We start from the raw sequence: 144,179 nt of genomic DNA, 5'->3' as shown, positions 1-144,179 counted from the left end.
AGCACTTCAAGCATGCTGACATCAAGAGCATAATGACTGACATTTAGGTTTATGTTTGCTTCATTGGCACATACAGAACATATGATCACCCTCACAAAAGGCAGATGGCAACACAAAAGGACCAATCAAAGACCAGTTCTTTGCACATCCATCATAATAATTTTGTGAATTTCTTTTTCAATCACAGACAGATAAACAAAAATATTCATATAACAGTATTTTTAAATGGTTGTGTCCCAACAAAATAGCAGTAAGAAGCAACATGAAATATTTTTTCCTTTTACTTCCCATTGTTTCCTTTGTTGTTCAGTGTTTTTCACCTACTTGCATTGAAATGATAATAATCCTAATATTGAAAGTGCTGTCATTGTTACAGCGTTTCCACACTATTATTAGCGAAAGCATTGCTAAGATAATTGGGCACTTCAAAACGGATATGGAGTTCAATTCAAGGTCCGTCCCTCTCAGAGATGGGGTATCTGAAATCCCTTGTGGTACATGTTTTATTATTGAGCCTCATGTTTTGGTAAAATTTATTTTATTTCCACTCAGACTTGCAGACAGTTAGAGGGAGTACGGTGAATATTTCACTAATGTATCACACGATGACTGTATGAGCAGCACCACCCATTTCAAGGACATGCACCTCCTTGTAAGCAGAATCGGTTTCTCCTCATTTACAAGGAGAGGTGAAGGATAAACACTGATATTGCAATTAAAAAGTGAAATAATTTTGACTGATGTATTATCACAGAAATGTGACAGACACCTGGGAAGTGAATTACTTAAAGGGGAACTCCACCAGTTTTACACATCAAAGTTTGTTTACGGGTCTTGGGGAGTACTGCTGCATATGTGAAAAAGTTGTATAAAGCCTATTGTGGCTCCAGAGGGAGCTGCGTGTTGATTGGGTCTGAAGACTACAAGTCTGAAAATGAAAATAACGTGAGGGTACGAGGTTAGAAAGTAGGGAGCCTACCAGACCCTTATAGACTGCTTTTCATCTCTGCTTGAGGCTACATTAGCTGCTACTGGAATAACACACCAAAACGTCAGACTGAACTGTCAGCAGTCAAGTAGCATTGTGTTTAATGTTGTCACAGTTCATTCGGTTTCATTTAGTTATTTGTTCATTCTCTGCCTGCTTTGCCATGTTCACTAACTGTCTTGTTATTTCATTCCCTGCCACTTCCACTTGCCCTGTAGTAAACCCCAACTCCTCCGCCTTTCCAGTCACCTGTTCCCCATTCCCTCATTAGCTCCCTAGTATATATACCAGTCTGCTTTAACTTGAACTCTGCCAGATTGTCTATTGTGACAATCTAGATGTAGCTTTACAGCCTTTCTGTACCTACTTGCTCGTTTTTTGGACTTCCTGCATGTTTTTGGACTTTGCCTTTTCCTGCCTACTGACTTCACCTTTCCCCTGAGCCCTCACCTGCTCTTGCCTTTAAATAAGGTGAACTGTACTAACTTTTAATCGGTGTCTCTGAGTCGTGCATTTGAGTCCTGTGTGTTCTGAGTCATGACAAATGTAGGTGCCAAATTTTGACAAGCAAGAAGAATGTGTGGAATAAAAAAACAATATCTCTGGTTCTGCTGCATCGATTTTGATTTATTTCTTTAAACTGTCCATTGTGAGTCTGACACTGTTACAGGAGTGCAATGCTAAATGAGTGGAGTACTCTTTTTGCACTTATAGCTTTCAGATTCAGTCTTTAAAATACAATATTTGAAAACTTATTTGCTTTCTTCTTTCGAGAGTTACATGAAAAGACTAATAACACTCATGTCTGTATGCTGAACATGACGCTATGGCCAGCAGTCAGGTAGTTTTGCTCAGCACAAAGCCTAAACCAAGGGGGAAACAGCTGGCCTTGCTCTGTCTAAAGGAAGCTAAATCTGTGTATCAGTACTTTGTTTTAACACTCTGGTTTTGGCATAGATTAAAAGACCAGTCTGCAGGCTGCAGACTGCAACCAATTGAATAACCCTCCCCTCACCCTTCCTTTTTCAAGTGTGTTCAAGAGCCTACGGTGGCCTTAAAGTAACGTAAATATGTAAAAGGTCCTCTCTAGAACCAGTGTTTTGTTTGTCTGTTCTGGGTATGATGGTACAACATAGAAGGTTCCGTGTAAGAGGACCCCCTACCTATGTAGATGTGAAGGGCTCATTATAAGAAAACAAAAACACGATTCTTAGATTGATGTGATTATGCACTACACTAATTCTGAATACTATATTGCATTTCTGCCATTAGATCCTGCAAAATCCTACACACTGCTCCTTTAAACAAATGAGAAACAGTGTTCATTAGTGACCTTTAGAGGTAGTAAGTGATGTGACACTTCAGCACAGCGAAGGGTGTGGAGTGGGTGTACAGAGTGTTTGTGCATTGTCTCCCCTGAGTTTCTTAATGACTCACCATGACAACGACCATTTCACAACCTTAACATGATCAATTAATCAGGTGTTTTTAGTTTCTTTACCGTGCCTTAAACATAACTTGTTTGTTTTTGTGCAGTTGCCTAAACCTAACCGTACCACAGCAGCTCAGTGGCAGCAGCTCAGACACTAATATGTGTTGGACGTTTTTTTTTTGTTAATGATCATTTGGACTAACAACCTATTTTGTCATCTAAGTTTACAAACTTGTTGTTGCATATAAAATGGAGACATCTGTATCAAGTACACAGATTGGGGTAATATGAAGATTTTATTATTTGGCTAATCCCACCAGTTCTTAAATGGATCAAGATCTACCATGGGGGCTTTTAAATGTGAGGTCATGATTAATTTATACAAGTCTGACATATCAGGAGAGACAGATATGCCCATGATGGAACAGCCATTAGCAAGCCTCTTAAATTGATTTATTTTTAAGCTAGAGACATCACCAAATCAACAAAGGGGCATAGTTTCCCATTCATAAAAACAAAATATCATCTTTACAACAAGAATCTAAAGCATCTATTCATCCAAACCACCAAAAACAAACTTCCTGACTTAGTACTCAGCAATGAAAGTTTTACAGTGTTTTACTTTTATTTGCTGAGCTTGAGATATACATGTCTGAGATTTTTGTCATCCAATAACAGTAAAGTGGAGGTAAGTTTGGTACTGACCAAAGATCGTGATCAGCTCTACCGAAATCATGTGGAGGAGCAAATTGTCTGTAATTCTGTCTGAAGCTCTTGTAACTACAGTACACCAGCTATTGCTATACCTGTTTGCTCTGATACAGTTGTTTATGTGTGACAGACTGTGGGAGGCTTGTGGATGTGTGGAATCAGTGCTACAGAGGCCATTTTTCTATTGTTCGGTTATAGTTTGTATTAACATAACTCTCTACATTCATGACTGCTAAATCACTGAAGGTGTCAGGCATGCTGCTTGAATGAAATGAGCAGCCAAAAGCTCAATTAGTTATAGTGCTTAAGATATTAGTCAGCGCACTTCTTATAAGCGCGGTTGTCTACTATCCCCCGAGCACTGCACCCCTGTGCCAGTAGAGGAGGGCAAGGAAGCTGCAAGAACAGCAGCCGAGCCATGTAGGTGATAGAGGAGTGAAATTAGGAATTGTGATTGCTGCCGGCGGCATAAGCACTTCAGTTGTAATATTTGTAAGCAACATATGCAATCAACGTGGTCATATTAACATGTTCATGTAGTAGAGAAAATTGACCCAACTACGCATTAACCTGAAGCTCCATTGATTAGAATTCTAACGCCACAATTGTTATGAAAACCCTAAATAGAAAAAGGATAAAAGAAACGAAATGCCCATTGGACATCGATCCAGGCTGCAACATATCTAAATTTGTTTTCTCTTCTCTGTCTGAACTGTTTATCTCACTGGACTTCACAGCTCCTTAACAATTACACTACCAATACACCAACTGCTGGGCTGTTTTCAGGTAAATACACTGGTCTCACTGAAAAACTTGGGAAATCATTAATTTCTTTCCATTATGTTGACTGCTCACCTGAAAACTACCTTAGTCTAACAGTAGCTCGCTCCTGCAGATGTAGGCTGTGACAGTTTACATCCTCCCCATGTCAAGAGTAGAGTTAGAAGTGACAAAGAACTGCACGGCGCAGGGAATGAGGTATTCCAAACTGGAGGGAAAATGGGGAAAGAAAGCGTTATAGACGGAGTCCTCGTTTCTCTCATGTGGAAGACAATGCATTTACATGCATGGTTAAGCCAAATAATAACAGCTTCTCAAACTTTCATTTAAAATTTTTTTCCATGTATATCTGGTGATGATGATGCTGACCAACCAGCCATAACATTTGTGTTGGATCCCAAAGGAACGGCAGGATCTCAATCCCACTGCAGCCCTCTATACTGAGATAGCAAAGAACATGTAGTACTCAGAACACCAAGCAGTGTTTACTAGATATGTTCTACACATAACAGTAATTTTTATACTGTTTTTTATACTCTGAAACAGTCTTGTGGTGAAAATCTCACATCACAGCATAGTCCTGTTTGTCCCTCACTCTCACTTTTCCTCTCTCTTTGTCCACCCATTGTGAAAGTGGACAATAGTTGAAAAAAGTTGAACACAAAACCTTTATTTCTCCAGCACCAACACTTTGCGGCAGTATTTTATGTTGTGATTGAGCATGACCATAAGGTAGGCAGGGAGCTGTAAATGTATGGCTTTTCCATTATAGATAAGAGCCACAGAGAGACAGAGAGAAGCAGCATAGTGCATGTCCTTGATTTAGCTGCATTGATCCCTATCTGCTCTCTAGCCTCTTTCATTTGCTATGTGTAAAAGTGTGTTTGTGTGCGTGTGTGTGCGTCTCTGTTTTGGGGGGTGGGGGCCCTATGGCTATGCAGAGCTCAGGCAGAGATAAGGTTATCAGAACACACCTAACTGATATGATTGGCAAGGTGACAGGAGGCCACTGTGGACCCTGAGGGGTGGACTTACCACACACACACACATACACACATTGACCTTAAAATAAGTTTAATCTTTTGTTTATCCCCGTCACAAATGGAGGCAATATCTGCATGAAACACCACGGAGACGTCAAACAGCCATCACAGACTTCAAAAGATGCTTATTATTTTCAGCTAGTGAGCTATTGCTTTTGATAACAACACTCCCCAGAGAGACAAAGACAGAAAAGGGGGGGTGGTGGTGGAGAGTGAAGGAAACAAGGAAAGAAAGAGAAAGAGGGAAAGAAAAAAGGATAAAAACATGGGTTGGAAAAGCGGGGGTGCCTCTGCCTCTCTGAGATAGCTAAACCCGAGTAGCGAAAAAAGCCATGCAGACAGACAGACAGACAGACAGACAGACAGACAAAGCCACAGAGAGATGGATCTGTAAAGCAACACTGGGACGAGAGATACAGGGAAAGCAACAAGATGGTGAAAGGGATGTGGAGAGAAACAGATAGGAAGAAGAGAGAGCAAGCGAGGGAGAGGAGATGGATAGGCCCTAGATACTTAATTGACTCCAAGACTGACGGGCACACACTACCAGAGGCAGCCCGAAAAATGTACGCAGTGGTAGACAGAGAGTGAGGTAATGGACACTCACACGCAAACACAACGCTCACTCCCCACTGACTTTCCTGCTGCGTACTTCTCAAGTTGAACTGAAAGCACTGTATAACAGAAGGTGATTTTTTTTTTTGTTTAGAGCAGAGGGAGGAGAGAAGACAAGGGAAGAGAAGAAGAAGAAGAGAATGTCTGTTGCACAGGAAAAAAACTGAAATGAAATAAGCACACTTACTCCTCTGTTCTTACTCCTCTATCGCCACCATATTTCCTCAGCCTTTTTTTCCTATCTCTATCTAAATCGTATATCCACCCCCTTTATCCCTGCTGTGGTCTCCACTGCTGGTAAAACACATCCCTGATAAATGTCCCCACATATTCATCCCTTCACTTTATCAGCATGCAGAGGAAAAATGAGTTGCGCAGGACGAGGAGGAAAGGTGGCAGCAAAGAAGAAGAAGAGGGCTGGAAGGAAATGAGGGGCATGAGTGAAAGATGATGGGAAAGGTGAATAGAGCAGGCGATGAAGGAAGAGGAGAAAAGTAAGAAAATGAGGATGGTGAACAGCGGGAAGGCGAATGAGCGAGGGATGAGTACAAGCAGCTGAAAGGATGGTGATGAGATAGATACATAAAGCAAGGGAGGGATGGGTGATACAGTGAGGGCAATGAGATGAAGGAAAAGATGGAGGGAGAAGGACAGATTAGTAACGAGAGGGACAGAGGAGGGCAGGATGGAGGGAGAGATGGATTGGTCCTACTTGAGCGGACCCGGAGGAATGGATGAATCTGTGTGATGCATGATGGGAGCCAGTCCAATAAGACAACCAATCACAGTCTTTGGTCTAAATGGGATAACCTATCATGGGCCTTGGCCATTTCAGATAAGCCCCAGCACACTGTGTCCATCTTTTACCCCACAGAAAGCCGCAAGCTGTCCTGTGTGTGTGCGTGTGTGTTTTCATCTGTGTTTATTGCATTGTATGTGTATGTGTGTGTTTGTGCCTATGGCTGTATTCTGATACCAATACGTCTATCTTACACATCCATATATGTGAGACTGCTGGTGTGGCAGTGGATCACCTCTATTGCTCTGTTATTGCTACACAGAGAAGCGCTGAACAGGCAAAACATAGCAGCATATTGTTCAACATAAGTTTGCACTGTGCTGGATAATGCAACTGCAATCTAAGCCAAGCGCCCTGAAGCACACTTAAGACATAGTGTTCTTTGATGCACACACAGAAATAAACTGTCCATCTAATTTAATCCACACAGTGTTGAGTCTCAAAGCCTTTTCAGGTGTAAAAAAAAATCTAACAAAAGGTTTGAGATGTTTCTCTTGTACTGAATGGTGGGCAGCGTAACTTTGGGAACTTGGGAACAAACAGAGGTTAGTGTCTCGAAGAAGATAATGGCACTTAAAGTTGGGGTTTTTTTTTCCTACAATTGGTGGCGCACATTTCTCAATACTGACTTCACTTTTTTCTTTCAAAACTCTTCACACAGCACAATAGCAGACAACGGGGAGTGCACTGTGAATTACTTTTCATTTCTTTGACACAAAATGCATTCAGTGGCCACATCTTTCAGATTTCATTAACTGGTTTCTCACTCAAACTCAACCACCACCAAAACGTTGTTTTGTGTCTACTTTTTCCATGCTAACACACACAAATGTCAAATTTAGTGTCTCTTTTTCTTCCACCTGACTCTACAATTCCTCACCCACACAGAGGAATTCTGTGGCACATGATCAGACTGATCAGATGTCCTTCTTAGACGCAGTGAAAGCTGGATGCTTGGACATACCTGTAGAAGACTGCCAGGAAGGATCAGGCTCCTGTTGTATTGTGAGAGGGGACACAAGGTTTGATGTAGCTAAGAACTGCAGGTGACAGGGTAGTCTAACACTGTTTTCTATATCTGTAGCTATTCTAAACGTGCATATATACATGGTGATTATGTATAGTTTTGTACTGAATGACTGGAATAACTTTAGCTTCATTTTGTGCACTTGGAATTACTCTATGCAAAAATGAAAAATAAATAATGCCTAGTTGAGGCATATTGCAGCATTTCTGACTCTTGTCTGTGGCATATTCTGTGAGGTAGCACAATCCATGCAAATGAGTGCCATTATTTTTGTTGTAATGGAGTCTTGGTTCATGCCAAATATATAAATGAACAAAAGAAACTTCAAAGACAGCAGTGATCCATAATATAGGGTTACCTGTTGTTAGTGTTGCTTAGGTGAGTGTGTAAAGAGTAATCACGTTTTCTCACTGGAAAACAAATGCTGTGTTCTGGTATAAGTGTTTCGTTTAGATTTGTGCATTTTGAATTTGAGATTAACTGTAGTTACGAGCTATATGCCGGTGAAGAGAACTGTGTGAAGAGTTGTGAAACTAAGAAGTATGGAGAAATGTGTTACCAATTTTAAAAAAATAAAACTGTAATAGAGTTAATGTCTGGCTATCAAATCCATTAGGGTTGTAAAGTGGGAGAAACTCTGTTCTTGAAGTACAGAAGTGACTTATTTTGGCTGTAGGTAACTGGATGCTTCTTACCAAAATGCACCTTAAGAGTTGTACTAGACAGGTTTATACATTTTCACTTTTTATCAAGGAACCAGATATTTTCTAATACAGATGCTCATCTTTTGTACTTATGAGTCAACTGGGGGATTTTCATGTCCACCCAAGTCTTGGCAGTGCTAAAGATGGTAGTTGCCTACTGCATAGGATTTATCCATGGGCACCGGTTGGTTTGCTCTAGCCACGTCATTCCAAACCAAGCTGTGATGACCTATATTTCCACTACATCCTCACAGCAGGACATAGCTACGCCAAGCCATGCTCCTGCGGTCCTGCTGGGCAGCAAGGCCGACCAAGGCTAACCCGTGACGGTCTCCTTCCTTTGGCTGTGTGTTCCGCTGCTAAACTCATTTCTGTCTGAGCTGGAGACTTGAAAGCAAAACTCTGTTTTTAAATGTCTTTCTGTGTTCAGTTTTTCTGTACTTTTGTGACTTCTACTTGAATCTCAGGTTTGGAGTTAAGTTTCACTTTCAGCTATCATAGTTTGTACTTTCAGATATCAGTCTTATTTTAGCATTTACTGATCACTTTCAGTCATATCGGGGCAGTGTTAAGTTACTGCTGATGCAAACCAAACGTTTTGTGCTGCTGCTGCTTCACATTGAAAGACTGCCACGAGCAAAGCGATGTATTGTGAGTGAAGTATTGTGTATAGAACTTTCAGGAAATGCCCAGTTATCAGAGCATCATTGATAGTGCTATTCTTCAATCAAAACAGGTCTATTCAACCAGATAAGGGTAGGAGATGTGCAGTCCTTGGTCAGCGGAAGAATAGTACAAATGGTAACAGCCAGAGAGAGAGATGTGGTTTGGAGCACACTCCCAACAACTCACCAACAACTTGACTGCTGTATTTTTCATGCGCAAAGACAGATTGGCGCCACCATTTTGGGTGCACTTGGTTTCAGCTTTGTCTGCAAATAAAGTGGTTTAGATGATCTGGCCAAACTTTTTACCACTTGTCTTTTGCCTCATCATTGTAGCAATGTCGTAGCAGCAATTAAGTTTGTGATATGATCTTTGTCCAGAAGAAATAATAGCAAAACTATAAAAATAGTATTCAAACTGTAATAAGCTGGTTTTCTATCCTGTGAGTGTCTTGTACTACAGTAGAATTACATCTATCTCACTGGTTTCACAGTGCATATCTTTTTACCTTACTTTAAAAATTAATGATTATGTGCAATATTGAACTACTAATTACATTTCTAGGTGGTGCACACATTCAAACAAAAAATCAGGATGTCAGGTTGGTCTGAGGGAGATTTAAAATTAAAATGAGCATAAAATAATTATCAAAACAACCTGTCACTTTTCACGCACAAAACTGCAGTTTCAAAATTCTGACTCTTCACACAGCAACTGTGTGTGTGAGAGAGAGAGAGAGAGAGAGTGAGAGAGAGAGAGAGAGAGAGAGAGAGAGAGAGAGAGAGAGAATGAGAGAGAGAGACATTGTATGGCACAGTATTCATGGGAGGTGTGAAGGTCAAAGCATCGGGATGTGCTGTAATTGTGGGAGACGTTTTAATTAAAGCGTTTTGAGAAGGTTTTCAAGGGGTTACAGCCTGTGGGGTGCAGACTGATCCTACTGTCACAGAAACTCACACAGACTGACGTGTGTGTGTGTCACTACTGGTCTAACTATCCAACAGTGGACCTCCCCATTGTCACACACTCACAAACAGTGGACCAGTAAGCCAGCAAGGGTAAATGTAGTAAAATTATACTTTATTACATTTACACTCTTTACTTTACACTCTTGTCAATGTTTCAGCAAAATGTCAGCCACTCATGGTTTTCCACTACATAACCCCCTGATTCTATATCTCTGGATATCAATCACCCTGTGCAACGATACTGGCTTTGATGCTCCAGGTTCCAACAACGGGCAAGATTCAAAACAAACACTGCACCACTGGAGCTGTACAATTGTGAACAAACCCACCACGCCACTAAGTCCCCTCCATACTGGCAGCCTTTCTTTGAGCGCTTAACAGACGTCACTTTGGGTGTTGGAATTCAAAATTTACTGAGCTTCATAAGGACTGAACTCACAACTTCAAAGCCTCCAAGCAGTCCCCTAACACCATAAGCTATTTGGTCAGACTTCTGATCCTCATTTCCTCAAGCCTTTGAAAGTTTACTTTGGATGCTGGACTAAAATTCACTGGAGATCCTGAGGATCAAATCCAAGACTCCAGAGTAGTCCTGATACTCCCTAAGATAGTTGAACAGAGACACTTCAGCTTCATTTCTTAGATATTTAGGCTCTTTTTTTTGGGATACTGGACTTAAAAATTCAATGTAAATTCAACAAAATTGAAGGCATAAAGGCTCTAAGTAACACAGTTATAGGTGGACCTCTAACCTAATGGTTAGAGGACTGTTGTGGAATTTTGAAGTTGTGGGTTCAGTCCTTGGTAGCTTAATGAATTTTGATGTCCAGCTTCCAAAGGACAGACCCAAAATGTTTAAGAAACACAAGTCAAATTATCCTGACGAACCAGCTCAAGGAGTCACAGGACTACTGAGGAGTTTTGAGGTCAAGAGTTCAATCATTGTGAGAGTGGAGCTCCCAGCAGAATGCTGGGTTTGTTTGCAACCATAAGGTGCCAGTGGTGAAGCATCTGGTTCAAATCACGCCTACCAACAGTGCCTGGTGCATTAAAACCAACTATAATAAAACAATAGCACAAAAGTAGCCACCATTATATTAGCCTACTACATTAATAGCTGCAAATAAATAGTGTCTGGAAGTTAAGATGTGGTTTTAGGGCTCAGGCAATAATTAGGTTTATGTTTAGTTTAGGGTACGGTTAGGCATTTAGTTGTGATGGTTAAGGTTAGGGTAAGGATAGAGTCAACAAGTGTCCACTATAGTAAGACAAGAGAGTGTGTGTGTGTTCATGTCTGTGCGCACTCATGCGTATCAACATGTGGAGACAGACAGCTCGAGTCCCCTGGCTCGGTTGTGACAAGCTTGTTTGAAATTGTCCAAAATAGATTTTTTTTTTCCCTCTCTATCTCCTAATTGCCTTTTTTCCCCAGTACATTTTCCTGTTCCCCCTCCATTCCACCTAGACCTCCTCCCCACTTCTATAAAGCAGCACGCTTGGTTTCCAGAAGACGAATTGCCTCTCATTTTAAGTCAGGTAAACATTTTGGTGAGGTTTGTTGAGCTATTTATAAGCCAACGGAGAGCTGTGGCATAAAGTTGTTTCAGAGAGAAGTCAGCTTCCACGACTAAACTTCACAGTGAGCTAATACTACAGCTAAGGCTTTAACTCAAAAAGCAAACCATTTTATTTCTAAAACTAACTACAGCCATTCTATCCAATCTGTGAGACTGTGAGGAGCTAAACACTACTATGTCAACATGCTAACATGCTCACAATGACAAAGTAGACACTGTTGACCAGGTGTAATATTTACCATGTTACCCATCTTAGTTTAGTCTGCTAGCATGCACATTTGTATTTGCATAACATTTACAGCTGAAGCTGTAACATCATTAGTTATCATGGATTTGGTCATCAATCAAAAATACTGTAGAAATTAAAAGTTTGGCCTGATGGAGCAAGATAAAAAGTTAAGGGAGCACCGAAGTTATTAAATCTGTAGAAAATGTCAAGGCAATTCATCCGACATATTACAGTCTGGACCAAAGTAGTGGACTGACCGTCAGACTGTGCTACCTCAATATAGGGTAAGTGCATATACCGATCTACGACCAGTGCCCTATTTTTCCATAATTTAAAATCTGTACTGCAAGGAACTCATTGGAATCATTTTTATGTGAGGTGGTCTGAAGTAATGTTGTGACACTAAAGTCAGTGGCCCGCCGTGAGTGAATGATTGTAACCGATTGCAGAAACACCGCATTATATGATGGCATAGACAAAAAAACTGTATTTAATGTGACTCAGTCACATTATGACCTGACCTGCTAAATAATCAGTATCAGTACCAATCTGGTGAACTGGACAGGGGCACTTCTGAAAAAAAAAAAAAAACAGTGCTTGTGCAGTGCTTTATTTCTTTATACTCAGAACTCAGAACAGGCACCAGTTGTTGGTGGATATTTTATTTTACAACAAAATTTGTCAACTTTTCCAAATTTGTCTAAACAAAGTGTTTTTTAGGAATGCAAACTCTATACTGCATCTCTGCATCTGTTCACGGAGTAAATGACATATAGCAGTGATGCAGTTATGCATTACAGGTCACTCTTGCTTTCTAATGTGGCATCTGGATCACTGGAGGCCAGGACTGAGGTTAGTTGCAAACCCCTTATCACACAGTCCCCAGCATTACAGCGATCACTCACTGGTCATGGCATTGGTAGGTTTCTGTGTGTGTGTTAGCTGTGTGCGTGGGGGTGAGGGTGTTTGCATTGTACTGTATGTGCATGCAGTGTATGCCTTTGTGTGTGTGAGTGTGTGTGTCCGTGGTGCAGCTTTGTTCTTGCCTTGTGTCCTCGCAATGTGCTGCAGTATTGATTCCTGATGGCCAGAGGCTGGCTGCCTATTGATCCAAGTGCTTCCATAAACATGTAGAGATGACTTATGATGTGTGTTCGTGTGTGTGTGTTTGAGTGTTTGTGTGCATGACACAGAAACTGTACAACTGTACCTAGATGATGGGGTGATGGATAGGGAGGGTGGACAGGATCTGTGAAGTACCAGTGTAATTTTACGCACATAAAATCATGAAATAGTGCGGCCATGTACAAACAAGCTCAACAGCACACCAGGGAAATAAAAGCTTTGACCATTTAGCCAAAACAGAGTATCTCATTAAGAGCATAAGTCAAAAGCCTGGGAGAGGAGACCATCTTATTCCAGATAGTGCTGGCCTAAGCACTTAGCTGGACAGATTCCTTTCCACCACATCTGAAGGCCACTGAGATGAATCTAAACAACTGAGCTGTAGAGACACAAAAGAATGAGGAAAGAGAGAGAAATGCCTTCAAATGGACTGGATTTCAGATGTAAACGCTTGTTATAAGCGAACATGAATATAACAGAAATAACTACAAGTGTAAAAATTTGTTAATTGACATTAAGCCACAATATATACATGACAGAACTGTGAAGCGTGGCAGAATTGTTATCTAATTTTATTGCTTTCATCGTGAAACTTACTTGTTTCAGGAAATGAGTATTGAAGAAAATACAAATATATTTAGCAGGTGTTGGAATTGTGATTAAAAAAAAAAAGGAACACAAATTTAAAAAATCTTTCAGGAAACTGCTAAAATAGAAAAAAGGGTACTAATAAATGTTTGAAAATGCCAACTTTTAAATCAGGAGCTAAGAAAAATGAAATGACTGGAGCTGTAATGAATCTGTCCAGAAGAGGATATCAGCATATTGCCTTCGTACATGGTAAGTAGGACAGTTCACAAGTTAAAACACTTTTCCAAGGATCAAAGTTGCAGAGTTGCTGCAGATAGTTAGGTCACCAAGTCTCCAATGAGCATGTAAAGTTTGCATAACAACACTGGGACTTGAGTTGTACGGTCAGATGACACATACTGTAAATAGAGTCTGGTTCAAAAAAAGAAAGAGGCCGGTCATCAAGCGAAGACTCTAACCCCTGCAGTGAAACACTGTGGTGGATATTTAAGATTGTAGAACTGCAATTGTGTTGTTGATTAATAATTATATCAATGTTCATTGTTCCCGGAAAAAAAAAAAATAATATTTTCCAGATCTGCAAAGGAATAGTTTATTGGCTTGAGAAATCTTCCATGTACTGATGCCAGTTCTTTGACCAAACTCCATCAAAAAAGTGTGATAAACCTTTGAGTCCAAAATCAAAGAGAAATGTAGAAAAGCTCTTGAGGTAATCGTAATGCATGAGTGGTCTAAGATGGCAACCTTACACATTAGAGCAGTCAGCGCTGCAACGTTGGTTAATCCTTTTAGATGAAACATCACAGTTATTTTTTTTTCCCTGAAAGCAGCAGTGCACTCAGACTTGACAATTTTTCTCAAATTCCTTAAAGTATTTGAATAGCAAATTTTACAGCAGTTTTACAATAGCATTTTGAGTCCCTGTGTGTGTGTGTGTGTGTGTGTGTGTGTGTGTGTGTGTGTGTGTGTGTGTGTGTAAGTGAGTGTCTGTGTTTTGTGTTTACCTGTTCAAGCCTTAGGTGGTGGGTACATATTTAAAGAGCTCCTCACAGAAGGGGAGTATTGATGTGGGGAGAGATATGATCGTAGTCTGAGAAGCTCTCACAGCACGACATCATTACAGCAACTGTTCACCATGCATGCTCTGTATGTGCTTGTTATGTGCATGCATTTAGGCGTGTGTGTGTGTGTGTGTGTGTGTTTGAATATTCATCTGTGTGTTTGTGTGTCACACCAAGGGAAATTATGCTGATTGCCTCAATGGAAGCATAAATCATCTCCTCCACTGCAATCATCTGCAGCAGTTTATGTTTGCAATAAATCTCCTTATCACAACTGTGCTGGATATCTTACAAATCAGACTGTGACACCTGTTTCACTTCAAGGGGGACTACACATAATACATCCGAGCTCAAACAGTGATATTTCATACTTAAATAATCATCTTTTTTGTGGTTGACGTACTGTGTAGAGACTACAATTCTGTGGCCGCGGGGCCATTTTCTGCTCTGTGGAGAAAAAAAAATCAATATTAAAGTGAGAGAATTAATGAATGTTTAAGCATCTGCTTCAAACTCCTATTGATCAGATGGCCTTATCAGCAATGCTGGACCTATCCAAGTAGAACAGTGATCCTCACACTCCAGGAAAATCTCCCTAGATATTAACACATGGATAACTGGAAGACTGAACATCTGTTCTGCCAATGCCAAGATTGATCTAGTTTAACATTAGAAAATAACTGTTCCTTTCCAGGTCACAGGGAGAGCATGGACACATCGTAGACACAGTCTCACATCTGGAAAAAAAAAATCCTGTAAATGTTTATAATTACTTTTTTGTTCAAAACTTACTCTAAAGCCACTGATTAATAATAATAATAATAATAATAATAATAATAATAATAATAATAATAATAATGCATCAAATTTGTATAGCGCTTTTCCAGGTGCTCAAAAACGCTGTACAATGGAATTGGATTACTGATTACAGAATTGCTTGGTAGTGTTGAGGGAAATTAAAACAATGATTGATGTAGTAGACACAGAGATGGCACCAATGTGCTGCAGCCTCATGAACATCTAGGAGAATGTTTGAACTTAGTGTGCATAGGCTCTATAGAAACATAGCTAGGTTTACATAGAGTGCAGGGAGACAGTAAGCAACTGATTCAATAATGGGATCTGACACCCACCCTGTGTTTTAACACTCACACATACACACACTATGCGTACGTACTCACTCTTTAAAACAAAGGATTGACATGTTCGCCTGCAAGCGGGCAAACAAAGAAATGGAGTCTTCCCACGCGCACAGTCTCTGTATGGACGGTATTTGTGCTTCAGAACAATACAGAGTGGTTCTGAGAGAGCAGATTAGTGTGGCTGCGTGTGTGTGTGTGTGTGTGTGTGTGTGTGTGTGTGTAGTTGTCTGGAGCCCATCCATCTCAGTTTTGCTCCTGGTCTGTCTCAGCCAAGCTCAGATAGCAAAGCTGGCTGAGGTTAGCAACCAAATCCTTGCTTTAGGCATACAGTACTTTCCATCAAATTACAGAGTTATGTTAACTTCATAAATTAGTTCAATAGCTATTATAAATCTAAGTTTGCATGACATACAAAGTGAACCAGAAAGGTAATTTGGAGTGTACCATTCATCTAATAAAAAAATTGCAACTTAATTTTTCTGAGTCACCTCAGAAGTAAATGGTGATACTTTGAGATAGAAATATGACATCCTTATACAAGAGGAACCAGCCTGGGCAGATTTCCAGGTTCCTGCTTAATTCATGTCAAACACATACACTTAGAATCATAACAGCGTCCTCTCCATCCCAGACTAAGGCCTCTAGTTTAAAGGCGGTAAACTTTAATGTTTATTGACAGTGCAAAAGGTCAGTCTGCGAGTGGGACGGAGGGACAGAATCAGTTCAGCTGGAGCTAAACAACTAAAGTAGTGGGTCTAATTAAACGTAATGAGCTTGTATATGTACTAGCCATTTATCCAAGCTACAGATATTCTGTACCTTTATCAGAGCTCTCAATAAATTTATCTCATATCTGTTAAGTTGTATCATCATAGCCATATTGAGATCCAGCAGCCTCAATCACATTCACATGAACCACTAATTTACTGCAACAATATACACTTTCATATGTCCCAATACAGTTTAAAATCCATCCTGTATTTAAATAGTCATATAAATGAACTCTCAGAGATATCATAATTTTATTTATTTATTTTATTTTATCATTTAATTTTATCAATAATAATTAGTGAAGGGACTCTCTGATTTGATCTACAGTAAGTGTTTCATCTATTCTACTGTCTTCATCAACTCTTCATCAATTCATGTACTCTGTTTATTCTTTTCTATTCTCTTGTATCCTATTCAGTGTGTAAATGGGAAGAGGGATCAAACGCAGCAAATTTAAGCTATCCTTACTGAAAAGCATTCACAGGAACAGAAACAGACCACTTAGCCTATCAGCATGGCTTCTGATTATTATTAGACTCAAATTACAATTTAACCTGAGTCACCTCCGAGTATTCGTTTATCTCTTCATTTTCTAAAAGCCTTTCCCTGCTCTCGCCCATTCATTTGCTGATACTGGAATGGAGGATGGATGACCAGGCCATACTGAATGGCTGATGCTAGCAGTGATTACATATGAGGAACAACAGGATTTGCACCTTTAAGACTAATCTAACATTAGTCAAATTGCCAAAAAGAACTCTTTATGTGACGTTTAATCCGTAACACTACGGTTGCATAAACACACCAGAGATAATATGTGCTTAAGGTACTTAAAATCAGCACATATTTGATACAGCGAGATAAGAAGATTGCAAATCCCAACTGCTTCACATTTATAAACACAGTACTTGGTTGCAGCCCATGTGTCCTGTCACGTTATCCCAGGTCTTATACAACAGATGTTCATCTCTGACCGTGTGTATATTTGTGTAGCTCCCTCAGGCTATAACACTCCATAGCAGTTACCCACAGCTCTGCCACCCTTGTCCCAAGACAGCCCACACGCTTACGACACACTCACACCCCTTGCTGATTGTGTGACACTTGCACCGATGGCTTTTGACAGGAATGGGGTATAAATGGCCTGTAAGTCAATTGCTAGGTCACTGTCTTCAGGGGGTGTCAGCTCCATCATAACCAACTCACTCACATACGCACACACAGACACAGAGAAGCCACAGACCACCCAAATAATCCATCATTCAGAACTTATTGGGTAAGAGATATCTTAGTAATGTATGGTAAAAAGTATCACTCATCCAGAGTTTTAACGAGTTTTGTTTTTGTTGCTTTAGTTGCGACCGCCAGCCAGGATAAGTCATTCAGGGTGTTCTCGTTTTAGATACGATTGCTTTGTACCGTGCCTGAGTACAACTGAACAGAAAGGAGTCACACTGTTCTGCATTGTGCTGCCCTCAGTTTCCACCACCCTTCTTTATTTACGGCTAGTGTTGTAGTTGGATAACTTTGAGACTTGGTTAATGTTTAGTCTGCCATGCTGTTATCTTGCTGTGCTCTGTGTACAATGACGCAGCTGGAAAAAAAAAAATCACAGGATGCAACCCTACAAAATTTACACGATAACTGTGTCTGAATCAAAACACCTAAAACCTGCAGTCACGCCAGCTGTGCGGCACGGTTATTTTATTATTCATACATACTCATTCATACACACTTGCACACTCATGGTGCCCTAAATTCATTCTGTTAAAACGTCTGTGATATGTTCAAAGCTTATGGTGAACCTCCATATTCTCACGCAACCCTCTGTCTTGCTGTCTAATCAAATTAGAATCTCTCTGCTCAGCATCCAATCAGATTAGCATCTCTGCTCCCTGTGGTAACATCAGCAGCTTTGACCTGTTCTTCTCAAGTGGGGAGTGTGCTTGGTGGTAGATGAGCCCATGGTAGCCAAGGTATATTTCTCTCCCTCTTTGAAGTCAATGAGCTGATGGATCTGATCCAGGGAGACTTGCTGTCTGCGAACAGCACACCTCTTTGAGTCTGTTTGGTTTTCTCCTGCAGAGGAAAACGTATCTCAAGTGGACACGCTGTCAGATTATGTTTTGGAAAACAGGCCAAGGATGCAATGCCGTGCTTGCTCGCTCGCTCACTCTCTCGTGTGCATTGTCATTCCCTCCGTCTATCAGTCTGTCTCTGCCTCTTTCTCGCATAGACACACACACATGCCACCCACTGTAAGATCTGTCTATGATGTCTGGCTGCCCTTTCTCTTGAATCACTACACAATACACTGGAGAGCACCCACCAGACACTTGTTCTCTGAGTGTAAGTGGATCACTTTTCAGTACTGTTTGACCATCAAAGGGGTTCAAGTGTTCAAGCAGATACCTTTTATGCTGGCGGAAAGCTCTGTCACTCCACCGTCTGCCAATATGCCACTACAAAGTCAGATGGCATTTAAAGGAGTTGGATTTGTGTATGTACGTGTGTGTTTGTGCATGTCCATGCAGATAGGAGATCCATCAGGGGTATTTGGGGCCTGAATCTGCAGCTCCATTAAGAATCCAATGGTCCCTCAGAGTTTTATTGATTAGAAGGAGAAGAGAGTGATTGGGGGAGAAAATGGAGGGAGACGGGGGAGTATGGGCAATAAGGGTTAGTATTTAATGGCTCCCTTCCCTTCCTACTCAGCTGTCTTCCACCCTAAAGCTCACTCCATCGCTCTGTTACACCATTGCTTGTCTATTCTTCCTCAGTTCTTTTTTTTTTTTTTTTTTTAACATCAACAGGAGCAGCTTGACCCCAGCACCGGTCATCCACACATGTAGAAATACCCATGTGCAAGCATTTAAGTCAGGGGAAAATGCAGACCAAGCTGCACTGTACATACACGGCACTGTATATCATCCTCAGCCCATTTTCCTGGAGTTTTATGGGGTTACAATAAAGTCTAGTTATTGTGAAGGCAGATAGTCCCCTAGCCCTCATCATAAACAGATTTCTCCTTCACTGAGCTGATGAGGGCAGAAAGCAGAGGAGAGGTTGGAGGAGGGAAAAGGAAATCAGAAGTAGAGGGGATGATGGGAAGGGGAAACAGAAAACATGTTTTGGGAGAAAGATTAAGAGCGGCAGAGTAGAAGAAGAGGATGAGAATGGAGGTCAAAGACAGGAGAGTGGTGTGTCCAGGGAATATTTATGGAAGGGAAGGGAGAGCAGTCGCAATGATCAATATGACAATGAGGAGAAGACAGCCTGGGCCTACCCAAGTCAATAGACTTTGAGAACACAGGAGAAAAATACATTTCAGAGAAGACGCAACGATCTCAGGAACTGTAAAAAAAATAAAAAATAAAATAAATCTCTTTCTGTATTGTCTCTGTCTCAAATATGCACACACATAAACAGTCACACATTTCAATGTGGAAAGCCTCCCTGGCTTGGATACTAGGCCAGGTTTGCCTATCCCCAAGGCCCATGCATTACTTATAAATGCCGTCTGCCCCAGTAATACAATCAGCAGAGTTTCTAGCAAAAAGTGGCTTGGTTTTGCTTTTAGTTTGTGCCCCACAGCTTGCTGTGAGCAAATAGTAGACGATTAGACAACAGTTCACATCATGTTCACCTAAGAAACCTGAGAACTACACAAATGCAGAGTTGTTCATTTTAAATTTATTAGACAGCAGATGTTTTTCTACCTCCCTTAACCTTTATTTTTTATAGTGCGCATATGCCAAGTCATGCTGCTTGCAGAAATAGTCTCAGCCTGATCTGCTCCAACTTTCACAATTGTTCAATAATATCTCATACAGTGTAATTTTAGTTACTTTAATTACATACATTAGACAGAAGACATGACAGTGTCTACTGACAACACACTCTGAAATACACTGGGCCGATTCTCAGAAACAAGTGTGACTATGAAAGAGAATTGACCAAATGAGGTTCACACTACAACTGTTTGCCAGTCTATCCATCTGTCACAATGGTGTGCTACTGCCAAACTGTTTTGACACTCAAGACGTGCATCTTGAAAGAGCTTTGCATCAGTAACCAAAGTAGCCTTGGGCTAGTGCTTCTGCCTTATTTCCCAGTTCTGAAAACACAGGCATATCTTTTGAGGCATACTTTACTGGGTACACATCAGATGTTTCTCCATGATGCTGCATAATTCAATAATAGCTTTTACAACAAACACAAAAATAGCTTGACCATCACTGGCCACCAGTTCACAATCCCAGCCATACAATGAACATTTAGCTGCTTTCAGCCTGACTAATTGCCACATCAGAGTTAAAAAAAAAATATTATCATTATTATTATTATAATTATAATTTGTGGGGCCAGCGAGATTAGATCAATCTCACCCAACATCTAAACCAAAAGCCAAAAATAATGTTCTCCCCTTATCCAAGATCCATTCAGACTATTTCTGTCTAGCAGACCCCCATTTCAACATTTCTTGAAGAAGAATATAAAGCGTGGAAACCAGAAACTGAGACAACTAATTAATCCTGCATGTTTTTATCCTGTGAAGAAGAAGGCTTAATCAAACAGATGGCTGCTATTTCATTTGTTTATCATCGCTCAACACACCTGAAAATTGTACAAAGCTGCGCTGAGTTCTACTTAATATCCCCTGGACACTGAAGCTCCAAAGTTCCCACTCCACCACAAAATGTCTTCCCTGTAGTAAATTATAACTGTGCCCTCACTGATTACAATCTTGCTTTACATCAACATTTGATTTTTAAAAATGCTATTGTCATCGTCACGCACGCACACCCCTTTCCAACACTGGACTCTCTATGGTGATTGGCTTTCACATGTGGCCATTCGAGACTGTTGCCCTGTAAAAAAAAATAATCCCACAGGTCGTCTGTGCAAGCAGCTTATTACAACCCATAGTTCTGTTTTATTCTTAGATGACCTCTAGAAGCCGAAGTAATTATGACGAGAGCAAAGGAGGAAGTTGGCCGATGCAGTATCGACTAAGTCCACATAAAGAGGAGAGTGTTACTGTTACAATGACAAAGGCAAAGGCAAAGATCCCGTACACCTGCCGCTGGTACACTCTTATGGGTCATTTCCAAGAACAGGGACATATGAGGACTTGTTTGGAACCACTATAAACACATCATCTGAACCTTCTTACTCTCCGTGTCTGGTGTGTCCAATCTACCAGCAGGTCCAGTGAAGTAAAACAACTGGGGTTTGTTTATGGTTGACTCTGTTTTCAGCTGACAAACAGTACAAGCAGATACTCAAGTCCGGACAAAAGGAAGCACTTGAAGTATGAGACAGATATGATTCTTTATGAAAAGTGAAGATTATATCTGAATCAGAATCAGAGATCCTCTGAAGGTCTGGCACAATGGAAATCGATTACTGTATCTTTTAAGATGGTGATCGCACTGTACTGGACCACAAATTATCAGAATGAAAACAGCATTTGGATTGACTGATAGATTTGCCTCGTGCACTCACCTGTAAAAGAGTCCATCCTTTATCCTCGAGCCTCAGACCAATCTCTGAGGTGTGGAAGGGGGCAATTGAATTAGCCCCACCCTCTCCAGCCCATCACGAGTGATATGAGACTGGATTCCATTACACAAACTCCATCTAACCCAGACTGCGGCCTATCTAAACCTCATATCCCTGACAACACTCCATACATCAGCCACAGGCTAATACACTCTAATATGGAGGGGCCTCACCCACAGATATACCATATGACCTGTCTCTCTTTCTCACTCACAATGGCTGCCATTTGTTTACCTTTTTTTTCCCCCAGAACTTTACTATTCCTGCTTATACTTCTCCTACTTTCTGTGTATCTCATCTTTCCATCATTTTTGCTTCTGTTGTTGTCTCTGTTTATTCAGTTTACTCACCTCTTATCTCGACTACTTCAGTTCACTCTCGGTTTGCTCTCCTTCTCACCCCTCCCCACTGCTGTCCTACTATCACTCACTACATTGCTGTCTCCACTGTAGTGTGTAATCGTAAATTACAGAGGACGAGTGATTAGTGAAAGCAAGGTGGAGGCTCTTCAGAGGGGTTTTTCTCTCGTCTACACCGTTCAGCCACAACACTGAAACCAGTAAATGGTTAAAAAACCAGTAAATGGTTTTAATGTTGGGGGCTGATCGGTGTACATACTTTATGTCTTTCCCACATACACTCATAACAAGGCTGCATAGCAGCACTGATCTTCAGATTCAATACAACTTTGATTCACAAAGTCCAGAATGGATTCATTTTGATTCCATTCAATTAAATCTGATTCTTGATGAATCAGATAAACACAGATAAACACCAATGTTGCATAAAGCGCTTTTCAGAATTTATCCTGGGAACTTAAATTTCATATTATACACATTATAGGCTAAATTGTAAACATAGTTCCCAGCTATAAATCTGTGGAACAAGGATTTATTTTCCTTGGCAAATGCAAAATGACTAAAACATGACATCTAAATTTTTTGAGTCATATATGTGCAAAGCATTTGAGCAAGAATAAAAAAAGCAGACGATTCAACTAAATACAGCACATTAAATTAAAGTGAATGTGCTATACTTAGTTGTACACCACAGTAGAATATACAGTAGTTTCTGAACATCTGCACTGTTTATGTTGAAGTCAGCCTGATATCCACAGACAGCTGCTAGCTAGTGTTAGCTCCCCGGCACTCTAGATTTGTTACAAGATATTCAGCTAACAATCCTGAGTCATGAGTCATGACAGTCCCGTAAACTGCGGCAGGTCCGTATAGATTTTGTTATTCACTTCACAGTTAACTAAATGAACATTTACAACGAGTAAACACTGCATATACATAACATTTACCAGAGACACACATTTAATGAGAAAACGTGCAAATGTAAAAATCAATCTTGGATCGTTCAAATTAAAGTCATGATTAAAAGGAAAATTGTTTTGTTTTTGTTTTTTTAGTCCAGCCCTAGCGCCTACTATTTAAATCATGTCATTTTGTCAATAAAGGATTGGAATCAAACCTCAGTACTTTTTTTTTGGGACAAATCTAAATGTTTTTACAGCAATAGTATCAAACATTTGGTGAGATTATTAATCTTGTTTTCTTATTTTCTGATCAGCGAGTTCAACCAAAACAACAAGTGCACACAGGAAAAGCAGAAAATGGCAAATGAGCTGGTAGACTGAGGAGCACAGGTGTTGTGGATGACGGGAAAATCAGTTGCATGGAGAAGAAAAACCTCTTAATGACTGCACAGCAAGTCAAGAATGCTCTCCAGGATGTAGGCGTGCATGCTCCTTTGTCATCGATCAAAAGACTTCATGACCCCAACTTCAGAAGATTCATCAAAAGATGCAAACCGCTGGTTTATATTTCTTGTAGCATGGTATCAAAGTTGAGATATCATAATGTTGAAACATTTCAGACGATATCAAATAGACATTAGTGCCTGCTGTGGTGGGTAAGTGAAAAATAATAATAAAAAAAATAAGATGTAGTTTTTTGAAATCCTCTCTCTTTCAAACCTGTTTCACACACTTGTATATAAGCACTCATCCACAGTTATATTCACCAGTCTGAGTATTTCAAATTTGTACATGCCACATTTCTCTTGCCCCCGAACCATCTCTCTTTGCTTGCCTCCACCTCTTTTTCACTTTATTTTCTTACTCCATCTCCCTCACTTCTTTTTGTATTCCTACCCCCTCTGCTCCTTTCTTCTCTCTTCTTCCATTCCCAAGATACCTCTCTCCCTCTCTCCTCTGTTTTCTTCCAACCTTACATGACTCTCTCTCTCCTCCTCTCCCCCCCACCCCCCCCCCCCCCCCCTCTCTGAGAACATCAAAGGGTTGTGTCAGTATCAAGGCTCAGCTCAACAGTGGTGTGGTTGACCTTGGATGCACACTAACAACCCAGGAGAAAAAGAGAGGGAGCGATAGACAGAAAGAAGAAGAGAGAAGGAAGAGAGAGAGAGAGAGAGAAATCACATATGTACAGGAATACTAACCAAACTTAAGATAGGAATATGTGAGGCTCATACACAGAGAGGACTGTTTACTTTAAACTGTGGTAAACGGTGGTGAACAGTGTCTTCTTTTAAGAAAGGAAACATTTTTATGTTTGGGAACATAAATTCTAGACATAAATAAGTGTAAATCAATCCACCAATGTGCACAAAACAAAAAAACAAAATCAACACAAATCAGCCAAAATCACAGTCAAATCAGGGAACACATATCTACAGTTTCAGGTAGTGATCATCTCCCCCAAATGTAAATTAGTAAATTGTTATTCACAAATTCCAAAAATCTGCTTTTGTACATTGTGAATAAAGTTATGCAGACAGAACAAATAAAGCAGAACTCCATAAGTGCAGCACCTGGATGATGCACAGCGCACATACACATATATTTATCCTGTGGTTCATCTTCAAAAAAGACAAGCATTTGGCCACATTTTCAATCTAATAACTAATGGTTTGTCTCTGCAGACAACATTTCAGCCAGGTTTTTCATTCGTCCGTCTCACGTGCATTAGGTATGCTCCTATTTTAATCAGTCCAGCTTACAACACTTAAGTTTTACACGTGTAACTATCCTGATTGTGTAATGGGCTCTCAGCACTACCAAAACACTGCTGACCTACAATCAAATAATGTGCCTGAACGCATCCTGCGTAGACACACAGAGAACTGCAGCTGCTGTTGCTGCTCTGCTAACATGCTGTTCATGCTACACCTCCTGTTTAGACACAGTGTTAGTAATTAGTGGATACGCTGTGGATCCTTTGGACCCAGAGACAAGCTAACATCACCGAAGTGCGCTAACAAACAAAGGCCAGCTGACCAACTGACACTGAAGCACTGCGCAAAACTCCGAGCCAACTCTCATCGGGTTTCAAAGGATCTGCATCTGTACAGTGTTTTGAATAATAGTGGCTTTCCACTGTACTAATGTTGCTGCAGAGAGGCTGTTCTCCTCTACTGGAGACATGACGTTACTAACAACACATTGGAGGCCCCCAGTGAGGAAAAGACCTTGTCTGAACGCAGGAGAAATATCCGCTTCACATTGAGGCTGTTAAAAAAAATGAAGGCCAGTACTGGAAATCACTTTGCCAAAAAAAAATCATTGCTGTGTTGTGAGCTATACACTTTCTCACAATGACCAGCGAATGCCTGGATCAGGGAGTTTGACTGCGGAAGGCCAAACACAAACCAGCGGATATCAAATGAACAAAGAGCATCTTCACTTGTGTTTAACAGAAAAAGACTTCAAAAAAATCTCCATGAACATTCAAAGGGTGGTTACTTGGTGGTCTCTTTATTCATTCAAGCCAAGGAACAGCCAAATTTCACCTGACGTGGCAACAATTCTGTGATGAAGAAACTGCGCGCTTGCATCTGTGTTGCATCATTAACAAGTTCTACATACACAACTACACGCATATACACAACAATCTACACACACACACACACACACACGCACACGCACACACACACACAGAAATGTAGGTTGACAGCCTTGCATGTTTTACAGTTAATTGTTACAAAAATGTACAGATGTACAGAAAACACACACAAATCATAAATAATGCACATACATACACTAATGTGCCCCATGCTCATATATATACATATGAAAATGTAAGAAACAAAAAGAAAGATGGGTAATAAAGCTGCTACAAAAAAATAGTAATACCAACTCACAGAAAACCTCCTCTTATTCAGGCAGCTTTCTGGACAAATCTTTGGTCTCTACTTTTTTTGTAGAGAAGGATGTAAAGTGTGCATAGTATAATGGGAGTTTGACTGGCATAAAATAGGTTTTTCCTCAAAAGGCAAGTTTAGGTGGTGTCAATGTGGAGGCAAGAATGAGACTGCAGAGTTCTATAGATGATCAAACTTTAAGTTTTGCCTTTGAATATGTTAAATATTTGTTAAAAAGAGATATATATTGAGAAAAAAAAGTTTAAGTCCGACCTACACATACTTGGTTTTATGACAGTTTACTGTCTCTGAAGGTATTTATAAAAATGGAATTTAACTTCTTTTGAGAATTTTTAAGGTCCAGTTGACATGCTGTCTTAATTTTCAACATACCGAGGACGGACAATCATAACATTTTACTAGGATCCATGCTGCGGGTACATTAAATTCCAGAATCATCAAAATGAACTACATTTTCATTTTTGCTCCTTTAAATGGAGATAAATACAGATAGGGCAGCGTCTAAGAGAGATGAGGGCAGAAATCAGGCTTCAGTGTTATACCTTCTTAGCATGCAGGGTGCACTGACACCAGATATAATAGAAAAAATAAAGTTTTAGCAGTTGCAGGACAGCTTAGCTCTCACTTACAGTGTGAACACTTAAGTGGTTTTCCAAACCATTGTAGATCTGTGATATGCCAGCTGCTTGATAGCATAGTTGCAACTTATAAGCCTGTCAAACGGTCACGTGTCACTGTCCCTGTGTCAGTGCTGGTAACATTAGATGAGAGCTGTAATGCACAAAACTATCACTAAGATTAAATGTCCCTGTCTAAGAATAACTAATAATACTGTTGATGATCATGAATAATGTTTGATTACTATTCATTATTTCATGGGCTATTTGGGATTTTTGTGGTAATGCACATATAATAATATAATAAAAGACAGCATTTGAATACTGATTTGGACGTTGATTACCATGGCAGCGGTTGACACTTCAAAGCTTTGAGGCATTTGGGTCAGTTCTAATGATCAATCAATTATCAAAACAACTGCCAGCAATGTTCCTGACGATTAAGTAAGATTGATTGACTAATCGTCACAGCTCTAAACTGGTGTGTTGCAGTTCTAAATACAGAGGAAGTAAACTTCTGCACTCTTTCATGAAAGTTGTGAGAGGAAAAACCACCATCAGGAAAAAAAGATATTAAGGGATCCACAGACATAGCAGTGTGCATGATCCTTTTTTATCTCGCTTTGAAGAAGACATTGTTTTCCCATCTCCTCCTTTCCTTCCTTCCTCTTTTCTGCTCCCCCCTGATGTCAGTGACTCCTCATCAGGGACCACATTAAAACTCAATCAATTACAAACACACACACACACACATGCCTCTCAACAACTGTCTCTCTATGTCATCCCTGGGCTTAATGCCAGCATCTCTCTCCCAGTCCCTCTCTCTCTGTGCAGTGGTGTCCTCATCTCTCTCATTGTGATCCTGTGGCCTTGTTGGCCCTGGCATTCAATTTAGCTGTCATCCAGATGCATCCCTCTCTGCACACACACACAGACACACACACACAGATGGATTTCCTGTCAGGACAGTTTGAGACCAATCAGACTGTGGTATTGGAGCATGCCCAGATGAGGGCTAAAGGCCATCAAGAGACCCCCCACACAATGAAGTACTCCCTTTAATCCTAGACACACACACACACACACAAATGCATGCATGCCAAAGGTTATATACATCATAAAACACAAAAAAAGCATACAAAGATGAGGACCTGAGCTAAAACCACACATGTACATTTGTCACCAGAGGTATTAGATTCAAATGCATTAAGCCTGCATCCGTATGTATGAGAAATGCAGAAGTCTCCTTGTGTGTGCATGTCTTTGTACTGTATTTGAGTGTGTTAAGTTGCATTTAGGCGCCATCAGGGTGTCACACAATATGGCTAACCCAGGTCCCACAGGAACTGAACAGTGTCTACTCAGCTTCCAGGAGATCAGCAGAGCCAAGCAGAGCCTAAAGGAGAGAGACATATGGGGGAGTGACAGGCATACAGGGAATGACAGGGACAAAAGGGGGGTGACACAGATAAAAACAAAAAACAAAAAAAAGAGGGACAGACACCAAAAGAGTAAGTTACTGAGACAGACAGAGAGAAAAGAGTGTGTGGAAACAGAGAAAAGTGAAACCAGATGGAGATATGATGAAAGGATGGGAGGGGAGGTTAGACAGGATGGAAGAGGAAGAGTAGACAGTACGGAGGAGGAGGGGGAGAGCAGACAATACAGCACAAAGTGGAGGAGCATCTCCTGTACAGCACACTGTCATCCATGGACAGCTCTTGAGTTTGTAAGGAGGTGGGGCTGTCACTTATTATTCAAAATGTAAACATTCGTTCAAACATGAGGGAAAGTTAATATTTGAACTGTACTGACCTGGTCGATTCAGGATTTACAGTCTGTGAGTGCAACAGACCGTTTGAAGTGGAGTGAGGGGTGCGCATTCGAATTCATTCTAACGAATTACGTGTCATTATACATTTATTCGGAGTAGATTTTTGAAAATAGTAACAGCCATTTAAGGAGGGGGAGTACACTGAATAAAGGAGTCAAGGTTCTCTCAGCTTTTCCACAGAATGATTAATCTTTCAATATGGTGCAACACACCAGAGCATTAAATTCAAGGGAATCCTATAAGATATTTAACATGTTACACACCAAATCACCAGTCCACCTAACTGTCCTTTGGATTGCTGAGTTTACCCTGGAGCAGGGTTTCATTTATTGTTTAAAGGTGATGATACACACTGAAACAAACCTCTCCAACTGTCCCTTCTCAACCAGACTCAGACTACAACTGCTTTTTTCAATAAAAATCTATGCCAACAAATTTATAAAGCACTGCAAACAGAATCTGACAAAAACTTTAAGTAGATTATAAAATTACTGAGCCCTGAAAAAGAGAATAGAAGTTACCTCTGAACTCTTAAAGATAGAAAAAAAAAAACACAAATCATGACAAATTACAAGTGAAATAAACAAGAAGAAAAACTGGGCCTATCCCTATCATGTTTTCATGCTTATGTCATCAACATGTGACTGAAAAGTGTAGTGAAGTAAGTGATTTCCTTTAATATTCTCTATTATCCTTAAGGGAGAGGAGAGTAATCTGATTTCTGTGACAGGAACATTTGGACACAACTTGGTCAGTCTCCTTTTTTTATACCTTCCATGACCAAAACACTGAATTTCAAGTTGAGTTTTTTTTTAACCAGCGGCAGCACTTTAGAAGTGTGGTCAACCTGAAATACTGAAATACTTTTTTTCACCCAAAGCATCTCTGCTCACATCACTTGCCAGCATGAGCTGTCAGTGTAGACATCATTAATTGAGGCTGCTTGCTGCTATTTACTTGTTTGTGCTGCTTCACGCTTCACTAGCTCCTAATACTGTGCATTAGAAGATGGTTCCAGTGATGTAACAGAGCGCAATGGGGGCATTTTTACAGCCTACCTGGAAAGCAACGGGTGACTTTGAAAAAAGGACTGGAAATGGATCTGGCTTTAGATTCTCTAGCTGATACTGAACCATTAAAACATGCTTTGTTACAGATTCTGATCCAGTAAACCTACATAGTTAGAATATGCCAAGATAAGATATGTGGTCAGTGTAATACCGTGGATACTACAACCTGTATCTCTTCCTGCCCTAGGTGCACCCATTACAACTACAGGTTGTAGCACGACAAACTGTAAAGTTTTGTGACTGCATCTTGCACGGCTGTGATGCTATTGCAGTGACGTCTGTCCACAGAGAGACAGACAGAAGGACAGATGTATAAACACCTGCCAAAGTACTCAAAACCACCTCTGTGGTAGTTCCTGCTACAGTAGGCGTCTCCAGGACCACATGATCTCTCTCTCTCTCTCTCTCTCTCTCTCTCTCTCTCTCTCTCTCTCTCTCTCACACACACACACACACACACACGGTGAAAACAATACCAGCCACGCTGCCGCGGCTGATAAAAATACTGCTTAAAAGCAGACAGCAGCTGTAGAAACCAAATAAACCAGCATGACAGTGCAGCACTAAGTATGTCTTGACCCACCAAATTAAATTGAATTCATTTGAATCTTTGATCCCACTGTACTGTACAGAACATTAACTAAATAAAAACAACTATGTCAATACTTCCAGCTGATCCACTCAGCTTTAAGCACCTATTACTGAGAAATGTTAACAAGCTGTTTTGGTAAATCAGAGATGCACACTGTTACAATTTTCAAACTACACAGTGCGTTGAAAGTGAAACCTCTTTGGCTTGTTCTACCAAGGACAGTTGGAGGCACAGAAAAACAGACTGTCATTATCACACATATCTCGCAGTTAGACCAATAAAACTGTTTTCTCCTTGGGTTTCACTCCTACACAAACACCACATATAGAGTTATGGAGCCACTTACTGACAGAATGTCAAAGTAATTAGTTTTATGTTTTGCAAGTTTCACTGCTTTCAGTTTTTTTTCCCCCCAAGTTAATCTGATGCCAGTCTACTCCCCTGTGTGCCTCTTCTCTTATTTTACTTTCTCAATTCAACATTGTTTTTCCAATCTTCTTTCTTAATCCATCCTCCACACCTTTCTCCCCTCTCCCCTGTTTTAGTTCTGAAGTTCTAATTAAGTGGGCTGTTTTGATGACATTTGCTGTTAAACGCATCTCATGTCCTTCTCCTCCTGTTAGTTCTGCAGTTCTACAGTGTGCGCGTGTGTGTTTATGATTTTGTGTGTGCACATGTATTAAAATGTATGTGTACCATGTATAAACGCTTCCATGTTTGTCTTCCATGGTACGTAGGCATATTTGCTTGCATGCGTTCCTCCCGCCCTGGGTGCAGGCCAGAGGTGCTGATTGCCAGTTGACCACGGGGCTATTTTAAGGCCCAGTTTAATTTGTGGTGATTGATTGTGATAATTAATTTGCCGTAGGTAGATGATTGTGGTAATTAATTTGCTGCAGCTTGATGATTAAGGGTTGCTGGTGTCCCGTTGTGACCAGCACTGTTTGGCCAATTAGCTCCTTTGCTGCCACATTCATTTATTGTTAGAGTGCACCCTTGTTCACAGCTGCAGCGGGGGCCCACAGTCTTCCAAAGCATGTGACCACAACGAGAAAAACTTTGGGCGAACTGCAGTCGGACTTAATATAAAAGTCTGACTCTGCAAATGAGAAACTGAATGTGCTCTTCCTCAACAAATCAATGCAGCCACATTATTACTTTAAACGGGGTTTCTGCAGGGTTCACCAAGTTAAATTCAAGACTTTTAAGACCTTTTTAATATCACATAACCAAGGTAGTACCTATTTAATGGTCATACCAGCCAAAGTATGAAAGTACAGGAAGAAAACCTGTAGTGATGATATTGCCTAGAATTATTTATAATGATATCACTTTGGTCAGTACTTCCTTAAAAAAAAAATCCAAAAAGCACAAAAAATCCTTGTGCTGTACAATCCATTGTCACAAATATCTCATTTGTAGTTTATATATGTATAATGTGATAGCTTGCAATTTGATGATTTAAACTTTAACTGACCTGCAGATACCCTGTGTATCCTATATTAATGACTTTTATTCATACAGTGTATCACACTCTTTTTTGCTCTGCAGCACTTAAAATACATCTCATTCAGATTGCACAACTAATATCTCTCACGCTTTGCCCTAAAAATACTGGATAGCTCTAATTTCAACTCACAACTACACATGTACAACTAGGAAATTGACACACTGGGACAAAATTTAGTTTTAATCTATTTTCCATTAAGTCTTCAATATATTCTCTCAGTGCATTTTATTCCTGTATTTCAACACAGACCCTTAAGAGATCTGCACACAGAGATAGCAGAAATATTGCTATTTCTATCATTCATTTGCCTGGTATTCCCCGTAGTCTCGGCAGGATTGGTGAGGTGGAGAGTTACTCCATCCAACCAAATGAGACTCGCTGCTCAAATGAGAACGAATGGCTTTTCTAACAACGATATTATTAAACACACAGCACTGGTGTTTCAGAGGCATTAGTGGGACTGATATCAAGTTGTTCGGCTGACTGGCGGAAACAATGAACTCTGGCTAACGTTATTAATCGGAATCATAAATCTATTTCTCATCTGGTCTATCAAATAATGAGGTGGGGGAAACCAAGCAAGGTTTTCCATTAAAGCGCTGAAAGCCCCACAATAGCGTAGATGTTCACACACACACACACACTTTTGCACACACACAAAATACAAAAAAGGCAGCAAAATGGGAAACAGTAAGAGAGAATAGTTGTTCTGACATCTTTATGTAAGAAATTCATTTATGCATGGCCCAAGATGGACTTGGGTTTATTGGTTTCTTTATTCTGAAATGGAATGCAAAGCAAAGCAATGGAGAAGAATGGAAAGACAGTGAGTTCTCTATTTGCATCCGGAAAGAGTGTGGGGCATATTTAACATGCTGTAATGAAATTAGAGCAGGGATTTTGATTATCAGTGTTTTTGGGCTGCAAGGAAAACATCTCCAACTACAAATGAATCATTAGCAAGAGGAGTAAAAGAAAAAAAAAAAAAAAACAATTTACCAGACTAACAAGCACTGCAACACTTCCTAAGAAGCTAGAGTGCATTCACAAGCACCTACTGCTGTTTGCTTGGGGTTTGTACATCTGTGAGTTTGACGAGCCCCAATCTGTGTGAGCTCTCATGCTGAAATAGTCCAATGCATATCCAAATGCACATGGTGTGTGTGTGTGTGTGTGTGTGTGTGTGTGGTCTGGGGGGGGGGGGGGGTGTTAATCCTAGAAAGAGGAGCCACGTTAGACAAGAGGCATAGGGAATGAAATGAAATGAAAATGATCAAACACTCTGTTTTAAAGCTGAATGAAAATGAAAATTCAGCGCTTACTCAAGGAAAAACTGGAAACCTGAGAGTCATTTATGTCTCTATCTTTTGTCTCATTTCAGCCTACTCAATATGCATGAACTGATACACAGGACTAACTGAATATAAACTTTACTTTGTCTTTGTCCACATATCAAATATTTTTACAGCTTATCTATTAAGTTTACCTGTCCTACTGCAGGTAGAGCACATTAAATTTGGAGTTATTTGGTTTTAGCCCAGCTTTCGCTGGGTTATGTACAGCCATAGTGATATTGGTAGGTAATCTGTCGGTCTAAGACTTTGTTTCAGAACAAGATAAAGGCAAATGCTTTCAAACATGGAACGGGTACTCACTGTCCCAAAAATAATACCGATTATATGAAATACTGCATTTTTTAAAGTGATTTTGGTGATGCCCTGAACTTTCATCTAGCAGCACCGTGAGCTCAAAGACTTTCCTTGCCTTAAACTTTGGTTGATGATGTGACATCACGAAAACTGATGAGTGCATTTTCATTAAAATTTGCTAAAGACACCTATGATCCCCATAGGTATCGCTTGTTGATCTCCTGCCCTTTCTTCTTGCACTGCGATAACGCCACAATTTTTACTTGTACATAAAAAAAAAAACTACCAAAATCTAATGGGTGCAATACAAAGAAAATGACGGAGAAACAAAAGTGATCCCTATCCATTTTGATACTGCTTGCCACCCTCAGGCTAAAATGACAACCTTATGCTGAAGATGCAGTATTTCATGATCCCATTGGCAGATTGCTAGAAAGCTTTCTAAGCAAATTCATGCTCTCAAGGGAATAAACCCCAAAATGTATATGGGTATTTGAAGCTCTTACTATGAGGAAAAGATGGGGCACTGACAATGTAAATCATATGTAAAACACATGCTCAGTTAAAACGCAAAACTTGCAATTGCTTTAATACACTCATGCTGCATGCACTGTTAATGCTTAAGTCTCACTGATTGTGAATCAAATGGAAACCCCTAATTATATTTCAAACAGGTACAGTTTTCACAGGTCTGTGTTAGCATGTTTTATGTTAGGTTTTCAATCTGAGAGGCTGCTAGAACATCAGAACCTGCAAATGGTATCGCTTTAAATAGAACTCTTCTCGTCTGTTTTTGAGAATTAATCGATTTAATATTTGCCATCTTTATGAAGCTCCTCAGCAGAATTATTTTGCTGATGTTGGGCCCGCATATTAAACACACTCTGGATTTTGGATTAGCATTTCATTTGAGTGAACTTTAAAACCAATCCTCCACCACTGGTAGGAAATACAATTTTAACCTGAAGAGGCAGAGAACATTCCCATGTTTACATCATTCACACCAGTTTAAAACAGTTTAAAGTATAACTAATTAGATAATTATTAATAAACAGAGTTTAAAGCAGAAATGATTAAAACGCTAGTGATTTTTAAATTCAAATATATATAATAATTTTGCTTGTAAATGTCTCTTCATATCCCTTTATTAAGTTAAGTTATTAAACACATTGTTCGATACATTTTCATTGCGTCCCTAAATTCCTGCTAAATTTTTCAGCTACCCAAGAATCACATGTGCTCCTTGGGGAAACAAAGTAAGAATCAAGCCCTGAAAATGCCATTTGTTTCACAAAAAAGTGAAAACTGTCAGATTCACCTGAATTATATGAGCAAAATATCACACGTGCGTGTGTGTGAAGAACTAAATGATCAATTAAAGACGGTTTAAAAAAAAGAGGGGGGGGGGCAGACTGCTGCATAAAACACATGCATGGGTGGATCGCTGCAGACACACACAAGCACACACACCTCCCATGACTTGATGAGGTTGTTGTGATTAATAGGGGTGAAAGTCACTCGCAATCTAAGAGGCCCATTTGACTCCCCTAACTCCTTCAACACGCACATATCACATGCAGAGTGCTCAGCCCTTGGTGTTTAATGGAGCCCTCATATGGGTTATTGATCAGACGGACCACAGCTAGATTAATTTATTCTTCCAATCAAGCTCTAATTAATAGCAGGACACTGGTAAGACCCCATTAAAAGTCGTGGTCATTACTCACAGCAGGAAAATAGAGGAAACCAATAATCAAAACATGGCTGATGCTCCCTTGTCCCAGATTTAGGACTTTAGCCAGTTAAACCAAGGACACCAGATGTGCTCTTTATATTTTAAACAAAGTATTACAAAGAAAAATTAACTGTTATTTGAAGACAGTTTTTTTTTTTAGAAAAAGAAAAAAACTACACTAAAAAAGGGAAGTGCAGATAATATGGATACAGAAAAATACAGCAAAAAATAAATGAGTGCACATTCAGTGACACACATATATACACAGAAATACACAGTGACAGCAAGAGTGAGTGGAAACGGGTGGGGGTGGGGGGGCAGGATGGAGATGGTTGCAGAAAACAGACTGCTAAGAGGCTGGAATGTGAAAGCTGGAAGATTTGCCAGACTGCATTCAGCAGACCATAAATCTCTCATGTTGCTGCCCATCCTCAGAATGATTATGCTAAAAGTGGATATTGGGCCTCTCCCTGAAGTTGGTGCCATTAGCAGGCAGGAAGTAAATACTTAGACACAAAGAGAGAGTAAGAGAGAGAGGCCGCCGCTCACTGAGATGGTCCTTTAGTCCTAAATGTGTGTGTATAGCGAGGAAGACAGGATGAGAGGAGGGAGAACTTAACAATTAGCGTTCATAATGAGATCAGGGTTATCAGACGGCTCGCTGGTCACGGATGATGAAAAGAACACTAATTCAGTTTGTCTCTTCCTCTCTTCCGCTGGCCCTCGCCACTTGCTGAGGGATGGAGGGAGAGAGAGGGAGGAAGGGTGGGGAAATGTCCATGTTAAGAATAACTCCTATCAGACATGTACTAAATTATCTCTGCATTGTAATTTCATTGCTTACATTGGTTACAATAACTGCAGGCCTAGGGGAGCAGAGGCCATCATGGTAATCTCATTCTCACCTATCTGCGTGTCTTGGTCACTGACAAGGTATCTGACTCCAGAATAACCCTGTTGTTTTTGCCTGTCACATGCCATTGCTCTGAAATAACAGCCCAAATTATACAAACACAATTTGCCTGTTTTCTTCTTTTGTTTCCTGTTCACTCTGCTCTCTTACTCTCCTGCTGCCTATAAATACCTCAAGGCCTGCCCTGGCTGCACCTCAGTTGGAGCTAAATGAGTGTAAACAGCCCTGACTGGGCCAGAGACGGATGAGTGGCATCGCCAAGGGAGGAGGCCGAGAGATGGATGCAGACGCAGACAGAGGAGGAGAAGACGGGAGAAGGGAAGTCCACACACTCCTCTCTGTGGAGTTCCTTATGACAAACAACCTCAGTCCAGCCCTCTGCCAGCTAAAGCCAGACGACAGACCCAACACAGTCAAAAACATTCATATGAACATAATAATTAGTATGTTCATATGAACATACTAATCAGTAGCACACATGCAAACTAACACACAAACAAATGCAAAGACACAGTGGTTTGTGTTTCAGTCTTAACTATCTTCCTTCAAATTCTGAAGAAGACAGGATATCGTTGGGGTGTTGCCACGCCCTACACCCACAATCCCATTCTCATCAACGCACCTCATCAATGGAGCCTAATCATTAAGACTGATTAGGAGACATCTCAGTGTGAAAGGACTCCCACACAACCCATCTATCACCAGCGCACACAAGCACACACATACACACATTCAGCCGCGCGCACACACACACACAAATATACACACACACAGGCTTCATCCATCACCCCCTGTGGCTGGTCTATCTGAGGTCTCAGTGATTAGTTGTCCTGCCCTGCTGAATTATGATGTTAATAAGTCACCATTAGTTCCCGCGTCCACACCCACTTCACACATGGGAGTGAGAGCGCATGCATGTACGCACACACAAATGTACCAACCCGACTCATTCAAGTTCTCTCTGCTATTTGGTCTGGCCATCACACATACAATTGAGAGGATTACAAAAGCGCTGAACCCCTGTTGACTTTTTACATTACTTCTTGTATTACAAAAATCATTTGGAAACTAAATGAAATTGATTTTAGCTATCATGTTAAAAGTGAAGCTGACGCAAAATTATTCATCATAAACCTTGATGCAAACAAAATAATTTTCAATACAATTTTTTATCCACATAGACCTTTTTCAAGGTAGACTCTGATAACCATGGAATTTCCTAAGGACAGTGGTACACACAACATGGCTCACACATGTGCACAAATCTTTTTCACTGAAGTCACACCAGGATGCAAAAAGCATACCGTCATTTTCCTTTCCAGAACCTAAAAAAAAAACACCCATTCAAGGACCAAATAAAGAACAATGTTGCCGAAAATTTGCCCTCCATTTTACCCAAATTATTTGTATGTACGGTGTGATTTTCATTACTTCTATGAATAAATCACAAGCATTTAGGTTTGTTGATGGAGAGGTAGCCAGCATAACTCAAACATGCAAATACAAAGCTCAAATTCAACAAGAACACCAACCATTAGTGTGAGAGTTTCTGACATCTAATCACAGCAGCTCATCAGCAGCTGAAATATAGCTTTCATAGCCACACACTCAACAGGTCACAATAAGCACAGTCTGAGATTTAGCAAATGGCATAACTACCAGCACAAACCACAATGAAATTATTTAGAGAGTGACCAACAGGTTTAGTAATGTTGTAGGCTGTAGTCTCCAATCTATCCATTCCTATGTTATGGAGCCTAGCTGTATTTTTTTTTTAAATATTAGACTGAAGTGAAAAACAAGTCAGAATTATTTGTGATAACCTTTAATGGTAACTATTTTTTTAATTCACATGCAGTTTCAAGCACTGATGACCATTGGATAATCTGATCACCAGCAAATATCCAATTAGCACACATAATATGTCTAAAAACACGTGATCAAGGGCAGAGCTGCCATGTACCAAGAGGTTTAACCAATGAGCCAAGGCACAAATTGATTTGGTGCAGTGAAGAGAAAAAAAAGCAGCTACCTCGATATTCAGTTTTTGTGTTGACTCAGTCACAGGGTACTTTTTGAGAGAGCAACAGTGTTATACTGGACAGCATCATATGAAAAGAAGTTTCCACCTCACAACTTTCTATTTCCTGTCTCTATTCTATTTCAAGTTTTTAATCCCATGAATAGCTCTACAAATGATCATTGTTAATTTAAGAAATGAGTAACTCGAATAGATTTGTTGCAAAAACCAGGGCTATAGCACGGATAACGTTAAGCATATGAATAAAGCTAATAAGATCACCGCAGTAAGAGTTTAACTGCAAAGGTCTAATCACAACAAACTCATCACCAGATTTCACAGCTGACACATCGGTCACAACAAACTCAAAGCCAAGGTCCGACAATGGCACGGCGGCCAACAGTAACACAAAAACCATATAAATAAAAATGACTTACAGTTTGCATTGTTGTAGTACTCCATCATATGTTATGGCGATGTAAAGGTCCTCCATCTCGGCTTCACCCTCACCGATCTGACCTTAAATGAACAGTTATTAAAATCAATACAAATGGTGATAGACATCCTTCAGCTATTTCATCTGTAGCCGATCTTTAATTATTTCAAAATTAATTTGATTGCATTTCCTCCGCACCCTATCACTGATGGCAAATAGCTTAGCTTGCCGGTAACTTTTTATATTAGCATAAATATTAACATATGTCACACAAATCCAACTGTCACGATTATTCAAGCATTATTTTAGACCGTTCCTCCCAAGCACTTACTATGAGAAGGTTGTGTATCTTCGTCTCCAAAACTTTATCTTTCCCACGTGAGTTTAGATGTTGAAAAGTGGTTGGTTGGTTTGTTTATGTTAATATTTCCACCCGCATTTTTGCGAGATCGCAAAACGGCAAACATAGCAAGACGAACAAACACTTCTTTTCCATTTTAATAACACCACAGGTTAAAGTTGGGTTGTAATTCATGGGGTAGAGGGGTTATTTCCAACTTCACAGCCATGTCGCCAAGTGTCTTTCAAACGGGTAGTCTAACTTTGAAACGAATCCTGAGTTACTCTGAGTTTCAAATTTAGTCCCGTTTTTGTGTCCCGTCCCGTATGCCGACTTTGCCATTAGTACTTCCTGTTTACTACGTACCATTTTATGTACTGACAATTGTCAACTAACTACTTTCATACTGAAGAAAACTTTAAAGCGCTATGATTCTCAGGCAAGTTCTGAAACTTGAACTGGAAAAAAGACCAGAAACCCGCCAATCTGGTACCTGCGTCACAGTTTGTCTCGAAATTCCCGGAAACAAATTGCTCCCGCAGATTCAATACAATTCAATTTTATTTTATTTTTACTCCTCGCGGTCTACTGGATACATCACATTTTTTTTGTATAGCACCTGTTTGCAGTAATGCACCCCAAAGTGCTTCACAAAAACTTGTTGCTTATGAGCCACCATGAAATTCTTCTTTGGTTCACATGAATTTACCTAAAATATTCATATTTCAGCCAGAAAAAGTTTTCATTTGCTATATCCTATCTACTATGAGATGACTGCAAAAGTCAGCTCTTTATACCATAAAGATATGGAAGGACAGAAAATACAGGAATAGACAGACATGGCCATTGGAGACTGTAAGATATGCAAGTATGGCTTAGGTCTTAGGACTGAATTATTGATTAGGACAGGTCTATGGTGATATGTATCATCGTTGTTTGATAACCGTGCTATAGGTTATCAAACAACGATGATACATATCACCTGAAGGAAGCCCTACAGAAAATCTATAGGCAGGGGTAGACTATTGATCAGCACATATCTTATAGAAGATTGCACTGATGACAACTAAATGTGTGTCAGTGAAGTGTACAGAATAGTGTTATTCATCAGGAGAAATCAATAGGGAATCCTCTTATGCCTCATTCAGTTGGACCAGATTCTTAATTACTTACCTGGAAGATGTAAGCCTTGTCCAAGTTGCATTGAGTCATGCAGTTCAGAAGCTTTTCTGTTCACAACATTTTCTGTTTCTGTCCAGAGAATCTGTTTAGTAGCACATCAGTTCCTTTAAGGACACCTGGGATGCTCTGGCCCCATTCTTTTTGTTGCAAATAATACAATTTTAAAGTTGTATATCATAAAAAATATGGTCTAGAGTTATTCGAGCCTGTGTTTCCAATTTTGTCAATATTCAAGTCATCAAACCATCTAAACTTTTCTTTCAGATTCAGGTTTTGTTGATAAGCACAAGGGGTTTTCAGCAGATTGCCTGGATAATACACAACAATTCTTTCATGACCAACAAACGCCACTTGAATTAATTGCAACATATTGCTTTTTATGTGAAGATTCATATCATCTGTTTTGCTTTTCCATACCCAAGAGTCATTACCTACCAAAGTAATGCATGAAAAACATTACATACAATATCTCCTGGTGGTGGTTGTGGGAGGCAAATTTCAGGCAGGGCTTTAGGGGGCCATCTGCTATTGAGTTCCACCATAATGACCAGCTTATGAAAGCTCTGTCCTGAAATTTGGCCCTATGTCTATAGCAGCAGACAATGAACCGTCTGCCATCTGGGAATCATAACAAGCTCTCCAACACACATATTCGCTGTGTTGGAAATGATCTGAAGAGTTCTTCAAACAACCATGCAACATACTGGGAAAGGCATGTGCTTTGGACAGATCTATTGCCTTTGGTTCTCGTATTTGGCACCAAAAAGAGGAAACTGGATTCATTGTTCCACTTGTCAAGCAATAGGCAACACTGAAATATCTGTATGTGTGCATAGTTTTCACATCTGACATCAGACCAGCCCTTACTTTATTCTGCCCCTCTGTTTTTCACACACACTCTCTCTCATGGGGAAGTTTCAGCTCAGCGGAGCGTGAACATGTTTGAGTTTGAGCAAGGTGTTGAAATTTCAACAAAGCTGTGAAGCCTGGGTGAAATGGGATTGTCACTCCAAAGTAAACTGGGATCACATTATTATGCTTTGATGTAGTGTTGGTAAGTTCAGCTGACATTGTCATGTGCACAGATATGGTCATGTGTTCACATTAAAAAAAAAAACACTCAGGGAACTGTGTGCTGGAGTGTGAGAAGATTATGCAGCTTCAGTTTCTCTCTGGCACACAGAATTAGCTGAGGTTAATGTGTCCGCCTCAGCTTAGAAAGAAAACAGAGAGTACTATGCGTGTGTGTGTGTGGGAGAGCACGGCAGGGTTGACCATTCTCTCCTCTTCTGTAACTTCATTAAAGAAATATAAAATGGCAGGCCATTAGGGCAAACGCATTCACCAGCCTCTTATTGAGAGATGCTTTTAGAACAATCTAATCCCCCACAAATTGTATAGCACTTTAACACTCACACACACACACACACACACACTCTAATCTTCCAAATATGACTGAAGCTGTGAGAGTTCAGTGAGGGCTGCAGGAGGAGGAGATGGGTGGCACCGTGTTTCCACAGTGATAAAGTGGCACCTCAAACATGGCCGTCTGTTCACCCTGCCCTCTTATTAAACAAAAAGAAAGAGAATGAGGAAGCAAGAGACCAACAGAGATTGCAAAACAGACAAATTTGAACTTCACACTCATTTTTCCTTCCTCCGCTCTCTCCTCCAACAGCCTCCGTGTTCACAGTTCTCTCTTCTCGATGCGTGCTTCCATCTCTCTCCTCCTCTGTGTGAGTTATTAGGGATGAGAGGAAGTCATTCTCTGTGTGTGGTTATTAGTATTGATCTGTGCGCCGTTCAACGGCCGTTTCCTGCTGATTTTCTCTCGTTCACCCTCCCTCCCTTTTTATTTTATATCCTTTAATAGGCGCACCCCACCTCCCCACACACCCCACCACTCCACCTCAACCATCCATCTTAGCTCTCCAGCTGCTCTACAGTGAAGTTTTAACATAGTGCTTTGTCTGCTGTGTCTGACTGATTTACTGGATATTGTGGCCTGAATACTGCTACACACACTCACATACACACTCATGCACGTACTGCATGCACGTAACTAACTGACCACGGAAACAATAAATTTACTTCCAAGCTTGGGCTTGACCAATTTTATTGACCAATAAAGACCACACACACACACACACACACACACACACACCCACCCACACACACACACACACACACACACACACATACACACACACACACACACACACACACACACACACACACACACACACACACACACACACACACACACACACACACACAAACACACACACACAAACACATACACACACATCTATTATTGAAACAATCACTATTTACTATGGGGACCTCTGACTTTCCTCTCATGGAGGTATGTAATACTCTGCCTGGTTTGCTGCTGCTGAGTCCATTGTTTGCAGGCTGATAGTAAACAGAGTGACATTTTGAGGATTGACAGATAAAAGGCAATAAGTCAGCTAATTGTCTTCCAATTTAGTTAAATGAAACAATGTCAGCCGTAATCAGACTTTGTGACTCTGCAACTACAAACATTAATCCATTTGAATGCACACACACACACACACACACACACACACACACACACACACACACACACACACACACACACACACACACACACACACACACACACACACACCACGCACTTTGCCAGTCCAGTGTGTGCAACTCATCTGAAAGTGCACTGGTGCAAAGATCATGATCAGTGTCTCTTTATTATTATTAACTGAGCATTTGAAAAACACAGGTTGAGGTATGTGTATTATCCATGATATTAACATCGCTTCTCACCCCACACAGTGCGCATCCTCCCAACATCATACACACACACACACACACACATATATAAGTATGCACACATGTGAGTCATCAGGCACAGATTGGACATAGATTAACAACCAGATTAAAAAATAGCACCCGTGTGGCGTGCTTGTTTGGTCACTGCATCATCGGCTTACCTCCTTTTGCCACCGGTAAATAGCTGACGTTGGCCACTCTACAATTTACTGTGGATAACAGTAACTAAACACTATCAATTTCTATCCGTTTCACCAGTGTTAAATTGTGACTCTAACCTCAACCTTTAGCCATAACCTTAATCCTGCCACCAATCCGATACATCATTAAGCTTTAGCATATTTAGTGCTATTGGCATGTCTGTCCCCTGTGACCACGTCTATTAGTCTTGGCAAATAGAGCAGCCATCAGTAATGAAGACACACTACATAGTTCCTAATGGCTCATGGAAGGGATGTAAACAAGGTCATCGCTAGGCAATCACTTGGCACACAGCAACAGTGACAAACAAAGTTGTTTGTAAAAGGAAAAGGGGCGCAAGAGGCTTGTTCTGGGGGGAAATCATTTTTGCCAGGTATGCTATCTACAGTTCAACTTGGCCTGTCCTCTGTTGTTGAGAGGCCTGGGAACACAGTGAGTGTCTCTCCCAAGCTTTGTGCTGCTCAGGAGGACCAGGAGGACACAGTTTGAAAGGAGAAAAAAAAGTACAACGTATAAATAGAGGGCAGCTTCTGAGGGACAGAAACAAGGACAGTCACTCTAACAGAACACACTGACACAGTCACAACCAGGCAGGGACTGACAGAGAGGAGTGCCATTCATGGGCTGTGTCTGAATTGTTCATACATCATTCAGTACTAGGAGAATGGAAATGTTGTAGTTTGAAGTATGTAAAGTGATAGATAAATTAGGAGAGACTTAGACACTTGACTGAGAGCTTGAAGAATTGTTAATTTATTTGACAGTGTGCACAACAAGAAAAATTGAAGAGAAATGTGAGGAGTCTTTTGTAACGAAACCCCATGAAGACATCATTATTTTATGATTTTATTAAGCTGCACAGGAACATCTCCTCAGAGGAATCTAGATGCTGGTGGTGCTGAAAGAGTGAAGAACGAGGCTGAAGAAGATCTGGATGGATGGGACGTGGAGCAGGACTTCCGATGGACGGACCCTTTGACAGCTGGTTCTGAGCTGGTTCTGATAAAACCGGAGGGGAATCGGGTGGGGGTACATCATGTTGATGTTGAAATGACAGCTGACAGAAGCAAAGAAGGGAAGATTTTGTTTCATAGTTTGTCAGCAACAGTTGTGAGTGGCTCACCGAAGTCATATCCAAATCTGATTGGTTGAAATGAAAAAGAGTGAATGCCCTTAGCCAGGTGAAGCAGGAAAAGAGAGAGAGAGAGAAAATCTAAAAAGGCACGAAGATCATCTTCCTAATTGAGGTCAGATACAAATACAAAATAATAATCACAGATTTAAGTCATGTCAAAACTGCACCACAATTTTTGTGAATAGTAGAACCTACTCAAAGGACATTTGATGACAAAAATGCCCGAAAACAAAGTGGGAGGCGAGGAGCAGTGGCCCAGGCTGGAAATGTTACATTCAATTTTCATTTCAAGATAAAACATGAATTTAGCATAGGGAAATGTGGGAATCAGATGTCACATTACATTTATTTGTTTTACATTATGCATATTGTGTTCTGTCTTCTTTCTGTATGCATCAATTCAGAAACAGCTACAGACACACACTAGTACACTCGATTCACATGGCCCATCAGTGTGAATGTTGATATACAGAGACACAAGCACCCAATTATCAAGATCTAACTGGCTGCCATATTTAGAAAATGTGAGCCATGGCAGTGAATCTGGATGTTTCTGCTATGATTTTTTGCAGTGTGGCGGGAAAAAATTGTCATGTTCCACCATTGATGACAAACCTTTATAACAGCCTCCCGTGTTCACGGCAGAGCAAAATGCTGAGTTACAGATTGGTCTCTCATTTGTACTTGTTCCCACTCTCACCAGCTCTCTCTCCTCTCTGTGAATGATATTCAGTTGCACGTTAATCCGCCCTGGATATTAATTACAGTCTCCATTAACATTTAATAAATACTTCCCAGGTGGGCTTGCTGCTGAGTGAACTGAGAGCCTTATCAAATATTAGGCCTTTAATTGGCCTTTCACTCCAAGGAATGGCTTTTTAATTAGCGTGCGGTTATCATCCCTCCACCAACCACAGGGCCAGGCTGATCAGCACACGCAGATGTGCCAGTTTTGCTGAGTGAGGGCATCTTAATGACCTGAGGTAGGCCACTCTTTGCATACTCCATTCCTGTGGCCAAGGGAGGAGCAGTGCAATCTGTGGGTTGCAGGCCGCAGCCAGACACTAAGTGATTGTCTGGTTGTAGCATAGAGATCTATGGGGATGGAAAGGTTACCGTTTTTCAGTGAGACAGAGATATGTGTGTGGAAGTAGATGCATACAAAACACACACACACACACCATGGCAAATCTAACTGTATGCAGTCACAATCACACACACACAAACAAACAGTTTTTGCTTACTCCTGTTCTTGCTGGCCATTAACAGATCTCTTCTGAACATTTTTTCGCATGTATAGCAAGTAATTGGGGACAAAATCCACAGTCTTTGTTCTGTGTACAAAATGAATTTGCATTGAACTCTTACAGTAAGCAAAATCATTTTTAATGTACACACAGGCACCTGACTCAAAAAACACTGCTGATATGATGGAAGCAGGGAACCACCCTGAACTGATTTGCAGCAATGAGCTATGGAAACTGACCAACACTCAACATGACTGCAGTCCAGTCTACCTGACCTGCATGTATCTGCAATATGAGGGAGAAGAAGCAAACCCAGAAAGGCACAGGATATTATAACTGTGTTCAACAGCAAAACAAATCTCTGAATAACTGTTTCCCCTTGCATGTTTAGCCTTGTTTAATTTCATTGTTAAAATATTTATCATCCAAGAATAGATGTATTCAGGAGTTTCCTTACCATTAAAAAGGTGCCAGCAACTTAAAGTGAGATTAGGATTTGGTTTAAAAACATAGAACCCAACAAAATAAACTTTTGTTTCTTTTGAAAATCAAGTGGTATAGAAAATGGATGGATGGATGGAAGAAAAACGTGACCCAGGAAACAGGGTGGGATGTCACACTCTTCGGCCATTCTAAGCAACTGTTCCTGTGACAAACACCTAAAATGTGAAATGTTTACATTCACAGATGTTGCCTTTTGTTGTAAAATACCAGAAATCAGCAAACTCATCTGAAAATATCTGCATCAGCATCAGCCGTCAAAAATCAATACTGAAGTGAGGACATTAAAAATGAATATGGAGACAAAGATAAATCAAACACTCCTACATTTTTGATTAGCAATCATATATTGTATCACAATTATTTTTCCCTACTTCATCCTTTTTTCCAGGGCTCTCATGCAAAGCTTTTTTTCCCACTGAATCAGTGAGGAGACTTCCTCCCGCTGGGGATGTGGGGTGTGACGCAACACTCAAATGTGAATCTCTGCCATATCCGGACTACCACCAATTATTACACACACACACATACACCCAGGCGCAAATACACATATTCACACCAATATGCAGAGGAAACACAGCAGGAGAGAGAGTGATGGCTGTCACAAACACTTAAAATCACACAGACATAGACACCATCTCAAAGCTTTGGATGTGTGCACAAATACTTTCACACGTACACACACTCACACGTACGTAAATCAGTCAAAGTCAGAAGTCTGTCCCCTGTCTCCCAGTGCTTTAATTAGCATATGCAGAGCGAGATGATGCTGGAAAGCATCGGGAAGAAACACACTCAACTGGAAAGGATGAAAGCCAATTTGTTCATGTAATTTTTAAGATGGCACTGAAACGAACAGTGGGATTTGATTTAGTCACAAGCAGCACTGTTTCCCCATATTGATCATATCAGTGAAGGTAATAGGATTCCTTGTTGATGATGAACACTGAGAATAATTTAAACCTGAGAACCATTGGTGTTCATTTGATGGAACAAGAGGAAATATAGCTGAAAGCGGTGCAAAGAGTTGGTTCAATAATAATTCCTTTCTATTATCTACATATCCCTTTTGGCCTCTAAAAGGTTTTTATTCATGTTCCAACATGAAATCTACAAATAAAATTGACGTCTTTGAACTTTTTCATTGGCGCTCCAAAAGAATTACTAATTCAAACAGCTACGTACCTGTAAATGAGAGCTTTTTGTGTGCAGTGCACATGCATCTACGTGCAGCATGTAACTGGAAAAACTGAATCTTATTTGTGTTAGTTCTCTGTATTCAACTTTGTATCGTTAAAAGGAAGTTGAAAAGCATGCAGATAAGCTCAGCTACAAGTGTACACACACACACACACACAATATTAAAATGCTTTCATTCATGTTCCCACTTTTAAAGTAACCAGAGAGCATAAATAGAAAATACAACACTTGATACTATTGATACTGAGCTTTGAAGAAGCAGTAATGAGTAACTGTAGACAGAACCTTGCATCTGTAAACCTCTTACTACAAATCTATTGACATTTTTAAGAGCGTCAAATACAAACACAAGTAAAATGTACTCATAACCAAACTACGTTCAACTAAACTCTCCAACTTTCAAACCTTAGTTAGACATATGTTCTCCAAACTGCACACCATGTAATTCATTAAATGCGAAAACGATTTGTTTACAAGTCCATATGTGTGATGCATTGAGCAGTAAACCCGCTAGGAAGCCAAAGAGACAGAGGAGTTTTTTCACTAAAATGTCTCAATATGGACAGAACAATTAGCAGTGGAAAGAACTGGTCACTTTACCCTGTAAATTTAAACCAGTCCATTGTTCTCATTATTTGTTCATGTTGCTGTAAATCCACAAGGACCCTAAATGCATTAGCAGATGTTAATTGATGTTCAGTCAGCATCACAGTGGGTGACAGTGGTCAAAATGATCAGCTGTGATGTCCACAGAGAACATTACAGTTGTAGAGTCAGACTGCACAGAGTCCAGAGTCACTTCAGTTCTTACACAGAGGACACTGAGTTCAGGACACACCAGACCAAATAACCCCGAAGCCAACAGAGTGTGGGTCCATTTTGCCTCTGGGTTTCTTTCAGGAGCTTGGGAAACCTGTGTTGCCCTCATTTGCCAGAGGGACCTTGTGTCGTCTCATGTCCCAAAACAGAGACACTATTGGGTTGAGGGAGGTCTGAGCTTTATGGCTGAAATTATACAATGGGCATGCTTAAATGAAGAGCTGAGTGAGGGAGCCAGCTGGAAGCATTCAAACGATACTTTAGAATGATAAGAGCTCCCCCTAGAGGTCAACTCACACCACAGGAGACACACATCAGGCTGCTCTGTCCCCTCCTTCGTTCACTTTGTTTCTTTGGTTCCCTTGTAGTGATGCAGCTGTCCCCTAGTCCAGGACTTTGGCTTGATGAATCTTGTGAACAGGGTCTGGACACAACACTGACTGATGACTTCACTGAATTACAGCAGGTATGAAATGCTGACATCTTCTAGCACCTGCCTCTCCTGGGGTCTCGTGATGATCTCATGCAGTGAGGGCATAATTTTGTGCAGTGACCCTTTTTGCTCTGTCCTCATCCTCCAGAATTGCCCCTTTGACCTCCTACTTACCTCACACACACACACACACACTCTTTCTCCTGCACTCATCCATTTTCTTCAGCAGCTCCTCTGTGGCTTTAATGCAGTCTGAGAATGTGTCTGCTCTGTCAGTCAGACTCACTGTCTTTTCCATTCATTAGACTTAAAGGAAGGGAAATGCCTTTGTGTTTGCCATTTTGCAGTATCCACTCTAAGCAGGGATGCTGACGAGCACACACACGCACACACACACACACATAAATTATTTACACTTCCATCGGCGTTAATGGACCCGTCAATTACATTACAGGCTGAACCTATAAGCCCTACGTCTGACGCTGTCTTCTTCCTATACTGAACAACAGCTTCATTTACAGTATATTTGATCTGAAAACATGCATGTGATATACTGAATGCTAATGGATAGTCATCCTGGTGTTATACCATATTAAACTCTTCTTTGCTCTAAAAGTAAGGATTATAACATCTCAGATGGCATTACTTGGGCACTCTGAGCTAAACCACACTGAAATCTCTTTTTCTACTTTTGTACTTTTCTGCACTTTGCTCTTATTCTTCTTTCATAATACTAAATCTAGCCTCTTTTTGCAGGAAACTGAAGCTTCCCACCTACAGCACATGTTCACTCTACTGTGAATAGGTCCTTTCCTTTGCCCTCTCTCTCGCTCTCCTCCCAGTGTCTCTCTTCAGCACTGTGTCTCTCTCTTTCTCCCTCTCCCTGTTCTGCTGTCCTGCCCCCATACTCTTTTCTCCCTCACTCTGGTCTTTCATATATAATGCATGTTAAACAAACAGACATGTCAGAGTCACTCAAATGCATGGCTGTCCCTTCGCTGCTGCTCCATCTACCCTGAGTGGGGGGGTCACCTCTCTAAGGTCCCCGTGTGCAGCCCAGGCCCAGCTGAACTTCAGTCTTCTGCATCAAACAGAAAGAGTGCCTTCTACAGGGTGAAATCAATGTTGCTCCTATACAAGAGTCTATTTATACAAAATCATTTTATCACATAAAAATCATACTAGCCCTGAGAGTGGAGCCTTTTTTTTTTTGCTGAAACATTGCAAATGTGGGCTCAAGTCTAAATTTCAAGGAAATGTAACAACAGAGTGGTGTCTGGAGCTATTTGTAAAGTGGATGCTTGTTGATGCTCTTTCATCAAGGATTTTACTTCAAAAGGAGTTCTTTTTATGTTCACTTTTGTATCTTTGCATGCACATAAAAGTCCTTATTTGTGTATTGTCAGAGCACTCAAGAGACAACGTTTGATCCATACAAATGCAGGCCCAACTCCATTCTGTTCCTCGTGGCTCAGGGTGCTAAAGACTGTCAGCAAGAGCATTTTCCTTTGTCTGTTACTTTACATGTAAATCTAATTTCTCCGTTAGGGCATGGAGGGGATAAGCTGCTGCTTTGGTTCACTCTTGAATTGTATACATGCATATATAAACACACACACACACACAAGCACACACTCTCATCCACAAAATCCCAATTTTCCAGGTGCAGAGGTCTGTAGAATGGAGCCAGAGCCACTCATAAGAAAACTGCATTATTCTCCATCAGCACTATGGAGCATCCAAGCCATTATACCATCCACCACTAGCATGCACATATAAATGGAGTTTACCACTTGACAGCGAGTGTGACGGGGCCTGAAGTATTAAAGAGAGTATGAGTGGGACTGTGCTCGACCGCCTGCAAAGTATGTTCATTTTCATTTTCCATACAGAATGTGCTCCACTTGTGTTGCAGTGATATAGTGTAAAATGACTAAGTGCACACTTCACAGACACATTATACAGCATTTGGAGTTGAAAGCTCCCAGAATGTCAACATGTGTGTAATTTCCTTAGATCAGTAGATCACTGCATTTCAGCTCTGTGAGTCTTCACAATGTATCTTCTCAAGATCAAATCTGACTATGATGCAAATTTATAGCATAATAAAGTCATTAGAAGTGCATAAAGGTGGATGAATTGTGCATTCCTCTCTTACACAGCAGTCTCAGCAGGGTAGTAAGAATAAATAATAGAAATAAAAGATGGTTCTCTCCACTCTTTCCACCCACTGTAGGCAGAGAGAAAACTGTATTTATTCAGACAGCTAATACACACAGTGACTCAGAGTGTATACTGTGTGGATGGAATGAGCTCGAGAAGCTTTTCCTCTCACACAAAGCAAATGTCTTTCCAGGAATAAGATATTGATTTGTCATTTCCCAGAGCTGAAGCTGAGTAAACAAGCTAAGCAGACATGTGACCGGTGGTCGTTGGTTGTTGATAATTGTTGTCCGGTAACAGTCAGAGGCCTTTTCTCTAAAATGATACACTAAACACAGCTGTACTACTAAATCCCACATCATTCACTTTGCCTTGCATGTGCCTGTCAGCGTACAGACATCTGATAGACACACACAGCTATTTGGTATTCGTGCAGTGAGTCTTTTCTGCTCAAACAAAACAATCAAATATTTATTCCCATGTTTACAGCACTCTACTTCCCCACTACGAACAACAACACATCTCCCGGTGTCGACATGAATGTTTGAGATTCTTGTTTAGAGGAAGCTGGCCCAGACAGAGGACCCATTTAGTTTACAGAAATGAATATCAACAACAGTGGGTGACAGATGGATAGATAGGGTTAACATGCTTTTTTCTTTCTTTTTAGCAATTTCTGCATGGAAATCCAAGTGCACAAAATGAAACTTATTAAAGTAACTGAAAAATGAACCAACTGGGAATTCCAGTCATGCAATACCCAACTATACATATTTGTACAGGATAGCTACAGATGTAGAAATGTCACAGGACTAGCCAATCCATTCTTCAATGTGTATTCAACCCCAGCAGATGTCACCAAATCCTCTCAGCCAGGGCAGGTGGCTGCAGTTCAATCATCCACCACCCGCCGGATGGAAGCACTCAGGTAAAATGCTTGATGCGCTTGATGGCTTTATTTCGTTATTTCTTGCCGTTCAACGCGTGATGGCGTTGTCGGTGAACCCGTCATGTTTGCAGTTTTCAGTGGGGGATTCTAAGGCTTTACTAAAAGCTCCCAAGAACCTTAACCCGGCATTACCATACCGCCCTGCTGAACTGTCAGCTCTCTATTCTCCTCCTTTCTCCACTCAGGACCACGAAAAACGCATTACGCACCTACGTTTATGTTACAGCTGTTTGTATCATGGGCTACACCATGTCTGGGGAATCCTCTAACGGAACAGCATTTGTCACACTGGATCGGGGCACTACGTCCACGTCCATACTGCGCCTAAACTGTCCCATACAACTTTGAGCTGAGTGGGTTCAATGCCAAATATGTTCTCCTCTATAATCTCAAGTCTTTATATCCCATAGTCCATATTTCCTATAGTGAGAATGGTTAAAGAGAACTTAACCCCTGTTCTCTGAGACATGAGGGAGGCATCTCACCGGACCACCCTCCTCACCCGGAGCGAGGAAGAGGCGTGCTTGCCAGACTGAACGGATGACGGTACGTCAGGCTATTATAGCAGGAGGAAGTCCCTCCTCTAGGAAGCAGACGTCATGTTTGTGTGTCACTCAAGACTGTAAAACCAGAACCCGCGTAGTCTCGAAGAAGCTAGAATCTTCAGACTTTCAAAAGCAGAAGAAGAAGTGAACTTTGAGGGAGCGAAGAGGTAGGGGAGTCTGATGTCTGTGATTCAAACTGTGAAAACAGAGGAAACGTTCTCTGTTTGTCTGCAAAAAGCTGTTTTTGTTTAATCATATTTATCTTTTTGTTCTATGACTCCAGCTGTTACAATAAACAGTAAGAGTCTTATGAGAATACATTGGGTTTGTTACATGAAGCCGTTCTCGGTGGAAGAGAGTGAGAGAGTAAAGCGCATCTGGAGCTGGACGATAACAGATGTTGTGAATGGCGGGTGCAGGTTGAGACCGCGACATCAAAATATTCAGCACGGAGTCTCTGATGCGATTGCTGAATATGGTCTTAGTTGTCTTTGTGTGACAAAGCACATACACACTGTTGTCGTTTCTTAATGTAAAGGGAATAGAATAAAACAGTGAACATACACGTATTGCTTTAAATGACAGCATGATGACATTTCCTTTTTTTCTCTGAGTTAGATACTTTATTCATCCCCAACGGAAATTCACTGTTCCGACGGTGTCCACAACATGAGATGAAACAGTATAACAAACTAAAAGTCAGACACTGACTTGTTGTAAACTAATCGTGCACACCAGTAGGCATGGTTGAATTAACCTTCTAAGGGCCCTAAATTAGTTGTTGGACCCATATTGACCCCCACTATATATAGTTTCAGTATTTCCTTGGAAACTAGATAGTGCTGTGGAGCTGAAATAATCAACTTACAGAAAATTAATTGGCAACAATTTTAAAAATTGTTGAATTTAACTTGTTTTAAGACATTTTATATACTGAGCAATCAATCAGTTATTAAAGAAAGAGACTGTCAGATGTATTGACCGTAGCAAATAATCATTGGCTGCAGCCTTACATTACTACTTTTGTTGTGTTATTCACCTGATATAAAAAAAATTAGAGCACTCTGATAAAAACACAACATTACAACAAAGGAGCAACTAAACTGAAAGAACAACTAAAAACAGAAAAAAACAGTAAAGGTCTTCCACCTACATGTCCAGGGTGGAGGATACATCATAGTTAATATTCTACTTCAGTGGTAAAAAAAATTATAACAAAATGAGAAGTTAAATTAATTATTTTTATATTTTATTGTTTTTCTCAGGAGCTGATTTAGGCGACATTAAGTCATGGCTGGAGAGCCAGCGGCAGAAATCCACCTACTCAGAAGTCAGAAGGCCAAGCTAATAGAAATTCTAAGCAGCGATGCCGACTTTGTACTGCAACATGCAGACTCTCGTGGTCTGCTGTCTCTTCATGGCTACCAGCAGGTGAAAGCTTGCCGTAATCCTAGCGAGAAGGTGACAGACCTTCTGGATCATATCATCCAGAGAGGACCTGAAGCAGCACAGGGTCTACTGAAACTACTGAAGGACCAGGCCCTGCAGGAAACCTTCCCACAGCTCCATTTTATTAAGGATCTGCAAGTCAGCACACTGTCTTCAGGTAGGACAAAGTCTGCTCACTATTTTCAGCAATCTCATTATTAAGTACTGCTAACAAAATAATTAGCAAATACTGTTAGATCTATGTTAAATATGTAAAAAATATCTTTATTTACTCAACAAGAAACAACAAAAAGAAAACAAGCTCCTGAATTACAAGAGACCATTCCAGCCAAGAAGATCTACAACAATGGTGAGTCACACTACTCTCAACTCTATTCCTCTGAAAACTCTATAAGATCATCGCCTACTTTATCTGCCTCTGTCTCATCACACAGGCTCTTACTTAGTGACAGAGAAGCAGTTAATGACCGTGGCTCGTGCCATTGGCAGAAGTTGGCGTGAGATTGGCAGACTGGCTCTGGACATCTCCACTGTGAAGCTGGAGCAGATTGAGGAAGACCACGCTCACCATGTGGAACGAGTATTCGCCATGCTACGCTGCTGGCGTATCTGCCAGAGGGAAAAAGCCACCGCAGCTCACCTGCACTCCCTGCTCAGTCAGGAAGACATGGCACTGCCACCTGAAACAATTGACTTTCTGTTGTCTGACTGAGGCCTTCGCTGTCTGGGACCTGCTGAGACTGAAACCCTTTCGAAGGGGATTGTGTTTTTCTTTCCTGGAAATTAGTGTATTTCTCATCACACTGACTGACTGTCATTCCATGTCAGGTAAAAGCAACACTTGGAGATTATTTTATGGGCTCAAACGAGAGTCTTCCATGTTTTTCATAAGCTTCAGCACCACTGAGCAAGAGGTTCAAGGATGATCTGCTGCTTTATTATGACATTGCAGCCTGTTTTAATCATAATATTATTAACTTTAACATTTTATTAATGTTAACATTTCTTTTTGTTTCCTGAAATTTCTTTGAAAAAGGTGTTCATATTTTCTGTTGATGCTGTCTGTAGTAGGACTTTTAATTCTCCTTCCAGTTAAGGAAATTAGGAAAACAACTGAGCAGGGCTCATTTAATTTTAATGTAAATACACTGGGGCATTTAAAGAGCTGGATAAAGTCATTTTTCTATCTTATGATTTGTTTATGATTATTGATTCTGTCTGCACAACATTTAATAAATGTTCAGTTTGGCTCTGGATGAACAGACCAGGTTGAAACAGTCACACAGACTTGTTCCCTGTTGATCTACATATCTTGGTCTTTTAGATTAAATGTACCTTACATCATGTTGTGTCACAACCTGTCTGCCACAGTCAAAGGTGAGTGGACAAGCAGCACCTATGTCCCACAACACACTGAATAATCTCATTACGCAACAGTTGCTTTCTAAGAATTACCTGAAAAAATAAAATATAACTTATTTAAGTTAAATATAAGTTAATCTCTTGAAAATCAGGTTTAAGCCTTGCTGTGATCCAATGATGAAATACACAGAAACTCATAAATCAGAAGTTATTTTCTGCTCTTGTTTCTTCTGTTCTTTTCCCTCATTTCTGACAACATTAATTAACTTGGTCTGGGACAAAGGTTGACGTCGTCGTGCTCCTTTCACACGATAGCTTTGCTTTGTAGCCATTTTCTGCTGTCTGCTTTGTCAGCACTAACTAAGAAAGACCTGGTTCTTCAAACTTCTTTCAGTCTTCTTCTGACTTTTTAAAACTGGATATGGCAAACATATTTCCATTCTCACGTGAGTACAGTGTGCCATACATATGCCTATTTTTGTTTCTTACTCTCGACATCTGAAAGTGACTCTTTATGTGTTTGTTATAGCAAATGCAGATAGGCAGATCAAGGAACCAGCTAATCTCCATGACCTGAATGAGCCTCTTGTTGACCACTCAGAGGGCCGACTCTTCTTGAATGAAACCTTCAAAATTATTATGGAGGAGGTGCTCTGCAAGGGCACGGACGTTAAAGAGAAGGTCCTCTCCTCCTCCTGTGAAGCTTAAAATCACAGTCCTGTCAGATTACAGTGATTATTCTGAACAAAACTCGTCCATTATTTTCTTCCTGCAGGTTTGTGAGTGGAAGGAGCCAGAGGAGCTGGCTCTGCTCCTGGATCTGGAGCTGAGGGCGACAGGGGAGCCACAGGACAGGCTCCTACAGAGAGTAAAAGATGTCGCCAAGTACAGCATCAAGACAAGTAAGATGTCTGGAGATAGCTGAAAGAGCTGAATACATTGACCTTTATTTGCTCATGATCAGATTTTTTTTTTTAAGGTCACCCACGTTTTTTTAACCAGCAGTTTGCTGGAGTAGACTACCATTCCTTGGCTGGACGATTTCTCACCGAAGCTCTCAACACTAATCTGTAAGAAACAACATAATATATAACTAAAGCGTAGAAGCACATAATTATACAGGGGTGACTGTTTTAGGCAGTGGTGGAAGAAGTATTCAGATCTTCCAATAACCAATGTAAAACTTTGTCATAAGTAAAATCCGGCATTCAAATTTTTACTTGAATAAAAGTACAGAACTATTGACAACAAAATGTAGTGAAAGTATCAAAAGTAAGATCTGGTTATGCAGAATGGCATCTTTCACAGTGTCGCATTACATTATTGATTAGTATTGATGTACAAACACGTAAAGAGCATGTTAGTTTCACTGGTTATATTGTACTGAGTTGTTCAATCTATAACTATGCATCATTGTATTACATTATCTGATGTTTTGTACATAAAATCTAAATCTGGAAAGTAACATGTCGCTACAGCTGTTAAATAAATGTTGTCAGATAAAGTTGTTGCAAGCATGTTATTTGCTCATTGCAGTTTCACCTATGAGGTGGCCCCTGTGTTTGTCCTGATGGAGGCTGAGGTTCTGAGAGGGCTGCGTCAGCTGGTGGGGTGGACAGAAGGTGATGGTCTTTTCTGCCCTGGGGGGTCTACCTCTAACATGTATGCCATGAACCTTGCACGTTACCGACTCTTCCCAGGGGTCAAAAGCCAGGGGCTGTGGGGTCTCCCACGGCTAACCATTTTCACATCTCCAGAGGTCAGGACTGGCTATTTAATACTTCACATGGTCATGCTGTAGTCTTTGCGTTGCCTCTATATGAATATGATTAAAGGAAACGTTCTTCATGTTTGTCCCAGAGCCATTACTCTGTGAAGAAGGGGGCTGCTTTTCTCGGTTTTGGGACTGACAATGTCGTTTTGGTCAAAGTGGATGATGGGTAAGCACTGCAAGAGCTGAAACAGATGATTTATTAATAAATTAGTTGACCAACTTTCATAATCTTTTAAGTCATCATTCAGTCATTTTTTAAGCAAAAATGCAAATGCTGGACATTATTCCACTAATTTCTGACAGTTTAGAGATTAAATGATTAACCTAAACATAGAAATAAAACAAATAGTAATAATGAAAAAAAAATTGATGAAATTAATTGATTAAAAAATGACTGTTGTTGAGAGCCTATGCATTATGGCTCTCAGGGTCCAATCACTGATACCTTGGTGTTATTTCTTTACCTTTCTTCTATGATCCCTCATGTGCTGCAGAGGCCATATGATTCCAGATGACCTGGAAGAAAAGATAAAGCTGGCAAAATCTCAGGTAAGTAAGTACGCAGATGTATCAGATGTGACATGTTGTGGTTCACCAACCAACCATAAAACCAATGCATGTCGTTCATTTTAAAAACAAGAAATCATTAAGTGCAAGGTAACAGCATTCACTTTCAGTGGGTTTCTAACAGGGTACTGTGCCATTCTTCGTAAGCTGCACATCGGGGACCACGGTTCAGGGTGCCTTTGACCCACTGGACCACATAGCTGATGTCTGTGAGAGACACAATCTCTGGATGCACGTGGATGTGAGTCCTCTGGTGGAAGAAAAATCCATGTTTGTTGACAAGCCTTTGTTTTGTTAGTCTTGTGCTCATTAATTCATTAAATGTAAGAACATGAAGTGGTTTTTCTGTTTTGTTTGTTTCAGGCTGCCTGGGGAGGGAGTGTGCTCTTCTCCAAACACCACAGACATCTGATGAAAGGGGTTGACAGGTATTAAAACACGGGCCAGGAAGATGCATTTTACATTATGAGAAAGGCAACATTTTTTCCTTTACATTAGTAATATAAGGGAGGTTATAGTCATATATATGATACAGACAATACATTGTTTATTGTTTCATCTGTGTGTGTGTGTGTGTGACAAGAGCAAATTCAGTAGCCTGGAATCCACACAAGATGCTGTTGGCTGGCCTGCAGTGTTCTGCCTTGCTGCTAAAGGATACTACGGTTTGCCTTCACAGACTGAGCTTACAGAATTACCCGATACACAGCATAACGTTTGAAAGGTTTCCTACTTGCAAAAAAATATTTGACAGTCATTAATCTGCTTTTTCTCAGAACTTGCTGAAGCAGTGCCACAGTGCCAACGCCACATACCTCTTCCAGCAAGACAAATTCTACGATGTCAATCTGGACATTGGTGATAAGTCTGTGCAGTGCAGCCGCAAGGTGGACTGTCTGAAGCTGTGGTTGATGTGGAAAGCTGTTGGCTCCGATGGCTTGGCAGAGCGTGTAGACAAAGCTTTTATCCATGTAAGGTAAATAAAGCACGCAGCCGTAGCCTGTAACACAAGCATCAAGTCAACTAGTAAATTCAAAATGATTTCATCTTTAAGAAGCATAATTTAAATGCACTGTTATTTGTTTAACCCTTTATGAGTGAGTAGGCTTTTTAGGTGTAGATTTTTCTAATTGTAAACATTGATGAAGAAGGAATATTTGGGTTTTCTTGAACAAATAACACAAACAACACAAACTTCAATAACTTCCTGTCCGTAGTTCAACAGACTAAAAATTGACTCCTACAGGTATCTGGTGGAGCAGATGAAGAAAAGAAAAGGGTTCCATCTTTTGCGTGAAGTAAGAACATATCTCAAGCATACTGAGAAAGATGAGTTGGTTTTTCTTTGCAAAAAATTGATTACTTGTCTGCATTTGTTTCCATGGACAGCCGGAGTTTGTGAATCTATGCTTCTGGTATATACCACCCAGTCTCAGGGGGAAGGAAGGAAATGCAGATTACCAGGACAGGCTGGCAAAAGTAAGTTCGTGTTAGTGCATGAAGACTAAATGTTTGGTACACACACATTAAGAACTCAAACTTCAACTTCTTAATTAGTTGTTTCTCATCTTCAAGGTATTTACCACGTCTTAATCTTCAAGTTAGTTGTATTTGTTTGTTTGTTTATTTAAAAGGTTGCTCCAGTCATCAAGGAACGCATGATGAAACAAGGCACAATGATGGTCGGCTACCAACCTCTGGGAAACAGGGTCAACTTTTTCCGTGTCATTGTGTTCTCTCCTCTCGTTTCCCAGAAAGACTTGGACTTCTTTCTTGATGAAATTGAAAGACTGGGAAATGATTTGTGACTGAAATCACAACATCATCAGACCCCCTTGTGAACCCCTTGCCCATCTAGAATGTGAGACTGTGCCAACAGCCTGCCATTGTAACAAAACTGCTGTACCATTTAATAGAAGTGATTTGCTCATTTCAGACGGATGTCATAAAGGAGATAATGAGTTTTGATTTGAGTTTTGAAAAACAGACCAAAAATGGATGAATTGATGATGATTAAATGATAAATTAAAAAAGAACATGTCATAACTCTTGATAAATGTTAAATGTCTGTGGCCTTTATTTTAAAGGTATTTTGAAACATTTCCAGTTAACCAAAGACTTTTTAAAGCCATTATTTCAGAACTTTATGTCTATCTGCTAACACCGATCATTTGCTTCCATAACTCTATGACTACAACTGATGATTATTTTTGAGAAATATTTTGGTCTAAAGAACATTTACAACTACAAAACAACACCTGTCACACTTTCCAGTCCAAATATCAAATATCTTGTTTTGTTTGACACAACAGTCTAAAGCCCAAAGGTCTTCATTGAACTGAAATGTAAGACAAGGAAAACTACAAATTCTCAAATTTGAGAGACTGGAACCACAAGATATTTGGAATTTTGGCTTGAAAAATGACGTAAATGTTTGCTCATTTATTAAAATAGTTGCTGATTCTGTCACTCAGCTACTTGATAAATCAACTTATCCTTGTTGTACCTCTACACAGGGGTGTCACACTGAGGGGAATAGTAGAACTAGATTAGGGCCTTTACATGGGAAGCGCCCTGGAATTAAAACACTGCTTTTATATTTAATTTTACACTGTTAGCATGATAAGTAAACTATTACTGTTGAGTGAATAAATAGTTTGACCAACTAGGTCTTGTATTTAAAACAATATCAGAGCTCCTGATGGGCCTTTCTGCCTCTGAAAGGTACTAATGGTTTGGTTCACTTCAGGTGAATTTTGAAATAACCGTGACTGAGAAAAAGTGTTCTCTCTCACTGTAAAATAAAATAAGACAGAGAAATTGCAGAGAATAGTAAATATAGCTAGTAAGTTTAGAGGAAACCGCCAATACAACCAGGTGAGAAATATGCATTAAATATAGTAAAGCTTCCTGATGATAAATGATCCTTCCTACCCTTTGCACTTGCACTTTGAACTGATATCCTCAGAGAGGCGCTAAAGACAAGCAAGAGCCGCCGAAAATTTATACAATAGTCCTGCTTGCCAAATGTAATCAGTTGCTTGTCCTCACCATCGTCCTGTACTGTCACTTTCCCTTAACTCTAACTTCACGTTGTTGTAACACACATTGTTTCTCAAGTTGTAACTTTCGAAGCATGATTAGTTTATCACAGTGTTGTGATCAGATTTACTTAACATTATTTCTTGTATTAAGACCACTTAATCTGTTCGGGATTAATAGCAGGGCCACGTAATCTGTTTTGTATATCTATGGATTATGCCTTTAGGTTTATAAAGTTTTATTATATTCTTTATATTGTACCAGACTAGGCTAGCACTTGCTGGCTTGAAACTAATGCACCTTAATTTTGTTAGTAAAACCTGATTCCAGTGAGGTCTTATTTGGTTTTCTTTTATTATGAAACACAGTAGTACTGTGTAGGGCCCAGAGAAACGTAGTTTTCCATGTTTGTCTTATCCTCAGGATATGATGAAGACCTGAAAAACAGTGACAGTTAAAGCTTCACAGAGTAATTACAGAATGAAAAGAATTACAGCATTAGAAAAGATATATATAACTTACGTTATATGTTCTGTGGTGGCACAAAGCTCATAAAGAAAAATGTGTATGAGTATGTAAGTAGTAGTAAGCTGCAAACTGATCACGTTATGAATTACATCTTGCACAGCAATCTTACAGCGATATTACTGAGGCTTTGATATGTCTTTTATGTCTTCTTTATTGTTCTTCATGATCTGAAAAGTACATGGAGGATACAAGCACAACACATCTAACTGCCTTTGACTGTCTGATCAGGGAAAATCCAGCACTCACATGCTAACGTACATTTATGTAACCATGGTTATTCATTATCAAATCGCTCTCTGATCACTTCCCGGGTAGCAGGAGGATATAACAGTTGTTTAGCTTTTGAATGCATGCTAAAATCACATATCTACAGTCCAGAAATCCCGTGGTTGTTTGGTTTGCTTTCACGCCACAGATGAGTCACACAAGAGTTTGCATGGAAGCAGGCCAGAACCTTGTTTTCTACTTTCAAACATTCTGGTTCGGTTGTTTGGTCCTTTCTCCCCAGTGCCAACAAACTGCGTGCTAACCTGGCAAACGCACTACAGTTCGTTTTAACTGGATCAGACAGGTTAGGTATGAACATAGTGGGAGAGGATGTATTAAAATGAGAAAGGTGCCCACTCAGGTTGCCCAGACGGCTACGCCACTGCCGCCACATAACTCTCCTCCTCTCCCTCACAATCATGGCCGATGATATGGGTCAACCCGCTTCAATCACGTGACCGGGCGTCTGGCCAATCACGACTCTCCCAGCGGAGAGCTTCCGGTGGCGTTTCCTGTCAGTGTTTGTAAACTGAGAAAAAATTGGAAGTGCGACAAGAAATAATAATCTGCAAAACTCCAAAAATCGAAAGGTAAGCGGTCGGGATTTCAACACATTTTACTCGCGGCTTTTCAGGCGTTTTATAATCGGCTAAATGTCTGTTTCTAATATCTGTAGCCGGCGAGGTAGGTGCTGTTTTGTGGTCGGCGCTGAGCCCGCACGCCCTGCCTGGCTGTTGTTGTGTTGTCTGGGGCGGGGGTTGGGGGTCCAGTCATACAAGAGTTGCCCCAAAACCCAACTACTAGCTGGCTAGCTGGTTAGCTTTCTCTGTTTCGTCCAGCAGAGACTCACCGCCCTGTATACGTAAATCTATTCTCTATATATCTTAATCACCCACTGTTTTCCAGATACAGTCCCGCTGGACTAATGAAACTCACCTGTTCAGGGATGATCACTTTATCAACAAGCTAACAGTCGTTAGTCAGCTCACTAGTGCTGGATACACCAATTTACAAACATGTTTGTTGTTTTGTCAACACGTTTGTTTTGCAGGAGCATAAAACCACACGCTCTCAATTGAGAATCACTCACTACCCACATTATTTTCATCTTTAAGATACTTGGATTGATTGAAAGAAAACGGCTTATTCTGAATTGACCGGTCTGCATACATTACTGTGCTAAAGCTTTTTGGCACTTAAAGTACTGAAAGCAGAAGAAAAGTAAATCAAATCAATATTTGGTGTGATCACCCTTTGACTTTAAAACAGCACTAGTTTTTCTCGGTACACTTGGGTAGAGTTTCTCAAGGTGCTTGACAAGTAGGTTGTTCAAGGCAACTTGCCACAGTTCTTCTGTGGATTTAGGCTCAGTGTCTAACTGGTCAGATGCTTCCCTGATGGTTTTGTGTGATGAATAAGAACCTTAACATCTAAAGTGCCTAAAGCTCTTGCACGGTATATCTGCTATATTTTTTCCTTTACAGACGTCATGATGATAAATTTAATAGTTTACTCATAACAATAGTCATACTGCTTCCTGCGGTGTAACCTGCCTCTTAGAGTCAGTTGGGTGGCAAGATATTAATATCCCCTACCGCAAGGTAACTTGTGTGTTTATAACAAGTCATTTGCTTTATAGTGCCAAGGATGCCATTTACCACTAAGGTTTTGGTAAGTCTCTTAAACTTAAAGGACAAACTGCAATGTTGTTGTATCTTGAATACAATGAAAATAAAAGTAATCTTATTGTATCTTATCTTACTTGCCCTCTTTTAGTCTTGAACATGTGCTAAATACCATAGCATGACAGGAAGTTGTTTCTCCTGTCATAGGACTTGTTACTTTGATAAAATTCATTAACATTCTGGTTTTTGATCATATTTGGAATATGATGTTTACATGCAACACAGAGAAACCAGGTTATAACCCTATCCCTGTTTACATGATCATAACAGTGCCCAGGTTTCTTATGGTTAGTTTGTGAGCAACTGAACACAGTGTGGTTTCTGGCTGTCTGAACTCTGCTGTGTTTATTGCTCTTCTGGACTTGGCTTCTGCATCTGATCACCAGTGATCAGAGGAAACAAGAGCAACAACACATTTCATGATCTACATTGCCAAATCAGACTTTCCCTTCCAACAAGTGGATCAGCATTACATCATTTCTAGTTGAGGATGGACCGGCAAACATGGCACAGATGTATTTTGTTTTTAAGATTGTCATAATTTTTCAGTCTACCTGACTGTTGTGTTTTTTGTCACCCATGGTGACGTGTGCTGTGCACCAAACCATTGGGGCGTTATTGCCTGATAAACTACAGATATTACTGCTGGACCTAAATTTCTAGACATACTGTATAATTGGTGATTTGCTAAATCTAAATAGATTGCTCTGGTTTTCCAGCTCCTGATTCCAGCATGTAAAAATATTAGCCTTATGTTGTCATGCCTCTACTTTCAGGCTTTGGCCCCTGATGATTTGGGTGGGTGTGGTCTCTTCTGTCACCCCTCATCCTGAGTGAAGCCCCCCCTCTGTTCCCCCAAACACACACGCATTCAAACCACGGCGATGACACACCATTCCAACAACTCTGTTCGAGACCATATGAAATGGGTCAGTGGAAGTCTTCATCTCCAGAATCACCATCATGGTTTTAGTGTGTCCTGATGCCAGTTCATTTCTTTGTCAGTCCCATTTCTCAACCTGCCCCCACCTCCTCCTTCACCCTGACTCCTTATCTCTGTGAGGAGTCCTATGGCCCCCTCTTTCTGCTCTGACATGTTGTTTGTGTTGCCAGGCTGGGTTGCTGGGCTGCGAGGCAGTGCTGTCCAGCATGGCCCTGATGCAAGCCAACAGCATCCCAGGCCAGAAGAAGATGATGTCACCCTTGGGTCAGGGGCACAGGGCCAGTCCGGAGAGCCAGCAAAGCCACTCGCAGCACAGCCACAACCATCATGGACACCAGGTTCACCACGGACAACAACAGCACAGCCACATGGGACACCCTTCAGCCGGGAGCTGTCCACCCCTGGTGAGAGAGATGCCAGCCACAGCTCCACGCTCACCACAGGAGCTTCTTTGTTTATTTCACATTGAGATAAAAATGGACAGGCTTGTTCAGAAAGTCTGTTAAATCTGTGATTCTTATATCTTGTATCTTATATATTATAAGAGTGCAAGGTAGCATGTTTTAGGGTGTACTGCTAAACACCTGTCACAGTGGCAGACTGGTTCAGTGCAGCTCACCTACTAATACCTTTCACTTCCTCCAAAAGCTAATCCGAAAAGACGGTGACTATCACTCATCAAGAATTATGGATGGAAAGGACATGCAGGCAAACCAGAATATGCAACCCAAGAAAAAGCACAAAAAATCAGGATCATCCAACAAAGTTAAAGAGAAAGTGGAGGTAAGGATTGTTTCAAAGTTACACTTTGAAGTGTAAAGATCTACTGTCAATGATTAGTTCAGATTTAACTAATTCTGTTATTGTTGGTAGCATTTGCTTCCACAAGTCAACATGGATGACGACAGTTCCTTGAAAGTCCAGAAGAACTTCATCTGTGACCACTGCTATGGAGCTTTCCGGAGTAGCTACCACCTCAAGCGACATATACTTACACATACAGGTGAGAACTCACAGCTCAGGTCTTCACTTCAGTGTTGGCTTTCTCTCCTTTGCATTTCATATCAAGATATGGGAAACGGGGGCATAATGAGTAGTGAGGCCTCTCTTCAGCCACCAGACGTTGTGAGCCTCCACCCTTCTGAAGCTCCATCTGCTGAGATTAAACAACAACAAAAAAAACACAGGCCACCTTAAATTATTTTAAGTACTAAACTGGGTGCATGCATTTTTTAGTGTAATTTTTTTTTGCGAAATGCAATGTTTTAGTTAACTTTAATAAATTATACATAATCATACCTTTTCTTAGTTACTGTGGTAGTCCATATCATGTAGTTGTGCTGCTCCTGTCCTAAAAAAATAGATTTTAATTACAAATAAATTTGATAACATTTAAAAACAATCAAATGATACATTTATCTTGTGAAATATCCCATAAGTCTCGATAAATACTGATAAATGTTCCACCTGTGGTTGTTCACAGGGGAAAAGCCATTTGCTTGTGATGCGTGTGATATGCGGTTCATTCAGCGCTACCACCTGGACAGACACAAGAGGGTACACAGCGGAGAGAAGCCATACCAGTGTGATCGCTGCCATCAGGTTAGTCATTCCTTTTTTCACTACAGCCAATATGTTTTAAGATGTACAGACACTGTGCATTTGTTATTTGGAAGAAAAGAAGTTTCATTTTGTCCATTGATAATTCCCATAAAGTTTCTTCAAACAAGTCGACGACATCCTCAACAATGTTAATAAAAAGAGAGAAAGGCGGCCATTACTTTATACACTTTCACAATGAACGAGTTGCAGGTGGCTGGAACAGATATTTATATATATGTTCTGCGCTGTTCAGTTCATGATGAGTTTCTTATCACAACAGTCTCAAGACTAAGGTTTTAGCCACAACTTTGAAAATTCAGTGATTTTAAAACAAGCTCACTACAGATTAAAACGGATCTTTTGACAGCAGTCACGAGGGAAGTCAGACTGGAACTGCTCAAACTGCAAGACAGCTGTCCAAAAATTTCGGACACACCACAAATCCAACTGCTCGTACGAGAGCCAGACTGTTGATTGTTCAGGCAGTTAATCTGGCACTGTGCCCCCCGTTCAAACTGCATGACAAACAAACACCAGTCTGGCGGAAATTTGGGCCAATTTCAAGAGTTAGCTTGGTGCAACCAATTTGGGGGTAAAATCATGCTTAATCTTTATATATTTATATAATATCTGCTTGGTTTTACATGTTTTGTTTTGGGTTTCTACACTTTTGGTCAGGATCTTACAGCAGTAAACAAATCCAGCTGTTTTAGCAGTGTCAGCATTGTTCTGTTACTTTGACTGAAACACACATCTTTCTCTGCCCGGCTTCAGAACTTCTCACGGACAGACAGGCTGCTGAGGCACCGAAGGCTGTGTACAGTTGGGATTAGCAAAGAAGAAAACCAGTACTCACAGGACGCATCTGCCCATCCAGCTTCCTGGAGCCCCCTACAGCCTTCCAACAACCGTCTGACTGTCTGACCCCCAGCCCCCAAGACCCCCCACAGAGACCCTATAGATGACAGCAGTCTGCAGCTCAGTAATGTCGAACATTGGGGCTCAGCAGTACTGTAACCTGAAAACAGCCTAGCTTAATAACAACCAAGCTTTAGTTTGCTCTCACCAGCTCATTCATAGAGCTCGATAGTGGATTTTTGTACTTTTTTTAATCTACTGCTTGATTCCTGATACACCCAAAAGAGGGAGTAGGACGACAACTTCACAATCTTGGACAACAGATCATGGTATTACGGCAATAACCTATTAAAAAACGCACACATTTCCTTTTATCTGAAAGGTTGCAGGTATTTTCTTTTTTTTTTTGGTATTGCTGCCAAGAGATATTTTTGACTGCATGGACTCTCAATGTCCCACCTCTGCAGCACCTCTTAGGCATCCCACTGACCTGCAGTCAGCCCCAGAGCAGCCTGTTACTAACAAACACAGAACCATGTTGCTTTTTAGTGTTCAAGTCCTTCTTTTTTTGTGTTCCTTCGGGTACTAATCATGTACCAGCTACTGCTGATAAGTGAAACATCACAGCAGACTCGAGGTGCGTGCTGCCTCGAGGAAGTAATTAGCCACCTACCCAGCGACCGTGTTCTGTGCTGAACACAACACCAACAGTACACAACACTAAAGACAAGTTGAAAAATGCTAAAGGTTCTCCTGAAATGTTGAATTTTCAACTGATTGTGGTGTTAGTTAAGTTGTGTAGCAACTACTGACACACACATCCACTGCTGTACCTTGTTTTAAAGGGGTGATGTTCTGACTCTTAATAGGATATGCTGTTGAAATATAGTAGAAGGCTGACGGGTTTTGTAGGAATAACCCAGATTTTTTGATGCTTTTGAACAAATTTAGTGAGCTTTTTATTGTTAGCTGGATGTAGGAGCCACTCGTCAGTTGCAAAAATGAGGTCTTTCTTAAAGTGCTCTCAATATAAAATTCAATGCGTTTACTGTCTGTTCGTAGAAACCACTGTCAGTCTTATTTTTTTCCACTCAGTGATAGATCCCTTTGCCTCTGAAAGCCTTCCATCCTTTCAGAGAATTTTCATCGGTGAGGCAGACTCAGCATATTATCTGTAATCCTGAGATTTACCTGAAAGTTCCTGGGTGTACATTAGCCTGTGAAATCTCATCAAAACAGATTTTTGTAAAGCTGTTTGCACACAGGTGGAACTAAACCTGTCCTAGGCCTAAAATCATTTTCACTGCTGGTACTGGAAATTTTTTTCTGGGTGCTAACCAGTTTAATTCAGTGCTTGTGAAAATGGCCCAAGTCAATTCAAACGGTTTAAAGTATAATTTGGCTCATCCACAGATTTTGAGAGCTGACCTCTGTCTTGACCGGACTGAATGTGATCTGAATACAATGCCGTGGCATTTTATTTGCAGTTTTAACCTTGAGCATCTTCAGTGAAGATGCTAGTTGTGCTTCATGAACAGAGGAATACAAGGTCCACATGGTGTTTTCTATGATCATAACCTACATTATATTACTGTATGTTCAGGCCTCTGCAAGATCAAATCAGTTTGTAAACACTGGACTGAAGGTGGTAGCTCGATTGTAAAGGAAGACAACCGTTTTAACATTTGATATCTTAGACTAAAACATGTTTTATAGTAGACTGGTAGTTCTGTTGCTGTCAGACTTTTAGATCATGTGAAAGGAGTTTGGGGCCCATTGCTGACTTGTCTACTGTTAATGAATTTAATATATATTTCAATTGTACTAGGGGTAGAAAATAGTATGTATGGGACCTACTCTGCAAAAGTGAATCAAAGTATTTACAAAGTTATAATCCTTAGTCTGATGATTTCTTAGCACAAATGAAAAGGCCATGACCAGTTATTGTTCAACTTGCTATTAGGAGTAAAGTAAGAGCTGACACTCTTGCTCTTTTAGTATAGCAGCCATGATTAGTCAGCATATTATTTTATTTTTTTTGTTTTGTTTTTCTTTTGCATGTATTTGTTGGAAGAACTTGTACATTTTTTTTGGGTTTTGGTAAAGAGATTTTTTTTTTGTTTATTGTTAGCCCCAACTTTTTTTTTTGTCATTTCAGGGGTGTGAAGTAAAGACTCACTCAATCATACTGTAGTGAATGGAGTTTTAGGGCCCCAATTCTCAATAAAGCTGTTACTCTTTTTAAACAAGTGTAAGTGTTTCACATATTCTACAACAGATTTATACTTATTTTTCTAAAAGCAAGACTGAAATTAAGTGAGAATCGCATAATATCCTGGCGACTTTGCAACATGAAATGCCCATAACTAATTGTGACTCATTTCAGTCTTTCTGAGCCTCAATCAACATCAAATTATGTGTTAAATTATATTACCTGTCTTCATTCAGCATGTTACTTGCAGAATCTTAAAAGATAAGAAAAGCTGCAGAACATTTCTGAAATATGTAATGCACCAATCCTGTCAGCAGGTGGCATCCAGGACCACACGAGGGCCAATTTGTTCCATAACATATTGAAGATGTGGAGACAATTTAAAATGTTTTTTTTCCAGATTGGGGGAAAATTCATGATTATTACACAGTTCTCTAGCTGAAAAATACCTACAACTGATTCACAGGAATGATAAACATATAGATAAACACAAAGATAAAAACTTTCTATGAAAATGAATCTTGAGAGGCAGGTGTGTGTAGAAAGGGAGTCAGCTTCTATCTCCACTTACAGTTGGCTTGAATACAAAGGTTTTGTCAGAAGACCATCATACTCTTAAGACAAAAACATATGAATCAACATGCATTAGTGTGTATTAGAGAAGGTATTTACTCATTTCTTATACAAACAAATAAATAATACAAATAAAGTATCTCTATCTATCTATCTATCTAAACAAGGCTGTAAATAAAACCCAATTTAACCACTGATATCCTCTGAAAATATGTCTTTAAACAAACTGATTAATTGTGCAAAACAGTAACAAATCTCCTTGTACCAGAGTCTTAAGATGGAGTCCTTTTTTCTGTTCAAGAAAACCAAACTTAATCAATTACCAATCACACGAAGCTGAAGAAAACAGCAGCTCCTAACATATGAGAAGCACACCTACACACCGCAAAACAGTTCAGTCACTTTAGTAGGTTTACACAGAACCTTGTCTGCACCACAAGAGGGAGGTGTATGCTAAGCTACAGTCTCTTTACAACCTTCCTCGTTCGACAGTAAGAAACCGATGTTTACTTGCACTTTGCAAAGCCAAGTGTTGTGTAGTTCTCAGGGGTCTTTTTAAATAACCATTCAAGCCCTAGGCTTGATTGGTAATTTATGACCCACATAGGATATTACATTCCACTGCTTAGGACTTGCAAAGAAATCTAAAAATTCAGGTAAAAGTCGTCTATGTCAAAACAGTCACATTTTATGAGGTTGCAAATTCAAATTGGATTTCAAAACTTGTTAAAACATCTGTGGTGGAAATCTGTCAGTCCTGTGTAAAGATGATTTCTTTAAAATGTTGCTGTTAAGAAGTATTATTGTCAAAGTGGGCAATCAAACAGACATAACCATCTGTGTGGTGATAGCTGATATCCACATTCCTCAGACAGGAGGAAAGAATTTCTTCGAGTACACTGCCCCGTCATTTTGCCTGTGAGGCTATTGCCACATCAGTCGTACGTTAGGAGGTGCAGATCATACCCTTTAGCACCTTCCTCTTTGCTATTGACCAGTTCTTTAATTAAAGCATTAAGACAGGCAGGATGAGATCAGCCTGAAGGCTGCTGGGAGTGTGCGTTTCCCCCCATGGGAGACATCCCCTCCCTCTGCAGCCTGATTTACAGCACCCACAGGCCCCTGGCACTTAACAATGGACCTCCTTAAGTGAGGTAGATGGGGAGGAGATCAGAGAGGGGGAGATAACACTCCATCTTCATACACAAAGTGCTGAAATCATCTAGGTTCGAAATCATCTCTGTGAGACAGACTGATCATGGAGTCAGTCCAGAGGTAAAGTGTAGGAGTGCTGCCTTGTGCTCTGTCTGGCTCACTCCATCAGGGAGGAGAGCACTCTTCAAGACTGATAGCCAACTCTCTACATGCTCACCTCACCTGTCAGAGGGCTGAAAAAAATAGGTCCTCCAAACAGAAATTTCGCCAACAACTAGTAAATCTAAGCTGACTGCGCATACTGTGGCTGTGTCAACATATGGGTGGTTCAGAGGTTTACAAAAACAAGCGCTCAGCAGCAGAAACGTTCTATCTCCAACAAATGTTTGGATGCCCCCTGATCAAATATATCACAGGCTCACGGCGAATGATTGAAACCCTCCCAACAATAGCTCCTGCTATCTCCCTCTCCCCGAGGTGTGGGAGAGCCTTTTCATCTCAGCCTTTGATTAATAAAGGAATCGCTGGTTGGTTGAAAGCAGCGATCTGCACCCACCCCCCCACCCCCCTCTCTCGAACATCCATCATGCCTGTGACAGCCCACCTCTCTGTGTTAATTAGTGGTGATATTTAAGCTGTCTGAGGTGTTCCATGGCCGTCAGCGTGGTGCTGCTACTCGTCATTAAAATTTCAATTCATCTGTCCGGGTTACTCCCATTTTCCTGGACACCTAAGTGAACATGTCCTCAAACGTTCATGTAGATACGGTGTTCACTGCACGTGGCAATCGAGATATGACAATAAATGAGAATGCAGCGGCTGTTTTTCCTTTAAATGAAAAACAGAAATGGGAAAATCAGCCAGAGAGCAAATCTGAAATTAAATAACTGTGAACATGACCCTGTTGGTGCTCTCACAACTTACTTACATGCATATTAATGTTAACCCAACCGTGGCAGCATGAATGTAAAAACATCAATTTGACTTATCACACTTGCTCAATAATTATTTGATATTACATGAAAGAATCTGCCATAAATTTAAAGTTCTTGTCAAACAATGAGTAGAGAAAGACTGAATGCATTACTTATTAATGATTACCAAATATTGTAATATTCTCTAACACTAGGGGCTATTATTCAGAAATAAATTATGTATGCAACTGAATCCTGGTCGACGTTATAACCAACAGGCGTCATGTACCAATATGAGAACTTCAGTGGTGCAAAATTAAAGAATAGCCGGGTAAGGGAAGGTTTTCTAAGACATTTTGGCAAATGGCAGCCATTTTATACCAGTTTGAGATGGACAAAATGGCCTCCAAAGTGTAAACAAAGTTGGTGTATACAGCGTCCACAGGGTGCAAGGGTATTACTGCTACTGTTACCAAAATCTAGTAAAGGTATTGAAGTGGCAGAGGAGACGTTTGCCAGCCACCTGCCTCACAAAATGTCTCTGATGGGGAATGTTCTGTCACATCATGCTTCAAACTGTCCCATATTCAGACATCTGCCACTATTTTCCTAATTAGTGTAACTCAACAAGATTAATTAGCCTGCAAACATCATTCCCAGTACTCAAAATACAACACTCAGGAGAAGAGAAGCGAAAGCCATCACCGACTGACTGGTGACATGGGAGAGATAAAGTTTGGCCTACTTGCATGTTTTGATCAAATTAAATCATGAATATTCATAAATGAAAATGAACCTTCAGTGAAGTTTGCAACCTGAAATTTCAAAATTACCTTTTTGCAGTTTGCCTTAATGAAGTGAAATCCCCAATAAAATCTGAGAGAGAAGGAGAAGAGAGAAAAACTGGTTAGACGCTTTGAGGAAAAGGGGAAAAGAGATTATTAGCTTCTTCGAAACTTTTTGAATATGTGACCAATGTTTTCATGGAAGAGATTTTTACATGTCACAGTAGAAAAACACAAAAGTATATAATAAAATAAATAATGGCTGAATTCCATTTAGCTGCTTCAGTTTCATGGTCATGGTATCGTGCATGCACGCTTACAATCACGATGGCATACCATCTACACCTTTGCTGAGGGTCTAAAGCATACAGATGCATTTACAAAGATCAAGTTCAGTTGTGCGTGACCTAACCTTGACAGATACAGATACAGCAACATGCCTTGGCTTTACGCCACACTATTAATTTACAGCTTGTTGGGACACGTTGGGACTGAGCTGCTTCTCCAGGTAACAACCCATCAGCTGCGATGTGGGTCGCTGAGTGTAAGCGCCACCCCAGACTTCAACAGTTTGCTTTCCTCTAATCTTACAGGCCTATCTGACATCTATAATAGTCTTTTAAAAGGGGCAACATGCCAAGAGGAAGGGTTTATTTAACTTCGTACGAACAGCTTTCTGATCATTTATGGTAGGCCAGGACACAGTGCTGTTAAAGTTTTATATAGTTTAGGAGGAGTCATTATCATCAACTGTGGGATTATACAGGCTTTGTAAATGACACCACATGGTCGTTGTGGAAAAGAAGTGTTTGAACTGTGTGAACAGACTCACATTCAGTAAATACATAAATTAGACCATGTTCAGTCATGATGGTGGCACGGCTCTAGGGGTGGCAATATCAGTCAGTCAGCTGGTCCGCCACTTTGGTTCAGACAGAATTATCCCAACAACTATTTGATGAATTGCCATGAAATTTTGTTCAGACATTCAGGGAGCCCAGAGAATCAATCCTACTGACTTTGGTGATCCCCCGACTTTTCCTCTAACACCACCGGCAGGTTTAAGTTTTCACTTAGTCTGTGAAATATTGCAGGATCTAGTGGACTGATTGGCACAAAATTTGGTAGATAGTCATGCTGATACTCTATCCCACTGACTTTGGATTTTTATTCTAATGCCGATTTGAGGCTGACATTTCTGGTCTGGTCTCACCAACTATCGGATGGATTGCCATGACACTCGGTACAGACGTTCATGAACCCCTGACATTGTGAGCATAACACTGGGTTTGGCATTCAGCTCAAAAGCTCTACTGTGCCACAGTCTCACAGAGCCACAAGCATGGCTGTGGGCTCTTAGTCTTTTTAAATTAATATTGACAAGTTATAACACAATAAGGAGACCATGTGAAGTTTTAGATCATCACAGTCTCATCCACTGTAAAAACTCCATATTTGGGCTTCAGAGGTGCTAGATACTCACTGCTGTCAGAAGACATATTTATGTGAGAGGCCACGACCGGAGTTTATCAGAATATCAACTGTCAGCAAAGATTTTTCCATGACCTCAAAACTACAGATGGAGGATGCCTGCCTAACCATGTAATTTCACCTGTCCAAAAAGAGTCAGAATTACATATTAAAGACATTCTACAAACAGCAGAACAACAAAGACAAAGGTTCACAAACATAGTATGATCGTACAGAAAAAATCTCATTTAAACAGTTAAATCTGCACAGGTATATTTGTCTCAACCTCTTCTAAAACGCCGCCAAACTATCCATCATTCCCCTGAGTTCAAAGGGATAATGTATCTTTAAGATGTAAAACCTGTTTTCTTTCTCAAACATGGCACATTGTCAGAGGGCATGTCATGTAACCCCAAGTCATCAAGTTCATGAGAAGGCCACTTATGAAATTATGCAATCCCACTTGACAAGGCAAGTCCAGGGCTTTCCTCTGTCTCTTTATATTCAGACAATTTTCCACTTGAGCAGACGACCTCAAGTGTGAAGTGAAAGAGTAAAGAGTGGGATTTGATATCCAAGGGAAACGGTGCATGAATCCACTAGGGGTTGATAGACAGGGCAGGGGCAGCCATGCTATTTACCCTTAGAGATTTCCATGGGTCAAGGCTGTTACAGGGCCACATTCTCGCTCTTCTTGATCCTGTCAGGACAGACTGTCAGGCTGATGAAGACATAGGGGTGCAGATAGATGATGGCGTTGCACGAACACTGGTGCTGCAGTGAGGAGACACAGTAGTCAGACAGCAAAGTGACTTTGGCAGTTTGCTGGTGTTGATCAGCTGCGCGATACAGTGAATTACTCAGTCATTTAGGATCCTCTGACCTCTAAGTCAGACGTCCTGCTAAGGAAGCTAAGACTGATGCACATTCATTTTCCATTTTTCTTTCTCTGTACCACAGCTGAATTGCTCTCTTCGGCATTAACAGCATATTTTGTGAACTGTTCAAAGCATTTTCTGGACAGACACCTAGGATTTTACCCTATCACACATTTCTCCGTTCTTCCTCTGTGCTCACAAGAAGGTCTCTTCTCCTCTCATGACGTCAGGACTATTATACTCCAGCGCCACCTCCCTTCAGGGATAAGATTTTACGATTGCAACCTGACACCGTTTCTGTGTCCTATAAGCGACAGAGCTGTAACTCACTTCAAAGGCAGGAGGCATCAAATCACAGTGCACCCATAAATTAACCTGTCAACTTTTGGCCAATGAGAAGGCAGCATTAAATCTCAGCTGTCACGCTGGCGGCCAATGGAAAGACGATGGCAGTAAATCTGTCAGGGCCGCGTCTGTTAACGGTGTTGTGGTGTGGTTGGGGAATCCACGGGGAGGGAGGGGAGAAAGTGAGAAAGAGTAGATGACAAAGAGAGGAGGGAACAAGCTGAGTGTTCAGAGGTATGCCACAAAAAAAAAGAAAGCTTTTCTTTACATTCTTTAGCCCCTGCTGCAAACTCACGTACACACATATTGTAGTAAAACAGTGTAGGGCATGCCAAGGAATTTTTTTTTTGAGCACAACAAGACTAAACGTGGCCAGAAAAAAAGCACAAACAGACTGATGGATGCAGTGGGAGTTGAATAACACCAACAGCAACACTCATAAAGCTTTACGGCCAGCAGGGCCAAGTCTGATGTTGACTGTCTACAGTGAAAATGACTGATGGCTCTTCTTTAGTGCTCTTCTGCATCACTGCTTGACCAAAACTCAGTGCTGACTGTTTGATAACAGCTGTAACCCAGTAACCTCTGACTGTCATGACACAGCACCATCAGTAGCAGCGACAGACGCCCGGCTACACGCTCCCCTCGGGATTACAGCCCGTCTGTGAGGGTCTGGAGGAGGGGTCGGGGCCAGAGTCCAGTTGAGCCCATCCACTAAACAGATGTGCCCCAGTTGCGCAGTTTCAGAGGATGATGGAGTTTCCCCTGCGGCACAGCAAACCCAAGCAACTACGCTTGAGGATTTTGTTTTGCCATCTAACCACAAAGAAGCACAATATGGCCTTGCTGCATCTAACCAGTACTAGTTTTGACCTGAGAGTATTTTCACATCCAGAGTTCCTCCACTATCACTCTTTTCAAGTATGCTTTCAGTAAAGAGTAATGCACTACACTTGCACAGGAGAACTGTGGGGAAAACAGCAGAGGGAAAACACATCAGGTAGAATATTTCCTCGATTAACAATGCCCTTGGTGGTGCACTTTCATTATCCTATCAAAGTTGAACATTTTCATGTAATAAATCTTACAGGTATCGTAAAATAACTGGTCCTCCAAAGGCAATGCTATTCCAACCCCAAGGAAAAAGCTTTCCCTTAACAAAGCCCACAATTTTTTCACCAACCTATAACGACATCCAATAAACCAGCCACATTTGTGGTGACGTTTTTATCTTACATCAACAAAAAAAATTAAACATTAGCATCAGAATTTACAGTCATCTTATGTGATTACTAAGAATACTTTTTTTTTTCTCTTCAGAAACATAAACAATGTGTTGAGTTATGGCAAAGGCAGGCAAGAGTGCAGTGGTGGAGGTGTTGTTTTTGGCTGGCTTTTCCAGGAGTGGCCATGATTCTCTATTCTATGGGAATCCATAAACAGACCCAGAGAGGGCAACTGGGGCCATAAACCACATCAGGCCGTTGAGATGCTGCTGAGGCAAAGGAAGCAAGCCTGGGCCCATACCATCTTCTCTCTGCATGCACATACTCACCCCACCACGTGCACTTTAATGACCTATTTTGAACGTCTATGTTTACAATGATTCTGCAGATATGGTGGTTTAGTTTAGTGTGACTGAATTTATGCAGTTTTAGAACAGAAAGGTCGATTTCCTTTCAAGTTGGGCTGCCTTCCTGAACATTACGTTAATATCATTCTGTTAAATCTTAGTATCATCTACTGAGTGGGAATGTGAGAGCAGTAGAGGTAAAACAGCCTATTTAATTTTAATACGCTGTGTCATTAAACATCATGTGGGTCTTGCCCTTTGTCCTGCTTAGACAATATAATGGCACTTCTTTTAATATGTTTACTGTATTGGGTCCAACATACTGTCATTGTTTTCCCCAGCGTTGTTTCTCTTTAGCAGGGCAAGGCATTGGATGGGTGCTCAGGCCCATTGACTATGACATAAAGACCCTGTAAGCTTACAGATGATGATAATTTATTGACTCTAATTCACACAGTCCACTCACACACACACACACACACACGAGAAAGAGAGCGACTCTTCCACTGTATGCATCGATCAATTACAAGGCTCTAGCCCACACGTCTCTGACAATTTTACTGCATGTTATGTACTGCATGTCAAGCCATGGCGTTTCAAACTGTTATACTCATTCCTGTATAATTAATATAAATTACCTTGCTGGTTTTTTATGATGGTGCAACTGTAATTAGCAGATGAAAGCAAGTCACTGAGCTGCAGATGGTGCTGCAGGGCTATCTAGATGAAGAGCGAGGGTCCAGACAAGCACCTTGGGTGGAATTTGTTTTAACCCTCTCTCTTCCCCGCTGTGCCCTTGCTGTGATCTCATCTAATCACATTTACTGCTGTCTACTTCTACAAACCTTGTCCTCTTTAACCTTCATGTTTCAGCCTCTCACTGAAACCACACACAGAGACAGAAGCTGTCCTCATTATACCAGCAAACTGTTGCGACAACAGTAAACTGCTGCGATAATAGAGTCCATTTATAGTGATTACCTTTCCCTTTCTTACTGCTCTTTCTCCAGTAAAACACTTTAGCGAGTAGAATCAACATAGCTTCCATTCATGCTATCTCTGCAGCCATAAAGAGCCACAGACTCGAGGGCTGAATCAAACTGGAGCAAATCCAAGACAATAGGTCCACAGGTCAGAGCCAATAACAGTTTCATTGACTACACTGCTCTCTATGTATGTAAAAACATCAACCGACATGCATGCATCCAGGCACAAACAAACTCACACACAGTTCACTTTTCCATCAACTGCTATCTCCCAGCACTTAACTGTGATTAATATAAACATGCAGAGAACGTTTTAGACATTTATACTTACTTATACTGTTTGACCTAGAAATATTTTTATTTTTTTCTCAGTTGAGCTGAGTAACTGAAATCAATAAATTCCTCTGGCCCAGAAACACTAAAATGTATTTTCATTTAACAGAAATGTTCCACAAAACCTACAGTATGCGCACAAGAGTCATTAAATTACAATGTTTTTGTTATTTTTCTCCTACATGTCTCAAAATACCATGACCGCATTTCACACTTCCAAGGGCCATTTTCCCCCACAAGATTTAATTGATTATTTACCAGTGGAAGAGGTATGAAATTTCCCAAAGGGCAAATAAATGGTCTGCATTCCTACATTACTGCCAATGTGTGTGATCCTTTCCACAAACTGCTCCAGGCCACGGACATCTCTACATCAACAGCATTCACTTTATCTGTTCCACACTTAGATGTATAAGCCAAATGTCATATTTAGATCTAGATAAGAGAAAGAAACAGAACAAATCCGCCAAACTTTTTAAACATGCCAATTTGCGAAAAGGCTACAAACAGCAGCTTAATGATTTTTAACGCTGGCCAACAGATATGCCACAGGTACAGTAAGATGAGGTGTCTGGCTGTAAGGACAAAGAAAGAGGAGACATGAGCTGTAACAAGACCTGCTACCTAACGTGGTTCAGATTAGGCATGGCTCGATCTGTTTGTTGTGAAACCAACACAAATCTCTGCTAATGAAAAATACCTTCAAATGACCACCATGAGAACATATGGGGGACACCTAGCTGGAAGAATGTAGATATATCATTTCTTCTCCTGTAATATGCATCAGACCAACATGATGTAGTGTCTATTCACACATCCATTTCTCTCTGGAGTGTATCCTTCATTTGCATTAAAATGAGCATATGACGGCAGTGTGTGACGGTGGGGGTCCATACATGGAAGCACACAAGTCATGATGCACACAGGAAGAGGAAATGAATCAAGTATGACTCCATAAAACTTATCTGCATGTGACAGTACACAGTCCAGTGTAAGCCCCTGATCATAGATGCATGAATGAGTCTCCTCCCCCACCTCTAACTGTCCCTAACACCCTGTCTACAGTGTTGTGTACCTCCACTTTGGCACTTTGCTGCAGACACCAGGAGATGGAGCCCTTGCTCCAGAGCCCTAGTGTCTCTGGTTCTTGCTGAGGTCTTGAAGAACAAAGAGCAGACAAGCGTGGCAGCTCTGAAATAAGGAAACACTAGTTCTTAAAAAGCCACTAAATTTGCAGATATTAAAAAAAAAAAAAAAAAACCATGACATACGCTCTGCATTGCAAACAATGGTGAAGCCATTCACATGCCAGTGTCAAGAAACATTTATTAGTAGTATCTGATGGTGGAAAATTCCCAGACAAAATGAATGTAAAACATACCTCTGTGATCAGTGGTATGACTACAGTACTAGATGTATACTTTTTCATCACAATAATCATGTACATTAAGTAATAGAGATAGTGCCTCAAAACTTAGAACAGTAATCTAGAGGTGATAGGGTTCCGTCGAATGGGATTAAATTCTTGTTCTAGGAGACACATGGAATGTTGTCACAGGCTATGTTGAAGTTTATCACTGTCTAATAGAGCAATTCACTGGGTTAATAAACACCCGGGTTCGGTAATTAAAAACCAAACAAACATAACAGAACATGCCAGCCCTGGTACTGGAATGTACACCTTATCTCACCCTCGTGTGGATTATGTCATACAATACAAGTCTGCTCAAAAAGAAAGAAAGGAAAAAAAAGGGAAAATGAAACTTTATCGAGCAATAGTCCTGGGAGTGTGACTGGATCTGCCAGTGGCACTCTTCGCAGCTTTGATTGAGGAAGTGGAAATCGGAGGAAAAGGAATATGTGGATCAGTGCCATGAAGACTGGGCTGAACAGTGGTTAACTGGCAGACTGGTATAGGTGTGGATTTATCGTAGAAGCGACCATTTGATCTGTTCTTTGGCGGACTGAAGAACCTGTGGAGAAAAACTAGGTTAGACCAAGCAGGTCACAAACTTTAAAAGTAAAATGAGACGAACCCTTAGTATCAAGAAAATAAAATGAACAACAAGTGGAATCTTGTTAGGGAGGTAAAAGGAAAGAACAGAAAAAGTTACATATGCTTGCTTAAAAAATAAAATGAACAAAGAAGGATGAACTAGGGATGGAAATGCAGAGAAATATGCAAGATCTAATTAATCATCTTAATTCATTGAATGAAAGCAGAATCATAACCATAAAGCATGGGTACTGGGGACAGTCATTAATCACAGCTAGAGGAGGGGTGGCGGTAGCCAGTCTCAGGCCTCTTAAATGACAACATTAATCAAGAGGATCTCACACACAGACAGACTCATGTACGAAGTTAAGCGCAGGAACCACCGTTGGCTACCTACTACCTTACCACAAAATAATTAGTAATCATGTACATTGTCACGCATATAACAGAATGCAATATAAGACAAACCCAGAGGTGAGTGACAAAGTGGGGGTAGAGGGGAATGATGCCATAACAATGCCCTTGTATTCACAGGTTCTGAAGTAATGAGTTTTAACAGTCAATAAACTAATGGAGCTTTTAAACTTTATAGCAGAGAGAAGATCGAGGCAGGGATGTTTTTCTCACCTGGGTGACTGTCTGCTCTGTCAAAGGCACATCATCCCCCTACAGGAACAATTATGTTATGTTTACAGCTGACACAACCAACATCAAACCTTGCTGAATATTTGTGAGAGGAGAGGAGAGGAGAGGAGAGGAGAGGAGAGAAGCTCACCCTAAGAGCCACACGGTGCACAACTTGCTGCGGGTCACTCTCTAGGATCACACTGCAGGAGACCGCAGAAAGACAGACCAACAGTTAGTAAACCCACAGAAAAAAAAGACTGCACTAATACTGCAGTCATTTTAAGAAGAGATCATTGTGAATCAAAAGTTTCAAGCAGCTTGGTCCTTATTTACCCTCCATCCACGATCTCATCCACAGCCAAGAAGAGCCCCTCCATATTCTCTAACAAAGCTCTCCTTTCAACATTTTTTCTACAGAGTAAGACAAAAACACACGTCAAGCTTAACTTTCTAGACAACAGAAAAAGATTTGCAGATTTTTTTTTTTGGGGAATAAATAACAGCTGCCAAAACGTACCTCAACATCTGACTGAGTGAATCAAAGAGGCAATTTAGAACAGCCATAAGCATAAGCTGTTGAGAATAAAACAATATATCAGAATCTGTTCTTGTCTAATGGGTCCACAGTGTCAGTATCATCTGGGGAAAAAACGTTATTCAAGAAACAATGTGTGTTATAACTTTTCACAGTGTTCACAATATTTTCTCTGGACCTTAAGGCACACAATTTCTTCCAATTTCAAGCTACGTCAAATTCTCTCTTTGCCTGTGGAGGCTCTTAACTAAATAACAGACAAAGTTACCCACCAAACTTCAATCCAGTTTGATAAGGGATAAAACTCTCTTTTAATTATAAAATGACTATTCAACACTTATTTAAAAAAAAAAAAAAAAAAAAAAAAAAACAATTTTAATACTTAAATACAGATAGTTAAGCTCAAGTTGATAATCAATCAATTTTGTTTATATAGCCACAGAGTGCATGTCACAATACTGGGGGCACTACGCCTGAATAATATGAACCAAGAAGCAAAACGCAGTTGCGCAGCTCAAAAGAGAATAAATTTGCCAGATAAATCATAGCCAAAACATTCAGTTTAACTGGTGCATTCTGGGCTTCTGAAATTTGTGTGGAAATGAAATTCTGCATAACAGGTGCAAAGTTTCTTTTTGATCTGAACGTCTATCTCTTATCTTTGCTGTCTACATGAAATGAACCCCCGCAACTGAGAGGAAAAAAAAAAAGAATGATACGTGGAAGTAAAATTTTAAATGAACAGCAGACTGCAAAATTAATTTTAAAACCATGTTTTGGTTGAACACAAATTACAACAAAAAATAAAAAAAAAAACAAAAAACTAACAGTGTAAAATTAACTCATTTTAAGAAACAGATGAATCTGTACAAGTCTGTAGGTGTTTTATTACTTTGAAATATGGTATTAGGGAAAATATCAATGCTCAACATTTGCTGCTTGATCTTCTGTGACTGAGGAAAATTCTAAAATTAAACATACCTCATTTTCATGTGAACTTCCAATCACATAAAAGAAGAGGTCTATGTTGCTCTTGTAGACAACAGTAAGGCCTTCGAGTAACGCTATCTCACCTATGGGTACACAAAGACAGCCATTCCATGTTATTAGACATTTACTGAGAGAAGAAAAGTGACTGTCTTTAATATGATAAACATATCTTACTGTCCGTCCTGTGTGTCTTGTTGAATATGTTCTTCTCAAATGCCTTCTGCTCCTTCACTGTCGGGTATGTGTCGTCATAATACTGCACAAAGATTGAAATTGAAGATGTTATAATATTTTGACATGTAAATCAAAACCCACATCACACACATTTTTATTAAAGAATAAGGCCAATTATTTTCTATATCTGAAAAAAACAACAAACAAATAAAAAAAAACAAAGTGCGTCAATCAGTCTCACAGTACTTTCTGACTTCCCCTACCGGTCTGCGGTACTCAGCCCTAAGCCCATTTATTCCTACTGAAAATATAAATATGTTGGAAATGGGCCACAGAAATGTAGTTTTATTTTCTTCTAAAAGGGTTAATTACTTCCTAAACCAACAATACTCAATCAAGAGCAAATGGTCCATATGCTGCAGATTTGATGTATTAATGAGTATTTGCAACATAAGGATCGGATTGTGTTTGGTATGTTTGTAATATCTTTTGGACAACAATGGAGGTCTATTGGCACAGAGTCTTTTTATGGAATTTGTTTGACAACATGAAAAATATAGAATATTACCAGACTTATCCTCTAAGGCATTGGTAACAGACAACACAAATAACATCCCGTAGGCCAAATGTGGCCCTCCAACAAAAATATTTGCCTTCCTAATGAAAACTAAAGATTTCAAGTGTTTTTATAACAACTGAATATTAACATAAGCTGCATACAAATCAGGAAAATTATATCTGCCCTCAGATATAATCCAAAAACAGTTTTATAAATTAGCTAAACATATTAAAGACATTGGTGCCTCAATGAACAGTACTGGAAAAAAAACGGTCTCATGGTTGAACCTAAGTGAAGGGGTCGGTAAGGAATTACTAAAGAAATTTTTAACCAGTGAGGATAAGTTTACTGCACAATTCTAAATCATACCTTGGCATAGAGCCGGTCTCCATCGTTGTCCAGAATCAGAACTGCTTTGACGGTGTATAAGGATGGTTCCTGTGAAGATAGCGAACAAAAAGCACTGGTTTTAGTTTTCATCAGAATCGTATGATAGTAACGTTAAGCTAGCTCACTGGTCAAACATATGTTGTCATAAGCGGAAACTTTACCGGTAAGCACAAACTACGACAGGCGGTCACGGAGGCCCTAGAATGGGTCGAATGAAACAAACACAAACTACCGGTCTTCAGTGATACAAACAGTTTTTGAAACGCTAATTCGCCGTGTCAGAAAGAAGACATGACACTTCCACATCACCAATAACCGCATACACACGAAGCTAACTTCACCGAGGCTAGCTGGTTAGCCAACGCAGACAACACCAGTTAACTTGATAGCTAAATTTCCTTTTTTGCTACGTTTCGAGAAACAATTTTCAACAAACAGATCACGTGAAACACTTATAAGTATAAACTTGAATGAAACGTATACTGTGTAAAACAGATACAAGCATTAGGTTTACCAGTGAGTGAGAATCCATCTTGATTCCTGTTAGCAACCCCACTAGCAGGCTAGTAGCAGCATATGTATTACGCACAGTAAATGAGGCTCTCTCCCATTGGCTGACGCACTGTTGCGTTTTACGCACAAGGGCAAAGAGCAGTTCCTCGCTGGGAGAGGAGCCAAGAGTGAAAATATATTTTATTTATGCTGAAAGTAAATTGATAGACGCTCATTTGGCAGTTTATTACACATAGCTAAAACTAATGCAGTCTAATACAACAGTCTTACAATAAATCCTCCTTGTGTGAAGGCTTAATGTTCAGTTTTCATTGGCATTGTTTTAGAGTGATGTCAATTCAACCATATGGTCTTTCTGGACGATGTAGTTTGTGGTTCTGTTGAACTGTATTGAATTATACATAGAGGTTTTGTTGTTACTTAGCCTACTCTCACTGACATGAATGGGGGAGACAACTAATATAAACACTTTCGGTTATAACTCAACACAATTGAACAACACCACAGACTGCAGCCTCCAAAGCCTCCTCTATCTATCTCTCCATCTATCGATCTATCTATTTTCTATTATTTAGATTTATTTTTATATTATTTTTCACATTTTTTTATTTTTGATTTTAAATTTAAAATTAAAATAAAATTTCTTTTTATACTTTAGTCTCTTTAGAAAGTCTATCTATATCTCTAATAGTTTAATTTTGCTAAACAGATTACTGGTAACATTGCAATAGCTATCTTGGTGATAGACTAAGCAAAATTTCCATCCCTCCATCTTCTCGTGATGAACACATAAAGTGGTGACTATCAGATATATCAAGCAAGCGTCTGCATGACATGCATTTATATCAAACATCAAGAGTGAACACAACTAGATAGCACTGTAAAACATGGCTGCATGTTTTACAGGCTGCATGTTTTCTTCTGTTGTTTATTATACTATAATACTTTAATAAACAACAGAAGAAGACAAGACATTATTAATATACAGAAGTCCATCATTACTGTGGAGGCCAGAAAAGATGCTTCTTATCTTCTGTTGTCATAGGGCATAGTAAAGACCTAAACAACCATGTAGGAAACAACATATTGTAATACGCTTTACAAAAATTGTCTTTACTGATTGTCTTAGTAATCACTAAAGATGCAGGTGTTAAGCTATTATTCAGTCGTGTGTACATACATGTCTCAGAAGTGACTAGTGGAGAAATGAAGGCTGACTCTTACACCACATGCGCAGGGCCCAAATTTTCTGGCTGAGCCTTCAACTGTATCTTAACATTGTAAGTATTAAGTGGTGGCAGAAGTTCTGCGTTCAAAAGTTCACTTGAGTAAAAGTGCAAAAATGCATCAAAATATACTTAAAGTTTAAAAAATAAAAGTACACATAATTCAGAATAGCCCATTTCAGAATAATAAATATGGTGTTGTCTAAGATTATTGATACATTAATGTACGTGTCACTTTAATGTTGCAGGTGGTGAAGGTGAGGCTAATTTCCCTGCTGGTTTAAGAAGAAGTAAAAAGTACATTGTTTTCCCTCTGAAATAAAGTGGGGTAGAAGTATAAAGAAGCATAAAATATAAATACACAAGTACAATTTTGACTATGCTAGGGTACAAGAAAATTGTACCCTAGCATAGTACTTGAGTGAATATACTTTCCATCGCTGTAGCTAACCCAAACTCATTCACTTTATCACAAAAGTAAAACATAAAGGGTTCTTCTTTCTTTCTCTCTTTTTTAAATTCTGAGATGTAATTCCCCATTCATGTTGCTTAAAGGGCTATAAGGACCTTTCTCCACTTTCCCCGCACCATCAAAGGCTGTTTTTTGTTTTGGTTGTTAAGCCTCTTGAGACACATTTGTGATATGTTATATTGGGCTATGTAAACACAACTGACTCGACTTAGGCCTACCATTGAGGTTCATTTTAGAGTTCAAAATGTCTACTATGACTATTGTACTTAAACCATTATTATGAATAATCACAACTCTGGTGACTTAAAGGTGGTTGCTGCTTTTTGTAGGACTGCATGGTAAAAAAAAAAAAATCTCTCATTTACAAGCCATTTTAGCTTGCTCGTACTCATCAACATCTTTTTTCAGGATCCTCCTACATTTAACCAAGCCCAATTATCTTAGTTCCCACTTCTGGGAAGCATTTGGAAACCCAGGCTGATGGGGATTTCCCTCTATCTCACTCCATGAATGACATCACAGTTTGACCTTACTGTAAGATATTTTTGGGTTATAGTTTCAAAGAGTGCTGGAATATATGTAGTTTTGAAAGCAAATAGTGGACAGCTATTATTCAACTGCATACAGTCAAAAGATACAAACTATTTGGACATGCATTCATAACAGTACTGCAGGCAGCCATGCAATGTTGCAATACTACACTATGTTTACACAATTCTGCCACTAAGATTTCAAAATTACCCTGACTGGAGAGGAAACTGTATGTGGCCTTGAACTGGCTCAACTCTTAAGATTAAGGTTAAAAGCTTCTCAGATGTCATTGTCATCATGCCATCTCATCTGAAAAGTCAGACATATTCATACCTTTATATGTTTTTGAAAAGAATCACAGTGATGATGATGACTGGCAGAGTCGGTAGTGGTGATGAATCAAAGTTGAATGATGAACCAACACGCAGTATATAATGAATGAATATACAGAAAGTTTACAATGACTGTTACTTTTCTGGATGTTGCGCAGCACAGATGGCACTGCCTTAAAAATGGAACCAAGCTAATGATTTCTGTTAAAAAATGTGTATTAAAACGAATAATGATAAATTATGAATTAAGCACAAGCAGACTTTTTTAAAGAAAATCTTGAGACTAATAATGTCTCTTAGAGATCCCCTCTCCTGTTCAAGTTCAGCAAATATTTACAGTGTCTTATTAGTGCTGTCTATTGCTCACAAAGATTAAAAAGTAGAAATTAATAGCATAGCAATACATAGACAGAATGAAGCAGTGTGACAGTATGGGCTGCTCCCCTCTCCCCAGCTAATGCCTCAACCACAGCAGTTAGCAGTTCCCTTCCTAAGAACCAAGTGGTCCTTTTATCAGCATAGAGCAGAGCTTCCGTCAGCCAACATCCTCCTTTCCCTACCTTCCCTCTCTCTCTCTGAATTAATAACCAGCCTTGACATTCATCATTCACTGTTAGGAACACATGGGTGTATATAATCACTTACGTACTGTTGTACTGTCTATAGACACACGCAATGCTTGAGAACCTCAAGTAAAAAAAAAAAAAAAAAAGGAAAGAAATCTGTTTAATTTTCTTATTTCTAATTCCTTTTCCCAATTTTCCAACACCATTTATAATAATATGTGAATTTAATGTGTAATATGTGAAAATAAAAATGAAGAGAAACAAAAGCTATCAAAAAAATAATTAAGAAATACATTGCTGGTGTTGCAAAACATCTTTATCTATACATCTTGAGATAAGCGCAGGCCTTATTGAGACATTCAGAAGAATGATGCTGCATGTTTAGGTTCCTCATTTGCTCTTTTTCAGGTAGTGATAATCTGTGACCATCATGACAAACGTTTTAAGGAACAACAATGGAAATTTATCTCTGGATCAAATGTCTGTCTACTTACTGTTGCTCTGAGAATCATTTAACCTTCAACTCATTTGAAAAAATAATAAATGTACATAAAAACTTCAATGTGCATCTTTAATAATGTCCAACAGCAGGATTAAGGCAAATATGTGACACTGGATATCAGCCAGACAGTTCAGCTACATGCTGTGGGTGGATCAAACTCACAAGCTCTTTCCAGTTGAGTACCAGTCTGCATATGATTGTTACCACTTTTATGTTCTCTTTATTTGGAGTCTTGTTTTTATTAAAAGTTAAATGTTAAAGGAAAAATAACAAAATTTCCTCTCTTTTTTTAACATTTCAGATCAAGATTACAGCTAGTTAATAACTGATATGAGAATAGAAAATAATACAGCTGCACTCTATTTTTTCTTTTCTTTCCCAGAAACTGACTCCAAAAATATTCCCTTTTTGATACCACAACCCAAGGCACACATTCATTTTGTTTAGTAGTGAGGTGGTTTTTCCACTCAAGTCTGATACAGCTTTCTGGATGTTAAGACAAAACCAAAGATGCCACATTCCTCCATCTTTAATGAACAAATGAAATGCCATGGAAATACCGAGATACAAAGAGGAGGTGGGGAATTAAAAAAAAACAAAACCCAACAACAAAAGAATGTTTTATCATTAATTAGATTTAACATACTCCAGTTAATGGTCAGTAAGAAAATTTAAGGCCAGCTAGCATGTCTGGCCTGTTTGCAGCACTAAGGCACAAAATAAGTAAAAGCTGACAGCCCAGAGAGGTTCAGGCAAGCTGGAAAGCAGAGATGTCAAAGACTAATTGAAGCAAACAAACACAAACAGGGAACGTGGGCGTTGACCTGGGAACTGTGTCCAGATTCAAAACCACTGTGGTCACAGTAATAACAGGGTGCTCTTTGGCATGCTGTGGCAGTGGTTGAGTCAGGGGCTGGGTGCTAGGAACTTGAGTTGGGAAGTCCCTTCTTTGATTCCTGGTACACATTCACCTTTCTTGACTCTGTCAGCCACCTACTTTTTCCATCTTAGAACAATGACAGAAAAAACATTGTGATTTATGCCTCAGTGGGATGTGTTATTGGACTGGGCCAGACAAAACCTTCCATGTTCTCATGGCTTTTAGTGCCTTACTGAAAGTCTTAACTCCATTTTTGTTGGGCCTCAAAATATATACTTATTTTATTTTTATATATACTTATATCTCGATAATAAAAAGGCAGGTCAACATTTAGGGCAAACATTTACATTAAGTACTCCAAACCTATTTATCCTTGTACTCCTTGTAGTTGGGTAATTAAAAAATCCTAATGTTTACTTGAATTACTGTTGTGTCACAATTAGCTTTGAATGGTAAGTGTAAAGCTGCTATGATTCACACAGATAAAGTCTTTTTATGCCACCCTGTATACAAATATTCAACCTCTATTACAATTTGCATTATTGTTTAATAAATTTTACCATCAGCTGCTATTATAAGAACTAAAATAAGATGACTAACTTTGTAGATTATTCAATTTATCGCACTTTGAAGGTATATGTAGCAAATTTTTGTACTAAACTTCCAACATACTAAACAGTATACTTGCGTGAAGGTTTCTGGAAATGTGTTTTGACTTTCTAATTAATTTTGTTTTTTGTTTAACAGTGTCAAAAACGTTAATTCTCTCACTGCAATTCAAGGAAAATGACTGTGACATTTGTATTTTTGGCTTTGCATTTCTGAGAAAAAAAAAAATTCTATGTGGTTCCTATTTGAATGCGTTGCATTCATTTGTAACACCCTGAAGCTGTTTAATCCGCAAATGACTTTAGACTTTTTTGACTTTTCAGAAAATGGACTACGGTTCCGTTAAATACAGGCAACTTTTACATGCATTTGCATTTGCTTATTTTACAAAGACTTTGCAGGGATTATTTTAAATGTATATATTATGCTAGATGTATATATTGCGTTAAATGTATATAGAGGACCATAACCTGTGTGGTACCCACAAAGGCTGAAGAAAAAGACACATTTTTCAGTGTGTCCATCAACAAAGGTTCTTAAAAATGAAATCTGTCCACTACGTTGTACATGATGGACACAGCAAGTGGGTCTTTTACAGCACATAAAAGGTCTTGAATACTTCAAGTGATGCAGGTTTGTTCTGAAATCATCATTGCCACTGTGAGACAGACAGCCACTATTACCTCTCAGAGTGTGTAAAAATAAACATACATTGCTTTATGAACCACTATCTATGCAGCATCTCCACTATCAGTAACAATGTGAAAGCTTTTGCACAATAAGGCAATTCTGCATAACACATAGCCTTTGTAGGTTCACTGTTCACAGTGTTTCAGATCAGGGCAATGAGGGGATTTTTTGTGAAGGATTTTAATGGTCACTTGCTATGTAAGACACGCTCCCCTCCATTCTCCCCCTGCTCCTCTCTCTCCCTTGGTGGTTGCTCTGCCAGATAGAGGAACAATGTGGTCTTTCTTACCTGTCGGAGAGTGTACATTCCATCTCTGCTAAACTAAGTCTCAATCCAGCCTCCAACCCACCCCTGCTTGAACAGGGCCCTCACTGCAAAGCCGGCTCTGACTCCAGGTGCTCCACATCACACTCCTCATACCTTTCGTTCGGGAGGATTTGAAAGGACACAGTTCTTGTACGGTTTGGCCAGGATAGAAACAACCGTCCTGCTAGTTTTCACTCAGTTTTAGTTCTTTAACCTGAGTCTTTTATGTGTGTTGTCATTTCATAATTAGACTCAAAACTGCTTACAGTCTTTTTTTCGGGTGGGGGGGGGGGGATTTGTAAACATCTACCTACTTCACTGTAGACTGACAGAATGATTGCCGTGGTGTATGCCAAACTGTTGGTTTGTGGTTTGTCATGTGGGCAAAAGGGAAATTTGGAGGTTGGGGTGCAAGTGTGCTATTAAGGATACAGGAGCGCAAAAAATTGTGGTGTGGGTGCTTTACAGGAAGATTGCGTTTGTCTGCACAGAGCCATCCCATTTATGCCGGTGGCTGTATGAGTAGCTGAACAGAGAGAGAGACAGACAGTTGAATAAGAGATAGAGCAAGAGGTCTTGTGTGTTTGTGTGTTTTATGTCTTGTGATCTGTTAAAAGTAACAGTACAACATATGTTGTGCTGTTACTAAGAGCAGAATCTCCGTTTACTCTTACCACCAGGATTGTGTTTCATGTTGTAAAGGTTTTTTTTTTTTTTTTTGACTCATCACCTGCTGAAGACGCGGAGAATGTTGCTCAGGTATGTTTACTCAAACCTTCATTTTATTCTTTCTATTGCAAGATTAAAGGATGCTGAGAGGTTACAACTTTAAATCTTTATTCCATTATATTTGTGTAAATATAATTCTCAGATAGCATGGCATTATGCATCATCTTGTAACTGAGTGAAACTATTGAACAGCAATAATATTATTGCTGAAACTTCCCCTCGCTCAAGTCACGAATTATACACTTTAAGTATTAACAGTTTTCCTTAATTTTATCTTTTACAAATTTATTCTTGCTGTCTTGTTTTTTTTTTTCCAAATGAACCAGTGAATAGTTTTTAGTTCTGACAGTGAATTATGATTCCTTACAGTAAAGGAAATGGCCTTAAAAAACTCACCAGCTCGCCAGCATGACACCGGTTAGAGCAGGATATAATAGTTATAACCGCCTGTTTAAGAACCTTTGAACAATACAAAAAAAATCATATGTGGCAGGTGATAGCAAATGGCCTTTCACTGAAGTAATCATCAGTATTACACAGTTAATGCTCACAATGGGTTTTGTAGTACAGTAAGAGGAAATTTGAAGTGTAGTTAAATTTTTTAAAAAGGAGATGGAGACACATCTGGTCATAGATGACATTTGAAAAAAAAATTTCTTCATATTTGGGACACTTTAATTGATTCAAACCATTCAAGTCTCTTCAGAGGCTACACCCATGGAGCTAAAATGTAATCTGTGACACCTCAGTGTGACACAGCCTGTTACTGCTACTCCATCTCAACTAACCTGACTGAGACAACTTTTTTGTCAACTTTCAATTTAAACTCTGTAATTTCGTTGGACATTGTTCAATGACATTAAAGGCTATTATATTCTATTCTATTAAATTTGAAATAATTCTAACACTGATCGCAGGCTGTGTCTTGACCACAGAGTAATGTGGTAGTTTCTGTACTATTGTCAGTGGAGTAGCCTGAGGCTCCCGTGTAATAACATCAACTTTTCCTTTTATTAATGGGAAGATTCTTGTTTGTTGAAAAAGGATTTATTGAATCAATACAGTAGTAGGAATGAGACATGCAAACTATTAAAGTGAGCTGTTCACTGTTAAAGCTGAGAGTAAAGTTGTTATCATTCCCTACACCAAAGATGAGTTTTAATTGACCCACAGCACAGTGTCTAAGGACTCTTACCATTTATTTATTTATTACTCTATTTAACTCAGATAAACATTGTTACACAGGGGGAAGCAATGCATCAGACATCTGGGGATGTATGTACAGTATCTATGTACAGTACATACGCGCAAACGTTTGTGACAAGTGGACCAAGTCAAAACTCATGAAGTGTTCACATCTGTTGTTGTTTAAGTCACTGTTTAATTTGTGCTTTGAAGTTCTCATTGTGTTTTTAAAAATAAGGTGGTAATGTGTTCCATAATTGCTGGTCTTTTACAGAAAAATAGTGAAATATGAGTTGGAGACGCTAAAATTAGAATACTAGAATAATAATCTATAATACTGTAATAGTTTTCTTCAGACGTGTCAGTCATACACCAAATTTTCCAAAGCAGCCATCAGGCCCCAGTCTCTCTTACAGAACGCGCTGTTTTCCCGCAGATTGTCTTATCAGGGGTTGGCATAGCTGCACCCTGGGACAGCTGATGGGAGGAGTCAACTCAACTGAACTGAACCCTTCATGTGTTCCAAAAGAACTTACACAACACCCAAACAGTCAGTTATTTAGCACCAGCAGGTCTACAGATGTGTAATGTACTGTATGTATTAGAAATGTGCTTGACGGCATGCTGTGACTTAACAGTTCACAGATACTTAACTTGAGTGATATTTATTTATTTATACTTCTTCTTTCTTTTATGTCAAACTGTAGAGGCTGGGTAGGTGTTAATAAGTCATGGTTTTGTGTCTCCACCAGGTTGATTTTTTGCAGCAACAGCCTGTCCTGAATGTGTTCAACAGCCAACTATCTTCTCCCACTGAGGAGAACCTGTGAGGTGAGTCTATCCAAGAAATGGAGAAATCACAACACACATTCAATAGTGTTATGAATGAGATTTTTGATCAGAAATTTGTTTTTTTCAATTACAAGGTATTAGCTACTCCAGGTAGGCTGTGTGGGGGAGTGTCCATGCCAACTAATTTCCCTGGAGCCAAGTCTCATGGAGCTACTCAGGACACAGAGATGGATGTGGCTTGGCAGGAACTGATGGCCATCTCAGAGCTGCAGGTAACCCTTAGGCATTGAGACACTAAGGGCACTGTAAGAGTCAGCTTTGTTTTGCAAAATGTTACTATATGTTGTGAATCTTATCCAAGATTTGGCAATTACTGAATAGTTGTGGTTGGATGATCAGTTATTTCTTTGAACTGTTCTTTTTCTGGGGCAGAATGAGAGCACAACATACATCTTTTATAGAAAAAAAAATGGTGTTCAAGTTTTAATTTATTTTGGTCTTTCTGAATTTAACACAGGGTCAAGATTTTACATACAGGGTAGACATTTTAGGTGTGCTGCATGTACAAGCTACACCTTGACCAGATGCTTTTTGGTAGCCATCACCAAGCCTCTGGCTGAATTCTGGCTGGATATTTGACCACCCTTCATGCCAGAAATCCTGTTCTTTGCCCAAGTGGTCAGTTACAAACTTTAGCCAAGCCTGAAGGTGTTGATGTTGGAGCAGGGGCTTCTTTCATGGAAAGCAGCCTCTCAGTCCATGGCAATGCAAACTTGCATTACTATAGATGGTGACAGTGGTGTTCCAGCAGTTTCCTGCTCATGGAAGCCCGCTGCCTGTACCATTGGGGATTCAGGGATTGTTCCTAACAAGCCAACCTAATTTTCACTCAGTTGAGGGTGATAGTTTGGGTCTTCTTCCAAACCTTGGAAAAAGTAGTGACTCATGTAAATCTACAATCCTCTTTCTAGGGTCTGCCCTGAGCTCCTTGGACTTTCCCATTGTAATGTGTGTTGGTCTATACAATGAGTGTCTTCAAACAAACCTCTTTCATGTGGGCACAGAGAAACTACAAGTTGCGGTCATGATCACTAACAGGAAGTTAAGAGGCCTTTGCAAGTTATAAGACATTTCGTAACTTTCAGCACCACTGAATTCATAATCTAAGTGGTGTATGTATAATTTTGACCCTGTGTTGATTTCAGAAAATCCAAAATAAATTAAAATTTCTGCACCAAATTCAATTATATGCCAACTCTAAATGAGTGTAAGCATTTATATAGTTGTTTTGCCTTATGTTTATATTTAGAGGCAAAAACCATTTTGTGAAATTCCTACATATGTTATCAATCAATTTAATGAGTGTAAAGGGTATGTTATTTTCAGTGTCATTTTGAAAATAAAGTATGAAGTCTAACAGCTAAAAATGTGGTTCATAAAAACAAGAACAACATATTTGGTTCATTACAGTGGAATAGATACATATTTATCAATTTTCATGTGATGCTCACTGTCGAAAAACGAATACATACTCAGGTGATATGGGAAACAATGGACTATTTGAGTAATGGCAGGATGAAGAGATTGTGAGAGGGGGCAAGTGCTGTATGTTGCTAGCGGCCCCCTGCACTGCACAATAGCCATCTGTTTCCAGGTGAAACCTGATCACATCTATGAGAGCCCTTCATAGGCTAGGGGTGGCATGCTGAAGTGGGGGCAAACTGCACTCTATGGCAAACCAGATGAATTGTGAAAAATACACTGTTCCACTAATTAACTGTCTTATTAATGTCTTTTGGGTGTAACCAATGTAACCAGTGTCTCCAATTATTGTTTCTGCTGAAGTGACATGTATATTTATGTCTTTCAATCATAACTAGGTGAGCCCCATTTGTTTCTGTTACAGGAGTTTGAAGTCCCTAGTGAGGGCTCTTATGAAACAACACAGTACCAAACCATTGAGCCCATGGTCCCTATGGGAGGAGGGTATGGGATGGCTCAGTCTCATTCTGAGCGTCCTCCTGCTGCTTGTGAGCTCAGCACTGCTGACACTTACAATGGATGTTACTCTGAAGAGGTGCCTATCTGTCATCGTCTAGGCAGCAATGGCAATGCAGAGGCAGTGTACGGACACTCTGAATCTCAGCTCAATCAAAGAATGCTCCATGTCTCTTCTCAAACACAGCCTTCGCTCATGACTCTTAGGGAACAGATGAACATGTCAGGTAACAGTCAAGGGCACAGAAGAGCCAACACTTGTTTCCCTCAGGGTCTAAGTCGGCACATGCTGTGGACGACACATGGACAAAGTTCACATGTTCGCTCAGCTGATGATCTGGAGTCAGACTCTGGTCTGTCCCTGGGCTCTAGTCCACCTTTGGCCTCCCCTGATAATCCTGTTAGTGGTGCACCAGGTTACCAGAATGTAGACATAGGCATGACATATAGTGATGGGGAACCAGACAGCATGACGGAGCATGCCAGAAGAGCACACATCCATTACTCAACGGACTACCACAGTCAATCTCAATCATATTTACTGTCAGGTGCACATCCATCTTATTTCTCACCCCAGCCAGCTTTATCTCATACACAACCGACTCAACCTAATGCTCTGACTCCACGGTCAGTGAAACAGCAGGGCCAGGCTGCTGTTCTGGGTGACCTGTATAATGACTCTGGAGTGTCCAGCAGAGGGAGCTCACAGCATAACATGTATGCAAAACCACACGGAAGCACTTCCACTCCGACTCCTCTGAGCAGAGATGAGCGGCGAGCAATGGCTTTGAAGATTCCCTTCCCCATGGAAAAGATTATCAATCTACCCGTAGATGACTTCAACGAGCTTCTGACACAGTATACTCTGACAGATTCTCAACTAGCACTGGTCAGGGACATTAGGAGGAGGGGGAAGAACAAGGTGGCGGCCCAGAACTGCAGGAAGAGGAAGCTTGAGAGCATAATTCACCTGGAACGAGAACTGAACCAGCTACAGGCCCAAAGAGAGCACCTGGCACAGGAAAGGCTCGAGTTCCAGCGCAGCTTGGCATTCATTAAATGTCGCCTTACAGACCTCTATGCAGAGGTATTCTCTCACTTAAGAGATGAAGATGGACAACCATACTCAATAGATGAATACTCTCTACAACAGACACCTGATGGTAAAATTTATCTGGTACCTCACACAAGTATGCAAAAGTGAGAGCGGTGCTGAAGAACTGGTAACAGTCTTCCATTACTTGTTTATGCTCCTGAAGAAGGTATTCTGCCTGGGTGCCAACTGAAAGTACTTCAACTAGCTGAAAGTTACCAGTTCATGTGGCTTTTGGGCTTAATTGAATGTTAAACTTGCCATACACAAATCAATACACTTTTCATATTTTCAGGACAAACTGAAACAATGCCAGAGTACTTTGTAAAAAAATACTTTATTAAAAAAAGTAAAAAAAAAAAAAAATAAATAAAACACTGCACAGCAGTTAAAGGTAAAGTCTTCAGCACCAGAATGAGCGTTCAAGTAAACCTGCAGGAGGGGGAAAAAAAAGGTTAATAATAGAAAAAAGACAAAAAGTGATGTGCATGGGTTGGTGCAAGGGTTGCAATGTTTTGTACCTGATTGAGTCATTGTCACTTAAGTGAAATCAGGATTTGGAGACCACATGTAGAGTTACCTAAAAAGCAGAAACATCAAATAAGTAAAATGCAATCTGTCAAAAATAACTGTTCATTCTATTAACAGCATGCAATTTGTTGTAGGACCTCTGTGCACAATTAAGAGGCCAATTTTAACCAGTCAATGGTGTAAGTGATAATAAAACTTGTTTGCACAAAAATGTTACGTCATTATTGGGCTACACAACTCTACCAGCTACATGACAAAAGCAAGATATACTATCAGTAGTTGAGAAGTCTGGTCTTACCTACAGACAGCATTTAAGCCTTTTGGTAGCTGCTGCCTGCTAGCCTCAGGCCTCTGTTCTCACTCTCCCCTGCTTCAATGATCCTGGCGATGGCTTTGCTACTTCTCTCCCTCAGCTGGCTTCCATGGCTAGCCTCATAGACTTTGCATGTAAGCTAGCATCCTCCAGATGATCTTTGCAGAACTCAGGGTAGAGTCTGTACCAAGTGATGGGCTCTTTATGATGACTGCATTTGCGCACCACTTCTCATTCCTCAACCCATACTGCATTGGCACTTTAAATGCATTGCCTTCTGACTCATGAAGTATGTGGTGACTAATGTAGGGCTTCTTGCACGTCTCAAGGAAATGGGCTTTTCCAGACTCCTTGCGATATGTAAAACACAACCCTCTCCCCCTCCCCTGTGCAACATCTAATAGTCAACCCTCCCTTTCCCAAACCACTGAAGAGGCTAACAAGATTTCTTTTTTTAAAAAAACTGAAAGATGGTTTATTTCAGCTTGATTTGATGCAGATACAAATAAAAACCAGACTTAAAGAAAAATCTACATTAAAACCTTATTGGAATGCTTGCTTTCCAGAAACACATTGATGAAAAAAAAAAAAAAGAGAAAAAACATTTAAATGAAGACCCTCCATGATTTATCTACTGTACATCTCTTCTTGCAGCAGCTGTAACCTGCCACAACTGTTTGGCTGAGCAGATTTAGGAGGTAAACCTGCAGCTGCCCTGTCACTTCGCTTGCTCTCCTCTCCTTGCTCTCCTCTCCTAAGTACTCAGTCCTGTTGAACAATATGGAACAACATTGTTAACCGTGCACTGACTTTGTTTAACCTGAGATCCAGAGTGATTTTTCTTCTTTTCTTTAAAAAAGATTTTTATCTACACTTAACGATTCCCTGCAACTATAAACTCTGGTTTTATGATACATAATTAAAAGTGCAGGCATGCCTTCAAGTTCTTACCACTTCACATTTCAAAATCGTCCTGGACGGCCATATCCACCATTGTTTGAGCCACCTCCATAGCCACCTGGAAGCAAACAACGAACATTCAGTTTACATCCAATAAGTAGACTGAGTGATAGCACACATCAATGTATGTGCTGCCTATAGACTCTTACCAAAATTCCTGCCGCCACCGCCGCCGCCGCCACCAAAGTTGTTCTTCATTGGGCCAAAGTTAGAGGCCTGTGGGTCGTAGTGGCCCATGTTATTGTAGTTTCCGCCGCCTCCACCACCTCCACAGTTGCCTATGAATAGATCATTTGCAAACTTAGATATCCACATGTCAAGCACAAAACAGTTACAGCTGGTAAAGTAAGGTGAGTAAGATGAGCCGAAAAAAAAAACCTTACCATAACCATTGCTGTCATAACAATTTCCTCCATAGCCTCCACCTCCACCCTGGTTGTAACCTTGGTTATAACCGCGGTTGCCACCATTGTTATATCCACCAGGGCCGCTAGGACCACCTCCATAACCTACAACATGAATAACATTTGAGTACACTGAAAAACTTCAGAGGTGAAACTACTTAAGCCTGACAAAATTGCCAACTTACCTCCATCACCTCCATTGCAATTGTAGGGACCGTCTCCGTATCTACCCCTGCCGCCTGAAAGAAGCAAATATGCAAAGTTAGGTTTCAGAAGTTACACAGCACGACTAAAACAAATTAGGTAAACTTATTTACAAAAGGAGTCATACCTTGATTGAAGCCTCTGTCATAGTCATAGGGCCTTCCACCACTGCTGCGACCTTAAAGGAAGGATCCACACACAACCATTAGCTATGGAAAAGTGCTGACTACGTGAATGTGATCCATGTCTGCTGCACATCAATCTGGAGCTTACCTCCTCTCATTCCCATTCCCGCACTCTGCATTTCCTGTCTTGTAAGGGCCTTCCTCACTTCACAGTTGTGAGAGTTGATTGTGTGGTATTTCTGGACTGTGGGGTAAAAGAAAATGTATTAAATAGGCAGTCAAAACAATGTGCAAGTTAAACCTGATACAATCTGCCACAGAACATTTGTACTCACTGACAATCCTGTCAACTGAATCATGATCATCAAAGGTGACAAAGGCGAAGCCCCTCTTCTTTCCAGTATTACGGTCGGTCATGATATCAATGACCTCAATTTTGCCAAACTGCTGGAAGTAGTCTCGCAGGTGTGACTCCTCTGTATCTTCCTTAATGCCTCCAACAAAGATCTTTTTGACCGTCACATGGGCACCTGGCCGGTTTGAGTCCTGTAATCACAGACATTTGTTGTTATAATGAGTCTTTTCTTTATATGCATACTAACTTAAGGTAACGTATTGTTTAATATATTGACTTCAACATACCTCCCTGGAAACGGCTCGTTTAGGTTCTACCACTCTTCCATCGACCTTATGAGGACGAGCAGACATGGCAGCATCAACCTCTTGTACTGATGAGTATGTAACAAAGCCAAAGCCCCTGGACCTCTTGCTGTTGGGGTCCCTCATGACCTAAGGGATAAAGCTTTAATTATTTCCAGTCTTACATACACACACACACACACACTCACTGGACAGTGTAATTAGGTTCACCTAGCTAAAATTAATGTCTAATACAGCAGTCCAACATTAAATCCCAACATTATGTAGGAACCTTCGATTTTTGTTGAAACTGTTTCAGAAAAACAGAGAAGTGTTGGTTCAACTTTATGGTACATTTGGAGAATGCAGATTGTGGTGCTCAATTGTATTAAATTATAAGGACATGAGTTTGTATTATTACCAGAGTGTGTGAAACAAACCACAGGATAATATAATATAATACAATTCAATGAAACCACACACTAGATCTATTCAGTCAAGTTCTGTCCTCAAATCTAAAGCCCCCTAAATAATTAATAAACATTCATACGAAAAAAAAAAACGCTAAACAAATGCTTGACGCTTTCACTTGAACGGCAGCTAAAACAATAAAGCTCTCAAAAAAAAAAAACAGTGGCTCATGATCAACTAAACGATAAAGCTCTAAATAAATCACACTTACCACGCAATCTGTAAGGCTCCCCCATTGTTCAAAATGGGCCCGCAAGCTCTCATCTGTGGTCTCGAAGCTCAGACCTCCGATGAACAGCTTGCGGAGCTGCTCCGGCTCACGTGGGACCTGGACAATGGACAGAGACACTACCATCAGGGTACATTCACTAGCACTCCAAATAAGCACCGGGTAGCATTTGCGAATTTTTAAGGTTAATGGTTAAAAGTTAAAGCAGCTCCAGGATTAACTGCACACTAATCGGTTATTAATCCAACCCCGCGTCACGTATCAAAAATCAGGACAGGGTGGAGGGGAGAGACGCCGCCGCCATTAACGTTAGCAGACCGGTCAGATGGTGTTTGGGTACAATTACATGCAAACTCAAAATGAATGTAAGCATTAACATCGTTGTTTTGCCATTGGTTTATATTTAAATGTAATAACCATTATGTGAAATCCCTACATTTATTTATTGCTAACCGCATGGACAATAGGCCACGAGGCCCAGCTCCTATAAAATGGCGGCTTTACAATGTTTGATAGCTGCGGCAGCTGCGATGAAAACGCAGTCTGAGTGGAGTATCGAATGTCTTCTATGGCTTCGAATGAGTTGCCTCTTAGGGCACTGAATTTGTAGGAATCCCCAAATAATACGTTTTCGAATAACAATACTCACATCCTTCGACATTTTGCAGTCAAATCCTTGATGACTCCTTGTGAAATACGGAGAGGAGATCTGCGTCAGACAAGCCCTGCCTGCTTCCCAACGATACAATAAATAGTAATGGATACACCTCTTTCACATTGTGATTGGTCAGTAGTTCCCGCTGCAGTCTGTCGTCAGCAGTAATTGAATTGTGATTGGACCGAATTCAATCAATCACTACCAGTAACCAATAACCTGATGGCAGGCGGGCATGCACGACGATTAAAAATTAGGTTGTGGGACATGGACGATATGTGTGTCAAGGAAAGGATATTTGTCAAATGTATCATCTTATCACGTCATGGATATACTAACAGCATGGATGTACTAAGGGAAGGCACAGAAAAAATACCTCACCAGTTCTAAATGATTCTGACCTATGATTTGTGGGTGGAATAGGGCATTCACTTCATTGCACTGGCAGATAATACAGACGTACATACAGACGTTCATATCTTCTGTCCACTTTCTTTTGAGGCACATAACGCGTATTGCAACAAACCTGTCCCTAATTCGAAGAATGGAGTTGTAATTGTGGTGGAGGCATATTAGCTGTGTATATGTAGGTCATCAGCTGACAGAGGGGCGGGTACATTCATTGTGCGCATTTAGCGCGCGCTTTTTACGCACAGACAAGCGCACAGCATCTTTTTGTGAACGAGGCTAGATGCTAAAGTAGCCCTAGTGTTGGCCTCACAGACTACAGATCCATAAAAGACGTGCGTTATCGCTGCGTTTAACCGGTTAAAACCGGCGGTCGACACATCCAGAGGGTAAGAAATAGTTTACACATTGAAGCAGCTTTATACTGCTGTAACTATCGCTGTATTTGTGTGGTTTGGTCCCCAAGTTAGCTAGTGTTGAAGCGTTAGCTTGCAGGCTACCTGCTTTAGCAAGTTTGCTTTTCATGCTCAGTGGCTAGCTTAGCAAACACAACATAATATTTTCATTGGTGTGTCCAGCAATTATCAAGTTGTCCGGTAACGTTATTTAACCCAAAGTATTTCAGCGAGTGGGCGGTTACCGAAAGTTGTTTAGCCGGGTAATTGGTGGAAACGATTTTTTTTTCATTTAGTCGCGCATGTTTCAGATTGAATAAACGAGAATGGAACGATCCCTTTGGTTGATATGTGATCGTTTCTGTCTTAGTAAACCAGCGTTGGTTTACGTGAAAGTACACCGAGCTGTAACTCATTCCTACTTTGGGCTTAACGCTATTTGGTTATTACTCTCAGTATATCGACTAGGGATTCATTCATATTATCTTTAACGTCAGCTTCTCTGTCGTTTCTTCTTGTACAGGGAAGTACCTTTGGCCTGCAACAGCGTAGTATTCAACAACAAACTTTGCTATGGGAAAAAAGTCTCGCGAAGAGGAGTCGTCATCCTCTGATGAGGAAGAATATGTTGTGGAGAAGGTGCTGGACAGGAGGGTGGTGAAAGGCAGGGTTGAGTTCTTCCTGAAATGGAAAGGATATTCCGAGTAAGTTGCATTAATATCAGTATGCTAACCAGTACTTGCATGAACTCCACTGCAGTTTTAGCTACAACATCAATACTGCACTGGGACATATACAAGATTAAATATCAAAACTATTTAATTATATTTTTGCGGCATATTGATTGAGGTTTCCTCTCAGAAACAAAATGGAGTAAAACAAGCTATATGAATACGTTACCTGGGGCTGTGAGAAATTGTAGTAGACATTTTCCATATTTTCTGCCATTTTATTGTTTTTTTTTTATTTAAACAAGAAAATAACTACTCAATAGTGTGTAATTAGTAAATAATCTTTAGTTGTTGATCGAATATCATGACCTAGACAGGCAGGGACATTGACTGCCTTTTTGAGTCAATACAACAGTAACATAAAACCCAGAAAGTTGCATTGGGTTTGCTATAATGCTGCTTTAAAGACCAAGAAAACAGGAGGATACAAGATAAATTGCAGTGTTATGATCTCCATTAATGGTATCCAGTTTGATATCATAATATTGATTTAAATAGGTCATCCATCTCTGATCAGTGTGTTGATTAAGACTTATGTGTGTTGATTAAGACTTATGGCTGTACTTGATTAAGACTTATGGCTGTACTGTCACTGACTTGATCCATTGTGATCTTCTTCAGTAAGCACAACACATGGGAGCCAGAGAAGAATCTGGATTGCCCTGAGCTTATTGCAGAATTCATGAAGACCTACAAGAAAAGCAGTGGTGGAAGCTCCACACCTAGCAGCGGGGGCAGTAAATCAAGCACAGGCTCCTTGGTGCGATCCAAAGACTCGAGTAGCTCGAAGAAGAGAAGCTCAGACGATGATGAGGAGGGTGGAAGTAAACCCAAAAAGAAAAAGGAGGTGTGTATTATATTGGTGTAGCAGTTTTGTTATGTTTCAGTTTTGAAACAGGTTTAGATGTGGTAAGTAACTGGAAGCGAGCTGTAAAATTTAAGCCCAACCTGATTCAATTAGGGGAAAAAAAGAACTGAAAGTCTGCAGTGTATGAAATATAATTTGGTTAATATTGACTATTTGCATGTGAGATAAACACCTTGTTTCAAGCTCTGTGAGCTGAACAGTGAACTCAAAAACATTAATTGTAAACCATAAATTTGTTTTTTAGTATCTAAACATAAATAGTCTTCAGTCTTATAGTGGGTTGTAGCAAACTTTAGTCTTTTTTGTGTAGTATAAAATGTTTTTTCTGTACTTCCTTGTCTTTTCAGGATGACATTCTAGTTGCTCGCGGCTTTGAGAGAGGACTTGAGCCAGAGAAGATCATTGGAGCAACTGACTCATGTGGAGACCTAATGTTTCTTATGAAGTGGTAGGTTTTGTTAACATGTTAATATCAAAACTTGCAAGTGGATCTTTAGTTTTGGGCCAACTTATGTTAAGTTTCATCCCATGAATGTTTAAATGCCAAAAAATGTTTAAGACACCACAAATGATACATGACACAAGCTTGGGGGTTGTGAACATTTTCCACATTTTTTAAGCAAATAACAAAGTCTGAAAAATGTAACGTGTCAAGGTCAGGATTTAGTACACTGTATGGTTACAATTTTTAAGCTACATTTGTATGGTAAGAATATTCTATATGGCCTTCATGGGCAGGTTTTTTTCTCCCCCCCACAACTTCACTCTTCTACCAATAACAGCACTGACACACTGGTCATTCGCCTTAATTGGATTATTGGTATTCATGTTTCTTGTGGGTGGGTGGGGGCTAGTATTGGTGCTCTTCTGGTTACTGGATGTTAACCTCTGGTACTGCAGGTGTTGCCTGCAGCAGTTGCCATCTGTAGTACTGCTGCTTGTAACTTGTAATGGCATGATTCTTTGAAATGGCAGCTCTCATTGTGCCAGATTGCTGCTGGAAAATTACCCATTCAAAGCCCTAATAGGCTGGCTGTTCATTCATATACAAACAGTAAGCCACACCATAAAATTTTATGTCATTACATATTAGCTAGATGGATATATATATATAGTACCTCGTCACTCATGTCTGGTCAAGCCCCATTTCAGAGTGTTTGCTGGCTTGAAATGGCGCCAGAATTGTACAATAGCTGTGATATTTAGTTATTTATTTTTTAATAAACAGGGAAAAAGTCAATAGGAATATTTAGAGGAAAAGAAATATAAACCTGGTCAGATCCCAGGCAGATTCACAAGGCCCATCTGCTTACTTTGCCTGACAATGATTTATAATCTGTATAATTTAGAAGAAAGTGACAGTAATTTGGTGCTGAAATATTATCTGACTTTAATGATAAAAGGTAGTCCAATAATGAATAGCACAGGAAAAAAAATGTACAAATCACTTTTTCTGTTAGAGAAATTTCACTGAAAGTAGATCTTTAAACTATTGCGATTAAAATGTACACTGAAATACCAAAAACAAATATGACTGACTTGTTAATGGCATGGTTTCAAGTCCAATTATGACAAAAGGAATTGAATGACACACCTTCACTTGATGCAGGGTCGTGCCTAATCATATGTTTGTAATAAAACTGTTTTCAGTTGCTGTTATGTTTATCAACTTTTCCTACCCCCTTGAGTTTGGTATTATGGCACAGGTTTGAGATGCTCTGTCCTGAGATAATTATACAGACAAACCTTGGTCTTTTTCTCTTCCAGGAAGGACTCTGATGAGGCTGATCTCGTGCTTGCCAAGGAAGCCAATCATAAGTGCCCGCAGATTGTCATAGCCTTCTATGAGGAACGTCTCACCTGGCATGAAGACAGTGACAAGAAGGAGAAGGATGCTGTCAGCGCGTGAGTGCATCACCTCAGGAGGAAACAGGACCTCCTCCACTGCAGGGACAACCTTGATTCAGACATTTCTCACACCAGACCTCCCATCCTTCCTCTTTACCATGTCCAACAATGACACAAAGACAGAGGACACAGTTGTGTTATCTCCATCCTTGCCCCATTGGAGCACAAGGGCCCAGACTGCTGAGAAGGATCCATCAGACAGGAGGAGAAGCTGTAGCGGACATGGGTGAAATGCTACTGGGGAGGGTTTCTGCTGTTCTGTCTTTGTATTCTTTACTGTCTTTTTTTAAAATGTCTTAACACATTATGGTTTAGTGCTTACAGAATACAATTAAGTCATTAAGATATTTTGCATCTATGTGTGCAGGTGGCCATCTGTTAAAACTCAGAACATAGTCTTGAAAGCCAGCGTTGGTACAAGCTGTAGTAACCATGAGTTTGTCCTAAGGTCGGTGCAGAACCCCCATCCTAAAATATTTGTAAGCAGTGCAACCACAGCAGCAATTTCCTGACTACATGATCACCTCCTTGGGTTTTTTTTTAACAACTTTTTTTATCTCTTGTAGATTTTATTTTTCAGTTTGTCCTGTCTACCAGGATAAAACTACACAATTTGCAAACTTGCAGAGGACACCGGCCAACTATGTCTCTATAATGTAGTGATGATATTGTTGTTCATTTTTTTTTTAATGTCATTTTTAAATCTCTTATTTCCAAGTTTTAACGTGAACTTCTGTGTGGTGTTTTTTTTAAATTTCTTTATGATATCACCAATTGAAGAAAAGGGCAATAAATTTTACTGAGTTTTGCACCCTTTTTAACAGCAGTGTTATCTTTGGACCAGTCTTATTTTCACAGGTTAGACAATCTTCACTCTTTACAGTCAAAATGAAACCAGCATTCACGCCAGCCATTGGGGTCTGCCACCTTGTGGCTAAAAGATGATCTTTTTGACTGTGTGACCAATCTGTATGACAACTCTGCAGTTAGTGACAGGCTGATAGATATTTTTTTGACATGATTTTCATGATAATATGAAATATTAAAACCAATTTCTGATCAGGTTATGCATATCCCAGGTTTTATTGTGGCGAGTAATTTGATTGTTCTGGGTTGTCAGAAAATTTTTCTGGGACAGTGTTGCTACCTGCCAAGCAGAGGTCAGTTCTTGTACACAAGATGGACACTGACTCTGTAGTTTAATCTGCTGTGCTCCTACATGGACTCTTAGGACCAAATGTTTAGTGTTGTGTGTTTTTTTTTTTTTTTTTTTTGTCTTAATTGCTTTGGCTTTATTCGGCATTGTGAACGAAAGCTGTGACTTTCTCCCCTTTACATACAGTTCATAAATCATGTCCCTTGGTATCACATAGGTCATAATTTTGTCATTTTCTTTGATTAAAAAATATTTCTTTTCAGACCCTGGAGTTTTGTCAATTTTTGCTGAGGCAGAATTTTTAAAAAAGTAGACTATTTCTTGTGTGAATTAAATGTTACAAATATGTGTACAGTAGAACCCTTTAATAAACATTTTCGATGTTAAAGTTTACGTCAGCTGGCTGTTATTTTAGGATGTAACTGGAATTTCTGTGAAGAGAGAAAGTTACTTGATTCAAGCTTACACCGCAGGATAAAATGAACTGTTTTGGATGAAACAAATAAACCACACTCACTCTTAGTTTAACATCAGGACATTTCCTGACATTGAACTCCTAGGGGAGTAAACCTTTAAGTCACAAATATCAAGAGACTGAAGCTGTTTAATGTGCTCTCCATAGACCATAGGTGTCCAAACTGTTCCACAGAGAGCCGTGTGGCTGCAGGTTTTTGTTCCAACCAATGACGAGCGCACAGTTTGACCAATCAACTGTCTGAAGACTGAGATCAGTTGATTAAATGAGTCAAGTCTGGTGTGCTGCTGCTTGGTTGGAACAAATACCTGCAGCCACACGGCCCTTTGTGGAACAGCTTGGACACCTGTGCCATAGACTGTATGAGACATGGACGTAGCACCCGTGACGTCACCCATTGGTTTCGGGGAGTCGATTTTGTGACCAAACCATGGGCATTTGAGCTGCGCCATCTTGGATTTTAGTGGGAGTGTACCATATTTGGCGGAGAGGTGATTACTCTACGGGTCAGCCGGGGTCAGCCGGCCGAGAACCCTTCCACTTTGCTCGGAGCAATATTTAATATTTACCGGCTTTCACTGCTGCCTTCATCCGCTATCCACTTACAGTTACAGAAGCACACAAACAACAGCAGCCGCTCACTGACGGCGCTGCTCTGTCCATGCAATGTCGGACTTTTTAAACAGAAGAATGAGACGAAATAAAATTGTAGCCTAGAATTCCTGAAATAAACGGACTCAGAGAGCACTGAACACACCGCAACAGCGTTCCTAACATTAGCTGCTCCGGTCCTCTATCTGTATCAGCAGCGACCATAAATCGGCAATTAAGTCATAAGCCAGCGGCAAAATATGCTAATACATGCTAATTAGTGCAAACATCCAGGTAAAATAGAGAGAAATTTACTTACCGAAAAAACTGCAGCACAGACTCCTTCGACGTTCGGCTAGTACAGTCCACACTACAACAATATTGTCATATTGACACATATTGTCGCAAAAATCTATCCGAAAATTAGCAAACAAACACAGACAACATCCCCTGTCAACTGCTAGAGGTAGCCGGAGGCCTCTGGATGTAGCCGCCTAGCCCAGCCGATGCTTTAGCAAAGAGCTAACTACCAGTGTCTGTCTATGGGGCTGTCACTCAACGTAACCACGCTCTATTTTATATAACAATGAACAGTGTTCACGGAGGTGGAAACTATCAATAGAGACCAAAAACAAAAAGTGTGCCAGGCTGTAGATGTGTTTTTTAGGCTGTAAATTTGGCTATTAGCAACAGTGGGGTCAATGGGGAATTGCTCACTTCTGCAGCCAGGCCCCAGCGGCAGCCGAGGAACTGCAGCTTTTTGAACGCGGAAGTGATCCTCACTGCTGAAACTCCCCCCTTGGTGCTCTCTCATTTTTTTTCTGTTGTCTTTGTTGAGGAGGAGCACCAGCTGTTTTCACCCAGCAGATGGCGCTGTTAAACAACACCAACGTAAAAGTCATAACTGTATGCAAGTCATTTACACTTCAAGCTCTTAAATTTGCTCACTACGACAAAAGAAATTAGTCTTTTCTGATCAGCCTCTATAGATAATTATGCCTTTTTTGTTAACCGGGGCATAGATTCATGTAATGTTCACCGACAAATATCATCTTTCACATCTGCTGAACCCAACTGCATGTCCACAAACTGATGTTTCTAGCGGTACCAGATACAGTATAGCGGGCTGAAATGTGTGTAAAGTCCCTTCCCGAGGTATCCCACTTCAGTTTGATGTAATAATGCAGTCACACTAAAAAAAAAAAGTCAGTGTCAGCACCATATAGCCTCTGTGACAAAACCAAATACACAGAACATGTAATGCTGTGAAATGTGAAGAAAAACTTTTTTCCCCTCAATTTTAAACTTACTTGAGAAAAATGATAAGGAGCGAGAGAGTACACCAACCAGCTTCAAAGCCAGACTTTGAAATGTGAGCAAGAGAGCTTCCAGTTTGTCACAATCTGGAAACCATGACAAAAAAGAGAAATTAGTTATTTATGGAAACATGGCTTGTTTACTATGAAGGTTAGCCTCTTTGCTATGGGAAACAACTGCATTTTTAGTAATAAACTACAGTGATCGTTGAGTCTAATCCTTGTTCTTCTCTCACCACCCTCTTTTTCTTTTTTGCTGCCTTTTATCGTGACTCTCTCTGACATGCACACACACACACACACACACAGAAAGCGCTGCTCAGCTACGTCTAAAGTGATGGAATTTTCCTAGCAAAAAGGCTTTTACACTCCAAATGGAATGCAAAGGTCACTAGTAAATTTCCAGCCTCTGGGACCATTAAGCTGGGCAAAGGGAGCGAGCAGCAGGCTGTTTTATGGAGCCTGGAGCTGTCTGCTGACAAACCCAGGCCAGTAGGTTTGGTTGGGAAAGCCACAGTGGCACTCATGGGAGCTCTGCCTGCCTGTGATGTGTGCAGCAAATACAGATGTAAAGGCAGTTCTGGTGTGTGTCCAACAGGCATGCAGAGTGAAGCTTCACTGACACTAAACATCTCAAAGGGGAAAATCAAATTTAAGCCTTTTGCTAGAAGTGAGCATGTACTATAGTCTGGCAGGGTCAGCAGGCAGCCATCTGTGCCTTGTTTAGCTAAGTGTCAGCTTTTCGGGTTGCATTCATAGATTTTTGTCACGGCACTTGAGTATAATTTGGCATTTTTTGAATGCAACATTTTGACCTACTTTTCTGCAACTTGCCTCATTTTAATTGGAAACAGTAATGGCGTTTATTTATCCAGATTTGTCTTGCAAAATCTTTTTCTTAATGGAGATAATTTGTTAAAATATAGGTACAGTTTTGGTGTAAATGTATTCATTTATTTATTCAAAACTGCCTGCACTCTGCACTTCATACTTCCTCCTATAGCAGCAACTTCTAGTGCAAATGAGTTCCAGTGGGTATTGCCCACGGCAGAGGTGGGTCGTCTTGCAACACATTACACCAAATGAGTGTCAGGGGAGCTACTGTGCAGCTGTGGTAAGGGCAGACACTGCTGCAGTGGGCCTCATCAGTGTTACACAGCTTGTTCAAGGATACCACTAAAACAACAAACAAATAAATGTGCACTCGTACAGATAACAAACACATAGGACAATACACTACTACCTTATATGTGGAAAAAAAAAGATTCATACGTTTGGTTAGTGTCTCAGAGAAACTGTGAAAAATTTCTCCAAGTGTTGTAAGTCATGAGTATCACAGAGACCAGTGTAATTTGATGTGGCCTTGCTCGTGCTGTGATCATGTAGGCACAGCTGCCCAACAGCTGTGTCTCCATTTCCTTGTTGCAACCAGATGAAAAGGTCTGCAGTGATGACTGGCACATCATCTCTTAGCACAGTGCACTGATCTGTGTGAAGGTGATTGCGATGTGATGCTCTAATTTGGGTGGCTATCACACTTAATGTGCAGTAAAGCACCATAGACAAAGCCTCTTCCGTCTAAATGCCCCCCCGCCCCCTCCGCTACCCACCCTCTACTGCACCATGGCTCTCACCGCCAACCCTATGCTGGCTGTGTTTCCCCTTCACCACACCCCCCACACTCCTCCCTTCATCTCCTCTCCCCACCAGGGGAAAGAGTTATAGCTGCCATAAAAGGCAGGTAATGCATTGTTAACTAATTCTGTCTGCTCAGAGCTGATATATCCTCTGCTCTAAATCTCTGTGCTTCCAATAAAATGCAAATGCTAATGCTTGCCCTCCATGAGCTGATATCATTTTTAACAGGCCAGAGGTAAATGCTAGAGAAGGGTGGGGTGGGCCAGAGGTAGTGTGCGACACAGTGGGGCTCTGAGCCTTTATGGTACATTCTGTTTGAAAGGAGACTTCCAGACCTCATCCACACACCACTGGACAACACTATGCATGTGTGTCAGTGTGCACATCTGGCTGTAGGTATGCACATGACACTGCTACAGTATTTTTTTTGACAAGCTATGTATGTATGCTTACGAGTAGTAGTAGTTAACCTGTGGTAGTTTAGAGCTAGTGTGGTATCTTTGTAATTGAGAAGCCAGCACTGGAAGCATTGCAGTCAGTACTCATTCACCATCAAATAACAGAGGCCAATTTGCCTGTGGATGCAATGCATCATTTTCCCATGTTAATAGTAGTGTCATACTTCGTGTAACCTTGGGCTTCTAAATATTGATCCACTTCTAGATTTTCAATTATCCTGTGCCGTTTTTCTGCCATCTGGGAAGGACTAGTGATTTGTGTTCCTTCATATCTGGAGGCTTGTCCTGTAATTAGACCATAAATTAATTTGCGGAGAAGAGAGAAAGCAGAAAAGATTGAAGGCATTAAGTAAGTCCTCGGTGGTTAGAGACAGAAAATCATAGGAATCCACAGCACTGTGTTTTATTCACAAGAATAAGATAATTGGATTACAAATTCCAACACCATAACTTTTCTGTTCCTGCATGTCACTTGTTTTTCTTTCAAGTATTTAAAACCATGCTGCTGCTAATGATTGCTTATAAGTCAGTTCTTCAATAAATGGCTAGAAATCATCCACTGACATAATTATACCTAATTACTTGCAGTGCAGCAGCAGAATGATTAGGAAAAATGGGGTATATTAGTGTCAAAATGTGTGTGAAACTTTGCAGTGAAATGTGCTGTGAATCCATCAGTGGATTTTAAATGACCCCCCACGCAGGCAGACAACGATTGTGTGCTCCGAACCTTGCTCTTATTTACAGCACAGCTCAAGTGGAGGTCCTAAAAATCCAAATGCATCTTGATTGATTTTAAATTGGGAGTATATGCTCTCCTGCAAGATTAGCTGATTGTCCCCTGCTGCTAAATTACACATGGTGACTCTGGCTGTCGCTGCACAGCGTCTGAGCACTACAACTGCAGCTCTCTTTGCCATGTGGAAATTCACATTAGACAAGCCCAAGTTACTCTCTTAAAGCAATTAAGAGAAAAATGATGTAACAGAATGGGCTTCTCTTGTGGTGGAAAATGCAAAATCAGCAGGGTCTGACTTTAAAACACAGTATACAGACTATGAATTGTCCTGAAGTCAGTAAGGGTGAAGTGACAGTAAGACTAGGACAGTTGTCTGTTGGTGGAAAACTGCATTGGTGTACCTGCTCTACATGATACCTTGGGTGTTATTAAGCGAGGCCACAGCTGCCAGCATACTCTGATCATATCTTGTGGGGCTTGAGAGGCAAGGTCAGCCAATGCAGAGCCCACCTGCTCCCCCATTCTCCATCACACAGTCCCTCAGCCCTGGCCTCCCGGAGGAAACACGCCTGACTGCCGCGCTGCTACAGACAGCATGTGTCCCTGAATTTATGATGGCGACTTATTGGCGGCCTTTCACGTTAAAAGTCATCTTGAGTTTCCCAGTCTAGCCGTATGTGTGGCGAGCGTTAATCCATTAACATTCAGAGCAGACACGTACAGAGGCTGGCTTTCTGCCAGCCCTGAGCCCTGACAGTCTTTGACCCACCGCTGACCACAACATTCTCCTGCCTCTGCTCCCAGCCATAGTCAGCCTCGACATAATACACCGCCATAAACTATCTAATGTTACACTGTATATGAATGTGAAGTATTATACGCTTGAGGTCAAATATGCGAGGCTTATACCGAGCGAGAAAAGTCCTGCCTCCCCTTGGCAGAGAAGGAAAAAATCACATCTGTCTACTGTAGAACTCTACACATCTTACATTTTAATCGTAGGATGTCAAATGAACATAAAGTTTCAGTCCTTTCTATTTCCATCACGGATTAGAGTTCAGAGAGGCCATGAAATCCCTAGGATTTTCTGCGATGGTATTTATTTCAGCGGGAGATGTTGAAGTTCATATTAACTGATCCACAAGGAATAGTTCTGGCAGAACTTAAAATGCTGCAAGGCTTGTCCAGGCCTCAGAATAGAGAGCTTTCAACAACATGGGCTGTTCTGCTGCTGGAGGTGGCTCCTGGACTGATTATAATTTTAGTGGCTTATAAAGCCTTGATAAATACTTTATAAAGCCATGTTGCATAACAAATCTAACACATAAAAGAAAGCACAGATGTTATTCCACACAGGATAAAAGGGCTCTTGACAGGTTCTTGAATAGGTTTTATAATTCAATATTACAACCACCATCCTTGTAAGGACCCCTTCATTTGCCGAGGCCCGCAGGATATATACGTTAAACACACATTCAAGTACTCACAGTCTAGTCCATTACACTGATTAGCAGTAAACACATTTGTAATAAAACTTAGTGAAATAGAGGAGAATGGTCTGGAGGAGGATGGTCATTGATTCATGGTTGAATCTGGGTGAAATATAATGTGTCCTAGATGTCATACTTCTGAGGGTGCAGAAGTGATACAGAGCTTCACTTAAAGGATCTGCAACACATACGAGCAAATTTATCCAAACAGCTCATGTCTAAACACTGAGTCCTTCATCTCAACTGTTGGCCATAAATAAACCCAGGCAAAGCAGTGTGGCAGGGGTCCAGTAAACGTGAGAGAATCTGGGAAGCAGAGCAGACCAAACAGATGTCTTTCCACCACGTAGACACCTCCTACTTCCCTCCTATCACTGCTTATCCCTCTGCTCTCTGTCCCCAACTTTACCTGACTGACCATTTGTCTGATTCCCTGTCTCTCTTTCTCTCTGTCAATCAATAGAAGGCCTCAGCTTACCGGTGTTTTCACTTATATGGCCATGCTATAGAAGCTACTCAGACATTTAACACCCTTAGTTGAGTTTGCAGCTAATAATCATGACACCAGATCACAGGAAAGATTTGCTTCAAACGTTACGCATACCAGCTCTGAACTGATTTGATGACTGGTTTCCAATACTGTGCAGCTTACCACTAGAAAGAACTACCAAAACAGCTTGAGGTTAGAGACACTAATTCCTCTGAGACTTAAAAGCTTTCCCAGCTTCGTTTTCTATTTGTGATTGTTTAAATTAATGTAAGTCTCACTGTGTGTGAGATGGTTGTTTTGAGTGAATGAAAAGTCAACTTATTGCGACTTTGTGTTTATGTAATTTGTTTCTCAGGCCTCTCTTGCAAATGAGATGTTGATCTCAATTCAACTGCACTTGAATTGCCCTGGTATGAAATCTGTTCACCATGAACCCAGCAACACATTACATAAGCATTACAGATGGTTTAATTGACCATTTTACTACAGTTTTTTTTTTTAAACCAGGCAGCAGTTATTAGAGGAAGAAGAGCAGGAAGAAGAAGAAGAAAGCGAGGATCATGTGTTTCCACTTTTGACCTCTCCACTGTGGCATGTACACACCTGGTTCAGTTTAGAATGCTGTTTCTGTGGAATAGCTGACGGCAAACCGGCTAGTGGTTTCATCTGGGAAGAGGAGGTCTAAATGTTTACACCACAGACTCTCTCTCAAAGGTTATTCTGTGTGTGTTCTTGAATTTGTTGTCATGTCAGCAGTGAAACACACAATAATATGCAGGCGCAAAATCAAAGGCTCACTGTCAGTGGTAAAACAGGTAACCGGTGCCTCAGAATCCAAGTTGAAACCTGAAGAGAATGCATTCACCTTTAGGCAACGTCAACAATCTTGTTAAAAAAGTAGGTTTCATGACGTTAACGGGCCAAGAAAATAACCTTTGATAATTTTTGTAAGCAAGGCTGCATTACTGCATATCTTTAAAGGGCATATTTTAGCCCCAACTATGTGAAAATGTATGTCAGATGTGTTGCCTTGATGATGGGAAGGGCAAAGTGCGGCCACCTCAGACTCGGAGCTACTCATCTGTTTCCTATTGGAGGAAGTGATTCTGGCAGGAAGGCAGGCTGGGATAGAAGAACGGTAAAAGGAGAGTAAAAGGGTAGAGAAACAGGAAATGACAATGTGACCCAGTGGGCCCACTTACTATTTGCCAGAACCCCCTGGCCACAGCCAGCCTACTGGGCCCGCAGTTTCCATCACCTGCTGCTTCTGGTTCCCCCACATAAATCCAGGTGCTCCTGTATAAAGCTCCCTTTCTCCACAAGCCACGGGGAGCCGGAGGGGAGGCTGCACGCCGATGGGGCTGTATTGCTGCAACAGTCAAGCTCTTCCTCCCTGTGAGAACATGTCTTGGAAAGTACTGCACCAAATAAAGCTAGGCTAAAAGAGGCAGAGAGCTGGGGATTTCCATTAACCCCCTGCTTGTTCAAATTTCCACTCCTTCGTTTTATTAATTCTGTCTTCTAATTAAAAGAAGCTCGACTACTCAATATAAAGTTGCTGCATCTTTTTATTATTGTGCCCTACCTGCTTTATATTAATATAAGCCTAGTCCACTGGGGGGAACAATCGGTCTTCCCAGCTCTTCACTGCCCCCTGGCATACTGAATGGACGCTGCAGCCGCTGAGCCGATAAACCCAAGAAATCATTCCAGACTCCAGCCAGAGCTCTTTACAGTACCTTCAGCGCTCCCTGGTGATGGATTAATGCACTGTTGTTGTCATTTTATTGCCATTTTATTGCCCTGGTGCAATTTACCAGGCTTTATGTGCCTCCGCTGTCCGGCGGAAAAACGCGCAAGCGCATGAGGCCAACATTCCTAGACAAAGGCCACCGCTCACCCGATCACTGCGCATGTGCGCCACAAGGGCTCCACTCAACACAAGGCCCATACACACACACATGCTCTCTCTCCCACACACACACACGCACGCACGCACACACACACAGTCTAAATCAAAAACACGATTCATTCAAACACAAATGGGGTACTATACAAGCGAGCAGATGAAAGCATCAGTAGTGAATCTTTCAGCTGGCTGATGGACTTCACATTCAGCGCTGCTGTTTTACACTCTCACCACCTGAGGGCAACATCACTCAGCTGGCCTGCAGCTGCAGCCTGATGCAACAGCACCGGGTCTTCAAATAATGTTGTGTGTTAGAATATTTATTCGCTTCTGCTGTCTAGATGTGTTCTTGACGTGCTTGAGGATTACAGCATTTAAACTTGGGAGTTTTTACTCTCTTTGCATTTGCACACAGATATAAGGGCAACGGCAATTTCCGTGCAATGCCATAAATCCCACTTGAAGCATTTTTGCCTTAGTTCTGGGCAAGGCCTGCTTTGTTCTCCTGACAGAATAGTCCAGTTTATATTAAGGATTTTGACATTTTAAATATTCTGCGATGATATTAAAGCTATTAATCCTTTCAACCGCCCTCATTTTAACACTTAAAAACAAGGCAAAGCACATTTCATGTCACTGTTACACAGTTTTAAAGTAAACATACCCACCCACACACACATGCCACACACAGCTGCTGATCTGAGGTCGTTGTTGCAACACGTGGAGTAGTTTTGTAACATCTCTTGCCAAACTATTATCGTCCTTGTGCTCTGGGAAAATCAGCGTTATACCGACAGCCAAGTCCTTTGGCTGGAAAAAAGAAAAAAATGACTCTTGGTCTCCATTTTGTTTACCTACCTGTCTTTGTAGCAATATAATGTATGTTTAGTAGTCTATAATGCATGTTATGTAGTCTATAATTTAAATGTGTTAATTACAATAAAATTATAAAACAAAACAAATTATAGGTATCTTTTGTCAGTTAAATTGTTAATGTGATGTTACATGTATGACTGACACAGAAAGGAATCTCATAGTGAATTTAATATTGTTGCTTGAGACCTAATGAACACACACTTATGGTAGTTCAAACTGTGAGTGAGCAGATCAAGTGATCATGGCAGGAAACAGCCACCAGAGGGAGCACAAATGCTGTCAAATCCAAGGGACATACTTGACAATTAGCAACCATCAGGCAACAACTAAAAAGATAAAAAAAAAAAAAAAAAAAGGTACACCATTGCTCTGCCACATGCTAGAAAGAATTAGCATTGCAGGTGCATATCAGATGCTATGAAATTGGATTTTTTGTCCATCCATGTCTTTAAATTTATTTTATGTCTCATGTGTGTTTGGTGTGGGGGCGCTTGTGGACATATGCCTGTGTGCCTATTTCTTGAACATTTGCAGCATAAAGTACAATCTTTGCAAGGACCTGTAACCTCAGAGTCTCTTACGCCCTGAGAGCTGCTGATCCATCACTCTTAATGGAAGAGGATAAGTTTCAGCCAGTGAAAGAGAGAACAGACAAAGGCAGGACGATTTATGGCAGACGTAGAAGTGGAACTCCTGGCTGTGGGCCTTGATCTGAGCTGGGTTGTGGCTATGCTAGGCTAGGCTACGCCCCAGGCCAGGGTCATTCACATGCACTCTCCCACACACACACGCACACACACATATGCACATACATTACTCCAGGCCCGGAGAACTTCAATCCCCACGCCACATCCCAAAATCCAAACCTTTCTCTTAAGCTTTTGAAGTTTCCCTGCCCCCTTCTTCTGGACTAACTTTTGCACGTCTATCTTTTCCAGTGAGGGGTGAGCTCTGGGTGGTGAAATATGGAGTGGGGACCTGTTACATGTTAGCTTAGGAGATAGCTAAGGTGTAAATTATGTGGGAGTCTCTGGCCAGCCTTATTTATGAGAGGCCTGTCAGGTGTTTAGGTGTTGGAGTGAGATGTGCGGCTTAAACCGTTTACTTCGTTGTAAATCAGGTCATACAGGCCACGTCTGTTTGGACGGTGTATGTTTACGTGTGTGTGCCTGTGTTTGAGGCCTTGTTTTTGCGCTGAAAGACTATATGTGAGGCTGGGTTGTGATAATATCAAGGCATAGGTGCTAATGCTTTGCTGTGAAAGTGAGGGTGTATGCATTTGTTTTGAGGTCTGTTTTGTCTGGAGGCCATCACGGCTGGTACAGATGGGCTGAAACAGTAGCTATAGCTATAGCTATTGTGCTGTCTGACTAACAAAGATGTTTTTTATAGATCCCCTCAAAACCTACACCTGCCGTCACCACTCTACATTACGACCAAACATGAAACCTACTCAGGACTTTTCCTGTTTCTTTTGTGTTGTCCCTGTCTGTCGTTATCCCAGACATATCATGTAGATGTGGATGGCTGTGAATGTAGCCCATCTGAGAACATCAGGTATCACTCAGCAGGTAGTTAGACCTGTCACTGGATGACGGATACTGGCTCTCAGACAGAGGAACTGCAGCAAACAGGTTCCATAGACCCTGTATTTGTTACCATTATTCCCCCACAAGGTGCCGCCTATAATGTGAGCTGCGTCTCCTCTTCTGTTTGCCCTATTGTCCGTCCTCTGGCTTTTCGTTGTCTCGGCACAACAATGGCATGGGACTCAGCTGGAGCATTTTGTTGCTCCTAAGTGGGAGAGCGTCAGTCCTTAAAGTGAGACCAAAGGGAAAAAGGGAGTGCAGAGTGGAGAGGAGATGAGCTGAGTTAAGGTTGAAAGGGGTTAAGAACATGAGACAGAAAACTCTGGAGAGAGATCGAGAGGATAAAATGAAGGGGCGGAGAGGAGGAGAATGAGGGAGATGAAGGGGGACAGAGGATGATGTGCTGGAGGCAGGTACATCTGCATTCTCTCCAAACACAGCATAGGCCTGTCTTAGGTGTCTCTATCCCAGCAGCACTCACTGGCAGATTTATGGCCTTTCTTTGTGCATGTGTGTCTATGTCTGTGTGTAGGAGAAGGAAGGATAAATTGAAAGAGTGAGAGACACAGAAAGAGTGTATGTGAGCAGAGGCAAAGGACGCAAGCATGTTGCATTCCACTGATATCACAGCCCCCCCGTCCCCACCTCCCAATCTCTGCCATATTTCATGCTTCCTCTCTGCCTTTATCCTTCCCTTCTTCCCTCTCCTCTCCCTCTCTGTCTCATCACCCTGCTCTTCACTCGGCGCTCTTGGCCCTTCCATTGCTCTGCTGGGTCCCAGGCTGTAAAGCCCTCTCAGGGGGAAGGGTGTAAATCTGTCTCCCTGTCTCAGGAGATTTCCTGGAGCTCAGCAGACTCAACAAAGCCTAGCCGGTGTGGAGGACCAAATGTTTCACACACACACACACACACACACACACACACACACACACACACACACACACACGCACACACACACACACACACACATGGAGAGAGAGAGAAATGTACAGACTCAGAAAATTTACTCATTCAGCACATTATACATACAGAAAAAGCCAGCATGTGTTCATACATTCACTCATGCATGCTTGGCCTTGTTGGGAAGCTCCTGTAAAAACAAACAGGTATGCCTCTTCCTTGTCTAGCCAAGTGCCTGGGAAACCAGTGTTTGTGTTTGTGTGTGTGTCCACAGGAGACCCTACCCCCAAACCTTTTGTCCAGAGGGGCTGTCCAGACGAGCTTGTTGTCTCTCTTTATTTTCTCTCTTCCCCCCTTCTTTTTTCTCCACTTCCCTCTCTGCTTTATTGCACTTGATTCTAAGCGCGTCCATTCCTGAGATGGCTCAGATAGCAGCTGAAGCTAAATTGCCCGTCATAAAGCATCTGCAATAGCAATGGAGCTCTCAGGGTGGGACTGCTGCAAGGGGGTACGAGGCGGTTAGGTCTCACTATGAAAATACAAGGTCCTCTTTTTAATCTTTAAATGTGGAATATGAACTCTGTTTCAACATCCACAAATCATAAGGCCCTTCCTTAAACATTAAACGATTCTGTTGCATGATCGATTTCCTGAGTGCCTCCTAAATCAGTTTTATGCATATAATTTTCAGGAACATTTGGCTATTTGAGTGTGTGGGTTTTGGAGAAAAGTGACTGAAAATCAAAAGTAAAATGATCTAATGGTATTTTGGGACGCCGAAATGCTTCTGCATGATACTACTAATTACTCACACAAGACAGGCTAGTTAGAGTGAGATGCTGTGATTTATGGGGGACTCATATATTTGGCTGTGCTATGTTCCTGTCAAATGGTTGACAGATAGATGACTGCTGGGCTGTAATTGGCCTTCCTGTTTGTATCCTTTCTCATGTAACAACAAAGGCACTTCCCGGCCTTGACTGTAGAGGGTGCACATGTGAAAGTGCAGCCTTGTGCCAGTATGACAACAGCAGATTCTTTACAGAAAGAAGAAACAAAGGAGAAAGGAAGGATGAGGAAGTACTGCTTAGGTGGGAAAGACACAAGAAAGGTTACTGGAGTGTGATGTGGGGAAGGCAAACTTGCAGAGAGAGAGAGAGAGAGAGAGAGAGAGAGAGAGAGAGAGAGGGAGAGAGGGAGCAGGTCAGATCAGTTTTGTTCCTGCAGGGCTCTGTATTGACTCATCTCTGAATCAGAGTATCTGTGTGTGGCATTTGTAGCAAAAAATGTCTCATCATCCAGCCAAAACAATCTCCCTAGCTGCCAAATTAATCTCAACAAAGATTCGGTGCACCTTGGCCAAAAGATAGAGAGATAGAGACACAGAGCTGTTGTGTAGTCTAGTGGGAAAATCCCTCTCTGCTTCATACTGCTGTCTACAGTGTGTTCTATGAAAGCTGTAATATTATTGCTCTGGAACTGACTGTGAAGGAGAGGAATTCCAAGGGACCACAGGAGCAAGACAGGGCCAGCAGCCTGCTTGGCAGGAGCTCCGGTGTGATCATCATCTATGGGAGGAGTGACGCTCCTCACTCCTGCCTCCTCCTGCCTCCCAGCTAGCCTTGCCCTGTGACAGATGAGCCCAATGACAGCAGGACGCAACAACCTGCAATTGAACATTCCCCCGCGATCCGTCAATGTCCGTGCTGGTGTTTCACTCTCAGGAAAACACACACACGGATACACGCACCTTCACACACACCCTCACATTAAGTCATTCCCCAAGTATCAGAAGAATCAGGGCTCGATACGCCTTCTCATACTTGTGAAATACCACAGATACCTGTTGCAGGTGTCTTTTGAGGTTTGTGGGGTGGTGTGCGTGCCTTGCTCTTGTTCTACATGGGGCTCATTCTCTCAGGTCAAAATTGCAGGCTACAGTGTTGTACTGCTTTGTATGGTACTGTAGGTCAGCAGGTCCTCCTTTTGTACTTGTTTGAATTCAGCTGGTGCCGCGGTTCCCTGCTTTGACCACAAGGTGTCACCTTGTTCACAAAGAGCACATGGCTTCATGCCTGATGGGGGCTTTATTTTCCGCTTTGGTGGCAGTGCTGTGGTGTATCACGGCAAAATGAAATAGGAAAAATGAAAATAGGGCATAAATGCGTTTGCTGCATACAGGGCTTAATGAAGTCAGCCTTGCCAGTACATTAGGAACAAAGGCAGCAGAGAGAAAGGCATTGAAGGACAACTCACAAACAGTTCCAAAATAAAAAGGGAGATAAAGTATGAATGGTGAGCCTCCTCAATGAAAAGCAGTTCACCGGTTGTCAAAGTGGAGATTTATTTTCCAAGCAACTGGCTTTTTATGGTCAAGCTCCTCCACACTGGCGAACAGCACTGCTTTGTAATATGGCATGTAAAGAATGGGATTCAATAGAAGCAGTCCTCCATTTGTCATATTTAAGGGGATAGAATAATGACCATTGGCTGTCTTGTGCTTGAATCTCTCAAGTTGGCTTATTTTTGTGTGCAAAATGGAGGATGAAGACAAATGGACTTCAGACTTTGCACAGTACAAGCTATCGTATCATGTCATATAACTTAAACCAATAGTTGGTAGCATATCATTATCCTAAGCCTGGAGCAGTAGGTAGTCCTTTGCTATGTTTCAGTGGAAATTATAAAACAATCCAGCTGTCTTCACTTGCTTGCTGCAAACTAATGATCGCTTGGCTTCTCTGCCATAAAAGCGTGGTGCAAAATTAATTGTTTCAATCAATCAATTGGTCAATTTCATAGCCATCAAGCTATGCCCAAGATCATGTGCATTCTCTACCCTTCTCCTTCAGGATGGGCTTGGAGAATGCCAGATGATTTATGGCCTCTGTATGCGCTGCATACATATACAAATACTATGCACACATGCTGACAAGCATACACACTTAATAGGCAGACACACAGACCCTGACAGAGCCTCACAAACATAAACACATACTGTATCTGCACATAGACATGCATGTTAGCACATATATGCACACATTCCAAGTAGATGACACACAGCAGGGGACGGATCACGTGAGGAAGCAGGATGAGCACAGAGGGAACTCTTCAGTATATGCTAAGCACGCTGGTGACACATGCAGCTAAACATAGCACATGAAACATAACCAGCAGTGATAGACTGTATTAGTGCACTCTCTTCAACTCATTGTTTTATAAGGCTCACATGTGTGAAGGAACATATTAACAAACATGCTAATACAAGACCATCTCCCTTCTTAAGTTGGACAGCCATGCATGCCACCTCCTCTCTCTATACACATACATTAAATTTGTATGTGTGTACATGCTCGCATGTATACAAACACATGCTCATCCACACACACTCATGCATACATGCACATATAAATATACAGTGAGAGCCAAGTGCAGAGGCTTGTTGTTAGCGTGTTGTTCCTGTGCTGTGGCTTGTGGGCCTGTCTGCAGGGCTGATCGATGGTCTTTTACTGCTTCCCCAGGATTATCGGTCGAGTTCACCGGGAGGGGAAGGCAATTCATCAGAGCACAGCAGAGAGAGAGAGAGAGAGAGGAGAGGGGACAGAGAGAAAGGGAGAGAGGGATGGAGGGAGAGAGAGGCGTGGGGGGCGTCAGTATGAAAATGGAAGGAAAGATAGGAGAAGGCAGGGGTAAAGGTGGGAGGAAAAACAGAGGGAGAGAAGAGGAGAGAAGGAGACTGCAAGAATAAGGAGAGCAAGATGGAGATGGGATGGGGGGAGTGGCGGAGGAGATGTACAGATGTGCTCCTGATACCACATCACCTGGAAATGTATGGAAAAGATAGAGGAGCAGACATAGATGAATATCACAAGACAAAACGATGGAGAGTTAGAGCAACCTCAAACTGAACCCTGCTTATACTGTATATTCAACATCAAACACATTTATGACAGTACATTGTCTGTAGCCGTAAGAAGCAATGCCACAAGTAGAAATGGTGGGAACAGTTCCTTTTTTTTTTCTTTATTGCAGTCGCATGAGGAGTTTATTTCAGGAGGAGTTCATTTAGATTTATTTATTTGACTGTTGAAGAAAAAAACGTCTGTCATGTGGAACCACACTCCTGCAGATGACACAGAAACATCTTCAAAATTATTGTTCTCATGATGCTTGGCATTAAAGACTTGTGGAAAACCTTAATAGTAAATAGCCATGTGTAATATAATACCATATATTAAGTCATCAACATATGTCAAACATGATTACAGTTGTCGTAAATAGCTCACATGCAAAACACAGTTGGAACAACAAGGCAAATTCTGAGACAAGTATCACACAGATCAGCTCATCACTCAGTGCAGAATCTGACTTTGCTTGATTAACATGGTCTGCTACAGGGAATAATCTTGCCAGGCTAGAACACCTGCAGATAGAAATGCGTAGGGCCAAGTGTTAGCTCAGCTCCCAGAGGTTTCGACAACGTGTGCCCACGTTGTAACACATCTTACTGGGGCCATAACACACACGTGTTCCAGGTCATTCGGTTCACAGAAAGGAAAGTGGAAAAGTGGTGAGGTGATTCAGCATTGCCAGCTAAACCGCCAGTGGAGAGACAGATGATGAGAGACAGAGACACACAGATGACGTCTGAAACTGTCTTTCACTTTTCAGGGAAGAGTGTGCTCACCTTTTGATGGCAACACATGTCTGCCAGGTCTGCCAGCCAGTCCACATGTCCTTAGAAGAACATCGTAACTACTTACAGTACTGAAAAATGACAATGAACATGCATCTAAACATCATAAGCACTGCACAGAGTACTATTTATTCCTATAGGAACTTGATCAGAAGCATTGGAAGCATGCATACACGTGTTGTGTAAGAAAGCATTTTAATATGTTTCTGTTTATGTCTGTCGTTCAATAATTTTTCTTTGGTGTATGAGGTTTATGGTTGCAAATGACACTCCATCCCAATTTTTCTCCTTCTCCTCGCGTCTCTATCTCACTCTCCACAGATAGACTACCATTTCTCTCTCTGTCTCTCGCTCTCCCTCTCCCCATTGATGGATGGGCAGATCATGTATATCCAATCTAGCAGTGCTCCTGATGCGGTTAGGGGCTGTGACAAGTCTCCGGGCGGGGGGGAACCGAACGGAGCGGAGCAAAGGAACGGGGTGACGAAGAGGACACGACATCTGGAGAACACGCAGAAGAAAAAGAATGCAGCAGAGAGAGGGACTGCGTAAAGTGTCTGCATAGCACCCTGAGTGTGTGTGTGTGTGTGTGAGTAAACCAAACATACACCCTCTGCTCTATCCTCTGGGCTACTGTGTGGCTTTCTGGTTGACAGTCCTAACTTACTGGTTCCTGCATTTGACACCAGCCAATGATGGTAATTAAAAATTATTTAGTCACGTCTGAAAGTGCTGATATATTGCGTGAATCAGATAGAATAGGCAAAGTGTTAGAGCATCTCTTCCATAGCTACTGTATGGACCACAGAGTGTTACGGATGGAGATTGATTGTATGGTTGGCTGTTGACATTCACTCACACGAGTTCCAGGGTGCAGTTGCAAACATTAGCCACTAGGGGGTAATGTTAGCCTCACAGTATTCAAAGGAGCCACTGTGCTCTCCAAAGAAAGAGTGGTGCTTATCTCAGGCAGTAGTGGGCGATTTCCTGGTTCATATTGGCAGTAGGGTTGATGATAATGTATTATCACAGGTTGTAACGTTGCAGGTGGTGGTGGTGGTGTGTGTCTGTAAAGGGGTGGGGGCGGCATCTCCTCTGCCTCTCCTTCCTGGCTCCTCACTCCCTATGGATCCTTTTTCTTTCTGATCACTCCGAGAGATTTTACCAAACCATTTGTAAAAGTGTATGCACGCTGAATTGGAGTAATATTTGAAAATAATTCTTCCACATGTACGTTCAGGTAAATTCAATTAAATTAAAGCTACATTTCATTGTTGGATGTCAGCAAATCTTTGCTTTGGGAAATTGCGACTGACAAACGCTGATGAACAACTGCATATTTTTAAAGGCCCCTAGGTATGAAAGCACACAAATCTTCAAGGTGAGGAAGCTGTGTTCAGAGCTAACCTAAAGACTGTCTGACCTCTCAGAGGCAGAGAGGTCAGGGGTCAACTCACTTGACCCCCCCACCCCCCCTCAATGATATCAACCCCTTTGACTACATACTAAACACACAACTCCTTTCACACATACCTTTACTCTCCCCAGACAGGTTGTGCACAATCGAGGAGAGAAATACTTTCTCTTGTGCCGCCCCACAAAACACACACACATGAACAGAATCAATAAACGAAAAAGTGGAAGTGATTGACAATACCCCACCCCTCCCCCTGTCTCAAACAGCCTCTCTTTCCTCTGTCCCTTAAAACACACTTACACACACAAATGAGAAAACATACAGTCAACAAACACTGAAAATGAAGAAAAAAAAGTCAACACAAGGCGCATTCCACCTCCATTTTAAAGTCACCGCGCAAAACAGCAGCCATTTTCTAAAATGTGGAATTGCCCCCCCCCCCCCCAATTCTTGATAGTAATCAAATTTGGTCTCATCTTTTCATTTTCTCATCTCTCCTCCCCATCTGTGTGGTGTAACTCCTCTCTTTCTCATTCTCTCCCTCATCATCCCTCACTGTCACTCGGCAGCTCTGAGCCATTGACCTCCGACCCCCAGGCAGGTTCACCAGCGGGTCAGGAGCCTGGCGGGGGGAGACAGGGAGAGAGGAGGGGTGGGAGGTCTGTTATTGGGGGATGCCAGCTTCCTCCTTTGGCCATGGATACAGCCTTCACTACTGCTGCCATAGCAACTGGACCAGACGGCAGAGAGAGCAGACTGCAGAGAGCTGCTGGGATGGAGCTCTCTCTTCTGTGATCTGGCTGTAACCTCCACGGGCACTCGCACATGTTCACACACACACACACACACACACCCAGTCACACTCATATGAACACATAATGGCAAACTGGCACACACACACACACACAAAATCCCATACGTGCTTGCAAAATCTAATCAAATTTCTTGTTTGGACTGCCAGGCTGTGCTGGAAAAGACTTTTTCAAGTTACAAGATTGATGGGCATTCCATGTTGGCTGCAATTAATTGCTGCATAATTAGACTTACAAGTTATTTATTGAAGCAATTTGGAGAATACAAGAGCCTGGGGATATATAAAAACCATTTGATCACGAGCCGCGTAAACTTTAAAGATGTCCTCTTACAAGCATTATTTGGATAGAAATTAGCAATACAGTCTCCCCCCAATGTTAATAAAATGATATATGATCATAAATCTGGACTGAAGTGAGTGATGTGCTGGAAGTCTCGCGAGGTCAAATAAAGGTGAGAGTGAGCAAGGCAGATAATAAAAGTGATACGATGGAGGGAGCGATAAGGTTTTGAGCACATTTTTGGTGCGTGCAGGTGTGTGAAGCTCTGAACCAGCATGCTTAGCCCGGGTAGCCTCAGGGGTTAGGGCTCAGTCCAGGTGGCGTCCCACTATAGACAGTAGTTGTTTTTTTTTTTTTTTTTTAAAGTCTGTTTCAGCTTGCTATTAATTATCTCTCATTTGGCACTATTCCTTTAGTTATTCACAACATTTCAATATCTTTTTTTTTTTTTTTGCTGGCGTTTCTGTTCACCTCCCTGTCGTATCATGTATTTCACTCTGTTTATTTTTTTTTTTTAGTTTTCATTTCTATAAACTTTAATTTCCTTCACTTTTCCTGACTTTAACTCTCAGCTCTCGCTCTTTGGCCTCTTCCTCTTCGCTTTCTCGTCTTGTCTCACTCTGTCTCTCATTGCTCAAACAAATATGATAAATGAGGCTATTGGTGTCTCTCTCAAGAATGAGCTGTGATCGGAGAGCCTTTGATGTTTGACAGCTTTAATGATGTATCTTGATGAATAGATGTACAGTAATTTTCACTTCATGTGACACACTGTTTTGCTATTGAGCACATTCTTGTTCAGCACTCTGAATGAGACTGCTATTGAAGTGCGCGCGCGCTTGTGTGTGTGTGTGTGCGTGCGTGTGTGTGTGTGTGTGTGTTTTTTTTGCCCATTTTTCTTGACTTGCATTCCTACGCCTTGCGTGTTTGGTGACAATGTCAATGCACTTAAGTCAGCGAGATTATCTCAAGTGTTTCAAGAGGCTCTTATCAGTTCTCTTTGTAATAACGCGGTGAACTACTTTTAGCGGCACATGCACACTCAACAGCACACGGGCTGCCTGCATGTGCATGTGTGCTTTCTCACACACGAAATGACATATATCTAGAGCAGCATGAGAAAGAAGAAACATCAAAAGACTTAAAAATGCATATTTCTTTTATAATGCAACACATGTCAAAAAGGAAATAATTACCAAATCTATTATGCACCCTCGCTCCTGCAGAGATAATCCTGTATCATTAATTGGTTTAGGTGTATGGTTCAGCCGTGGCCTGGCTTGTTAAATATTCTTGGATTTGGTCCAGTGGCTTAATTCCAAGCACAATGTGAGTCAGGGAACTCTCGGTGTGCTGTTCCCTGACTTCCCCAATAGGTGGAGCTATGTACATGAAACAGGCGATGAGGTTGCTATGGCCAAATGCCCTCAAGCAGCAGGAAGAGCTAATCAAATTGCCAGTGTGTCTGTGTCAATTACAGGGGGTCAACTTCATAAGAGGAATAGGCCCAAATCATATTTGCACCTGTATTCTCCCAGCAGTTTCTGAACCAGAAGCAGAATAGATACACAGAGAAGCCAGAGAAGCCTCTTAGTATGGCAGTCAGATATTCAGGTTGATAATGATATGGAAATGATGGTTTTCATAAGCACACATTCTTATGAGATATTAGCCCTTTTTTAAATTCTATAGATAAAGGCTCAGAGCGGCTGCCTTGAGTGATGAGCTTTGCCATTTGTAGATCTTGGTGAGATGAATAGCGGAGTAAGGCTGATACTCTTACAGTGCCGAGCCACTATCTTATCACTTCCTTTTATCGGACTGATAAAGTAAATGACTTTGCTATAGGTGAGCAACTCTTCAAATTCATTATGAGCCTGCTCAGCCTGGCGACTATTGACATGGAGTGTGTGATGAATGCAGGGCTGTCTTCTGAAATGTGTGTGTAGTCTACGGTCATGACACACTCCAATGGGAGACTGATGGGAGATGAAGATGTTTTTGGAGGTGTGAAGTGGAATGGAGACCCGTGGATGGAGGATCCTTGAGCCTCCTCAGAACGAATGAAAATGCAAATTTTGAAGGCTGGCTTAAGTTAATACAACGCTCAGGGAAGCTGGGATCTTAAACCAGTCATTTACATGTTTTTAATCAAGGAACTTGGAGGGAAACGTGCATAAATGAGCAACAGGACTTATTTGTGCAGCATCTCATGAGGGAGAGCATCACTTGTAGTTTAAAGTTAGAGGAAGAAAAGATTGGTTGCAGGCTTTCTAATTCTGCACTGACTGTTAGCAGCCCCCGGGAGGGTGTTTTACCAGTGCCAAGTGCCAAGAGGGTGGCAACTGTGGTCACCTTTTGGCACAAAAATAAGCACACACAAAACACTGATACCCCCCCTCCTTAAGAGCACACACACTCACCTCAGCGATGTGTTCAAAGGTAGTTAGATCAGCAAAACAAATGAGTCAATGAAAGAGGTTTGGAATTGTCCCAGGAGGAGCATCCATCTTTGCGGTGAGTGGCAGCTCTGTCAATGAGCGCCAGGGCAGTAATGCACTGGTATTTGGAGGGCAGGCCGTGTGTGTGGGTGTGTATGTGCGCAATGTCCAGCATCCAGACATTTGGCTCGCTGAACTGAGGGATGCTGTTATGGAAAATGCTGTTAAGTGTGGCTGAATGGCACTGTGTTGCATCCCAATCAGAGCTCTGTCTCCTGTATTAACAGTATATGGAGCCTGGTCGCATCCCTTTTTCCTGCCCCTCCACTTTGTCTGCTCTGCATCTGGTAGAAAAGGTATCTGTCTCTCTGTCTCTGTCTCCACTCTGCTCATAACGGTCCATAATCCCTACTGAGCCGACCTGGCGTTATTGCAGAATTTACAGTAATAATCAGGACTAATAGAGGCAATATCCATCCATTTGACCACTAAATCAGAAGTGTAGCTGAAGTAGGTGATGAATGTAGTGTTCCCCCCCAATTTTCTGAATCATAAACGATGGAATAAGTCTCTTAGATCCAGATTAAGCTCCACTGTGAGCTCAAAATTCATGTCCATGTGGAATCCCATTTGAAATACAGTCATGAGTCATTCAGTTTGCCTCGTAGTTTTGACATTTTGCTGATGCTGTGAAGTAATGCAACTTTTAAGAACTTAGAGCAGAATACGCCAATATCCTGCTTCCTATAGTCACTGATGGCAAAGAAGGAATAAGAACAATAAAAATGTGATACTTTTTGAGTCATATCAGAAATTTGTCACTTTACAGGCAGGGCAGTGCACAAGGTCACATTGTAGCATCCCTGGAAATTATTTTCTCAGTCAATCAATTAATTCTTTGGTCTATGAAAGGTTGGAAAATGGTAAAAAAAAAAAAAAAAAAAATGTCCACCAGAATTTCCTGAAATCTAATGTGATGTCTTGAAATTGTTTTTTTTTTTTGTTGGACCAACAGTCCAAAATCCAAAGATGTAAAATCTTCAGTTACTGGTAGATAAACTTGAGAAAACAAACAAGTGCTCACAGTTTAGAAGCTCAAACAAAGAAATGCTTGATATTTTTGCTTGAAAAAGTAAACAATCAATCATCAGAATACCAGCCAATAACTTTTCTGTTGACTGACATCATTTCAGCTCTACTGTTCTTCCACAGTTTTGAGGTTTTGTGACAATACTGTCAAAAACAATCCTATATCACAGAATAAACTCCCCCAAATTATATAAAACTGTTATGCCATGACATCTCAGCTGACATAATATTAAAGCACTTTGTGCTGCCCTCACCAAGCCTAAGCTTGCTAGGCTAGACAGCCAGCTAACATCAAACGACGAGTGCGACTGTTGTCGTTTTAAGACACACCGTCATTTATTTAATTTTTTAAAACTGAAATACAACAGAGAAAATAACGCAAATTAATATCCGCTCAAAACAACAAAAAACAGTACACATTTCACAGAGTAACGGAGCTAGCAAGCTAAACAATATGTAAATTAGCCGCTAAATAAAATGCTACACCAATAACACGCTAAATGTACAACTTAAAACTTCACACAATAACACTTACAGACTGTAGCAGTCATAGGCCGAAGCGTGCGTAAACATCCACAAACTTTTAAGCTGCGACACTCCGTTCCTGTCTTAACTCTTCTCAACTACTCTCAGGTAGCGCCGCTGAGCGGAGCGTCCAAGATGCTAGTCATCTTACCGCCAAGAGGAGCGCTTACTCCCATACCATTTTCAAAACCCAAAAAAGGTACGCGAACACCCACTCCAACTCAAATTACCTGAACTAAAGAAACAATATAACTTTTACATTTTTACACTTATAAACTTCAACATTCTTAATCTAAAGACAGCACACACTTCTTAAATGTTTGGTTCTGTATGTGCACTTCCACACGTGTAAAGGATCTGAATACTATATCACTGCTGTTGTTCTTGCTACTTCTTATATCATCTTGCTGCCCAAGACAAGAGCCAACAAGCCCCAATTCAAACAAAACCTGTTCCTGGAAAAACATGCCATAATGGATGTATGGGAGACTTTTGTACAACTCTGCAGGAAAGTCTAGCTTGCTGATAATCAGCAAGCGAGACTTGCATTGGCCAGCACTCAGACAGCAGAAGCCCCATGCCTGCAGCAAAATGTGCCCTGCAGAGTAGAAGTCCTAGCCAGCCTCCTGCATTAGTGATGCCCCTTTGCCCTACGGCTCCACTGAGGGAGAGGGAGGAGACATGCATGGCCGTGGCTTCTGAGCGGCTGTCTGCAGGCCGCAGCCACATGGTCGCACTGTAGACGCTGATGCTTCCCAATGAGTGAGTGAGTAGGAGACATTAGTGTACAGGCAGACACATAAATGGCACCAAGATGAGATCAATTAGACTGGGAGGAAGGTCATTAGGCCCCTGTATGGCAAGTGGTCAAAGTGCGATGCTTGTACACTGTGTTGTGTCAGCTGTCAGAGTGAGTGTTTGTGTAGGTGCGTCTGTCTCTGTGTCTTTTTGTCTATGTGCTAAAATGAATCTTACTGTGGCTGCATATGTGTGTGCACATTTGAACATTGCTGAGGTACAGTCAGGCAGCATTTCCTGAGGTGAGAGTGAGATGGGCAGGGTCAAACCTGCTACAATACCTTGTCGTGTTTGACTCCCCGGGGCTGCGATGCAGGGTGGTGAGTAATCGTGCTGTGTCTGTGCATGCGTTGCCATTGATTTTGTCTTGGCTCCTAGCTCCCCCAATTACCTCCTTCTCCAGGCTGCCAGTCCCTTTGCTGTCAGGGGGGAGGCTGGAGACTGGGGCCTCAGCGAGCTGTTTGTTTACACTGCTAATTGCTCCTGTTGTTTCCTTTCATTAGCCCAGGCTGAGCTATTGGGCTGCCTCACACAACTAAGTGCTCTTAGCCTTCTGGTCCCCTAGCCTATAGTAAATATTGGCGATGTATACAGCGCCTCCTAACATATGGCTGCAGACTGGAAATGATAGGCTCTGCTGGTGCAGTAGAGTGTTTTATACAGAGCCCCATGGAGCACTGTGCTGCTCTGGTTGTGTCTGAGTTACAGTGTGGTCTGACTGGAGTAACACACAGAGTTGTCTTCATTGATACACAGAGGAAGGGAAATCCTGCTCAGCTGCACTCTGGCTGACCCTCACACGAATTCAACTGAGTCTACTACAGTAAATTACGTGAAATCTATGTGTGTTGTGTGTATGCATTTATACCCATGCCATATGTGTTGGGTTCTTTGCATATGTGCATATGTGTCTGGCTGTATAATGTGTGCTTTCATGTTTGCTTGGCCTCTGTGATTTATGAGTCAAAGGGTTACATGCCAGAGTGAGTCCCTGTGTCTGCAGTGCCCCCTCCCCACACCCACCCGCCCTTCTATCCACCCCACACACACACACACAGACACACACACACACACATACACACATGCAAACTCCCATGCAGAAGCCCACAGCATCTCAGCATACACAGCCGTGGCTCCTTAATGACTGCCATCCCTCTCTGTGCCACATTATTAATTAGCTCAATGATCCTTGCCGATGGGACCTACACCGCGGATTAGAGCCCTCAGCACCCGCACCCCTGGCTGCTGCTGCTGCCTGGCCAGGATAGGTGAAACAAGGCAAATGTGGGGTCATGTGTGTGTGTAAACGTATGTACATATGAAGGTACACTATGTATTTTATAGGGAATATGAAATGCATTTGCTTTTCTTTTGTCTGTGTGTGTGTGTGTCTATGTCCCACAGGGCCTCTTATTTGTCCCTCTGTAATATTTGCATGCCTGTATTTGTGAGCAGAAGGGGTCAGTAAAGGGACTGAAGATTGTATGAGAGCCTGAGGATAAATCATGTGACCATGGAGGAGGAAGAAGGGTGGGTGCCACCTGGCCCAGCTCAGTGTGCAGCATGTTCAGCTCCCCAGTGCACCACAACTCCCAGCACCACCATACTCAGCAGCATCGCAAGATTCATGAACTGGTGCGGGTTCTCAGTGCCACTGATCTTGGCTATGTTCTGAGTTACCATGCACACTGTAATCTATCTAAAAACAGTAGATTCCATTGCACTCCTCAGTCTTCCTGCCATGTATAATTGCAGAGGTGTTTTTCCTCTGTGTGTTCCCAAAAATCCAACTGTTCATCAAGGGCTTAGTCACTGTGGCATGCAAATCTGCATTAATATTTTTGTCAGGAGAGAAAAAAAGGAAAGAGGTGATGGAGGAGAAAAAAAAGGGAAACAGCCTCTCCAGATGCCTCACAATTGCACAGAGCAAATGAACATAAATGTCACTGTCAAGCTGAAATGAAGAAAAAATGTGTCACAGCAGCAAACTGTGCTGGAGTCAGAGGACAGCAGGACATGTTTTGCATATCAAGAGGTGAATGCCCAAGGAGAGAGAGGGAGAGGCTGCACCTGTAACAAATGACTGCTACCCCCCCCCCCTCCAACACCTTCCCCTTCAAAACACAAGTGGTGAGAGAAAACTGTCAATATGATGTTGCATATGACAGACTTACTTTTACTGAGTTGAAAGAATGCATACTTTGGGGGTCATGTGGTAAATGTTTTTGACATTGCAGAACTGGAATAATCTAACTCAGTTTAATGGACCAGAGTCCTCTGAGTCCACATTCACATATTTGGATCACCAGTGGAGCAACATCAACACTTCCTCAAATGTGCACGGTGCTGGGTACTAAGCAGTAAAGTCAATGAGGAGCTTGGGCATGCGTGAGCATAGATATGCAGGGCATGCAGTCGCTCCAAGGTGACAGTGAGGTGTGTTGTGATTATTGACTGAGTGACCTCGCGCTGACCCCAGCTGTGAGCGAGTAAAGGGCAGGGAGTTAGTGTGTGCCGCACCGCCTGTCATGCCCGTCAATACACTGATGAATGGAGCTGGCGGTTATTAAAGCAGAATTAGAGCGGGGAGGGGGGGAGCGGGATAAATGATGGCGCAAATGGTTGTGCAGTGGAGACTGTGGAGCCGGATGGCACAGCATCAGTGTCATCAGTCTTTATTACCCTCCAGGGAACAGAGGGGGAGAGACAGGGAGCGGTCAGCGCCACGCATCCCTCCACCCTCAGCTTCCACCAACACCTAGGCTGCACCTCCACATCCCCCTGCTGGCCAGACATCCAGCTAATCCTGACACATTATAACTGGATATGTACCTGCCTGCCGACTCAGGACATGCACAGACTGTGGTTCATCTTCATTCCTACCAACATGAACACATTGTACATGAGCATACTCTATTGTATACATACCAACAGATGGAGACACATTGATGTGTGCATACACGTACATACACAAATACTCCCTCTATTTCATTTTACCCATCATAGACTCTCTCTCCTGGCTTCTCTGCTTTGCCCATTCCCCTCTCTCCCTCTCTCCTGCTTTCCCTCCTCCATTTTCTCTCTCACCGAGGGAGTGGAGGACCCACACCACAATCAATCATGGTGAAGTCACAGAGCACAGCGGCACACTCAGGGCACGGTGCAGATAAGCTGGTTGGAGAAGAGAAGGGAAGAGAAGAGAAGAGAAGAGAAGAGAAGAGAAGAGAAGAGAAGAGAAGAGAAGGGAAGGTGGAGAAACTGGGGGCTGCACTTGGAGGGAGGTTTATAGGGAGGGGGAGGGTGCACTGGGATGAACAGTCAAAGAGTGGGCACGCTCTCCGCCAGGGCGGGTCGGGAAGGGATGGGTGAGCCAATGCCATTGGTGAAGCCCCCCCCCCATGAGGCCCAGCCCCTCACCAGAGAGCTGTGCCTGCATACAGATGTGAGCCTGCCATTGATATTCTCCCCCCGTGCTGCTGCCCCTGCTCCGCTCCGCTTCTTTTTTCCTAATTAGAGGTTTATTTATTGATACCCCAGTTAATGTCTCTCCTAATTTTGCAATAGTTCTGTCTCCATTACCCAAGAGATTCATTTGCCGCAGTGTTCGGAGCAGTACATCCACTAGTTTGTGGGAACCTCCTCGTTCACCTTCCTCCTAAACCTGGCCCCTGCTCCACCTCACCCTTGGATCCATCTCCTATGTTAGTACAACACCTGCCAGGGATAAAATCTTTGGCCTAAGGTTGTGGGGAAATTGTAAATACAAGGAGCTCAAGTCATTAGAAGGCTGCTTACGTTGCAGTATCTTTTTTTAACCTTTTTTTTTTTTTTTTACCTCAAATTTGCAAATTTGAGGTAAAATAGGAGTATACATATTTGAATGTGTAGTTTGAATTCTGCTTTGCCTTCTAGCACCTGAAAGGTTTCTGTGGCTTTAGACAGAGTTTGCATGTCCAAACATGTCCTTGGAGAGCTCAAAATCAAATCACTATTCACTCAGTCATTCAAATGACAAGTTTTATTTAGCAAGACACTGTACAATTTGCACAGAATCTACAAACAACAAGAAAATTAAGCAGTATTGAGTGTTGCACAGCGTAGCACAAACCCTTTCATTGTTTTGGTAGGGCTTTTTATAATCTTTCAGTGCACTGAAGCAAATATTGATAAATGAAGTCCAGTATGAGCAGCAGATGACAGTGATGCTTTTGTAGACAAGCTGGGTATAATGTGTTTAAGTACACCCAACATTTTACAAAATAAGTTTATTGTATTATTCACCCAGAGTCAGACGAACTCATCTGTAATAATCCCATCTCTTTGCATTCTGTTGAAAAATAGCTGTTGGACTGCTGCTAACTCTCTGGCATATTAAGAGGGGAGCTGAGCTAAGAGCAAGTAGCATCTCTATAGTGAGCAAACATTTCTTCCAGCAACTTCAAGGTTGGGCAGTCAGTCATTAATTTATATTACAAGGCCTTACATGTTATGCATAAATTATGAATTCATTATTTTTTCCTGGATAGTGATTCCTAGAGTGTGCCATGGTCTTGTTGTTTATGTTGTTTGGCTTTGATGTGTATGTGGGGTTATTAAAAACATCTTTCTGCTGAATGGAAAGCGAAAGGACACCAGTATGTTAATTACTAAAATAAAAATATGCAGTCTGAGATCTTTTCGTCTGATTCTTGTAAGAAACTTTTTCAGTCCATTTGTTTATCTCTGGTGATTTGGTGAATGGCTCTGCATGCTCCCATGTTTTTTGTGTAAATTCGCTCAGCTCCTGCAATAGAGAAAAATAAAAGTTAAAACAATATATTGATCTGCATCATCTGCCACATCCTTGCTTAAAAATGATAGTGCTGCTATCTTACTCTTCTTTGTTGTGCTTTGAAATTGATTTCCTAAGCTTTTATGGCCCACATGCTTTGTTTTGTGGTAAGCATTCTCACACATTCTGGGGAAATAATAGTTACAGCTTCAGTATCATGATCACTTGCCAACATTATGTTTTGTGAATATAGTTCTGTTTCTTTTTCTGCAAGGTATTTTGATCATTAGTTCTAATCTATTTCTACATGATCAGATATCAGAAAAATGTTAACGTGCAGCAGTTAGAATGAAAGTTAATTGTCTCAGGAAAGTCCCTTTTAATTTATTCTGTTTATTCATCTTTGAATTTAGCTAAACGTTAATGTGCCTCAAAGTCATAGTTGAGCTGAGAGCAATCATCAGTCAATTTGGTTCTGGCAAGCTTCGTCTTAATAAAGTAACACAAAGGTCACTTTCAATAGCTCCACTATGTTTATTTGGTAATAATAAAAGCTCAAGTCAAAGAGAGAAAATGTCCCCTTGGTGATCGCAAAAACAAATCCCTACTCAGTGGACTGCAAGATTTTAGCATTTAAAAAAAAAACAAAAAAACAAATAAACTGGCAGGGATTTCTGTTCTTTTTGAATGAATTGCCTAATCTCTGGAATGAGCAAATGCCTGACAAAATGTGTGTAGACTAAATGCTCATATAACAACCAAATCACCAACTGCACCACACCAAGTATGTCAATATGAGCTCATTGGATCATCCCTCTCATTTTGAACCCACTCAGTGTCACCCTGCCCATCTCTCCCAGCTGCTGCTCCCAGCCCAGGTGCTGCTGCACTGACTAACTCATGGATCACAATCAGCCCCCTCGTTCAACTCAGCAGCATCCCTGTCAGTCTCTTCTGTCTCCCCAGGGCTCAGTCTGATCCCATTCCAGCCATCGCACCGACTACAGCTGCCCCTGGCGCCACACTGGAATTGGATGGTCTGATGACTAGTGCGAATGGTCGATAACTGTCCCTGCAATGTGCACAGAACAATGAAACTTACATCCCCAGATATAATTCTGTGGCAGCAGCATAAGGTTGCTGTTGCAAATGTGTCAGTGGATTAAGAAAAGATGCTTAACAAGAGCAAGATAAAAAAAAAAAAAAGCAGTTCATTTAGGGAATCTCTTTATCATAATACTCTATTGCCCTTCAAATGGGGAGGATGAGCTTTTGTTCACCAGAAATCGACACCAATGGGTTAACTAATGATGGCATTAGTGTGTGTGTGGGTGCATGAATGAGTGTGCCTACGTGCGTAGGCACCTTTGTGTGTTAGTGTCTGTGTGCTATCATTTGTGTGTATATGTGTGTATGTGCCTTTCACAGGTGATCAGTCAAGGCTATCCACTCAGCTCTTCTCTTGCAGCCCCCTCATTACAGCCCACTATCTCCTCTAAACACCTGCAGCCCCACAGCCCACCTTCAGCTCCTGGGCCCACACTCTGCCTTTTTTTGTCCCAGTGTAGAAAGAGCCTGCCCATCACATCAATCTACTGCACTGTTTATATTTATGTACAGAAGAGGGGCTAAAAAAGGCCCCTCTTACTGTGGGCTTTATTGACTAAGCATTAAGCGGACATTATCAGGCGATAGCCTAGTTATTTATGAGCCGGTGATAAAGGCTGCAGGACTGAGTTATGTGAGAACCAGGAGCAGGATGAAAGCTGCTCATACAGCAGCACTGATACCCGACACTTGCCTCTCTCTGTCTGGTTAGAGAGGCACGGCAATTGCGCCAAACAGAGCTGAAACACACAAGGATTTATGAGCGGTAAATTTATGCTCTCCATAGGTCAAACGAGGGGCTGTTTATCTGGGTTTCATTGTCACTGTCCCCGTGGCACTGCGCTGCAGGTACTGAAATTTTCATATTTGCCTTAGGCATGTAGCCAAAGAAGGAGGGGGAGGGGGGGATCTCTTCCACTGACCTTCTGAACTTAGTTTTGAATTTTCAGAGCAACACAGCCATGTGCTTTTGAGATGCTGACATAAATTATGCATGACAGAACATAGCCCTCCTCAACTGTGCTTGTTGAATACTTGTGCAGTTCAGTGGTATGCAGGAACCTTGCACAAGAGGTCTGTGGCTGTCTCTGACCTTATGTGGGAGAGTTGCATGTCTAGAGTGTTTCCTGACTGACATTTTGTGGCTACATACCATGGTTACCTCTGATTTTGTTTTAAGACATGGATTCGCAGTATATAATCTGAAGTACCTGTCTCTCTTGCATCTCTTTCATGGACACTCACAGCCAAGACACACCTCTTCTCCCTCACACTGATCTCCAACACACGTTGTCACCCAAATTTTTTAACATACATACATCCTCACCTCTGTATACTGTACATAGCACCATCTTACCCAGCCAAAGCCATCTTTCTCCTCAATAAACCAGGTCAACAAACAAAAAGCAATTATGTTGGGCAGCTGCCGCCTGGGACTGGGTAATTACAGTGCGGTGTGGACAGCTTCATTCTAAACAGGTACTAAAAGCATCATTAATCATCCTCCCTCTGACGCCTCGCCCTGGTCATGTGACACAGGCTGCTGATGAGCTGGGGAGGGGGGGGTCCGCCTTAGGGGGGGAGAGGAAGACCTGATTGGCTCCTTCCAGAAGTCCTTTTAGAGGTCAGCCAGTCAGCAGAGATGACCTGCCAATGACCTTGTATCACTTGACCCCTGAGGGCCCACTGGGTCACTCTCTCATATCAGTTGGAGAGCAGGCAGCGGAGAGGCAGAAGGGAAGACGAATGACATAGAGAGAGGGAAGAGGAGGAGAAGAATAGTGCGAGGGTAGAGGGAAGGCACACAGAAGGTTTGTGCGGAGAAGCACTGGGAGGGGTGAAGATGAAAAATAAAACAGTAGGCGTGAGGTTTGATTGAGCACCTGGTCTTCCCCTTTTGCATAAAATGGCTGGTGAAAAAATGTGTTTTTATAGCAGCAAGGCCAGTACTGATGGCCGCTTCCTCCCCACCCTCACCGCCAACCCTCGCCCCACCCCTCGCCCATTCCCTCTCTCCCTTTCTCCCTGTCCATTGTCAAGCTGTCCTCAGGTTGGCTGAAAGGTTGATTACATCATCTGAATCTAATTAGTGAGCAGCAAAAACATCTGTATGTTTGTTTTCCTAATGTTGATTAGTCACTAGTGTAAACAGCAAAATGGCCAGAGATTGCGAAATGTGAGCACAGCTTTCCAAATGAATGTAATATCACACATTTCCACTGAATTATTTGCTAATGGCGCCTCCACACATACCCTGTTTTTTGGGCTGTGAAGTCGGCAAGAGAATCAATCCTTTCCCTTATGAAATACAGCCAAGATGGCGCCTGACAGAGACTTGATTGAGAAAAGTTCATGAACTGTTCCCTCACTGAGCACAGACTGACACGGATGGCTGACTGACAGATGAAACACAAAGACAAATCTGAAAGACAGAGCGCCAACGTCCTCAAACTGGTACCCGTCCCCTTCTCCTCTGCCCCCCTCCACCCATCCACCTCACCCCTGCAGCCCCACCCCTTCAACCCAGCTCCCCTTCTCCTCTCTCTCCATATGTCTATGAATCTGTCACTATGGCAACCTCACCCCAGGGGCAGAAGGAGGAGGGGGCTGCCTTGGTTCAGACAAATAAGCATCGGAGGGCTCATTTATGATGGTTTGTTTGAGGATTATAATACACTGATGAGAGGTCAAAATGTGTGTTCTTGCACACATGTTTGGACATAAGAGTGTATGTGTATGTTTGATCCTATTTACATAAGACGTGTGTGCAGCATCTTGCCGACCATATGTGGTAAAGCTGCACGGCAAACATTATGGAAGGGAAAAGGAACTAAAAACATATTTATGTCTATAGAATGCTATTAGTACAATTATATTTATTATAATTATATATATATATATTTATATATTTATTATAATTTGATGACATGTCTTGTTAGGTGGAAAAGGAAATTGATAATAATTTTTATTAAGTAATATTCCAATTTTTCCGTAGCATGCAAACTGCAGAGACCAGTGTCATTAAATCAGTGGATTATCAATGGCATCATTAGCATAGCTGGTCGTAGGTTAGAGCTGATATCTCAGATGCAGTATCAGCAAACTCTGTAAAGGCTCATTGCATTGTTTTCCCTTTTCCCCCCCCTTCAGTTTGTGCTTGTCTGCAACTTTTGAAAGGGCAATCCAAACTAGCGAGTAGACAGAGCTGCACAGGAGAGGTCAGAGACGATCAGATATGTAGTGGGGCCACCTTGGTTGATTTTACTGATGCTGTGGTGCCACAGGACAATTCTATATGTACTGTACATGAAGCTGTCCTGCACTGCTCCAACACAGAGCACCAGATGTCTCAGGAAGCGGGAGAATTTTCCTATGCAACAGACTCACAACCTTGACACAGTTTCACCTCTGCGTGCACCCCTTCTCACTCTTTCTCCCTCTCTTCCCATCCTCATGATACCTTACATTGACTCAAAAGCCTCCCCTCCCCCCTTTCAAGAGCAAATTTCCCTTTGCAGCCAGAAGTGCTGAGTGCTGCTGTTTGCTTTGTACACACAAATTCGCTGAGGCTGTAAGCTGTCCCCAAACATCTGCTCCCTGGAGTGGAGCAGGAGAGGAAAGGCAAGGACTGGATTGGTGTGCACGTTGTTCAGTGTAGCTCTGTCAGAATGTGTTATGTATGGATTTGTGTGTGTGTGTTTGTGTGCATGTGTGCATGACTGAACAATTATTCAAATAGGTGCTTTGTATCTTTTTGAGCGCTTTATTAGTAGCACCTAGGAAACAAAACACATATTTGTGTAATTGTACACAGGGCATCCAAATGGGCACACACACACTCACACACAGACAGGTGCACTTCATTTCAACTTTCTTGATGTAGAAATTGTTTGGTAGTCAAATACGTGAATGAGACCGATCAAAAAGACAAATAGTGCATGAAAGTCTTTGCAAATAAAGAAAAACAGTAAAATCAGACGAGCAGAAAAACTAAAAGGGAGGAGAACATTCAAATGATTGGTAATTACAACAACAACTGAGCTATCTATAAGTGCTTCACATAGAGTTAGAAAGAGCTTAACTTGATCAATTGATTTCATTCCCCTGAGCACCGGTGAGGATATTACATGCATATTATGCATTAAGTTAACTTTAGGTCAACTTAGCATTAATTACAATGAGCTCAAAGGGAACCCACTTATATCTGTTAATTTAAAACATAATGTAAGATATTCTGCAAGTTGCTTATGTTATCTCATTGCTCATGCCACACAGTGGTCCTCAGGAGAATTGTAACAGCTGCCAACTTCAGCTCACTTGCAACAGAAGACGATAAAGAAGAAAATAGAGGCTGTCAATAGCCTCATTCATCGTGAACAAATACATCACTGGTTTCGCTTCAATATCTCAATTGGGATGTTTAATCAAAAAAAAAATGCAGTGAGTAACTTTGTTTTAACAAATAATCTAAGAGCTGTTGTACTTCATTATAAATACGGTTCTTATTGATTTTAACGAATTAGATCTGGAATTAATTTCATCACAAGAAATTATTGCTTCGAAGGAGGGGAAGAGAAAAATAAAGGTGAAGAAAATTCTAACTTGTTCAATGTCAAGGTTGCCACTACCTGTGGCAGCAATACATTTTGAGCTGAGTTATTTTGGTTTTATTTTCCTCACATTTACCATGTGTTGGCTGGTGTGTAAGCACTCCACAGCTGTCAGTCTCGTGAACCAACCGTACATCTTCAGGAAGGAATTACAGAAGAGCACAAATTCATCAGGGAAGAGTCACACTCAAATGCTTTTGAACTAAATGTCAGGTCTGAACAAACAACGCGGTCCGCCTTTCATCAATTGAGAAGCAAATGCTGAAGCTGCCACAGAATGAAATTAAAGTGATAGTTTGCCCAGAATAAATCAGCTCTTCTTTTCACCTTCACCTCATCCTTATAATTCACATTAAGTTTTTCTTGCTGCTATTTTAAATTGTTGTGTATTTCTAAGTGAATCTATTACTCAGTAGAAACTGTGATGAAGTAAGTTTGGATTTGAAAAAAAAAGAAAAAAAAAGTCTGAGTGCACACCTGCTGCAAGCATCCTCTGTGCACATTACAACCTGTAACTTGAAGCCCTGTGGCAAGGGACTGTATTTGCACAAGATGATAAAAGAGTTTCTAATAAGGTCAGTCTAACTCTCAGCAGGGAAACTGGACATGAGAGACCATTTTTGTAATCACAGGTTTTATCATTGCATTATCTCATCATCATCATCATCATCACCAACCTCATCATCCTCCTCCTCCTCCTCATAACCTTCGTAAGTGCATGCTTATTTGCATTAAAGAGATGGGCGCATTGGATAGTTTTGTTAAACATTCCACTTTGTGCTATTTTGTTTAGAGAAGGCGGCCTTAATGATGTGTATTTTGTTTAAAATGCAAATTTAAAATAAATTGGGTTCAACACATTTTCAGTCCAGCTCGCATGTAAAAATCATTCCTATCAATTCCAAGCAGAAAATTTAAATGTTCGTATTGTCAGAAGCTCCTCTGCTGACTTTAAAGTTTGAACTTTTATTCCTCTTCAGCTTTCAGTTAATATTAATGAGATGAACATGATAAAAGATATCGTTTGAAAGGGATTAATGTTTGAATTGAATAAAATAAATATATTAAAGCAGATATGCATGAAATATATAAGCAACAGGCATGTAATGAATAGTTGTCCTAAATTTTGTTTATACTGGCTCTGACATGGAATCACATTAAGTGTTAAGTATGCACAAGTAACTTTAATTTTTCAACTTTGCTATTAAAAATAGGTCTGTAGTTTATATCAAAAAACCTACTGGGTAAAAAGACTCTTTCATCCAGTTTATAAAGTGAGTCAGTAGCATATTTTTTGGAGTATTAGAATAAGAGATAGGGCAAAAATTAGGTTAGCTCAAGGTGTAAGAAAAAAAACATGCATTATCTGGCCTGGTATGGAATTATAATATGAACAATTATCATATGGCCTGGTCGCCTTTCTATTCAGCTCCATGAAATATTATTGTGTGGACACAGGGACCCACCACCAGAACAAAAGCATTCGGAGTTGCTTGTTGGGGGGGAAACGAAAGAAAGAAGAGAAAAAGCTCAGACTTCGAGGTCACCCAAAATAATGGTCCATCTTTCTCTTTCTGAGCCGCTGACCGGGTCATCGTTGTCCCGAGGCAAGACAAAGGTCAAGAGGTGAGGGGTGAACTCTGGTGTAACTGCATATATTAGCTTGGCCTTGTAGCCCTCATGTCCACTCCTGCGCCCTGCTGAGGTGCAGTTGTCTAATAACTATGATTCTTATTTTTATTTGTATTTTATTTACAGGCCAAATTCCAACCAAGATACCTGTTTAAAGATTAAGATAACTAGTTCATTTTGATTCTTTTTTTTTTTTTTTTTATTTACAAGCTACAACAACCCAGCTGCTTTGAGCTGAATGCCTTGTTATCATTAATATCCGTTGTGACTATAGTAACCTTCATATCCAGTGCAAACACGGCTAATTGAAAGCTGCACAAAAAAATATTCCCCAACATAAAATTAATGTGTCTGATGGACCATATCTTGATATTAAAACAGACATTAACGTGATAGAAACGCATTGTGATCCCGGGAACGTAACAGTGTTTAAGGGCCGAGTTTATAATCATTTACTTTCTGTGAGATGAGATGTGAATCTGGAAGGAATATTTAGCTGCTCGAACTGCTGGGGCCACACAATTTATTGGTTGATCTGCAAAACAGCACAGACAGCGTTTTATTGTCTGCTCTCCCGCATGAGTGTTCAAGCCAAATTATCATTTTCTGATGCATGTATAGGGGTAATAAAAGACGCAACAACTCCCGATCGTGATATTTCTACATTCCATTAACATGCAGTTACAGATGCATGCAAATGCTCCCAGATTTGTGCCTCAAATAGATGGATCACCACGGATCAATACTCTTAAATACGAGCGATCAATAAATCTATCAGTCAATTATGGGATTTTAATCTTTCCATGGACTGAGGATTATGAAAACGGACAAAATGTACAACGCTAAAGCAGCATTAAAGCTCAACTTAATTAGCCTGATATAAATCTGCCAATCACAGAAAAACGGCTTTTTAAAAGAAATATAAAAAGAAATCTCCACAAACGCTTTACTGGAACTGAGTGAGAAAGCAGCAGCGTGATGTGGTAGAATAATTTGTAAAAAAAACTGCTAAAAAAATGTATTGTCCTGTCTGTGTCGATAGAATAAATATTATCAAATGCAGACCTTAAATAAATAAAAATAATTCATTTGTGTTATTTTAAACTAAACAAGGAAGCACGTGTCCTCCTGAATAAATATATTCGAGTAAAGTCTGTGCCTGAATAAATTGTACAAAATAAATAAACAAATAGTCTGCCACCGTTTCTATGGACAATTAATATAACTTTGTATCTTCGTTTACATTGTGTAGATAGGAGCGCAATGGAATGACTTGAATTTTAATATTCAAATCAGAGCGCCAGTCTGAAGCCGGGGAGGATGACAAATTGTTTTGACCCGTTCTTGCATGAAGAAACTTGCCATTGCGCTTCTTGCAATAAGCATCCATCGTGGTAAGCAAATAAAGGTGAAGCCTGATTGAAACCGATGCAAACGCGAATCAAAACATCTGCAGGCTGGCGCCCTCGCTGTGTAACGCATGGTGCAGGTCCTGCGGCTCAGGAGTTCAGGGGCAGGTGTTTTGGCGAGGTTGGTCCAGGAGAGGGGCAGGTGTCCAAAGTGTCGGCGTGTGAGTGCGGAGCCGCGGGCCCCGGGTCGGAGAGCAGCCCGTCTCTGTGTAATTTCTTCTGCTTCATGCGTCTGTTCTGAAACCAAACTTTCACCTGCGTCTCGCTGAGCTGCAGGGCGCTGGCGACCTCCACCCGCCTGGCCCGCGTCAGGTACTTGTTGAAGTGGAACTCCTTCTCCAGCTCGGTCAGCTGCTTGGTGCTGAAGCTGGTCCTCGGGGCCCCGTTCACCGTGGGATGGCCATTCGTGCAGATGCTGCTGCCGCTTCCAGCCTCCGCAGCACCGATTCCCGAGCCAACAATACTGAACCCACAGGTCATGTGCATCCTGGCTGGGAACAGAGGACGTGAAAACAGTCGTCAGCAAGCTCAATGAGGTTACTCACAAAAGAAGCACAAAAACTCTTCTGAATAAAATTATCCACGCCCATACCCTGGAAATAAGATGAAAAATTACCATTGAGTTGAAAAGGGAAAAATAAACCTTGGTCACTGTCATTTATACGTAGTTATGACTCCGCATAAATTAAATTAAATATTTATTACAGATGTGTCTGATACTGATAATGAGGAATATACATTAAATAAATAATCACAGGTTTGCTTGTTGATAAGATAAACAAGTTAATCAAATATTTAGGTATTTATAGGCCTGAAATTATTTTTAAGAAACTAAAAAAGATTTGTAGCAACTGGCCTGGAGCCAATTTGTTGATCTGAAGTTTTCACCCTGGAGCCATTTCTCTGTCTCCATAACAAAGATGTACTTCACCGAGGCATCAACTTTAGCAACAGCCTGTAGGCACGTTGCAAAATCTTTTAATGCTGTGAAACAGGCGAATGGGGAGTTGGGTGTTTTCTAAAGGTGTGGACATAAAAACAGAAACACCTGTGCAAAATCATGTGATCCAAAGCAAAAACATCACAAACTACAGCCTGAAAAAAAACGTGACCAGAGATTCGAAACAGCACCTCTGACTGTGAGAGATCTGAACATTTCACAATTACTGCAGGGCTATTGTACTGAATTACTCTACACTGTGAAGGTTTGTGTGTGTCCTGGACAAGCTCACAAAATCTTAGAA

At 41.0% G+C, this 144,179-nt stretch overlaps 8 protein-coding genes across 14 annotated transcripts in view; 5 read left to right on the top strand and 3 right to left on the bottom strand.

Moving 5' to 3' along the window:
* The first annotated feature begins 51,937 nt into the window (after window positions 1–51,937).
* zgc:174906 (uncharacterized protein LOC571548 homolog) lies at window positions 51,938–54,616 on the top strand. Its single transcript, XM_041063954.1, has 4 exons — window positions 51,938–52,048; window positions 53,147–53,487; window positions 53,611–53,679; window positions 53,765–54,616. The coding sequence occupies exons 2-4, from the start codon at window positions 53,172–53,174 to the stop codon at window positions 54,040–54,042; spliced, it is 663 nt and encodes a 220-aa protein (XP_040919888.1). The 5' UTR covers window positions 51,938–52,048; window positions 53,147–53,171; the 3' UTR covers window positions 54,043–54,616.
* A 191-nt stretch (window positions 54,617–54,807) lies between these two features.
* csad (cysteine sulfinic acid decarboxylase) lies at window positions 54,808–58,963 on the top strand. Of its 3 annotated transcripts, none has more exons than XM_041063943.1 (14): window positions 55,114–55,138; window positions 55,231–55,373; window positions 55,468–55,594; window positions 55,672–55,762; window positions 56,229–56,451; window positions 56,553–56,632; window positions 56,961–57,015; window positions 57,158–57,274; window positions 57,397–57,461; window positions 57,617–57,698; window positions 57,810–58,009; window positions 58,280–58,331; window positions 58,423–58,512; window positions 58,668–58,963. In XM_041063943.1, exons 1-14 carry the CDS (start codon window positions 55,114–55,116, stop codon window positions 58,839–58,841), a joined length of 1,524 nt encoding a protein of 507 aa, XP_040919877.1. In that variant the 3' UTR covers window positions 58,842–58,963. The 3 variants fall into 3 exon arrangements, with proteins under 3 accessions (XP_040919858.1, XP_040919877.1, XP_040919867.1); XM_041063933.1 differs by having other exon boundaries at window positions 55,222–55,373; XM_041063924.1 differs by having other exon boundaries at window positions 54,808–55,373.
* Window positions 58,964–61,362: 2,399 nt separating this feature from the next.
* On the top strand, window positions 61,363–67,222 carry znf740b (zinc finger protein 740b). 3 transcript variants are annotated; one of them, XM_041053575.1, is made up of 7 exons: window positions 61,363–61,460; window positions 63,332–63,484; window positions 63,669–63,902; window positions 64,147–64,281; window positions 64,372–64,501; window positions 64,982–65,100; window positions 65,875–67,222. In XM_041053575.1, exons 2-7 carry the CDS (start codon window positions 63,440–63,442, stop codon window positions 66,022–66,024), a joined length of 813 nt encoding a protein of 270 aa, XP_040909509.1. In that variant the 5' UTR covers window positions 61,363–61,460; window positions 63,332–63,439; the 3' UTR covers window positions 66,025–67,222. The 3 variants fall into 3 exon arrangements, with proteins under 3 accessions (XP_040909509.1, XP_040909518.1, XP_040909502.1); XM_041053584.1 differs by lacking the exon at window positions 63,332–63,484 and having other exon boundaries at window positions 61,373–61,460; XM_041053568.1 differs by lacking the exon at window positions 61,363–61,460 and having other exon boundaries at window positions 61,486–63,484.
* Window positions 67,223–78,491: 11,269 nt separating this feature from the next.
* Window positions 78,492–83,066, bottom strand: copz1 (COPI coat complex subunit zeta 1). Its single transcript, XM_041053596.1, has 9 exons — window positions 82,968–83,066; window positions 82,433–82,501; window positions 81,505–81,586; window positions 81,322–81,413; window positions 80,323–80,378; window positions 80,139–80,216; window positions 79,954–80,005; window positions 79,806–79,844; window positions 78,492–79,155 (listed from the first exon to the last, which is right to left on the bottom strand). Exons 1-9 carry the CDS (start codon window positions 82,983–82,985, stop codon window positions 79,108–79,110), a joined length of 534 nt encoding a protein of 177 aa, XP_040909530.1. The 5' UTR covers window positions 82,986–83,066; the 3' UTR covers window positions 78,492–79,107.
* Window positions 83,067–89,649: 6,583 nt separating this feature from the next.
* Window positions 89,650–95,313, top strand: nfe2 (nuclear factor, erythroid 2). Of its 2 annotated transcripts, none has more exons than XM_041046776.1 (4): window positions 89,650–89,840; window positions 91,748–91,826; window positions 91,922–92,059; window positions 93,694–95,313. In XM_041046776.1, exons 2-4 carry the CDS (start codon window positions 91,779–91,781, stop codon window positions 94,987–94,989), a joined length of 1,482 nt encoding a protein of 493 aa, XP_040902710.1. In that variant the 5' UTR covers window positions 89,650–89,840; window positions 91,748–91,778; the 3' UTR covers window positions 94,990–95,313. The 2 variants fall into 2 exon arrangements, with proteins under 2 accessions (XP_040902710.1, XP_040902719.1); XM_041046785.1 differs by lacking the exon at window positions 89,650–89,840 and adding an exon at window positions 91,536–91,589.
* On the bottom strand, window positions 95,225–99,528 carry hnrnpa1b (heterogeneous nuclear ribonucleoprotein A1b). Of its 2 annotated transcripts, XR_005894598.1 has the most exons (12): window positions 99,404–99,528; window positions 98,737–98,853; window positions 98,058–98,204; window positions 97,751–97,961; window positions 97,564–97,659; window positions 97,418–97,468; window positions 97,272–97,325; window positions 97,066–97,191; window positions 96,832–96,960; window positions 96,674–96,740; window positions 95,400–95,458; window positions 95,225–95,310 (listed from the first exon to the last, which is right to left on the bottom strand). XR_005894598.1 is itself a non-coding variant. In XM_041046797.1 (11 exons), the coding sequence occupies exons 1-10, from the start codon at window positions 99,413–99,415 to the stop codon at window positions 96,685–96,687; spliced, it is 999 nt and encodes a 332-aa protein (XP_040902731.1). In that variant the 5' UTR covers window positions 99,416–99,528; the 3' UTR covers window positions 95,505–96,490; window positions 96,674–96,684. The 2 variants fall into 2 exon arrangements, 1 of the variants encoding a protein (XP_040902731.1); XM_041046797.1 differs by lacking the exons at window positions 95,225–95,310; window positions 95,400–95,458 and adding an exon at window positions 95,505–96,490.
* Window positions 99,529–100,056: 528 nt separating this feature from the next.
* On the top strand, window positions 100,057–105,139 carry cbx5 (chromobox homolog 5 (HP1 alpha homolog, Drosophila)). Its single transcript, XM_041046812.1, has 5 exons — window positions 100,057–100,206; window positions 100,736–100,916; window positions 101,565–101,790; window positions 102,159–102,259; window positions 103,579–105,139. The coding sequence occupies exons 2-5, from the start codon at window positions 100,786–100,788 to the stop codon at window positions 103,718–103,720; spliced, it is 600 nt and encodes a 199-aa protein (XP_040902746.1). The 5' UTR covers window positions 100,057–100,206; window positions 100,736–100,785; the 3' UTR covers window positions 103,721–105,139.
* Window positions 105,140–140,246: 35,107 nt separating this feature from the next.
* Window positions 140,247–144,179, bottom strand: part of hoxc1a (homeobox C1a) — a 7,404-nt gene continuing 3,471 nt past the window's right edge. The window contains exon 2 of the mRNA XM_041060905.1: window positions 140,247–143,426. Within this exon, the coding sequence (XP_040916839.1) occupies window positions 143,026–143,426 (401 nt within the window). The 3' untranslated portion in view covers window positions 140,247–143,025. The remainder of the gene's footprint in view (window positions 143,427–144,179) is intronic.

The sequence above is a fragment of the Toxotes jaculatrix genome, chromosome 2 (assembly GCF_017976425.1).
Source record: "Toxotes jaculatrix isolate fToxJac2 chromosome 2, fToxJac2.pri, whole genome shotgun sequence".
Classification (NCBI taxonomy): domain Eukaryota; kingdom Metazoa; phylum Chordata; class Actinopteri; family Toxotidae; genus Toxotes; species Toxotes jaculatrix.
This window is presented reverse-complemented; position numbering and strand designations above follow the sequence as displayed.

Excerpts from the sequence above, each read along its gene's own strand:
- copz1 (XM_041053596.1), bottom strand. Across the intron at positions 81,414-81,504 it reads CAAGACACACAGGACGGACA|GTGAGATAGCGTTACTCGAA; the intron begins GTAAGATATGTT and ends GTGTACCCATAG. Across the intron at positions 80,217-80,322 it reads TCACTCAGTCAGATGTTGAG|AAAAAATGTTGAAAGGAGAG; the intron begins GTACGTTTTGGC and ends CTTACTCTGTAG.
- hnrnpa1b (XM_041046797.1), bottom strand. Across the intron at positions 97,962-98,057 it reads AACGAGCCGTTTCCAGGGAG|GACTCAAACCGGCCAGGTGC; the intron begins GTATGTTGAAGT and ends CTGTGATTACAG. Across the intron at positions 97,326-97,417 it reads TGACAGAGGCTTCAATCAAG|GCGGCAGGGGTAGATACGGA; the intron begins GTATGACTCCTT and ends TGCTTCTTTCAG.
- znf740b (XM_041053575.1), top strand. The coding sequence starts at position 63,440 with ATGACACACCATTCCAACAACTCTGTTCGAGACCATATGAAATGG. Across the intron at positions 63,903-64,146 it reads CCGGGAGCTGTCCACCCCTG|CTAATCCGAAAAGACGGTGA; the intron begins GTGAGAGAGATG and ends TTCCTCCAAAAG. Across the intron at positions 64,502-64,981 it reads ACATATACTTACACATACAG|GGGAAAAGCCATTTGCTTGT; the intron begins GTGAGAACTCAC and ends GGTTGTTCACAG.
- zgc:174906 (XM_041063954.1), top strand. The coding sequence starts at position 53,172 with ATGGCTGGAGAGCCAGCGGCAGAAATCCACCTACTCAGAAGTCAGAAG. Across the intron at positions 53,488-53,610 it reads AGTCAGCACACTGTCTTCAG|AAACAACAAAAAGAAAACAA; the intron begins GTAGGACAAAGT and ends TTACTCAACAAG. Across the intron at positions 53,680-53,764 it reads CAAGAAGATCTACAACAATG|GCTCTTACTTAGTGACAGAG; the intron begins GTGAGTCACACT and ends CTCATCACACAG.
- cbx5 (XM_041046812.1), top strand. The coding sequence starts at position 100,786 with ATGGGAAAAAAGTCTCGCGAAGAGGAGTCGTCATCCTCTGATGAGGAA. Across the intron at positions 100,917-101,564 it reads AAATGGAAAGGATATTCCGA|TAAGCACAACACATGGGAGC; the intron begins GTAAGTTGCATT and ends GATCTTCTTCAG. Across the intron at positions 102,260-103,578 it reads CTAATGTTTCTTATGAAGTG|GAAGGACTCTGATGAGGCTG; the intron begins GTAGGTTTTGTT and ends TTTCTCTTCCAG.
- nfe2 (XM_041046776.1), top strand. The coding sequence starts at position 91,779 with ATGTGTTCAACAGCCAACTATCTTCTCCCACTGAGGAGAACCTGTGAG. Across the intron at positions 91,827-91,921 it reads CACTGAGGAGAACCTGTGAG|GTATTAGCTACTCCAGGTAG; the intron begins GTGAGTCTATCC and ends TTCAATTACAAG. Across the intron at positions 92,060-93,693 it reads TGGCCATCTCAGAGCTGCAG|GAGTTTGAAGTCCCTAGTGA; the intron begins GTAACCCTTAGG and ends TTTCTGTTACAG.
- csad (XM_041063924.1), top strand. The coding sequence starts at position 55,161 with ATGCCTATTTTTGTTTCTTACTCTCGACATCTGAAAGTGACTCTTTAT. Across the intron at positions 55,374-55,467 it reads GCACGGACGTTAAAGAGAAG|GTTTGTGAGTGGAAGGAGCC; the intron begins GTCCTCTCCTCC and ends TTCTTCCTGCAG. Across the intron at positions 55,763-56,228 it reads GAAGCTCTCAACACTAATCT|TTTCACCTATGAGGTGGCCC; the intron begins GTAAGAAACAAC and ends TGCTCATTGCAG.